General features: G+C 37.6%; 2 protein-coding genes across 3 annotated transcripts; both read right to left on the reverse strand.

Moving 5' to 3' along the window:
- Window positions 1–6,831: 6,831 nt before the first annotated feature.
- Window positions 6,832–101,249, reverse strand: atxn1a (ataxin 1a). 2 transcript variants are annotated; one of them, XM_028461178.1, is made up of 5 exons: window positions 101,144–101,249; window positions 67,503–67,647; window positions 32,633–32,752; window positions 12,806–15,128; window positions 6,832–10,760 (listed from the first exon to the last, which is right to left on the reverse strand). In XM_028461178.1, the coding sequence occupies exons 4-5, from the start codon at window positions 14,609–14,611 to the stop codon at window positions 10,167–10,169; spliced, it is 2,400 nt and encodes a 799-aa protein (XP_028316979.1). In that variant the 5' UTR covers window positions 14,612–15,128; window positions 32,633–32,752; window positions 67,503–67,647; window positions 101,144–101,249; the 3' UTR covers window positions 6,832–10,166. The 2 variants fall into 2 exon arrangements, with proteins under 2 accessions (XP_028316979.1, XP_028316980.1); XM_028461179.1 differs by lacking the exons at window positions 32,633–32,752; window positions 67,503–67,647; window positions 101,144–101,249 and adding an exon at window positions 21,753–21,854.
- A 19,924-nt stretch (window positions 101,250–121,173) lies between these two features.
- Window positions 121,174–126,511, reverse strand: fam8a1a (family with sequence similarity 8 member A1a). Its single transcript, XM_028461396.1, has 5 exons — window positions 125,933–126,511; window positions 124,597–124,717; window positions 123,617–123,740; window positions 122,743–122,882; window positions 121,174–121,591 (listed from the first exon to the last, which is right to left on the reverse strand). Exons 1-5 carry the CDS (start codon window positions 126,237–126,239, stop codon window positions 121,447–121,449), a joined length of 837 nt encoding a protein of 278 aa, XP_028317197.1. The 5' UTR covers window positions 126,240–126,511; the 3' UTR covers window positions 121,174–121,446.
- Between the last annotated feature and the right edge of the window lie 8,653 nt (window positions 126,512–135,164).

Below are 135,164 nucleotides of genomic sequence, written 5' to 3' on the forward strand. Positions count from 1 at the left end.
TTTGCTGGTGTCAGTCATTCTGTGCAGGAGTGAGAATCATATTTATTAAGCAGAAATGAACATTGAAGAAACAGGGCCACCTATAAAGAGGAGAGATTTTTGGGAGCCATCCATAAAGTCAGCAAAATGATAGTCCATTGTTCTATGAATCTGTTATAACCACATTTATTTATCTATCTGAATTACACCATAGTATATAGTCATCCAAAGATGTAAATCCATTTTTTTTTTTTTTTTTTTTAAATCAGAAATAAAAACGGGTTAAAAGTGACCAAAAATGATAGAAAAGTTGGTTAGATTTGTAAAACCACAGAAATTGGTTAAAAGTTGCACATAAGAGTGGCCAAAAATAGACAGAAAAAGGGTTCAAAGTGTCAATAATGTCCTAAAAGTGGCAGAAATCAGGGGAGGAGGGTTGGGCTAATGTAATTTAAAAAGTATGCTTACTTTTTAAATTACAAATAGTTTAAACTGGCAAATAATGTGCATGACTCATCGTGAATGTGGTTAAATTGGCAAAAAAATAAGCATAAAATATGGTGAAAAGAGGTTAAAAGTGACAATAACGGATCAACATGTGCAACATGAGTTGGGAAAAGTGGTGGAAATGGTTTGCAAGTCCCAAAAATATGTTGGAAGTGGGAAAAATGTGCAGAAACGCATTGAAATTTGATGGAGAAGTGGCAGAAATGGGAGTAATGTAGCAAAAACGCATTAAAAGGAGCAAAATTATGGAAAGAAAAAGGCCAAATATATAGCAAGTTTGGTGTAGTTGCAGAAAAAAGGTAAAAATAAGCAAAAATGGGCTCATATTATATAAAAAACATTAGTTGCTAGTGTTAAATTAAAGGTATACCTAAAGGTTTGTGCTTTCTAATTGTGTGACGACAAGATACAGTAACAGTATCGTTATATTGTGTTGGTGAAGCATACCTTTCCATCTCTGCTACATCTGTCCCGAACGAGTGTCTTTTCAACTGCAGGAGACAATGTCAGTGTCCAAAGATCTCAAATGTTGCTAGAAAATGTAGAAATGCTAATATTGTAGAAAAAGAACACGTCTTCATCTTAAATCTGGACTGTTCTGGTTTGATGTCTGAAAAGAACTTGTTGTGCAAAGTTAACCTACAAAATATATATATTTTTTATAAATACATATTTTTTTAATATAATGACATGATTTAGTTTTATACTGGCATGAATTGTCAGTCTGTAATGGCATTCTATTTGCAGAGTGGCCTTTTTTGCATGTTAAATAGGAAAAATTGGCCCCTTCTGAACGTTAAATAGGAAAATACGGTCTTATTGAAGTTTTATATATATATATACTTAATTATTTCCCTATTAAGTTGAAAAGGTCGTAACCAGAGTATTTACCTAGTATGCCCAGAGTTAAAGTCAAATAGCATGAAATAGCATTAATTTATTCCCCTTCCAAAAAAATCGTCTTGTATTGTTATCGTGAGCTCAGCAACGAATATCATCCCACCCCTAATACATACATAACTTAACAAAATATATTTGTTAAGTTATAATGGGACCTCTATACCCTTTAATTTGAACTTAAAAGTGTATTTAATTAGCAAAGATATTAATAAATAAATAAATTAAAAATAAGTAAACTCATAGTTCATCATTAAAACAAAGGTGTTCGGTGAAGTTTAATTTTGGGTCGGCTGGACTACAATATTGTGACCAGATTTATAGATTATAGATTTACAATTCAAATTATTACAGAAATTTGGTTTAAAACATCTGAAACTGAAATAATCATTGTTTTCCTTGTGAGTTTCATGCTGCAAAAATAATACTGCAGGTTGAATGGGATGCTAATGACTTGCCTTACAGGGCAGAACTTTACATGTAGTGTTGTCTGTCCCTCACTAGAGGGCACTAATGCTAATGCTAATGCTAATGCACCCTCCTTTCTCCTGTCAGTTTGAAAAGCCTGAGCATAACTCTGTTTAAAAAGAAGCATAAAGACGTTATTCTTCAGAGGTATGTTGATAAATAATTAGCATTATGGTGTTCACTTGTTATTTGCATTATAAAAAAGTTGCAGGATATGGTACATTATTGGTAACGGATGAATGGGTTAATGTAAAAAACTATTATTGCATGGTTTCAGTGTGAGTATATTGCATTGATTATTCACATTACAGTTTTCAAAATGCTTGTAAATTGAGACTGTTTTTTACATTATTTTGTTTTATCTCTCTAACCATTAATATCTAATTAAAAGAACACATGTACAGTGATTGTAAAGGGTGTGTTTAATGTTTATTATATCTTTTAAAAATTATTATTTTCTTTTTGGGGAGCAGATGGCACCCTAGGTGGCCGCCTGTGTTGCCTAGTGGCGAGGCCGGCCCTGGGGGTAAGATTGGCTAAGTTTATACTTCCTCCTACTCCTTTTCGTAAACTATGATGTGCAATAATTTGAAGATGCAAGATACTGTTTTGTTGTTATTTCTTGATGTTAATTTATTTTATTTTAAATTGTTTTTAATTAATTAACAACTGAAATAAATAAATAAAATAAAAAATGGCTAAAGCTAAAATTTAAACACCATGTTCGTGGTTCGTGTTGAATGTGCGAGCTACACAAAAGACACAAATTGTGTTTATTCCAGATATGTCAATGTTTCATTTTCTTTTTCAAAGTGGCGCATTTGTACAGATGTCAAATACATACACCGACAGGGGGGGGGTTCCCCGTAGCTATAGAGGGGATGGTGGGGATACGCAGGGGGACGTGGTGAGTACATTATGGTACAACTGCATTGGCCAGACTGTCTGTGCAGGTCTGTGCTGATGTCCAGTCCTCTGTCTGTCTGTGTCTGTGTGTGTCAGTTTACCTGGAGTCTCAGGTTAGCAGTGAAACATGTCGTCGACAGACTGGCTGACAGTTCCATACCGGGGGGGGGGTGACGACTGAGCCACAACTGACAGATAAGCTCCGCCCCAATCAGTGGCAGTGAGCAGGGTCAAAGGTCAGGAATAGAATAGCCTGTTCCCTGTCGAAGCGTTGACCCGAGATGTTCAGCAGTACATCCAGGAGTAATCCAAGTCATCCTCCAGCATGTTAAACATCACATCATCAGAATAATTTATCGTCAACATTGACACTTGTTAATCAAATATGTCAAATATCAAATTATTACATTTACACATATTTTTTTTATAACAGCCCACTTTGCAAATTGATTGGGGTGAAACTAAACTTTTAAAGTGGGCGTCTACACATTTTTTTTTTTTTTTTGTTTTTTTGTTTTTTTTCCTTTCAGCCTGAGTTGGTTATCCAGCACTATGGACAAAGACGAGACATCATACCAAAAAATAAAAATAAAAAAACTAAAAGAATGAAAACAAAACGTGGAATCCAGATGGAATTCTGTTCACTTTAAAAACACAACAAAGTGCCAAAAAACATCCTTTTTTTTCTCTCTTTAAAACAAAAGTACAAATATCAAGAAACAAAGAGCACACAAGTCTTTTTTTTTTTCTCCAAGTCAAAGCTCACGCACCAACATTCATTTTGTTTGTCAAGTTGTGCAAGAAGCCAAATTTCATTTCATCTTCTTCTTTTTTTTTTTTTAGCAGTGTCCCTTAGTGAGGAAACTTGTCATAAAAATAAAAAAAATAAAACATTCTCTAAATAGTTTGGAGTCTCCCGATGTTATACTGAGTGCTACAAGGAGACCAAAGACAGAATTAAAAAAAAAAAAACAACTCCTGCACCAAAGTATCTAAGCTCCAAGTTTTACCAAAACACAAAACATGAGCCAAACCACATCATGGTGGGTGCAGCGTGAAAATAAGCCACGTACAACAAAAGAAGGGACGCTCTCTAAAGAGAAAGAGACCAAGGATCACTTCACACCTCGGCCCGTTGGACCCAAGAACGCACCGGGCGCCAAGTGAGATGGAGCACAGACGGATGAACACAACGTTTACGGCACGGCGATGTGCATGTGCAACAGCTCCAGCCGTGTGAATTGTTGTTGTTTTATTTAGTCAAAATTCATCCATTTTCTTTCTCATTCTCTCTGTCTGCGTAAAAATGAATGTTACGCCTGGGACGACGATCGGTCTGAGACAGAGGGGTTAAGACCGAGCTTGTCCCAGGATTAGAAAGTGCTGAAACATTATCAAGTCTTTTACATCTACTTACATGTGCATCTCTGTTAGTTGGTAGGTTTTTTTTTTTTTGTTTGTTTGTTTTTTTAATTTTCTTTTGTACAAAAAAAGTGGTCCCCACTAGCAATGAGGTTTCTAATTCCTGTCCATGAACCACTGAGGGTCAGGGTTTATCATCTCACACACAATAAAACACACCACACACCAGGGTTGGGGTCAACTATAATTGTAATCGTGTAATTGGTAATTAATTACAATTATGTCGTAATTATGATTGTAATTGTAATGTTACAAATCTGTCGCTGTCGTAATCGTGATTAAATTGTAACTGAGTTCAGATAATTGACTTTGCAAATGCCATGAAAATTCTATTAAAATCAATTTTATATTATAAATAATTAATATTAAAAAAAACACAAAACTGGGGAACCATATTACAGTTCTACACATATATAGTCAACAATTATTAAAATATGATTCATATCAAGCTTTCTCACGCCCACACCAAAAATATTAAAACCTATATTTTCATTGATTAGGAAGCATAACATGCTAACCAATAGAAAATAAACACATTTGATAATATATATTTGTTTTTAGTGTATTTTACAACTAATTTAAGACCAGTAATCATAACAGAAAGCTAACGCAAGATGGTTCACTTTTATTAGGTTATTTAGTTCAGTAATTGTGATTAATTGAAATTGAACTTTAGTAATTGAGAACGTAATTGTAATTGACTTTCTGAGGTTAAAAAATAATTGTAATTGGCAAAAAACACTGGTCACTAATCGTAATTAAATGTAATTGACCCCAACCCTGACACACACACACACACACACACACACACGATGCAGATTTTACACATTTCAGGAAGGCCGCGAAGACAAAGGGGGAATGGGAGGTACTGGGAAACTGCTGCTTGGTATTTTATTCTCTCCTCACATGTCCACACATCCTGACACACATTAAACACACAAGCCATCAACAAGGGTGAGTCGCACAAGTCCGACTATGCTACATATACTTGGCACGGGAGAACAAAATGTAAGTATTGCACATTGTGGTACATTTCAAGGAGGGAAACGGTGAAAACGTGGAATCCTGAAGTCATTCAAAACAACACAAAGCTCTCACAAAACGCGCGCTCTCTTAACCACTTGTCGTCATATTTGTGTTATGATAAAAAAAAAAAAAAACATACATTAAAATAAAGTCTTAAATGAGCCAAATGTAAATGTATAGTAGTGGAGGGACAGGCCGGTCCTGCTGTACTCATGCACGTCAGACAGAAAAGTATGGGCTGAGATTTGTGCCCTGCACTAGAAACTGAAATGAAATAGTTGGTATTGAATTTGAAAGTAAGAACTTGAAATTGAATTTACTGTTTTGAAACTGAATTAGTAACTTGAAATTGTATTTTTTCCTGTTGAATTTTTTTTGTTTATCTTAGTACATCCCAAAAATTCTATACATTTGTGCTTCTCAAATTCAGATTCATTGAATTTTTGTAGATGTAAACAGGAGTTCCATGAATCAGTGATTGATTGCTCAACCTCGCAAACTGGAAGTGTGTCTCCGTGTAGTAAAATTGAATTGTGTGCAATCACTCTGAATTTGAGAAGCAAAAATGTATTGATTTTTAGGAATGTACTGATACAATTTCAAGTTATAAATTCAGTTTCAAAACAGTAAATTCAATTTCAAGTCGTTACTTTCAAATTCAATAAGAACTATTCAAATTCAGTTTCTAGTGGCACAAATCTCAGCCCATAGAAAAGGTAGCTAACGGTTGTTAAGGGTTACTGATTGCTGCTCCTCTGGGGGAGGAGCTTGTGAGGCTGGCTGGCTGTGATTGGGTACCTGAAACAAAAGGTATCGAGGTCACTACGAGAGTTGTGGCAAAGAGGCAGAACTGAGCAGAGTCGAAACGCTGAGACGGTTTGCTTGGCAACGCGTGCACGCCATCAGCGTGACAACGGCATTCATTAATAATCAGCTCAGACGGGGGAGGTTTGAGGGTTTATTTAGTTACTGCATATTAGGAGGACTTCCCTGAAAACCAGCAACTTCGGTTGCAACAGCAATTTTTTTCATATCTCTATATACTGTAATTATGGAACAGCGTTAACAAAGGTCATTTCAGTTAAGGTCTGTTAGCATCTACAAAAACATCCACCTTACTTCCTGATTATGGGTGCAACTTCCTGTGAGATAGTCAAGTACAAATAAGTCCAGAGGTCCATCTGACAACCTAGCACTTTTCTATTGAATTATAGATTACATGTGTGAGGAAAAAACTATAATTAAACTATATGATTTTGGAAATATTAGGTAATGACTTCCTGTGTGCTAACCAGGGGTGGACTGGCCATCTGGCATACCAGGCATCAACCAGTGGGCCGTCGACCTTAAGTGGGCCGATCCAATCTGCTACGTTTTTTTTTTTTTTTCACAAGCGAGTGGAGGCAGACATGGTAACAGGTGGCCAAAAATGGTCCAAAAGTGGAAAAAATGTGGCAAAAAAAATAGTGTTAAGTGACTTAAATGGGCCAAAAGCAGTCAAGAGTGGTTGAAAAACAGGCAAATAAAGAGGAACCAAGTTAAATGGGAAAATAGTGAAAAAAGTGAAAAATGTAGAACAAAAAGAGACAAAATATAGGGTAAAAAAAAGAAACAAGTGGTATTTATTGGGCAAAAGTTAGCTTATTTGGATAAAAAGTGGCCAAAACAAATTAAAGAAAGGACAAAAATTGGATGAGTGTCAAAAAAAAACTTGCAAAAATGGACAAAAAGGGATATTTATTGGGAAAAGGTCACTGAAGTCTGAAAAAAGGGTTGGCCAAAAATGGGCCAAAGGAAATAGGAAAAAGGCATTAAAAAGTTTTAAGATTTGATTTTTGGGGAATAATAATTAAAATGAAGACAAAAAGCCACATGTTGAGCATTACTGACTTAATAATGGCTTCTACATGGTGTCCTCTGATAATGTAGTGGGTTGGTCTGGACAGAAAATGCCTGGGCTGAATTTTTGTCCCAGTCCACCCCTGGTGCTAACTGCAAATGTTTCTATCAAAGATGAAATTATGCCAATAATCACATCTCCAGTAATGCCTCTAAGAACAGGGTGAAAACCAGGGGTATGATCTCTGGTTGCGGGATTTGTTAGTTTGGTTGTTGCTGCAGAATTTTTTTTAATTCAAAACGTAAAGGCAGATTGCCTGAATTAAGCTGCTCTATTGCTTTCTAAAGTTACCAAAGCAACAGCAGTCATGCTTGGCTTTGACTTGTGTTTTAAGTGATTGACGGTGTTCTCATGGCTTGAGTCGCTGACCGCGTTGTACATTTGTTTGCGATTCCTCTCTTTATTAGTCGGTAACCTGGGATTTAGACAAACGCGGAAAAACTAGACGTGTACATTCAACAAGCCACACACACAAACACTCTCTCTCTCTCACACACACACACACACACACAGAGTTGTGAACACAACCTAAAGTTATATTTACCACACGTGAAAGTCCAACAGATACTGCACTAATGTGGTTGTGTTGATCTAAGAACCCTGTTTTTTTATCAAAAATAAAGCAATTTTTTTATATATCTCATCTGAGGTCTCATTCACTCATCACTGCTATCACTCTGATCAACTCCCACCAGCTAAAACACATTGTTGCATCACTACAGTGCGGCTTTGAACGCACATCTGATCCACTCATTAGGGGTGTGCAATGACAGCCAATGAACACCTAAACGCTCATTTGATATGCATGGGTGAAGCCGTCATGATCAAATATGGCAGTCGGGTCAGTAAATGTATATGATAAACTTTACAGAGGCAAATAACAGAACTGCATTCCTTACTGATATTAAAAATGGAGAAAATCTTTCATTTCAAAGCTTTGTGAACGGACAGGATTTCATTTTTTTTAATTGATTAAAAAAAAACACACATTGGGTACAAACCCCTGAACAAACATGAAAGCCGTCTTCTGTGGTTCACTTTTCCAAATTATTACATCTTCCAAGAAAAAAAATAGCATCTTAAGGCCAGCCTGAGTGGATATTTAGCTTTGGACCCGCCTTCTGCTTTGAGATTTTAAACATGAGGCCAACCAAGCAAATATAATTGTCTAGCCAACTATGACACCTTGCAGAACACAAGCTACGCTCCAAAGTAAAGCCACGCCCACTACAACCTGGAAACCCTGGCTCCTCCTCCTGCAGGGAACGTCTCCTTGATTACACCTAGATTACCTGTTTGTAGCCATCAATCAATGGAACCTGAGCTGTGCTGATGGAGAATTGGTTCTCTTACACTACGCCAAAAGTCCATTGAGAAATCCAATCGTCCAGTGTCGGTCGAGTGCTGTGATAAAGTCCTCCCACTGATGTGCAAATCGCAAGATTCTCTTTAGTAAAGACTCCGAGTAGAAACACTCTACATTTAGCATCGTCTACGTATCCTTTTCCTACACACATGCACACACACACACACACACACACACACACTCCTATACAAACTTCCACCCACACGCAAACACACCACAGAGGACTTTGTGTACAACAGTTCTCGCAGTAGTGTGCATTCATCCGAGATCAGCCATTAGTGTCTTTGCAACAACACGTTTCCATCTGCATGTTTACCAACCAATACAGTACATATAGCAGGTCGTTTGCAATGATCCTCTCTACACTATTGTGTCTAATAGTTGCGTGTGTGTGTATCTACATTTGACACACACATACATTGTAAATATCGGCTCAATCAGGCGGCTTTAGCCTCAATTCTCTCAGTCAAGTACAAAATGTCACATCCATCAAAATCCTTTTTTAACCTTACGTCAGATCCCCAAACTTTCCAAACACCTACCAAAAACTTTTTCCTTGAGGTTTCCATGACTACCTTGACAGCAAGTGGTTGTGATGCTGCAAACAACTGTTATTCTGACTCATATTTTCCCCTATCCATCCACGGAACAGTCTCCCTGTCGTAATCTTCCCTTCCTTAAGAACTCTATATCACCCTTTCACTGCTCTAAAAGCTTCACCTTTCAAAAGTGCTGTTGCTACTTCCTAACATGACCTAGATTCGACCCAAAATAAAAACCTAATTAAATAAATGTTTTTTTCTTGGTTTTTTTTTTTAAATAATGAAAAAAAGACAATACTGTGTAAAATAAAAGAGACAAGAATGATTGTGTTGGCTGTGTGGTGAGTGTGACAGGTGCATTAAATGCTATGAAACCTCCTGACCCTCTCACAGCTCACATGCAGATTCCCTCGGCTCCTCTCACACAGAGAATAGAGTAATTCATGTTTAAAAATAAGATTGGAAGCAGACTTTTAAATAGGTGGCCAACCCAGTGTGTTGATAATTGGATGTATTATATGGTCTCATATTTTGACATTTACCCACACCGGTTTAAACAAGGACTGAATGACCCCCCGTTGGAGTTTCTGATCAATTATTGAAAACAAATATCTGATATGGAAACAGAGGAAGGGTTCAAGGTAAAAAATAAAATAAAATAAAAGCATTTGATAGTCAGGATTAGATGCTGTTAAAGCTGACAAAGTGGCACTTTACCTGATGGCATCTGCTCATAGCTCAACCCAGGTTTATGTTATTTTGATGAGCACAGGTAAAACATTTACATACAAATTTAATGCTGATGATCCATTGATATTACATCACAAGTTTGGTAAGTACCCCCTTCGTATCTTTAAGTTTGGATAGAAAACTTTTTGGAAAGTCCGAGCACCTGAGCAGAGCCATCAGGTATTGTGCGTGTTAGCCTTAGAACGCAACGAACCAAACTTCAAATCTCATCCCATCAAAACCACTGAAACAGCACTGGTTGCTCATGTAAAAATAAATCAATTGTTATAAAATGCATATAAAAACTAAATGGGCTTAGTGAAGGGAAATACCTTGTAGGGTCAGTGAAGTTTTAAAATAAAGAAAACTAAGACAAATAGGACATTAAAGTGGGCATTTGTGTATTACTGTCAATGGATAGTTGTTAGTTCCCAATACTTGATCGTCCCTCGATGCTGATTTTAACATCACGAGGGATGAAAGAAGGTTTGGGCAGGGTCAAAGGTGGCTCCTCCTCTGCTTTTTCTACCTTTCTGCCCTCTGGGGCCGACCATCTGCGCTTCCTTCTCCCTGATGGTTTAATGACTCCAGTGTCTCTGCTGCTGGTAGCCTGGCCTTTAGAAACAGACCCAAACCCAACATCCCCATTCTCCATACTGGAACTATCTCCACTAATGCTCCCACTTTCGTTGTTACCCCGCTGGCTGATGCCATTCTCTCGCTCCCGGTGCCTGGAGGCTCTACCTCCACTGCAGCTCTGTGAAGCATTGGAGACGGCTTTTGGAGATTTAGTGTGGCTGGATGTTGGAACAAGTGCAAGAGTGGCTGGCTCCAGAGGCTGGTTCTTCTTTAGAGATCCATTCTTCAGGTTTTTAAGGGTGAGTGAAATGCAAACATCACCAACAGAAAGCTTGGTGCAAGGCAGCTCCAGAAGCTCAGTGGTCCGATCCGGGCAACACGAAGACCATCCTTGGCCAAATACAAAGAAGGGATACTCTATCAAGACTTCCACGCTCACCTGGAGGACGGACATCACAAATCAGTAAGGAAACGTTGCAAATACAGACAACCACAAGAAGCAACTCCATTACTCTTTTGAACACAATGTTACAACAACAATTTTGTTATTGTTGAAAATTTTCAATTTTCTCTTTACCTTGCTGATTGCTTTTCCACAACCATATCATAAAAGAAGCAGGAAGTGGAATTAGAAGAATGTATTACATTTTTTATTATGCTTTAAAGCAGGGGTCACCAAACTTTCTGAACCTGTAAAACACTTCGTAGGTACTGAATAGTGCGAAGGGATACCAGTTATAAAAGCACTTCTGAATTACTAAATGTTTACGGTTTCACTTTAAATTAAAGGGTAAGATAATAAGGAAGTAGTAGCAGTGACTTAATAAAGTAGGAAATGTTTAAGTTTCAACATGCAACACTTTATAGTTTCAGTTTACAGTTTTAGTTTAATTTTTTGTACATTTCATAGAATGATCATCTTCCTATTTTATTATAACAAACAACTTTGAACTAATTGTATAACATTTGTAAAATGTAACAATTATGTCATATTTTACATATATAACATACCACAACCCATACACAAAATCACACTTAGCGAAAATAAACTTCAGAGAAAATGAACATTTAAAGATGGCGATTTAATACTAAAACTTTATCATGTGCAGCAGTATTTAACATAAGTACAACTAATTTGTGTAAGTCACTTATATCATCTTGCAGACTCCAAAAACATGTAATAATACTTCATGTTATCATCCTATTTTGAAGATTTCAGCCAATCAGCGTTCTCATATCATGTTACTACTCCGACACGCATTTATGACCCTATACATTATATCATTATAGTGAAACAACATTGCAATCCGACATTATAGCCGTTAAGTTTCATTGAGCTCCTTGAATCTTATGACGATATTCCTCAGAAGACCAGGAGAATTACCGGCGACTGATTTTGACGTTGCACTTACCAGGAAACAAGAAATCACAGGTTGTCAGACGTGGCGAACTCCACAGGCGTAGCTTTTTATTGCATATGCAGCTTGTAAAGCTCCTCTCACTTTTACTACTAAAGGTTAGATTTAATAGTCACACACACCCAAGTGTCAGGTTTTGGAAAGCGGTAATTCTGTATCAGATTAATGTCTGAGCTGAGTGCATTGCATATTAAAAAAAGATTCCTCTTCTCAAAATCATTAACATAGCGCAAAACCAGAAAAAAACATGTTGAACTCTAATCTGATTTGAAAATGTAATTTGAAAAAAATATAAAGAGAGATATTTGACTTTTTGCACAAAGATACTTCATGTGTGCCATAGAGGTTCATGACTACTGTGTCAGTAAGTTCATGTGCCGGAAATCTCTGAATAATTGATAAAAGTAGAAGAGTATGTTCAAACAATCAACTCGCTGAACTCCGCCAAAGCACAAAGTCAGAACATGTTTGGTACATGACTACCAGTTCAGAACACGGAGGCTAATTACAGCAGGAATAGAAAAGACCTGATAGAGCCAGAATAATAAAGTGTAAAACACATGTTTTGTAGCATTTCTATCATTAACTAAGAAAACATGAAAGATCTCAATAGAGAAATCTGTCATGCTTTTGGAAATCAGTACTGGTCCGTTCAGATTGGTGGAAGTCGATTTGTTTTCAGGTTATTTTGTAATGAATAACGCTGTTCGACTTGAAGTTTATACCCTTGTTTTGCTGTATTTACAGTACGTAATGCTAATAGTGCTGAGATGGAGTAGTATAGCAGGTTTATGTAATTGTGCAGCTGAAATTTTGTGTTTTCGTGCTCATGAAAACATGACTTAATATGAAAAAAAAGCAAAACAATTCAAAGACTTGCTCAAATGAGCTACAAAATTAACAAAACAATAGGATTGCTAACACTTAGCAAGAATAAAAATGGACTTTTGAATCACTTGAGATAATTATTTTCTTTGTTAGTCGACAGCTTTAAAATAATATACCAACACTAACACCAGTAAAATGTCACCATGTACCATGAAAAGTTTTTGACCATGGCTCTCACCTGTGTACGGTTTTCACCAACGGAGAACTGAACCACTGCAAAGTCAGGTGATGTTTGACTCCCTTCAATGCGCTCCACTGTGGACGAGTCAATCCTCAGCTCAGTGCTGATCTCAGCGCTCTGGATGAAGTCCTCCGTCTTCAGGTCCTCCACTTGTTTCAGCTCACCATCTGCCAGCTGGATGATGGAACCCTTGATGAAATATGAGGGGAGCGAGAGGGGCGAAGTCGTTGCACCAGTGGCAGACGCAGGAACTGGGGAAGCAATCAACCCTGGTGGTGCAGGAATGATGGGGAGGTGAAGTTGGGCTTGAACCACTGCACCTGAAGCTTCCTGATGGAGTGATGTTGTTTCCAGAACTTCTTTGTGATCAGTTGAAGCAATGTATGTGTGTGGTAGTGTAGTTGGAAAAGGTGTGTGTTGTTTGGACGATGCCTTGTGGGAGTTCACCGGTTCCAAAGCAGAGACTCCACTGCCACTAACAGGGATTATGACGGGTTGAGTGCCTGAAATGAGTAGGTGTTGCTGTAGGCCGGTTTGGTAGTTGCTGCCACTGCCAGCTAAGTATCCAATAAAAGGTGATTGAGGGTATATACCAGTAGAGGAGAGCCCCATTGTCAGTGACTGTGTTGCATTGTGGGTAGTCTGGATCACGGTCTGTGGTGGCAGTGTACAGACAGAGGCCTTTAAGCCATCTACACTTAAAGGGGATGGAATTGGAAATGAATTAGTTGCATTGGACAATGAAGGTCCCCGATTGACAGGTCTGCCCTGGATAATTCCTCCTTTATCCACATTTGTTGAGGCAGAAACTGTCATCTTCTCAGCGCTGACCCTCGGTGGTGCCAAATGATGGTCCCCATGGCTGTTAGGCATTAACATCACAGATGTTCTCATTGCTGAAGAATCGTTAGATGAGTAATCTGAGGGGAAAACTAAATGGCGGGTGTCACAGGGAGACAAGGACGTGGTATGAGTTCGTCCTTTGCTCCCTGACTTGGAGAGGCTGGAATTAGACAAAGCCCCGTACCGCCGTCCCCTTTCCGATTCACCATTATGAAGATCTCTGGATCTTGGGCTGCTTTCCGCTTTTCCAGTGTGTCCATCCGCGTACTGCACAACAATCTGGGACATGCCAGGTCCAAAACTGTGTTGAGTGTTCAGCGACTGAGAAGGATGCAGGGAGCCTCCTAGGTGATAGGACGAGGATGTAGTCTGGGGGGGTAATGACATCTGAACATGGTGAGGGACGGAGTCAGTAAGGGGAGGTGGCATAAAGGTGTGCCCTGTTGATGTTCGCTGCTGGTCTTGTTTGACAACCTGTGAAGGAGACGAGGTGGTCTCTGTGTGTAGAGGTCTATGTGAGGATGAGGAGGAGAAGGGAGGAGGTGGAGGGGGAGGTGGAAGCAGTTGCGAGGAGACATAGTTAGGGTGGGAGGCAGAGTAGGGTGAGGCAATAAACTGCATGTTAGAAGGCAGTTGAGTGTAATGGACAGTTCCTCCAACTGTGGACTGTGACAGTGGGGATGTGTACACAGTGGGAACAGATAAGGATGCTGAGTAGTTTGATATGGAGGAGGGGGTTTTATACTGTAGGCCCTCTGATTGTCTGGAGCTACGATGTGGACCCAGGTTGCTCTCAATCCCACCAGCCACATTGGCCAACCAGGTCAGGTTCTCTGTGCGCTGGCTGTCACTCGCAGGAGGCAGAGGAGATGAACGGTTTTCTGACAATATCGTGCTTGGGGGAATCTCTCTTTTCTTTGGGGGCAGACATTCATTGCTGCGTTCCTGGTTTGACTTCATTCTGATTTCAATTCCTATACCAGAATAAAAAGTAACTACTCAGTCCTTCCTTCAGGTTTCGACTACAGCTTTTTCCTTCTTTTTGCTTTTTTGTTTGAGGCTTTCTTTAGCACTATTCTTTATTCTATTTCTTGCTTTTGATCCTCGGTTTCAAATCGATAACCAATAAACAAATCTTTCCCTACTTACATTTCCTATGTCCTTCCAATTTACCTAAGGCCTTTGACTCTATATCTATATTTTAGTTTTTACCAAAGAGATCCAGGCCCGAATCAATTAGTGAAAGTGTATTAAAGATGGAGAGGAATATATGGAGGGATGGTAAGAGGGGAGGAGTGAGACGCTCTGATTCGTCAAGGGGACTTCAGCGGTAGAGGGCTGAGCTCTGTGTGGTAGGGGAGAGCGTCACAACGTCACTCCTGCTGTTGCCGCACAAGACGAATGGCGGCCGGGTTCGTTGCACTTCATGCGGAATCATTTCCCTGCAAAAGGAAGCCTGCCCACACACAGCAGAATTCTGTGGAGGACAAACAAGCATAATGTTAGGAAAGATGTGCAGAGCTAAAATACAAATAGGTAAAGGGCAGTCGCGTCGTAACGGTTAAGGAAGTGGGCTTATAATCAGAGGGTCACAGTCACTGTGGGATGTTGAGCAAGTCCCTTAAATGTAAGGTAGGTTGTTTCTTCCAGACTATCCACCACACTTTTTAAGTTTTTGGTTGAAATTGAGTTTATGTTCCTACAGAAATTAAGATCTTATGTGCTCTGAAAAAGGAACAAAAAAAATCTGTCATCTGTAGCAGCTGTAAGCCTGTAAAATCTTCAATCAATGTCGGAAGACGGTTTGTTTTTTTTATTAACCAGTCACGTCTCCCTGATCGTTCTCGCCCCCTTGTATGCACTAGCCCATGCTCAAAGCGCAACACTGGTAACTGAGTTCAAACGGAGTTAGCGTTGACACTGCAAGTTGACCATAGAATGGCAGAGAAAGAAATTACCCGCTCCACGTTTACTGGGGACGGCTTGTCCTGCTAACAAGGGCAAGAAAAGAAAGGTCCGCTTCTGGAGCAACGGCGCTCGTGCATGTGACTGAGGGGCGTGGCTTTAGAGGGAGCAAAGAGGGGAGGAGGATGCTATTTTTAAAATTATGGAAGTTTTCAAAAATTACCTACCCTGCCTTTAACCCTTTAACTGCTCATGTTGAACGTCACAGTATGGAAGTTTTCACCATTTTTATAGGAACACCATACTTTTAACCTCCATTGCTGCAGAGAAGCTTCACATTGGTACTTTATTTCTTGTTCAATGAAAAAATATTCTGACATGTCCATTATTTTTCAGTTTTGAGTAACTTTACTTCATTATTTTCTTTTTTAACCTCTGGCGGATCACTACTTACCTTTGTACCATTTTAGGCTAATCGTTGAACTTGAAAGGCTTGAATTGTAATAAAAACTGGTAGTGAATAAATGTACATGAGCCTGACCTACTGTATATGGAATTTTTAGGGCCGATGCCCATATAATGGCACTATGATCATTGATATACACATGATATATACTGTACATGAACACACGATTTTTGTAATATCCAAAATATAATTCAAGCCAAAGACGCAAAATGCTACTAAATTAAAATAAGGAACTTTAATTAGTAACACTGTAAACATATGGACTGTAAAGCCACTGAAAAATAAGAAAAGGAAAACTTCTGCAAACTATTTCCAGAACACAATGTAAAAAAAAAAAAAAAAAAATTGACCAAATCTCAAACAGTAAACATGGACAAATAAAAAAAGCTAAAAGTACCGTAAACAATGAACTAGTGACTTCTCCCAGTGTTATCATTTAGTAATCATTACTGCTGATTCAAAAGTAGCAGATGATAATGCAGAGAGCACAGAGCCATAAAATCCCTACGCAGCAAAAAATTAATACATCTGTTACATATTATAGCCCGACCGATTAATCTGCTTGACTATTGACCAATGTCCATTAATTGGTGATAGCATGAATCGGCTCTAACATGTCTGTACATTTGATTGTCTGTCTGACTGACTGTGTTTTAGCCCTATGATGGACTAGTGACCTGGTGACTGATGAGAATCCATTTACACGTGCATCTGTAACAAGCACTGACATGACAGAGTGTGGCGCATGCAAAAAGAAACTCCAGTAAACTATTAAAAATAGCTAAATAAGGGTTTGCACCAAATTACTTCTATTTTTTTTTTTTTTTTTTTAAAGAAACAAAAACAGAAAGTTTACAGTAACTGCTACACAACCAGTCAACAAGCTTTGTGCACAACAAAGTACGGTCTGTGGTTATAACATGCACGAGTGTATGGAAGTGTGTGTGCCATCTGTTAGTGAGGACCCCCCTGCTGTGAAAGATGGAAAAACTAGTTGTGAATCTCATAAATAATGTACGAGCTGCCCACGCACACCCTTACACACACACACGCGCACGTGCACAAATACAATCAAGGACAAACCACTCAAGCAGTGACACTGGGACAATTAAATTTATGCTGACATGTTGTTTTCTTAAAACAGTACGTCACACACAGATACACAGTGCGTGCACTAAATAGAGCTAGAAGCATACACTGAAACACAATTGTCCAGCTAAATGACATATGAAAGTATCCAAAGTATCAGTTGATTAACAGTACACACTAAGTTTACACCGAATAAGCAATTTTTACAATTATTCAAGTTACATTACGATTAAATGACAGACCACACATTACAACAGTCTTACTGTCATACAATAAAAGGTTAATGAACTAGAAGAGGTATACGATCCAGACAACAACCATCTATAAAAACATTAAAGATTTACCGGTAATCTTTTGACCAGAATGACATGGCCTTAATTATTAATCCCTGAGTTGGAGTTGAACAAACCTGCACGTACTCTGTATTTGTGTGTGTATCGTAAGTATTATCTTGTCTTAGGAGGAGAGTATATTGAGTAAATGCACACATATGTAGCACACACAGGAACACACTCATTTTTGCAGACTTGCACATAAAAAAGTTGCCTTTGAAGGTTTTCAGTTTTTACAAATAACAGGTGCATTATCTGGACTCTGATGCTGTACTAAGTGGCAAGGTTGCTCTCTGAGCTTTTAGCCTTGGGATGTACTCTTCTCCACACTTACTCCACCTTCACACGACTCTCCTGCCTCAGCCTGCCCACAACAGAACTCCATTCTCGTTAATCATCCTTCCATCTAATGGTTTTATGTCCGTGATCTCCTGTGTTGTTAAGCACCTGCATCATATTTCAGCATCTTCTCATCAGTGTTAGTATTTGTATTACTATACCAGACTTTTTAGGAATTGTACATTAAAAGCATTGGACAGCCACCATTTCTTCCTCAGATTTAAATGTTGGAAATAAGGAAAGGGATATTTATATAATCTATCAGAGAAAACGCTAACAGAAACATTCCTGTTGAGTAATAAAACTTACTTACTAATTCCTGACAGAAATGTCTTTGGAGTCATTTCTATTAACTTTAAGCCCTTAAACACAATGTAATGTCCTGTTATATGTGGTGATAGCCTAGTGGTTCTCAAACCTTTTCTCTTGCGCCACCCTTTGAAGAATGACATTTCTTTTAACTCCTCTCTCCCACCAGCCCAACAAAACTTCAACAAAGTGTGTCAGAAATTTAACCGTTATTGAAAAGCACAAATAATAACATAAAATGTGCAATCACATGTTTTAGAACAGTAATAACAAGAAGATATAGTCATCAACATCCCCCACTAAATTTGTTCTCATTATAACTCACAACTTTTTCCTAAACGTCCTAAATCTAAGAACTTAGATGTATACATAAGAAAATATTGTCACATCAGAATATACAATTACTAACTATCTTAAACGGTTTCTAAGACAAGCTGTCCCCTTTCAAGATACCTCGAACATGATAAAGAAAAACGGAACAGGGCCAATAACACTGGAAAAAATAATTGCGCGATTCTCATTTTCAAACTTTATCAAGGTATTGATACCCTGAAGCCTCACACCAAATTTGGTTGTCCTATCTTAAACAGTTTCTAAGAAAAGCAGTCCCCTTTGAAGATACCAACAGAGTTAAAAAAAAAAATGGAACAAGGGCAATAACTCCAGGAAAAATGATTGGACGCTTCTCATTTTCGAACACCATCAAGGTATTGATACCCTGAAGCCTCACACCAAATTTGGTTATCCTATCTTAAACGGTTTCTGAGAAAAGCTGACAGACGGATGCTCAAACTTATATCCCCTTTCCACTTTGTGGCGGGGGATACTAAGTAAAGTAAGCTCATATCCGAAAGTCGTGAAACAGCATTTTAATCATTCGTTTTTAGCGTATCATTCAGTTTCTTGGATGTTTGATGTTGCACTTCCCAGGAAAGGAGAAATGGGACTGTTTAAAAGTGAAATACTGGCCCACACAATTAAGTGGCTAAATCCAACTTGGGATGCTGTTGTAATGGCATATCTATAGAAAAATAAGGATTCTGAAGATAGAATGAGGTTTACTGGTAAAGTAAAGGTAAATCAAATGTTAAGATTCAACAGGAAATGGGTGGAAAATGATACACAGTTTCTATTTAGAAAAAACACACATCTTGACCTTTCGCTGTAATAATGTGAGTGATGAAAAGGTAGAAATAAGATAGACATAAAGGCTAAGAGTGTAAAAAAAAATGAGTGGAAGATTGAAAATGTGTCCGAAAGTCGACCCAATTTTCCTGAATGCGATTGGATACACTGCTGAAGCAGGCAGGATAAAAAAAATAAAAAAAACATTTGGATGCGAGACATGGATTAAAGAAAGAGGAGACGGGAAACAAAAAGGAAATTATCAAGATGTGTGGAGGAAGACGGCTCAACTGTTCATCTCAGCAGAGAGTTGAGTACTGCGTCACTCAAACACACATTCACAGAAAAGGGCTGTGTGTGCATGTTGCATACACATGTGTATCGGATGACCTGTAATCCAAACTGCCTGTCCTACATGTGCCGTGGTTGCTTTCACGCGCACGCACACTTTCAAAAACAATGGTACACCTTATCATAACACTTGTGTGCGCTCACTGGAAAAACACAGAGGAAGGACTGTGTGTGCCTGTGTGGTGGTGAGGTTTGTGTTTCTGCAGTCATTACTGCAGAGTGTGAGTGTATGTCACCCTTCTCTTGTCACTTGGAGTTTCACTCCTATTACTTCAGAATCCATTACACTGACTTACGCTCACACTTATCCTAAGCCAAGGATCTATTATTTATAAAGCCTTCAGGTTCAATAAGCTGTTATGGACTGCTTTGTTATTATGGCGCCAGTGTTGTTGTTTTATGACCTCCAAACTCTGATTATTAACACAACTACTACTAATTGTTTACGCTCAAAAGATGCACACATTAGGTTTTGCCCAAAACTCAATTACCCTATTAATAATTCATATAAATGCTTGAAGGTGAAATATTTCAGCCCAAGGGTTGACATGCTTGACTTGAAATCTTTGTTGACAATCAAGTAGTTGTTTTGGATGAAACAAATACAAATTTTTTTTTTAAAAAAAAGCTAAAATTTTGGCATTATCGATAGAATTTGAATTGCAGATTAACAAGCAATGCTTCTCATAGGTAATTCTTTCTTCTGCCTTTTTAAGTATATTTTATCTTGTTATATTTTTAAAATATCTTTTGGTGAAAAATAGTTTCTGATATAGGTTTTAACATTGGTGATTAATTAATATTGAAAGTACTGGCACTTACTTAAATATCACATACTAACACTTTGATATTAACATTTGTAAAAGAGCATTTGTAATATTTTTGGTTTATTTTATTCAGTAACATTTTCGTAAGAGCCTGTAATACTAACACTGTTTTCTGCTGATTGGCTGATTATTTTAGGTAATCTAATTAACAGACACTACAGAGACAGCTTTGTAAATGTTAGTAAATGCTACAAATATGTTTAAGTGTTAATGTCCTGAGGTTATTTGTCTTTAAATTATAAATGAACGTTTGATAAATCCATCTTCACCTGTTTTTTTTTTTTTTTTTTTTTTGCTGACGTTCGTCCCAGATTTCAAGGACAGAGTCAGAATAAAACACTCAAATTATTTTGACAGACCAATGCAGGAACAGCAAGTGCATTAAACTACAAAATAAAAACAAACAAAAATCAAATCTGACACTCATTGCTCAGTTCAGGATTGTTCTCCGTCTTGAAAGTACGCACAAAAAACTACACATCCCTTTGAAAAACCAGTAAGCAAAGCCTAAATGTAAAAGTGATAAAGCAACTGGTGTGTGCATGATTGTCCTTTCATAATCCTAATCATGATCAAAGGCAGCCAACGTGATGTGTTATTTCAACGCTAAATATAGTTCAGGCGGAAAAAACAACACTGCTGAAGACTTACACCTCCCTGAGTGCTTTCCTCCATCCTTGTTTAGGGTTGTGTGTCTTTGCATGTGTATATTTTGCATATGCACGTAAAATGTGTGTGTGTGTGTATTTGCATGTGTATATTTTGCATATGCACGTAAAATGTGTGTGTGTGTGTGTGTGTGTGCACATGGGACCTCTCACTATCAGCCATTCCCTAAATAACAGCAAACACGAATACGCACTAAGCAATACGCTCAGACTATAGCAAAGTAATGGAGGCTCCGTCATTGACAGATGAAGACGGAGAGTTAGAGAGGCGGGTGAGGAGGGGAGAGGAAAAGAGTAGTGAGAGGGAGTGACTGGGAGAGTGAGAGCAAAGAAGAGTTACATTCAGAGAAACACAGTGAGAAAACAAATGATCGAGGGAAGAAAAAAGTCAAGTTTAGAAAGCAAACACTCATGTCGTGTTGCATGACTTGCACTTTTTTTTATCCCCCTATGGTCGCTGAGGTTGGGGTGGCGGTGTAGACTGAATGGCAGACACTCAGGGAGGAAAGGAGGGATCAGGAATGGGAAAAATGTGGAGCTTAGAGGAGTGGAACAGAAGAGAAACTAGGGCAGATCCACTTCATTCTTGCTTTAAAGTTCATCGCATTCACAATATAAACACACACGCATATGACTCTTTGCTGCTCCCACACACTTCGTTCTGCAGGGATCTGTGTGAAGGGGACTTACCAGTGTAGTAGCAGGAGTAGTGCACTTCAGCAGCATGCTCATTCTCCCTCCTCATTCCTTTGCTTCCCTAACTCCTCTCAGTCTCTCCTGTCACTGACTGCCTCTCTCACTCACCCTCGAGCGGAAAATCCCGAGCACATTCAGTGCACTTTTGCTACAAACTGCTCCCGGCCTTCCTCACCCTCTAAACACACACGCACCCCCCCCCCCCCCACACGCCCACAGACACACACACACACACACACTAAAGAGGCTCACACATAGGCACAACAGCCGGCTTCTAAACTTGACAGCAAGTCACAAAGATCCCTCACTGACATACAGTACTCAGGTGTTCACACACACGCATAACCACACAAACATATACACACACACACACGCACACAAATGCAAGCAAACACTTGTGCACGCCCACAGGGAGGGAGTCCCGCATGCAGAGCTCCAATGTGTATTATGCAAGGGCCTGAATGTGAGCCAGAGCTCTCACTGTGTCTGACACGCACGCACACACGTACACGCACACACAGAGAGAGAGAGAGAGAAAGAGAGAGAGAGAGAGAGAGAGGGATGGGCCCACATTGCTCGTCCAACTTCATCAGGTATTCATTCAAAAAACACACACACGCCAGCTGGCTGAACGCCCAGAGACTGCTTACAAGCAGAGAGAGAGAGAGGGGGAGAGAGAGGGGAGGGTGTTACAGTGAGAAGGGCATAGAGAGAGGCAGTGTGGGACAGATAAAGGGAGAGAGTGAGCTGCAGAGATTAGAGTCGGCGATAAAGAGCCAGCATGCTACATACACGTAAGGCAACATATAACAAACTTGACTAGACACACATTTGGTTTGATTTGATCGTGTGCAGCACGTATCACATGATATCATGATATTTAGAAAATAATCGGTACCTACAAAAAAACAAAAAAAAAAAAAAAAATTTACTGGTAATATTCCCGAACACACACTGAAGGTAAAATGTGTATTTCAAAAGCTGGAATCCAACAGTTTTAAGAATTTCTAAATTAACAAACGTAGAAATTTGCTTGAATGTACGATTGATAAACAAAGGAGGATATTATGACCACATACATCCATTATTTGTCAAATCATAAACTACGGACCAGCAAATACAGCCTATGAATTTATTTATTATTAAGTTCATTTTATCAAAAGAAACATTAGAAGTAAAACAAAGTTCTAGGGGTTAATTTTTGGAATCATGTTGATAAAGAAATAAAAATAAGTGACACTATTTATGTTCAAAAAGAAAATGTCACAATATATTTTAGAGAGTTGTGTGAAGCAGTGGAAATATATTTGTGTTCTTTGTTAAATGTTATATATAAAAGAAAGTACATATATGTACAGTATACATATACTGTATATATATATATATATATTTTTTTTTTTGTATCATTTGAAAAAGGCAATTAAAAAGTATTTGTTGAATGCTTGCATTTCTTTTTCTTTAATGTTATGATTTATGTTGGACATATAAGCATTTTTGGTTTTGCCTGTTCCAGTCTTGTTATATATTTTTAAATAATGATTCACGTTTGAATATTTTTTTTATTAAACTGAAACAAACAAACTGAAACTGAAATTAATCCAATGTGTGATTAATATAAAGACAAGAGATGGATAATGATTATTTTACAAGAAACTAATTTAATGTTTTGTGTTAATGCACAGATTTTGTTGTGAATTGCAACATACACACAATCAATGCACAACCATGGTATGAGCGTGCAAAGCAGCCCCCAAAGTAAACATACACAATGATAGAAAAACACACAAAACAAAAGCAAAGATACATCATTAAAACAATACAAAGAATTACAACATTGCAGGGAAATACAGTAAAAGACAAGAGAAAAACAAAGAAAATACTCCAATAACACACAAAACTACTACAAAAATGAACAAAATGACAACAGTGATGCACAATTTTACAGAAAATGAAAACCAAAATACACAAAAAGACAAGAAAAACATGAAAAAATGACTCCACAAACTCACAGCACTACAAATGAGCAAAAGAACAGAAATACACAAAAATTAAAGAAAACTCAAAATGACACCACAAATACACAATTTTACTCCAAAAAACATATATTTTACAGAAAAAATACACAAAAGGACTACAGAAATGCACAAAATGCCTCACAACGAGGAAGACAACAAAAAACATACACATGGAATAACAGAAAAACACGATAAAATCTCTTTGTTTTTTTCCTATACTAATGCTCAGATTGGTCATTATTCTAAATGCTGATATGAATATTGATCATGTGGCTCTCCAATCAAACAAACACCTTTTTGTGGACCCGCTGTGATAGAAGTTGCCTACCTGTTATACACAGTAAAGTAGAACTGGTCACCATCTCTTTGTGTGGTTTGCATGTTCTCCCTTAACATGGATTTTTCTTCCAGTGCTCCCATTTCCAAAGAGCATGTATGGAAGATTAATTAGTGTATTTACTTTGACTGCAGCAGTGAATGTGTATGTTCTGTGATTAGTAGAATTAGAACTGAAAATAATACACTCACGCAACAAAGTTACAAATGCGTAGTTCTGAACACTAGATGGCACCGTGGATCACTAATGTGCAGCAGTCTATTTCCTTTCGTTAGCTGACCTAGTTAAAAATCATTTGGAAGTAAATATAGATGAAAAGGGCTCCTCAATGCTGAGAGACGTGGCACGCAAAGAAGAAACGAGTGCTCACTCATATTAGCCCAAACACACCAAATTGCAACGATTCCCACAAGACTTAATGGATGTAAACATGCACTAAAGAGACATCCTGTTTGTTCTGGCCATTCCTCCTATCAGCTGAATATTAATACAATGTTTCAGTGCTCTGCTTCAAGTATACATACAGTACATACTATTGCATGGAAATAAAGGTTTAGATACTTGCTTTGAAAGAGCTTTAGTGGACAAAAAAAAAAAAATACAATGCTAAACTCAAATTGCAGCCCTTCTTTCTATTTTTTCAATTTTTTTTTAACTCCCAACATTTATGTTAAGTAGCCATTCTCTAACCCCTTAGCCTTTGTAATCTAAAAATATATATAACAATAACAAAAACTGTTGAATAGTTTAGAATTGGACTTCATGAGGTAATAATTTGACACGGGTCGGCAACTTTTAGCACCATAAGAGCTACCGCCCACCAAGCAAACAGGAGAGTGACTTTACATCGTCGACTAGTCAATGACATCACCAAGAGCCGAAGTCAAGCGGCAGCCGAGTGCCGGTATGACCTGAAAAAATCTGGCACACCACCACCACCAGCCCCTGGAACACAGGACATGCTATGTAAGCTAAGTAAACCCAGGAACACTGCTGCTTCGCCTACCATGAGTCTACGGTAACTGTTAAGCCCCGAGGCTTCCTATGAGCTGGACGTTTAGACTTTGTTTGGGCTGTTTTTACGGTAGCTTCGGCTTCCTTCATCGAAGCCGGTGTTGTGCCAAAGTCAGTGACCCGAAAAAATCTGTGACCGCTGCGGCTTCTCAGGGGTAGAGAAGAAGAGTGCTAAACCTCTTCGTTGCTATTAAGGAGCTATTTACTCTCCCTTAAACATGACGCTCCGGTGGGTGAAGTAAATACAGACTGGAGAAGAATTACAAACGTGTTTAAGGGGAAGTAAATGTCCGCCCAGAAGCCGCAGGGGTTGGATCTTTTCCAGATCTGTTTAATACACAGACGTGATCACTACAGCTAACAATAGCATATATATTAGCCGTAGTATCTACCTACCAGCTGCAGTTTGAGCACAAACAAGGAAGGAGCAAGAAACACTTGATGTTGTGCTGCCTTGCCGTGCAGGGGTACTAGGACCCTCGTTTGCTGTGTTGCGCCGCCATCTTGGGCAAAAGTCAGGTACTGCGACTGGTCGACGTTATGTGGACAGAGTCGCGAGACAACACTAAAGTCGACTAGTCGACTAATCGAATAGTCTGTTCAACCCCTAGCTTGCACTGTGGATAATTTTTGTTTTAAAACAATCTGCACGTAGAGGTGTTCTGATTAAACTGGTGATCTTTCTAACTAATGACTGCTAGCCCATGGGCTTGTTTCAGACTGCCAATGGCCCATTTCTGGGCCCACAACACAATATGCACAACTATAACATCACAGTGCACTCTCAACTTAAAATAGTTGACTCTTCCCTACCCCTTCCATAGTCCTACCCTGACTCCCTCTTCCCTGTTCCTTTGCCCCTAACCTAGGTGCAACACTGCCCTCTCTTTTTTTATATTCTCCCTTTAATAAAGTTTTTCTTACCCTTCCATAGGGAGGGCTGGTGATGGTCACATTATGCAATAAAATAAATGAATTTATTTAATTGCAATAACAAAACATGCATAGCTGTTGCGATAACATTGCACTACATGTAGTGCTGACCTTTGACAGTATGTGCAGACAAGGCGAAAACACTTCTAATTAAACCCAACTATGCACAAATTATTTACAGATTATTTTGATTTCATATAGATTTTCTTGTTATTGTAACTAAACATGCCCTATTTGGGATGCGTGTGTCACTGTTTGAAATTACATCATAATAAAGCAAAGCATTTCTCTTCACTTCTGGAAAAAAACAGACTAATAATGCCTTAACCTCTCAAATTCTAAGGAGCGACTTCACTTACTCTTACAAATGTATTACAATATACAAGTAATAACTGAGTGATAACCTCCAAACAGAGTCCCTGATCCCATAATAAAGACTTTCCAATGCAAAGGACTTCTTTTTCTGTTGTATTTCCGTTCTGCATCAGAGTACAGTCTCAGTCACATCCAGTCACTAAGGAAACCGATGAAAAGCTTCTATATATACACACACACACGCACGCGCACACACACCGCACACTCCCTCAATGTCTGAAAGTCACAACTCTCTTGCTTATCATGGGTTTCCATCTGTCTCACTATGTTTGTGTGCGTGTGTGTGTTTCCAGTTAATAGGACAGCAGGTGTGCACCTATCTAACGGTCAAAAATAACACAAATACACATACGCAAACACACACAACTGTCGAAATGTTGTCTGTCCGGCTTTACATAGTGTACAAATATCGAACAATTTCAATGAAAATATAAAGAAAATATCTTTATGTTGTATGACAATTTTGAAAGTGTGTAATATGTTTTTTTGTGTGTATTTAATCAAAATCATATAAAGATATGACAAAATTAATTCATTAACAGCAGCAATAGCTGGAAAACAGGATGCTGAAAATGTATTATTTGTAACTGTAATGTAGGAAAAAGGGGTGGGACTAATAAGTTTATACTTCCACCCACTCCCTTTCGAACACAAAAAGTATGTGTATGTGGTAATATATGTAATTGTTTTGTTTTTATTTTCTGGAGGGAAGCCATCTGCATCAAATCTTGTGTTTATTGTAATTCAGTTTTTTGTATTATTACATTTTTAAAAAATAAAACAGGATATCATATCAGATCATCATACCGTTAATCTTTTTTAAAACTTGTGATCTCCTAACCTTTGATAATGATTTCATAATCCAGTTTTTTTTTATCCATTTACACATTCAACAAATGTCTTTCAGTCCTTTCAACACTTAGCATGCTGGACGTGCACTTTGCTACTTCGGCCCGAGTCCCATTCCATTCACAAACCTGCTAATCCACACACACTATTATAACCACGCTAGCCACACACACACACACACACACAAGGAAGTGCCCCTGCGTCCACATGCATGTGGGTGTGTGCACGCGAGTGAATGAGTGTGTGTGTGTGTGTGCGCGTGTTGCAGGATTAGGGAGGGACTCGAATGGATGAGCAAATCACTGCTAAACCTCTCTATTGCTGCATAATCTGACTGTGTACACACACAAACACTCTTCCACTTGTGCAGGCACACCAACGTGTAAATATTCACTTATGCATTCATACATGCAAACAAAAGACCAGCCAGCGAACTACAATTCCTTCACTACAGTACTACACCCACTTACACAAAGAATAGTTGTCACCACAGATGTTCCGACGCACAAACGTAGACAAAAGTCAAACCTACTTATTCATAGCTCTGGCAGACATAAACACTCAAACAATATCTCAAAGACAAATTGTAATCTTGTTTAGAAAATGTGTAGAGAAGCACAAAGGGGCCGTCTGAGAGGAATGTGGGATCAGAGGCTTTTAGCAAGAGGAAGTATTTATTCCCCATGAAAGCCCTCATGATGATGAAGAGAATTAAAGAAAAATAAAAGTCGAAGACAATCTATGACAAGGAGAGGAAAGATGCACGCCATGCAGACTCTATGCTACACCATATTATGATTTTTCATTCATTTTGGAAGTTCATTCAGTCCAAATGTCCACTACTTACACGTAAATCATTAACGATGACTCGACTGTGCAGAGTTTGCACTAAAAGGAAATGAAATGTACAACAAATGACAAACCGTAAATTCCAAATCAGAGGGGAGTCAAGACACAAGCGACTACAACGCTATATTTTCACAACCTTGACAATGTTATTAACAAGCATGTCACCTTTACAGGTTTGTTCACCTGACAGTTAGTTCTAGTTACACAATTGTCGCACTTCAAATGATTAGTTATTATAATCGATTTTGTGGCCCTGCATTTTCTTTCTTCATTTTTTTCTTTCCCCTTTAAAATATAACTCACAAGATGACCATGTTGCATTAGGCACAGTTATTATTAACATTAAATTCAATCTTGGCAAGTGTCAGATGAGAGATGTAGGAACAGAGGCAAAGCTGCAGTACACAAGCATTTTCTCCATAGATTTTACAGTAGACTAATAAACAACATCATCATATCTCTAGATGGCATGTGGTAAAATATAGTGACTGCTGACTGTCAGTCAGGGTGAGCTATGTTGTGTAATTGCCACAGGCAGGCATACATGGCATGAATGAGGAAGGTGGTGGGTACAGTGTGGGTGGAGGAAAGGTCTGCTCAGCTTTCGTCTTTGTCCGTGAATGATGAGTTCCACTTTTTTTCCACCAAAAGGTTGATGGACAAAAAGGTCAGAGGAGCAGCAGAGTGCGAGGAAGCTAAATTTATCAAATCTCTTTGCTCCACTGTAGCACACATCCCTCACTACTGACCCAACACACTAAACAGCCACCGTTCAAAACACACTATTGTCCTCACAGACAGCAAAACACATTAAACTCTGCAGGTGTCTGCATGCTTCCTCTCTGCAGGCCACCACAATACATTACTGAATTATAGTGTGGCTACCTTTGTGTTCCTGCATGAAATTATGCTCCATGACAGTTCTGATTCAAGTCAAAGCTTAAAGAGAGCTATGGCGGGAGTTTGAGGAATAGGTTATTACAGGGTCAAGAAGCATTAAGGTTAAAGTTTTGAATCTACACTACACCATGTTACATGACGGGGGCGAACTACACCATGTTACATGTAGGGGGCGGAGCTACAACTTGTTACGCAGCAGGGGGTGGAGCAAGAACTTGTTACGTGGATGGAGCGGAGCTACAACTTGTTACGTGACGGGGGAGCTACAACTTGTTACGCGACAGTTAGCGGAGCAACAACTTGTTACGCGACAGGAGGCAGAGCTAAACCTTGTCACGCAACAGGGAGCGGAGATACACTTTGTTACGTGGCAGGGGGCGGAGCTACAACTTCTTACGTGACAGGGGCGGAGCTATGTTAAGTTACAGGTGGCGGAGCTAAACGTTACCGATCCCAAGATACTGCATGGGCTTAAAGGCTGTTATTCAATGAGTGGTGTGTGGCAGGATGATAGCAGAGAGGACAGCCTACACTTGACTGACATTTGTCTTTGACTTTTTTGTTAATTGACCTTTCATAAAAGCCCCACCCCCCTTATTTACTTTTGGGATGTCCATCATGGTCTCATCTGTAATGGCTGGGAGAGTCTACCGGTGCGTGTCAGTGACACTTTTTGGAGCAATATCCTTCAGATCCAGGCAAAAGGGGTTACAATATACTGTGGAGGGATATATTCAACATATTAAAATGAACAACGAAGGGGACATTAGAACTATCAAAGCGAAAACATACCGGACCAGTCTCCTGCAAATGTCGGCTCACTTAACCGCAGTCTGCACTGCTGGGTAAGTTTTCTTATATTATATTGTTCGTATCCTCCTTCAGCTATGAGTGTTACCACAGCTAATGGTGATCTTAATAAAACAAACTGTTACATTAGCTAGCTAGCTGAACCTACAGATGACCCAAGGCTAATAAGATAGCAGCTAGTAACGCTGCTAAGTGGTCACAAAGCCTGTTAATATAGATTAGGAGACTTGTATGCTTCAGGAGGATGTCGACTAGAATATTGATTGTAATATAGTAATAGTGATAGTTGCTAATAACTGTATACGCCAGTCAACGCAGTCGCCGTCGCGCAACCTCCCTCCCCCCTTTCAATAGGTAAGTAAATGTATAGTTATGCCACTTTACTTAATCAAAATCAAATCATATCAAGATTTATTGTCATTTTGCTGAACATACACATTAGTGCAGACAAGATGAAAAAACGTTAAAAACATACATATCTCCCATACTACACATACACGCATACTGAAACACACATCCCTGAGACGTTTTTATAGTTTTATAGTCCATTGTAGACATCGCTCCAGTTCTGTTTTAGGCTTTGGGAACGCAAAGAACATGACTCTAACAGCCAAACTCTTGTGGTACCTGGTATCCGACTTGAACAGTCCATGATCTTACCGCTTCACCATCGTGAATGCTCTGAGCATGTCGGTGCTTACATAGAAACGGTTGCTCGGACGTATGATTGGACAATGACTGTTTGTGGGCGGGGTTTTTGCGAAAGGTCAATTGTGTTTGCATTGCAAATTGTATGGGTTTAGTTAAACAAGTAGCAGGCAATTCTGCTGGGAATGAATGTGAGTCAATGTCCTCTGGAGTGAAAAAACAAGATGTGTGTCTGTGTGAGCATTTCAACAGGACCGTCTTGGTGCCAATAAGACACTGCTTAGAGCAGTGTTGAAGGATGAGTTCACACTAGCCGGCCGCTTAGATTGTTGTGCATTAACGTTATTGTTAAGACAACCAAGAGCAGACATACAGGCTGAGAAAACAAATGTGCATGTTTCTGTTGGTTCTAAAGTAAGAGCTTCTCCTAAAATCCTAGCAGAGGTAGGAAACACAATTACTTCAGAAGCCTCAGAGTCTTCTGTATCTTGGTTTGTTTTCCCTCCTTCATCAAGAGGTATATTAGTTTTTAAGGTTTTAGAGAATGGGTGAATAAATAAGTCATGTACCATTTTTTCTTACTCAACGTTTTATAATCCATGTGTTAAGATCAGTGTTGGGCAGTTACTTTTTACAGTAACTAGTACTGTAACGTAATTTTTTTTAAAGAAATAACGCCGTTACCGCTACAATATGGTACGTTTGTCCGTTACTTTGCTAACTGCAGTGTACTTCCTGTTTACAGTGGCACTACATATTTTTGCGGGATGCCGTGCCAAACATGGTAAAACAGTAGAAGAAGAAGCATTGCCAGCATGTCTTTATTTACATCACGTGCGCCAATCATGGCGAGTCAAAGCGAGAGCAGGACGAGCTTCTCAAAGTAGAAATTCGCGCATTATTTTTGTCTCCAAAAGATGCATCCGTGAAGCTAAGCTAACGCTGCGGCTGGATTTTAACGGACTGTGACTGTTATCCAGGAACAGGTCAGCCAAACTATTGCACGGTATGTTGTTGTAAATATGCAGCCTGTCGCTGCTGTTGAGTCACTGCAGCTCATTAGCCTGATATGTTTAGCATTGTGTAGCTGACAAAAATGCTGTGAATTAGTTTTTCCACATTTATTTTCATAAGCATTTTCAACAGCAGAATGTGTACCTGGAATATGCACAGCTTACTTTACATTACTGTGCTAAGGCTGAAAATTTACATTTACAATTTTCATTTATGGTTGTTTTATAGCAGTTGATCAACAGTGGACTATTATATTATTACAGCACTAATATGAAGCTGTATGGACACAAATGACCCAAAATAAATAATACATTCTTTAATTCTAAGTAACTCAAAAGTTACTTTTTCCAGTAACGCATTACTTTTTGATGTAAGTAATCAAAATAGTAACTGAGTTGCTTGGTGGATGAAGTAACTAGTAACGGCAACTAGTTACTTTTTTTTTTTTCGGTAACTAGCACAACACTGGTTAAGACATCTCTTGTATCATGAGCTGCTTCCTAAAGTAAGGGTGTCCTGATCAGATTTTGAAATGGGATATTGCTCTGACCAGCAAAAAACCTCTATCGGCCCACATTAATAATCCTTGATATGAGCACTTCTTTAGGGTATTTAGGGTTAAATATGTATGTAACCCATTGGTTGATAATAAATAGGTCAGATTTTCTCATACATACTGTTGCTGACTATTGTTCTCTGTTTGAGTAATATCACTTCATCAAACCTTTTCTAACATTCAATACAACAAAGTAAGTAATAGAAGTATGTTTGATCCATGCTGAGATTGTGTCGGATTGATATCGGAATCAGCCAATATGCAAAAATGCAATACTGGCATCGTAACGGAAGTGAAAAAGTAATATCTACCGAACATGCATCACTGCAAACTAGTTCAGTAACAGCAACTGGACTACAAGCTCCATTATTACACAACAATTCCAACTCAGACATGCTAGATAATGTAAAGCATTGTAGAGGAATAAAAATTAATGATAGCATATTTTTTATAAAGAACTTTAAGAAATAACCCTTTGTCTTTTAGCTAACTGAAATACTATTCAGATTCATACACGTGATAGTTGTTTATTCAAGTAAAAACTGCAGTATGTACATCAGCAGGACATTCTCACCACATTCAGCACAACTCCTCCAGTCCCCTCTGGATTGTCAGCAGGTGGTAGAGCCCTTGGAGTGAGATGCTTCCAGACTGTCCCAGAATGCAGTGTGTTGATTCAGGGATTCAGCACTCTCTGTCGAATGAAAAGAACCAAATTTAAACAAAATGCCGAAAAAATTCCACATTTTCAAACCTAACAACCAAAAAAAAACGAAAATGTCAAAAAAGGTGTAATGTGCTGCGAGCATTGGCAAATATAGCATATTGAATTGTGACTTTGGATGTAATATCTGCTCTTATACCAATTCACAGCTCAATCATACATTTAAATATACTGTACTTGCCGGCAGTGAATAAAGGCAAGTAACCATGGGAACCTTTTCTCTATTTGTGTTTAGGTGATTTTTTTCCCACAACAGGTGAGAACAAGTCTACTTCGATGGCAGTGATAACAAAAAATTGTCAAGAAGCAAAAAATACAAGTTGTAGCACAAATAAAACAAGTTGGAGTTCATGTAACATTTTATTTTCTTAGTGGGAACACAAAGCACCAACATAAACTCCTAAATAATTAAACAATCCTCACAATAGTGTAGATAATAGGTTCCCAAAGTGGGGTAAGGGTACCCCAGGGGTACGCAAATTGCCATAGGGGGTACGTGAATGAAAATTAAAAACACTGTGACAACATTGGAAACTGGAATATAAATAGAGCAGCTAGGGCTAATGCTAGGTTAATGCTAATGTGATTGCAAGGCTAATACTAGGTTAAAGCCAATGCTAAGTGAATGCTAATGTTAAGCTAATGCTAGGTTAATGCAAGTTAATATACATTTCTAGGTTAATGCTAAGTCGATGTTAATGCTAGGCTAATTCTAGGTTAAAGCTAATGCTAGGTCAATGTTAATGCTAGGCTAATGCTAAGTTATTGTTTTTGTTATGCTAATGCTAGGTTAATGCTAAGTTAATATATTTGCTAGGCTAATGCTGGGTCAATGTTAATGTTAGGCTAATTCTAGGTTAAAGCTAATGCTAGGTCAATGTTAATGCTAGGCTAATGATAAGATATTGCTTTTGTTATGCTAATGCTAGGTTAATGGTAATGATAGGCTAATGCTATTGTTAGGCTAATGTTAATGCTCGGTAAATGCTTGTTAATGCTAATGCTAGATACTGCTAATGCTAAGCTAAGGCGGGATGACGCAGAACAGAACCTACATCCTCACTTACATTTTCTTCAGGAAATGCAAATATTGTAGTTATTATTATTATTATGCATTATTCCTCAACAGCATAGGTAAAATTCAGGGACAGATTTCACTGTAGTTCTACAATGTATATGACATTATGTTTATTAAGTGTGCAGGAGTAGGGGGTACATGGCTTCAGGTTAAAGGTGTGAAGGGGTACGGGTCTGTGAAAACTTTGGGAACCACTTGTGTAGATAAACCTTGTCTTTAGCCCTATCTTAAGGCAGCCATTTTTTTTTGCCATTGACCTCTTTGTCAAACATCAAATTTATTCATACACTCATTTACACAGGGCACTTCAGGTCAATGTCTGGCTTCGAACACAATAACATGTCTGAGATGGAGTGAGAGTCTAATCATGAACAACCCGCTCTAAATTCTGAGCAACTGTTGCTGAGCAGCATCCATGAATTACACTCCCAAGAGTTATCCATCATGTTCTGTAACAATCTTAAACAGTCAGGTACTCTGCAATATTGAGCTTTTTCACTTATTGCAACTAATACATACATGAAATCCTAATCAGGAGAAAATAAAACCTCAATATTATCTTTAAAGATAATAATTGGGCAGCAATCAGACAGACAAAGACATTTTGGCATGATAAACAGACCAGCTGATTATTGGGACACTGTGGGACTAATTAGTCAGGTTGTAGTAACTGGAGTGGAGGCTATGGATACGTGTGTGTGTGTTAAATCAATGTTTCTAGGTGTGTGAGGGATGTTGGTGCATCCCACTGATTAAGTCCTCATATGTGACCAGAAAAAAAGGTGCAGCTGTCTGGCATTGTGAGAACAAAATGGCGTTAAGGTATTTATCTTCATAATGCATAATAAGTGTCTTCTAAAAGATAGTGTTTACGAATATAATATGTTATGAAAGGCAAAGGGCTGCAGATGGCAGAAGCTACTGCTATTTGGGTGGGGGCTGCAAGGTAGCTCTGACATATCACACCATGGTCAGTACAATGACATTTTAAGGGTGCCCGAATCAATATTAATATCGGATATTGGTCCAATATTAGCAAAAATAAATAAATATTGGGTTATATCAGCCTGTATCTGTAACCTAATAGATATTGTAATACTGTAATAGATATTGTTTTTATTGGATTTATTTTCATTTATTTTATTTAATTGTAAAATATTCCAAAATTTAAGGTTAAAATGAATTGTACAATTCATCACTAACCTGACAGCTTTGATTATTGATTCTGTATTATATATGTACATTTGTATAACTACAATTATTCTATTTTTCTACTGTAATGTGTGCACTTGTATTCAATCCTTGTTAAATTAACAATATTTTACTTAATTATGCATCTTTTCCTTCTCTCTCTTTTTTTCTTTCTTTCTTTGTTTAGTGTTCATTCTTTTTATTTTTAATATTTCTTGAACCTCCATAACACAAGTAATTTTTCCCTGGCATAAATAAAGTATTTGTGATTCTGATTAACCCATTGGCTCATATCAAACTGGTCAGTTTTTGTCATACCTTGTTGATGGCTATTATTCTCTGTTTGAGTAATAACACTATAAAATAGGTAATAAAAGTAAATATGATCATTGCTGGCATCGCATCAGATCCATATCGACCAACACACAGTATTGGACAACTGAACGTGCAATGAGTAGATAAGTATTCATTATTAAGTAACAACAATGACAATATGTATGTGTGAGACAAAACAACTATTTGATTCAAAAGAAAAGGAATAAAAAAGCTGTAGTAACCCCCAATTTCCACTGGATGCAGCTCGGCTGCGTTACGTTACCGCGGCGCCACCGGAGCGGATAGGTTTCCATTTTCACTATATTGTTTCCTCTCATACTGTAACTGCACTGTAAACTGCAGCAACTTTGATTTAGTTCATATTTTACTGTTGCAGTTTTATCTCTGCTCTGTTGGCTGTTGCTAAAAAAACGTGGCTTTGACAAATCCAGAGAGTCCAACCTTCTTGTTCTTCTTCGTTAGGAACACTGACCTGTTTAACTGTTTATTGTTGCGTTTATAACACTAACTTTTAACTGTGTTCTCACGCGATTATATAAATATTGTGAGAACTCCTCTGTCTCGCGACGTCACAACCGGAGTGCACCGTGGCGCACTCAAAATGCAACCGGTGGGGATTACCGGATGGCGGACAGCGGGGCAAAACCGGATCGGTGCCGTGGCGCAGCGGAGACGTATCCAGTGGAAACCCCCAGTAAACGTGGCACCTATTTAAACAGTATTGAACACATAATCAGCACAACAGCGACGTGGTTTGTAAGGCAGAAAAAGACATGAGTAATGCATATTATTGATACATAGTATATATATTGAAAGTCTTCCCATGTTTCTAAGGTTGCCAGTTCATCCATTGACCACATTTTGCAAATCAACCCAACTTATTCAAATCCTTACTCAACCCAAATTTTCCTTTTACAATGTTCGCAGCTCTATTAACTAGGTGCAGTGATAAAGAGTTTTCCAACCCAGGTGTCACTGGTCAAATTGTTATAAATGACAATTGAACAGCAGTCATTTTATGCTTTCATTGTGACAAACGAGAATAGAATGGCTGGAGAAAAGAAAACCCCAGTTGAAGAAAGCAAATACAGCGCTGTGTACAACAGTGGTAAGTGATACATTTAAAAAAAAAAACACTCAATATAAAGGGCACACATGTGTAATAGTGGCAATCCAGTGGTGATGAAAAGGAAAGAATAGAGGAGATGGGTTTCAAGCTGACAGTGAAGAAGAGCGAGGCAACAAGAACGACAGAGAGCAAAACAGATGGTGGCAGATAGAAACTTGCTGGGAGGACTACGCTGGCAGAGCCGGCGAGGCACAGCAGGGAGTAGAGAAAGCTGAAAAATGTCAGCAAAAAGGGAGGAGGAGGAGGAGGAGGAGGAGAGGAAGGGCAAGGCAGGACAGAGTGAGGCGTTTAAATGTCAGCAAACCGCTAAAGACTGCAGGATTGTGAAGCAGCAGCATCAACTATAGACTAATACAGCCGCTAATAAAATGACTTTGGCCAAACACACTGTAGTGTTTTATTAAAGACAGTGAAATTACACAGAGTGATGTTACACTTCAATACTCCACTAGAGGTCAGGCAAGTAACTGCATGGGAAAATTGTCAAACGGTTAATCTTTTACTCCTATATGCAAAATATTAAATAAAAACTACACATGTTATTAAATTAAAAGTACATAATAATGTGTAGAATTTTTATTTTTAATTTTTTCTATTTATTTGAAAATTCAATTAGAGCCCAGCCAATTAATCAGGTTGATTTTAGCCATCACTGATTAATCAACATGGGTCAATAGACCATCAATGACCGATTAATCAATCGGGCTATAATATGTACTATATGTACTATATAATATGTACAGTAACTGTTTTTGTGTCTGTGCTTTATGCATTATAATCTGCCACTTTTGAATCATTGGACGTAATGATTACAAAATGCCAACACTGGGTGAAGTGCACTAGATCTTTTTTGATTTATCCATGTTTACAGTCTTTTTGTTTTTTTTTTTAATTGTGTTTCGGAAATACAGTTTGCACAAGTTTTGTTATTTATCAGTGGCTTTACAATCCATATGTTGACTGTGTTACTAATTAAAGTTCCTTATTTCAGTAGTGTTTAACTTATTTGTCTTGAATCATATTTTGGGTATTATAAGAATTTCTGTTCATGTACAGTATATATCCTGTGTATATTGATGTTCTTCATAGATCGGCTACTGCCTGCTATATTAGTTATTGGCAAATGCATTAGATATTGGCTTTTTAAAAGCCCAAATATTGGTATCAACCCTAAAAATCCCATATGGTTCAGGCTCTAGAGCGAATCTTGTGTCTATTGTATCGGGTTGAACAGTTTGAGTATTTTCAACAAGTCACAATCCATTTGATGAGGAAAAGACAGTCCAATGGCCCATTGAAATCCTAATTAATGCATCCAACCAACTACTTTCCAACCTGACTGTGAGCTTGTCTCCATACACATTGTCTCAATCTATCACGGTCACTTGAATAATCAGGCGGGCTAAATGAGTCGGGGGTGGCTAGGTGTAAAGCACATGATTGGACAGCTGATTGAATTGCAAAGTGCATTGGAGTGGACAGCTCCACAGTGTGTCTAAGTGGAAGCGTAACACGCAATATGTCACTGCGTCTGTTTGAATGCAATGTGTGCAGAGTTTATTATTTCCTGCCACACTTACATTGCATTACATTCATTTAAAGGATGTCTCTAGTTTGAATTGCAATGAGTGCATTCAAACTCCAAACAAACAATGATTTAGATGCTAACTATTCAGCTTTTGCTTCAACGTGCGTAAGCCTCAAACAGGTTCCAATAAGCTATCAGGTCAGGTTATTTACTGGCACACATACGAGCTGTTCAACAAAGTAAGTGGCTTTACACACTCTGTAAGCTTTTGTGTGAATTTGCTGTTCAGGTTCTCTCTAACAATGGATTTAAAAGGGGGGTATCATGTTTTTCTCAGGCACATAGTACCATTCTATAGCATACTCAAATAACTATGCTACCCAATTTTTTTGGGAAAATGCAGCAAATATTTTTTTTTAAATTTTAAAATAAATTTCCCTCTGTGGCACATGATTCATGACACCTCGATTTCGCCTCGGTCTCTTTATGAAACTCCAAGCTTGTCTGACACGCCCCCTTCAGTACTCATACAAACACGCATTGATTCTGTTTTTCTGTGCACTGTATTTGGCTACTTTGTACATTTTTACATAGCTGCAATACATTAAAATTTTTATCAAAGTGAGGAATGATAACGTACGGACGGAGATTTCTGTCACCGACACACACACCCGCTTACCCATGCTACTGCTGCTGGCGCTATAGTCCAGAATAGGGATCGCATTGTGTCTGTGTACTTTAATAATTATTAATAATAATTGATCCACTTTCAAATAAGCTCTTGTTTTAAAGCAGTCATCTGAAAAGGCAGGTGCGCAGTTATCTCTCAGCTGTTTGCTGTGACTGCAGCTGATTTAAAAGAGCTAGAAGCGGGGGAGGGGTAAAAGTTTTATTTACATTTTTATTTTATTTAAATTTTTTATTTTAATGTGTACATTAATGAGTACAGACAACATAAGCCATGGGTTTTTTACAAAAGTATTTAAAATAAGTAAATGAAAAGCTAAATCTGCGGAGGTGGGTGCTGTGGGCTGAACTAAGGAAGAGAACATGGGAGGGGGAAGGGCTCTGCTGTGGAGTGGTGGGCGGTAACTCGGCTGGTGACGAAGAGTTCCTAAGAGGTGGAGGCGTTCCTAGGAGGTGGAGGCGTTCCTAGGAGGACTCGGCATATTTACACCTAAAATGGATGCCGTCAGAGTTTTTAAAGATTACTCAAACATACATGAATGAACCAAGGCAACACTCCAGGCATGTTTTTAATGAGGGAATGACATAGTAACATGATATAAATCTTGAAAAGGTCGATTTTACATAATACCACCCTTTTAAGGGTTTTAGTTAATCGAATGCTTTGGAAATGAGCTCTAAAGCATTTATTTATTTACCATGCCCAGCAATTGTGGCACTGAGGGAAATATATAACTATTAATGACACATATTGCCATATATCTGTATTATATTCGTACATTTGTAATATTATTATCTAATTTTTTCTACTGTAATGTGTGCACTTGTATCTAATCCTTATTGAATTAACAGTCTTTTACTTAATTATGTACATTTTTCTTTCTCTTTCTTTCTTTGTTTAGTGTTTATTCTTTTTATTTGTAATATTTCTTCAATGATTTTGCATATGTGCGTTTCTACAAATAAATAAACACTTTTCTGTTATATCACATTTTCAGCTCAAATAAATTATTTAAAAGCAGTTAATCAGGTGTTTATTTGTTCTGATAAAGCTATGAGCTATTTATTTAGTTTGAAATTCACTTAATTTAATAAACATCTAATTCAAAAACAAATTGTCTTATTTACAGTATCTTTCCCACTGTTTGACTCAAGTTGACCTTTCCTCCCAACAAAACTCAGCCATTATCTACTGTAAACAAATACAGGAGACAGTCCGCAGACAGATTTAGAGCAGACACACACACACACACACACACACACACACACACAGTAATTACCACCGCCAAGGAGGTAATGTTAATCAGCACTTCTTTGTTTAATTTTCTGAAAAATTTGTAAAAGTTTTTAAGCCTTCTTTAAAAATAGCAACAATAACAAGAGCACTGAGAGAGCGCAAATCACCAATGACCATGATCATTCAGAATTTAAAGGTTTGGAAGAAACTTCCATCTCTATTAATAATTATACATTAGGTCCAATGTAATGTCCAAATAACGCCAGTAGAACATAATCATAAAACCAGTGATTACTCAATAATCAGCACTTTAAATCAATAAAACCTTACATGTTTTAAGAACACACTAATATCTAATATCTTGGACTACTGGAATCTCATTCCCAAAACTGGCATCTAATGCTATAACAAATATATTAATTAATATATCATAAAAAGCTTCACCGTATCACCCAATCAAGCTAGGATTACAATACCCAAAGTAATTATTGAACAGTTTATCTAACACATGAGTGATTATCATTAGAGTCTTGATCTGATAGCACAATAGGATTGTGTAAAGGTAATGTACTAAGTCAGAGTAACACTGTGAATAGAAAACATCGTTGAAGACTATGACAAGACGATTATGGATTACAAAAACATACAAAACTGAGAAATAAAATTAATGTTAGGTTTGTGAATGTGCGGACAACAAGGAAAAGCTTTTGTGTATCAGTGTGTGGAATAACATTCAGGAAAATATAAAATAAAATATAAAGAAAATATCTTTTGAAAGTGTGTATGTTTTTCTTTTTTTTAATGTATTTACTCAAAATCATATAAAGATATGACAAAATGTATTTATTACCAGCAGCAATGACTGGAAAACAGGATGCTGAAAATTGGATTATTTGTAACTGTAATGTAGGAAAAGGGGTGGGACTAATAAGTTTATACTTTCTTTCACCCACTCCCTTCCAACCACAGTAATGTATGCAGTAATATACAGTATGTAAAGGTCTTGTTTGTTTTGTTTTTTTCTGGAGGGAAGCCATCTGCATCAAATCTTTTGTTTATTGTAATATTGTTTTTGTTATTACTGCATTTGTTTGAAATAAAACCATGCATCAGAATATCAGAAAAGACTATGTAGACAGTTTCACATCCTTAAACCAAATGACTTTGCTGTAGCCTGTTCATCATTTGTTATCCAAACGGCAAAAAGTCTGACTTACAGGAACACACACACACTGACACATGGGCAGAATCCTTTGGTGGCTGACGTAGTGTCTGACAGCTGCTAGGTTGCTACAAGACGAGGAATGCCTTTGAGGTTGTGTGTGTCTGTGTCTCTGTGTGTGTGTGTGTGCGTGTGTACCAAACAACTGACCATTACTGTAATGTAAGGGAAATGCCTTCCATAACCACAACCTCATTTTCCTTAACTCACAACATTTCTGGCTGTGCCACAAGTGCAGACTCATTCCTCTGAAGATTTAAGGTTCTCAGAGCAGGAACGTTATCTTCAATGAACACATGTCAGGGAAACGTTGTGTCCTTCATAAATCACAATCATTATTATTTTTGCCTAACATTTAGGACACTGTTGCCATGGTTGACTGATGATTTCCTGAAAGTGTGTTTGCATGCGTGGGAGTAGCTGTGTCAGGCTGATATTCAAAAACAAAAACAAAAACCACAAAAGTTTTTACTGGCATGAACTGTTGGACAGTTAAAGAACACATTAAAGGGCCCATGTTACGCTAAATCAACTTTTCTGTGCTTTAAACATGATAAAAGTGCTATTTGGGCTTCATACACATGCCTAAAGTGTTTTTTTCATTGATTCCCTCAATCCTTAGTTAGAGGATGATTTGCTCCTTTCTTACTGCAGGGGGATCCCAAACACCTCGCTCCAATTTCATGACGCGTTCCCACTTTGATGACAAATTTGACGCGGCACTGAGCTGGAGAAGCCGCGCCTCCAGGAAGCGCTCTGCCGTGATTGACATGTAAACAGACACGCCCCCAAAGGTGAGCATTTCAGCATCCTTCGCGCAGTGTTATGTATTTTCTACAGTCTATGTATGTACCGGTGAACGCCCCTCCCCCACGTTCTGTCTCTGTGGGTGGGAGGAGGGCGGGCCGTCCTCTGGCCCTACATCACCGTGCGGGGAGGAGGAAGTGTGATGCTTTAATGCGGGACACATATATTGTATCTATCAGTAAGTGCTTGGGTGCAGTAAACAAATGTTTACTTCTCTATATTAATCCTGAACTATCAAAATGTGTCATATTTGGGATTTTTGTGAGTTTTGAAGCTGGTGTTAGTCAATTGTGCATGTCGGAATTAATTTCAATGATAACTGATAAAGTGAAAAGCCCAAACTTTCGCATTTTCTAAATCAAATAACTTTAATTGATTTCATTAAAACTTATGCCTTTGTACAATGTAGGCACGAGTTCACATGAACATGGCGGCATCAAATGAAACCTGTCTGGTTCTAAGCAGCTGTTAAATAAAAATGTGGGAACATCACCTTTACACATCCAGAGGTAATGCATAATCATTATCCTAACTTATAATTAAATCCCAATTAAAAGGATAAAAAAACACTACCTACGGGTTACTTACAGTGAGACACTGAAAGTGGCCAGAATCTCTTTTGTACTGTATAGGGCAAGAAAGTAGAATAAGATTTGTACGCTAGAGTGTGTGTGTCGATAGGGTTAAGGGTCAAATACTGTCTTTGTATCTAATCACTGGCTTATCATGTAACAATCAGTGCACGGAACACGTATGAAGCCTTGAAATCTGTCAGTCTAACAAAGCATGGCAAACACTTTCTGGGAATACTCAGCAGGTCAAGGAGAGGAATTTCATATAGCTCACACAAAGCTCAACATCAGCAATTGGAAAGTGGGAAATATAACTTCCATTTGGCATCACAATAGGCTTTATCTAGACCTAAAGGGCCTGTACTACAAAGCTGGATAAGTATATCTCTTGTGTGGCGAGCTTCACCAAACCAAACATTCTCTGTCACAGAGCAGCTGTACTACAAAGCAGGTTATAAGTATGTTCACCTAACCCATTTAACCCTCAGCCTGGCTACGTGCACACTCCCATGAAAGGGGCGGAGATTGTGGGGAAACAGTGCAGAGCAACTCACGTCACAATTGAGGAATAATTCTTTAAAAAAATAAAGAATTAAAATCCATAATTCAGACCAAAAACAACATTTGCTGCAGAAAAAGCAGGAAGGAAGGAATGCAGGCAGAGAATTGATGGCTGTAAATGTGTGAGATTATACATCATTAATTAATTGGACAATAAACCAACACTGATCAGTTCATACAGTTCAGCCTACATCATAAGGTGGACAGTATTTGCATATGAGTCCAGAAAAGGACCCGCCTATTCTTGGCAGCTTGTTTTCCAAGAGAACTGATTGGTCAGGAGGCGGGGCTTTCATACTCGCTTAAATCCTAGCCAGAACAAAACCTACACCTGACCAGGTTAGCCTAAGTTACCATGGAGATTTACCCCGGTAAGAAGTTAGCCAGCGTCGTAGTACAGCACACACAAAATAAATCCCGGAAATTAGCGCGATAAGAAATCTGTCTTCGTAGGCTCAAAGAGTTTCTGTAGCCTGTTGTATATTTCAGCAAACAAACACACAAACAAAGTTTGAGAGACAAAAATGTTTCTAAATGGCTCCTTTACTGTAATCTAAATCAAACAAGTCGCAGATCTAAAACGGAAGATAGAAACATAAAATCAAGAGTTGGATAAAATTGGGTCGGACAGCCTCACTGATCACAGTCTACCAGGGGTTGGCTCAGGTCGCGACTTTGTATTCGTTCACTGTTAATAAAACAGAGATGAAAACCCCAGGTATTATGTAAGAGCTAAAGGCCACATCAGGTGCTTTTATATGCCGCGCGCACACAGACTCGGCACTGTGTCGCGTACAAAGTCACTAGAGTGTGAGTGCACACCCACAGACATAAATACCACATCGATTCAAAACAAACAAAGACAAAACAGGCTTTTATGGTCTATGAAACGCCAACAGGATAAGTCAGATCTCTTTGTGTAGATGTGTGCATCTCTGTTTAAAGGGCATCATAAGAACATAAGTAGCATGCCTTTTGTTTGCAACAAACGCACAGTGTTGAATTATATATTTATCTATTTATTTTTTTCAGAAAAGCCAGCACGTGTCTTGTTACTCTCTTCACCCCCTTCACCTCCTTACAGTTTTTTGGTTGTGGCTTTTGTACAGAACCACAAACAATGCAGGCCACAGTAAAGTCAATTTAAATCTTAACATTTGCATTAATAATATAATTAGTCGTTGTAATATCATCATTATAATCAGTTTAAGTATTACTTTTTAAAGGAAATGTTCATATTTACAAGGTAAAACACTCAAGCATACATGAACACAGCCTATATTGCATTGAGGAATGGAAACAAATTACTTATATTTTTTCTGTCTGTGTGCACAAGAGGAAAATGACTGATTTATGCACCTGCAATCAAAAGCAGATTGCCCCCGCTCGTGCTTAATTTGGCAGAGATTAAACAATGCAAACTAATTTTCTTGCACTCTGCAAGTGGCTACACACGCACAGAGCCAAGGTCAAAACCTAAAGAAGGAGTTAAGTGCTTGGTGAGTTGTTGATTTGTGAGCATGAAATATGTGTACGTGTGTACGTGTGTGTGTGTGTGTACGTGTGTGTGTGTGTGTGTGTGTGTGTGTGTGTGTGTGTGTGTGTGTGTGTGTGTGTGTGTGTGTGTGTGTGTGTGTGTGCGCAATGACATCATTATGAAAGCAGAGCACTCCATAGCTGGTTGATGGGGAGAGAAAGTTGTCATGGGTCACTGCTGGCAACCCATTGCCCGGCAACGAGACGATTGTGCGTCTATGTGTGTGTGCAGGGCGCCCTGATCCAATAATGATACCAGTTTGATTACAGGAAAAAACCAATAACAAAACAAGTATCTAAAAAAATGTGATATAATCACTAATTTGTTTTTATTGGATTTATTGAGGTTATTTTTCAGGGTCTTCTCATTTAATTTGAATCTATTCTACTCAATTGTAGAATATTCTTCTGGGTCAGTTTTCCTAACACCTACTGTTGCTGACTATTGTTCTCCGTTTGATTAACATCACTTAATGAAGCCTTTTCTAACATTCCATACTACAAAATAATCAATAAAAGTATGTATGATCCTGATATTGAATCGGATTGATATCAGCATCAACTAATTCTAAAGGATGCAATATCAGTATCGTATTGGAGGTGAAAAAGTTGTATCAGGACTTGAGGCAACCCTAAAAAACGTCCAACAAAAAGCTGCATACATTCACAAGGTGTGGGCAGCTTCAGTGTCCCATTCCTAGCATGGCAAACTATGAACCAATGAATGACCACCATTTGACACAAACTGCACTGAAAGTAATCATTTGTGAATGATTAGTTGTGAAACAAAAACTATGTTATTTTCTGTACAAAAAAGGTCAAAATATTATTAGGAAAAAAAAATTTGCAACAAAGTAAAACACTTTGGGTGTAGGTTGTCCATACTAGATTACAAACCTGCAAATAGCATAATAACAATACTAAATCAGGACAAATTTTTTGTGGCCTCCAAAGTTAATGCTAGCGACTCAAAAAATGTACAATGAGAGAAAAAAAAATAAATAAAAAATTACAGAAAATTTTTTAAAATACAGAAAAATACCAAAATTACAGAAAAATACCAAAATGACAACAGAAATGCACAAGACGACTCCAATACCATACAAGATGATTACAGAAAAACACAAAACATAACACAGAAAACAAAAATATACACAAAAACATAAAAAATACACAAAATATCAAAAAACCCCACACAAAATCCTTTGTTTTTCACCTGTATTAATGTTCAGATTTCAAAATTTAAATTAAATATTGTCACATAAACATTGCCTTTTCTGACCTTAATATACCCCAATGCTCTGAAAAGCAATAATCAATGACTTGAAAAAAGATTTTACACGTGCACACATCCACACTCGTCAGCCTCTTGCTGACCGCCCATTGACAGCCAAACAAAGGAGACACCACGCTACGATCACGTTGCCAAAGGCAATTACGGCTCAGTCTTCTCTGATGTCACCAGTGCTACCTAAAAAAATAAATAAAAACCTGTTGACGTCAAACCAAGTGAGAGGACTCGTGGAAAAGGAAAGTAATTAAATATCAGCTAGAGAGAGCTACACAAACCAAAAAGGGCTGTTTTTCTCTTTTTTTTTTTATTTTGTAAACCTTTATTCTCATACAGGCTTTGAGTTAGCATAGAAGACATTATATAATAATATTAGACAGTAGAGGACAAAAAGTCATGGAAGTCCTCCACAGCTACAGGCCCTTGGCCCCGTCTCTTCCAGAACCGTAACAAACACAAATGTTGGACACTTTTCAAGCACATAACAACAAGAATGCTTTGTTTTTAAAATAGTGCAGGAACAAAAAGGTTCTTCTTTGATGATATGGACTGCATAATAATTGAATTCAAGCTGAGGGAAGAACAAAGATCTGGAGTTTATCGAATAAAACTTGTTGAACAGTTTCTTTCTCCACATAAATTTCATGTCACGTCACACTATTTATTTGTGCAGCTGTAAGTCAGATGGTAGAGGGAAACTCCCTCCAATCAGAAGGATATTGGGTTGTATTATTTGTTTCTGATGTGTAGATTCAACAAACCATAAACATAGGCCTATGCATCGCATACTCCTATTTTCTTTTTATTGAATTATTACACAAGAGCTGATTGGTTAACCATGTTAAATACCAATACCACGCCTGCTTCTTTTTCATAGGATAACCCGATACTAATGCTGCACGCTGTATACATCCCATATATAAAAACTACATTATTTCTTTGAAACTTCGTTGGGTGAAAATTACAAAACTGTAAGATGATCTTTTTATGAAAGCGTCAACATCTGAGGAGTGCAATGTTAGACTAAAGTGTGTAATCCATAATGGACTCTGAGTGTTTGTGTGCGTGAGAGAGATACTGAGTGAAACAGAGTGAGGGTGGATGACATCATTACTATGACTGGGCGCTGGCTGATGGAAGGTCATCTCTGCTTGCTGTTAAAAGCTCTTACGTTATGCACCCAGGAGGGTGTTAAAATCCCCAGATCTGCTTGTGTGCGTGTGTGTGTGCGTGTGTGTGTGTGCATACATCAAGACTGTGCCTTCTTCAGTAGAAAAGGAGAAACTTTACTGACTTAATAAACATAATGGACTATCATGCAATCACTCTCCTTTTCTACATGAAAGTCAACATGACATTGATCCTCCTCCTTTCATTTAGTTTACCTGCATACCAACTGTGTGACCTTCATTCCTCTTTTACTTCATATTGCACTAATAACAGAACCAAGGGAAGAATAAACACATGGTCAGACTTCTAGCTGTAGCCAGTGTTAGGGTTACATTTTTCAGTTCAAATTACCATTCAATTACGATTAAAGTGACCAGCATTGTTTTCAATTACAATTATTTTTTATCATCAGAAAGTCAATTACAATTACTGAGCCTGAAATAACTAACCTAATAAAAGTTAACCTTCCTCTTGTGTTAGCTTTCTGTTAGCATCTCATATGTTAACGTGTCCTAAATCAGCTGTAAAATACACTGAAAACAAATATCTATCATCTAATTTATTTCCAATCTATTGGTTACATTGTTAGGCTTCCTCGTCAATGAAAATATAGGTTTTAATATTTTTGGTGTGGGCGTCTGAGCCACTTTTGTGTCAGTATACCCCTCGATTTACATTTTTTCTTTTTAAATGGTCAAATGTAAGAAAGCTTGATATGAAACACATTTTAATAATAACAGTGAGCTACATATGTGTAGAACTGTAACATGGTGCCCCAGTGTTGCGTTAAAATATAATTGACAATTTTTATAGAATTTTCATGGCAATTCCAATTCCAAATAAATGCTCTAAACTCAATTACGACTAGGACAGCATTCATTACAATTACAATTGTGATTATGTCATAATTGTAATTAATTATCAATTAACCTAATTATAACTGACCCCAACCCTGGCTGTAGCATTAAAAGCTATTCCAACAATTCTATGTCTGACACAGAAAGGCCACAGCTATTATCACTTACTCTTTTTATGATCCTATCTCGACTAGTATGGATATCTCCTCTACCATCAGGCTTTTATTTCACTCCTCTAATATAAAATTCTATTTCAGACTTCCCTCAGTCCCTCACTTGTCCTTTCCTACCCTTCACTGTCCTGTCCCTAAACAAACTTACACTACCTCTCTGCCTCCTTGTTCACACACTTTACAAGCATTAGGAGTCATATTAAAAGGGTTTTATTAAAGCCTGTAAGATTTAACCAGCACGCCTGGCCCTATAAAGGTTTTCATTGCTGTACATCTGTGCTAATATATATATTTCTCACCCACTGCATCAGACTGTGGAGGGTCTGAACAGCTCGTTTAGTGATAAACTGAAACACCCACAGTGTAGGACTGAGCGCTACCGAATGTCATTCATCCCCGCCACTGTACGACTGTACAACAAAACAGTGTATAGGGCATTATACTGTCTGCAAATATATACTGTATCTCCTTGCTCCTGCCTGTTAATATGCATATATCTGTATCCTTTATTCCTTTTAGATTCTTTTTTTCTATTTAGATTTATGTATAGCTTCTACTATTGTATTGCTTATTTTATTTCACTATTTTTCGGATGTCTTTCGGGTTTTTCTGTGTGTGGCCTTATTTTTTATTGCACTTTTTATTGAGCTGTGATGTCAGTAAATCCCCCTACTGCAGGATGAATAAAGAATACTACTTCTCTATATTTTTTTTTAAATACACAAACTCTGCTTTTGAAATGACCATGTGGAAATATGTCCAGAGTATGGTTTTTGATGTATTTTTGTGATGATATCGTAAGATTGCACAGTTAACTTCTGTCTTCAATTTACACAATCCTACACTTGAATTGCTTTGTTTTTTTTTTTGTTAAAAAGAAGATTTATTTAGTTTGTTCCCAAAACTCTGTCCAAATTATTTCTGGTGTTTTCATGGACTGAAAGTTGCGGCAAAACAATGGCAGATGTTTATTTTGGGGTTTCCAAGGAAAGATCCGGATGACAATGAATGTCTCGCGGAGTTAAGTGATATCATGGGGAATACCGGGAAAAAAAAAGTAGAACTGAAATGGAAACAAGCAAATCTCTGTCCTCCTTGTTTGGCAAAGAAACACAAGAAACCATGGAAAGAATGAAAGAAAAACTATTCTATGCATCTGTTTACGGGACTTAACATCACACAATGCAATGTGCGAAACCTTTTCGACAGTGTAAATAAGAAAGTGTTTATAGTGGAGTTGAAAACAAACTTTCGAGCCACAGTTTAAGCATCTTTTTTCGAGCAAATAATCTTTGATCTATTGATCTATGTGGCCTACACTGTCTATTTCTGATATCTTTAAGCATGGATTAAAAACTGGTAAAAGTTGTCCAATATTTGAGTTCTCTAAAACCTGCAATAGGACAAACCATTGCACGTATGTCCAATTCAAAAGATGAAAATTGCTCTAAATTCTACTGACAAGACGGCAATAAAAAGGATCTGTCAATCCGTGGTTGACGACTGAATATTAAAAGTGACGAAATGCATACACACTCCTATGAAAATGAGACTTTGTTTGGAATCGGCGGTAAAAACAGCAGCCAACAGAGAGTCAAAGCCTTGATTTTCAAAGAGAAAAGGAAACCACACAAAGACTGCAAAAAAAAAAAAAGGATACAAAGCCAGAACAAAAAAAGAGGAGAAGAAAAGACTAAACAAATGTGTAGTGATTCACAGCAGTGACAGGCTGAAAGCAAATGAAGCAACGCTGGGATAGAATAAAGAAGACAGTCGTGCAAAGTCTGAGTGAAAGGTAGACATGAGGAGCAGATGAAGCAACGGCGAGGGAAGCACAGCTGATGTCATGTTTTTTTAGCGTCGTCTGCAGCATTGTGTGCTTTTTGTCAGACGGTCTGATGAAGCAGCAAAAACGAAGGCACAGTTCAAACGTCTACATACTTTCTGGAATGAACTATTAATAAAGTGACACGATGAATGTCTGATTGGCATACTCTTTAAGTGAAACGTGCATGACTAAACATTTGGTTCCAACATGTAAAACTAGTGTGTTACACCATTTATATTAACTCAACTCTCTGTGAATGATCCAACAGCTGTTTGAAGTGCTGGCTTTATGAACAGATGTGTGTATGAGTGCACAGCTGTATGACTGGCTGTCAGGCAAACTTAGCATCCTTCTTCTCATTGGCTGGTTGCCTCGCTGCCCTCGTGCACATAAACTACGCACATGCACATGTAGATGCATGTCTCAGTTCAACATGTATCTGATTTTTTTTTATAAAGTGCATGCAAAGGGATTGCAGGTCCACTTTCCTGCGTGTTGCTTGAGTGAGGGGGCCTGTTGCTTTCTGCTGTTATACAATACATATTGTATAACAACTGGCAGCATGTGGGCGGCTCCTGCCATCTGGAGCAATGCAACTCTTTACCCCTTGTGTGCATTTGTGTGCATATGTGTTCTTGCGTGCCAGTATGTGTGTGGCTTTCTGGGTTGTTGTGTGTTCATACTACGACTACAAATAGACACAGCCATCCGTCTACACTTGCTGGGTTCCTGAGTTCATGGTCATGACAAATGATGGGACGGAATGTGAGTGTGTGTACACTTTAATCTGCTGAGTTTTCACTTATTCTACAAATAACTTGAAAAAAAATCACTAACATAATTATTAGACATATGCAAGCTAAACGTGTTTGTACCTTAATCTTTTTTTTTTTTTTGTTTGGCACTGTCCTCCTCATTCTCAGGGTTGGCAGGAGAAATAGTTACACTCTGTAAATACCAGCTCTGGGTTTCCACAGAGATAGACCTGAACAAACACTGCCTTGAAACTTAAAGTCAACAAATAAACGTAAACGCTGACAGGGAAAATATATAGTGTGCAAACAACATGCATATCATTGCAAGTCTACACACGCACTGAATGCCCCCTAGTGGTATAAAGGTGACAATGTAGTCAATTACATTTAAAGGGATTCTGCACTGTTTTTACAAATGTTGCCCCAAATTATCCAATTGTACTTATTAGAACACATGTGACAAACTCGAGCCCCAGGGACTAAATCCACCTAGGGCTTGGGGATATGAACCAAAACTGAACCAAAATGGCGATATACATTTCCATTTTATAAGCTCAATCACTTACCAGAAAGACAATATTGATGCAAAATATCACACAGGCACGTTTATTAACAAACAGTTGCACAACATGTGCCACTTTTGCCTTTTTCTCCTATATGGGACAGCACGTGTGAGTGAGTTCTGTAGTGTGGCTTGTTTAGAGTCAAGTCTGGGTTGGGACTTTGTATTTTACTTTCTGTTTTGATCATACAAAAGCCCAGCTACGTGCTAGAAATGTTTTCCAAGCCTTTAAAGTGTGAGTCATCATGGCACCATGATCAGGATCACTGATACTATATCTGGCATACAGGAGATTTGGCGCTCGGTGGAGGTTTCTTGCGTTGGTAACGAGAAATGAAAGAAGTGGAACTACAACGTGCAGAATCTTTTCTTCACCTTTCTACATTTTTGAGGAAAATATCTCAGATTCGTTAATGGAAAGGTTTAATCATAATAAAGAAGATTCATCTCCTTTAGCTCTCAAAGATTACCACAAAAAACACACTCATGAATGGCCATATGCTTTCCTTATAAAGACTTCACATCTCATTGGCTCCTCCAAGTTTCACACACATTTGATTGCATATGCACACATTTGCATGCATACAGTTCACATGGAGTGCAAACTGCTGAAAGAATCGCTCCATCAACTCCCAGTCAACTGTTGCTATGGAGAGGCTTTCTGCTCTATTTTAAGGAAACTGGTGTTTCTTATTCCTATACCCACCCCACCCCCACCCCCCACCACTGTATATATCAGAGTCAATCAAGTACAGCAACAGTATATTACACTATGAATGCGAATTGTTTTGTTGTTGTTTTATAAATAGGCAGACGTCCAAATACATAATGTCTGGCTGAAAATCAAAGCAGAAATTGCATGAAATTAAAAACTACAAACCCAATATGTATCTGCTGCACAGGTATTAGATGTTTGGTAAATACTGTACATACATGGTTATAGGCAGTGCTTATATAAAGCTGTCATTAGTGTGTGTGTGTGTGCGTGTTTTCCTCCAAGGTGACTGTGTAAAATCCTCACATTGAGCAAGGTGTTGCTTTGCCGCTGTTTTTAGCACTGCAACTTCACACCTCAGAAATCGGTGAGGCTCACATCCTGCATATCCCTCACTAGACATCACCTAACTCACTGCAGGTAATTGTTCCGTGTGCTCCTTGATGCTCACAGCAACTGCATCACATGTGCATTAGAAGAAAAATATTCAAGGAAGACATTATTTTTATGATTTATATTGGAGTCTTTATTGTTAAGAATTGTAAAAATACACAAGTACAAGTAAAAAGTAGCTCAATTAAATACTAGTCAAAGTTAAAGTTTAATAAATCTTGCCACGGTTCCCTTGCATAGAGCAGCGGTTCCCAAACAGGGGTACACGCACCCCGAGGGGTACAGGAGCACATTGCAGGGGGTACTTAAAAAGATTTGACAATTAATTTAGAAATAATCGGGAAATGTTCCTCGTAGGGTTGGAAAAATAAAATTTGTAGATAAAAACGATTTTTATTTAGCAAATTCGAGTTTAAAAAAAATATATATATATATTAATTTTTTAATTGACATTTTTTAATTTTATTTTCCCCAACACAGTTTTTTCGGACTTTTTCGCGTTCCTTCCTTGTGGGTTACCGTAGCGTGATGTGAGCCAGCCCCCTCTTTGTTTACATGTGTTTGAGTAGGTTATATGTGTGCCACGGGTATGTTTAGTTTTTTACTCACACTATGCTGAGATGCTAAGGGAAGAGTTTATGAATTTTTTTAATTGTAATGTTATATGTTATAAAATATGTAGTTTTCTGATTTCTCTTAATCAGAAAATTTCAGCTACTGTGAAGTTGCTGTTACATTTTTGCTTAAACCTGGTTAAAGCTTGAAATTGCTGAATGACAGAGCCTCATTTACTTTTGCTTTTGGGATTATTCTATGCATTTTAACTCTTGAGGACAATCACAGCAATAAAGTTGCACTTTTAACAATATGTCTGAAGTCATTTTTAAGTGCATTGGAAATAATAAATCAAAAATTGAATCGAAACTCCTATTTTTCTTTAAAAAAAAAAAAAAAAAAAAATTGATATTTTTTTTAATTTTTTTTAGGAAAAATCACCCAGCTCTAATTCATTTATTAGGCTATTTTTTTTCACATTCACCACAAATGAACAGTACTATTGCCAAAAAAACATACTGTATTCTTGAATAAGGATTATTTTATGCCGTAGAAGCCATTTTATCACACTTTTGACAATGGAAAAAAAAATTAGCTTCATTTTACATCGGAGGCTACATTTTTAGTATTTGCATAAGAGTTGCATTGGTAATCTAATCAGATGTATAAATTCCATGTAAAAAATCACTCATTGTCTTGAATTTGTCAGGGAACCAATGTTCAAGATACTGTACATTTATAGGTTTAGGAGAGCCCACTGTTCCACAAATGAAAAAGCATATGAAATTATGGAGAGGGTACATATGAGGGTACACATAAATTGACAAAAATGCAAAGGGGTACACGGGACAAAAAAGATTGGGAACCACTGGCATACAGTAAACATCTCATGTATAAACTTAAAAAGGAAGATTACTTTATTTTCCACAAAGGCATCTGTCAAAATGTACAATTATTTCTTAGATAAAGTGACGGCAATGAATTCAATTCAAAATAAAAAATATTTCAGGCTGAAATAACCAGCAGTCAATGCTGTTTTGGCGCAGGGCGTTACGTTTAATCTGACTGGTCTGCTATGATATTATGAATTTGATTGTCGTCTGGTCATTTCATTTTTTTGTAGTTTCACAATGTCCATTGATCATTTTAAAACAAAAAATAATAATGTACTCGGTAACATTTGGGTGTAGAAATGTAACGAATAACTTTACTTCTTTTAAAACATACTTAAGTACAAGTAAAGTTACAAATTTAAAAACATACCCCAAAAACTACAAGTACCGGTACCAATTAAAGCAACTCAATTACAGCAATGCGAGTATTTGTAATCCATTACTTTCAACTCTGTTTAAGACCATGAAAGGATTCGTCTAAAACTACACTATTTAAATATACAACACAAATGTCCACTCTCCTCAGCTCCTCGTCTATGAATGACTGCTGACGAATAGAATCTGGGTTATTCCCAGGCTTTTAAACAGCAAGAACAGGAAGACCACCACTGTTGAGTCATATTTATCCTCACTACTTTTCCCCTTCCTAAGCCCAGAAAGGAAATTCCATCTTCCCCAGAGGACTGTTTAGTGAAGCTTGTAAAATATGAATGTGTATTTGTTCGTGCACAACAGTGTGTGTGCGCGAGTGAGCGATTCAAATGCTTTACGATTCCAGTCTCGAACTCAAAACCTCTGTAAAGAAAAGAATCATTGACACGCACACACGCAGGTCTGAGAAGGTTGTGGGAACAAGTTGCTGGGGTTGTGATTCGAGTCGGGAGAAGAAGCAAACACGCAGGAACAGATTCACACAGGTGCATAAAGTCCAAGTAGTCCAAGAAAAAATGATTTTATGAGTTTTCCATTCTGCATAGTGGCTTTCTAGGACTGGACTTTGGCTCCTCTGTAGTAAGAGATACGTTTTAATGTGAAAACAGAATCAACAAACTGCTTTCTTATCATTCATTTATTTCTATTCTTTACTTGTGTTAACCTACATCCTGGCCTGCTCAAGCCCTTCCCAGCACACATGTATGTAAAGCAAGATAACTCCCATCTTATTGTATATATTTGACATAAATCAATTCCCATTTGTAACTTTGGATGTCTGGAACATGTTTAAGCTTGTCACCTGGTAAAATGGTCAATGGTTAGGGTTAGGGTTAGGGATGTGGGAGCAGCAGAAAGGTTTGAAAGTAGAAGTTGTGTGTTCCTGTATGAGAGTGATTCTCTTAATGTTGTATTATGTTTAAAAGGTTTAAAAACAATGTTAATATGCAAAGGTGAAAGTAATGGATTACAAGTACTCACTAAATCACTAATTTTACTTGTACTTACGTATGTTTTAAAAGAAGTAAAGTAATTCATTACATTTCTACACCCAACCGTAAATTATTGTTTAAAATGATCAACGGACATTGTGAAACTACAAAAAATTTAATGCCTAGACAAATGATAAATGGACACCAATGGGACAGAGGTGCTATGCAAGGCGCTAGTCGACCACTGGCAGCAACTTAGGGTTCAGTGAGTTGCCCAAGGACACTTCGACACATAGATAGTTATAGACTGAGATCGAACCCCCCAACCTCTTGATCAGGAGACGACCCCTCACCAAATGCATCACATCATAACTGACCAATCAGATTCAACGTAACGCACAGCGCCAAAACAGCATTAAATGTTTTAGAGTTCATACATGTATCTATACTGAGAGCTTGGCAATTTTCTAAATTTCGAATTGAATTCATTGTCATTTTATATGAAAAAGAATTGTACATTTTGATTTTATTTCATACACATGCCTTTGTGAAAAATAAATTAAGTTTCAATTGTGCAAGATTTAATCTCTTCCTTTTTAAGTTTACACATGAGTTGTTTACTGTATCCAAGGGAAACGTGGCAAGATTTAATACCAATAATAACCGTTGGGGGTGAAAGTAACTTTTACTTTGAGTACTATTTAATTGAGCTACTTTTTACTTGTACTGGAGTATTTTATGTTTGACTTACTTGTACTTGAGTACAATTTCAATCATGTAACAGTACTTCAACTTGAGTAGGATATATCAGTACTCTTCACACCTCTGTTATTGTGTTACTGTCTTCCAACAATCCAGGTGACACACAAAAAAAAAAAAACTATGCAGGAAATAAAGAGAGGGTGTGACTAAAGAATGAAATACCCAAAGAAATCACACCCATTGTGTTTACAAAACCTGCTCCGTGTCTGTAATACTTTACATTGTCTGCTTGTAGGTGAGTGCGTCACAAAACTACAATAGCGGCCATTTGTCATACTTGTTACTGCATTCAATCAATGTAGAGCTTGTGGAAGGGGCGGGGCTTACATATGCCCTACATATCAACTGCTATAATAAAAACATGACAGGCAGCCCAATGCTCACATTGACCTTATTCGACTTTACCAGCTACTAACTACAGGCAGAAGTTTGACAAACCATCAGATATCGATACAGGTCACCAAATCATTCCCAACGGAAAACACTGGTGAAGTCCAATCAATAAACTAAGAACCACCCGGACTCTGGGTCATTTATACACAAGCGTGCATGATAAGCTGAGAGAGAAGGCCGAGGGCGGAGCCGCTGTCAGAGATAAGCTCTTGATGATAAACAACAAGGGTCAGTGAAGAGTGCAGATAGGAGCAATTTCCCACAGGGACCTGTGTTACATGACCGCTGATCACTCACTACCTGTGGTTGCTTTACCTAGTAATCAGAATAAACCTGAGCTCCGGTTTCTACATTTGCAATATTAGATGGGAGTATTCACATTTATCCACCACTTAGAAAAGAAACGTAGAATTTTCTCATCAATGATTGTGTACAATCAATAAAGTAGTTGTTATAGTAGCTGCTATACTTTAAAAACTCTCTCTGTGTGTGTGTGTGTGTGTGTGTGTGTGTGTGTGTGTGTGCGTCTGCGTGTGCGCCTCTGCTACAGAGCAGGGCAGAGCTGTTAAAAAAATGCAAGTAAGAAAGCAGGGAAGAGAAACTGCAGTAAATAATGACTGTCTCAATGCACAAGAGATTCCAGATACAGTAATAGCAGGTTGTAATGTGGGCCAAATCTTTCCCCAAGGACAACACTGGATTAACCAACATCACTCAAATCACACGCACACATACACACACACACACTCTAAACGACTCTCCACTTTCACCTTAGTTAAATGAAACAAACTATAAATAAGAGAAGGAGGAGGGTAACAATTAAGATGAGACTGGGTTGGAGAGAAGGAAAGAAGAGAAATACAAAGATCTAAAAGAGGAACATGGAGAGAGAAAGAGAGAGAGAAGAAGACAGAGCAGAGAAAAGAGGGCAGGCCTCTCAATAATTCACCATCTCCTGCTTCATTTAGAATAGATTCTGTGCCTAAACTGGACCCGTGTTCCTTCTACACATGACACATCATCCGCAGCCGCCATGGCTTCCTTACAAAGGATGAGCGAAAGTGTTCACTGGTGCAAGAGCTCGCAAGATGATTCAAAGCCGGGGAGCAGTTGTTTTGGAGAAATCATGACCGAAGGGGAAACCCATTTGTCAGAAGTGCTACAGAAGGAGAAACGAAGGAGCTGAGAACCCAACGACGTCTCTTCTGTAAAAACTAGCATAGTGCTAATTAGTAGCAAAGTCTGAAAGGTGCTAGGCTTGGATTGTCTTCAAGAAATATGGTCAGTTTAGACCAAAAATCATCAGCAGGAGCTTTTTAATTGATACAGTGGCTTAAATTCTATTTGATCGGTCGCTCGAGGATAGAAAACTGTTAGAAACAAGAAATTAGAGGCAAAGTACACACAGGTTACGAGGCTACTGCCCAAAACAACGTTTAATGGAAACACGTTCAAAGCACTATTATATTTTGTCGACATTTAGAAATATCGCTTTTATTTTGCGAAAATCTGTAATGGAAAACCAGGAAGTGAAATAAAATCTTATTCAATATCAAATGGGATTTACGACAACCTTAAATATCACATAAATAGATCATATGAGTGTGTAATTGTGTAATCCAAGTGCTAACACAGCAGCTCATCTGATCAGGCGCTACTACTAGCATACAGTAATACAGAACCTCGCTTCAGATTGTTAGTGCTGTAGTCACAGTCTACGTATAAAGTGCATGAATTATATCGTACCTACCAAGGCTGCATAATTAATCTAATTTTAATCTTGATCACGATTTTGGTTGTCACGATTAAATCAATCTGTTCGTCTGCAATATTTACATTTGAAATACAGGCTCTGCACTTCAAGAATTGACAATAATTAGGAAAAGGCAATCAACTAAAAACCAGGGATAGAGATGCGTTTTGTTGTAACTGTGTGTTTGTTAGCACGTACGTGCAGCTATGACACATGTTGGCAATGATTTACGTGTGTGTAAGTGTGCATGTGTGTGTGCTGTTGCTTTGCATTGACCTTGAGTAGCAAGCGTCTCTGTTATTCAACCTGTCAAATGCATTTCGCAGACACCTACGCACATGCAGATACACACGTACTCATACCGTACACATATACATACTGTAGCTGAAGATACGCACACATGCGAGTGTTTTTCAAATTGTACAGTGGAGCTTATCTGACTGTGGAGAGAAAACATCATCTGTGCACCATTTAGGTGTGACCCTTTCTCTGCAGCTGGTAAATAACTAAAATAGTTTCATACTGCTTTCTTCTCTTTGGTAAAAATCATTTAATGTGACTTCAGCTTATTGAGTTTTTTTTTTTTTGATGCATACATTCAGTCCAATAGGATCAGACACATAGTCCTCTTATGGCAGACGTGGGCAACTGTCGGCTTGGGGGCCACATGCAGCACTCGCTCTAATCTGGCAGTTTAGTCCCATTGGTGTGTGAATGAGTGAATGAGCTGATATGTGAAGCGCTTTGGGACTACTTCAGTGTAGGGATACGGCGCTATATAAATCATGTCCATTTACCATTTACCATTTATTTTGGAGCGGCCCTTGAAGTAAATGCACAAAATTAGTTAAAAACACATACAAAACTACAGAAATATACACGTACATACACAAATGACTCCAAAAACGCACAACGTCAACAACGATTAAAAAAAAAAAAACTCCAAATGATAGAAAAATTATAAAATGACAAAACGACAACAAAAAACACAGAAAACAAATACAGAAAAAAATCTCTCCAAAATCTGAAAATGACAACAATAATACACAAATTGGCTCATAACACACAGAGCAACAAAAAAAATGAAATGAGAGGAAAATACGCTAGATGACTTCAAAAACACATGTGAAACAACAGTAAAAACAAACAAGACAACAACAGAAAGTGCAAGAGAAAAAAATTACACAGAATGACCACAAAAAATGATAATAATAAAATAAATTAAATCAAAGACAGATGAAATGACAACACAGAGTTATTGTTCTTTAACCAAATACTCAGAAATGAACAGTCGTGTGCCGTTAGAAAAAAATAACACAGCCTGAGGAAGTTATACAAAACTTTTCTAAAAAATTGGCAACCTTATTTGAACCATGTAGGTATACATTTTTAAACTAACTGGCCATACTGTGTCAAAATTGGAGCATTTGTCTGTTTTCATTTTATTTTTTATTTTTTTGAGTGAGCATGGGAGGGGGTGGGGTGGGGGGTGTAGTATTTGTTTTTGTTTGTGTTGTTTTTTTGGAGTTTATTTTGTATGTAAATTCAAAAAATGAAAATTAAATATTGCAACAACAAAAAAAGAAAATCTTTGTTTTTGTGGCCCCGCTGTGAGAAAAGTTGCCCACCTCTGTCTTACGGTTCAAAGGCCTCAGACCAACTTTTATGACAGATTGAACGAAACAAAACTTTGACTCGAGTAAAATCTCCTCTTCTTCATATTTTTCGTAGGCGACTTTATGACAGCTCCTCCTCCTCCACCGTCTGTGTTTATGTAACCTCCCACATACCCAATAAACAATCTACAGCTCTGTACATTGGCAGACTCTCACAGCGTTGTGCGACTTTCTGATGTGAACACCACGTTCCCCAACCAAGGCTATCACAACAGTGGATGAGGTTCCATCAGGGCACAGCACAGAGGCACTGAGTCATGGCTGAGGGAAGGTGTTTTATAATGGTGAAGTAATCATCAAAAACACCTGAGGACTATAGAAACTTTGTATGAATCATGCTTACAAATCTCCCATATACAGACCCTTTTCAAAAAATTAGAATATCATGGAAAAGTTGTTTAATTTCCATAATTCCTTTCAAAAAGTTAAACTTTCATAGATTCAGGGCCCACAATTTAAATGATTTCAAGTATTTATTTGTTTATTTTTACATAATTTGGGCATCCAGCTCATACAACCCACAAAAACAGGATTTCAAAAATTAGAATACTGTGAAGAAATCATTTACTTTTCAGTTTTTGCAGAAAAAAAAAAAGAGGACAGGAAGGACTGGACTGTTGGCCAGTGCTCCAATGTCCTCTTTTCAGATGAAAGTAAAGTGTGCCTTTCATTCGGGAATCAAAGTCCAAGGGTTTAGAGGAAGACAGGTGAGGAACAGAACCCGAGCTGCTTGAGGTCCAGTGAGAAATATCCACAGTCGGTCATGATTTGGGGTGCACTGTTCTGCTCTGTTCCTCACCCGTCTTTCTCCAAACCCTTGGACCTTGATTCCAGAATGAAAGGCACACTTTACTTTCATCAGAAAACTGCAAAAACTGAGAAGTCAATGATGACTGATTTCTTCACAGAATTCAAATTTGTTGAAATCCTGTTTTTGTGGGTTTTATGAGCTGGAAGCCCAAATTATGTAAACATGAACAAATAAATACTTGAAATCATTGAAATTGTGGGCCCTGAATCCATAATCTATGAAAGTTTAACTTTTTGAATGGAATTATGAAAATTAAACAACTTTTCCATGATATTCTAATTTTTTGGAAAGGGTCTGTATATGACCTTTAGAAAAAAGCTGTAAAACACAAAGTACACAAAGAAAAAAAACCGAAGAAGGCAAAGGTAAGCCGCAAAACGAGTAATGTGAGTAAAACAGGGCCAGACAGACAGAAATCAAAGGGATGAAGCTGTTAAAAGTAGGATACAATGCAAGGGATAATGAAGAAAAATGAATAAAAAAGTCAGGAAGGATAACACAGGCAATGAGGCTCAGAGTTGAGGTAACACACACACAGTGAGACGTGGGAAAAAGCAGAGGTGGGGGGGCTGAGGAGAGCTGCCACTTTATCACGCTGTCCATTTGTAAAAGCAATAAACTCTCTATAGGTCTCGCCATAAGAACTTCCAAAGCACCACAAAGGCCATTCCCATTCATCTCACTGAATGCTGAAGTTGCTAAACTAAACTGAGCTCCTTTTAAGGAGAACGGTTTGTCATCATGAACTCCTGCCGATGGCATGCATTCAATAAAAAGCAGAATAAAAAGCAGATACCAAAATACTTGTGCTTTGTTTGCATTCAGCTGAGGAGTTGTTTGCTCTATTCTTCCTTCCTGAGTGGAGCTCACATCTTCTATCAGATTTCTGGTTTGTATCATTGTCTGTGTTTTGGGTTAGTGTTTCTGCTATTTCCTGCTCCGTCTGTAGTGCTGGTGTGCTCCGTGTATCACATCCAGCTCAGTCAATGTGTGTCAACTGTCAATTATCTAACAAGCATGACTTTTTCAGGAATCCTACAGACTTTTCAAGACTTTTTAATGCCATTTGAAATTAAATTTAGAACCAACTTCACAGTAAACAAATTCAAAGGTAGGGTAGGTGATTTCCTCCAGATACACTTTTTAAGTTTTTGGTTGAAACTGTCTTTATGCCCCAGCAGAATTTAAGATCTTATGTGCTCTGAAAACGGAACGAAGAAAATCCGTCATCTGTAGCAGCTGTAAACCTGTAAAAACTTCGACCAATGAAAAAAGACGGTTCTTTTTAACCAACCACGTCTCCCTGCTCGTTCTCGACGCCTCGCATGCACGAGCCCACACGAGCCCACTAAAACAGAGTTTTTAGTCCCGTTTTTTAACATATATAATGATAAAGTTTAGTGTTTACTTACTGCTGAATGAGACGACAAAGTTTCTACACAATACAAGCGATGGGCGTGTGGGACGGAGCGCAGGGGGGGATGGGGGTAAAGGCGGAGCCATCAGGGAAACTACATTCAAAATCAAGCTAGCTTTCGAAAATCACCTACCCTGACTTTAAGGGGAAAAAAATGCTGCATCAATTACATAAGGTTAGGGTCAATGTGCAAAATGGCAGTCCCCAAAGTAAACACACAAAAATACACAAAATGACAGTAAAATTAGCGCTGTCAAGAGATCAAAAAAATCTAATTAATCTACTTTTAAATCGCACCTAAATATTGCTGAGAAATGCCCTAAACTTGAGGTATTTTCATTTAAATTACACTATTGTGGCAGATCAAAATACTGATATATAACATAGTGGCTTTATAAAGTCATTTATTGTTACATTCTTATGTATGTGAGACTAGTCCCAAGCGCTGCCTGTCATATTGATGTGTACTTTAGTCAATCTCCAAATAATAAAAAATACAAATGAAATAAAAACATCATATGTAGTGCTATAAGTTAGCACATCATAAACAGTAAGAACATTTTTCTGACACCGAACTTATTGCTTTCTCTCTCCTTCAGATCATAACATTTATCCAGTGAGTTTGTTCATTTGTCAGACGTGGCGTGCTTGCAGCATGTAGCAGTTAGCACTGTCCGAGTGTCCGTGCTAGCTATCCGTGCTAGCCGCTACATTGAGGTGGTAGTGAAGGCTGCAAAGCTCCAGTGATAAGGCGACTCTTTCTCGCACAATTTGCAACACAACTAGGTTTTAGCTTTCCATCCGGTGTTTTTAAAAGCCAAAAATAACACAAACGAAGCTGAGCAGCTTGTTAGTCTCCCGTCTTGTTATTGTAGCCTGAGCATCAGTATTATGGTTATACCGCGAACTGTTGAAATAATGAAGTTCCGCGCTGTTTGGGGTGCTAAAAATAAAGCAATTAACGCCGTAATTTTTTTTTTAGCGCGCAAATTTTTCCTGTAATTAATTAATCGCAATTAACACGTTAAAGTGACAGCCCTACGTAAAATACACAAAAAAAAACAGACAAAAATAATCAAAATCACTGAAAACACACAAGATGACTACAAAAATAGCCAGAAATCTATGATACAACAACAAAAATACAAAAAAGTAAACCATTAAGAAAAATCTTTGTTAAACAGGCAATTTTCATTAAATTTACATTTTACCATGTTTATAAAGTTGCTACACGCATGACGCACATCTGCACAGAGTCACGCTGCCACCACGTCACTGTTATGTAGTTTGTTTTGCTGTCGTGATTGCGCGATGTTACAGTAAATTACATATATTCTTTAAAAAAAATCTTACCATATAATTTGAATTGTGAGACTAATTACAATCATAAAATCATACTTATGTGTTAAAATTTAAGAATTTTGAAACACTGATTTATTTTTAAATCCATGAATTTAAAGCCTTTTAAGACTTTTTAAGGATCTGCGGGAACCCTGTTTTTAGTCGAGTCTGAAGGTAATTATAAAATCCAATAAGCCGTACAAGCTCCTCCCTCATGAATTCTTCCACTCTCCTCATCTGTCTGTATCGCTCTTACATTGAAGGTGTGAATGCATTAGGCCGCAGAGTCTGAGGGCATCCCTGGAGCCGCTCTAATGTACCACACAAAATGTAAAGAGTAGCGATTGAGAAGGAGAGTAAGACAGAGGTTGGATTATGTGTGTGTGTGTGTGTGTGTGTGTGTGTGTGTGTGTGTGTGTGTGTGTGTGTGTGTGTGTGTGTGAGGGGGGGGGGGGGGGATCCATTACTATAATCACTTTACCTTACATGAAAAAGGGGCTCTGAGAGTGTTGCTTCTGTAAATGACAGAAGACAGGAAAATCAAGACAAGAAGGGGAAGAGAGATGAGTGAGGAAGGAAACCTCTTATGACCGTCAGTGCATCTAAAGCAGTTACATTTGTCAGCCTTTATTGGTGTCTAGTTAGAAACACAGACTCCTTCGTGGTATTCTAGTGCAGTGGTTCTCAACCTTTTTTGACTCAAGTACCCCCTTTCTCTAACTACCACATTTTGCTCAGAATTCTGTGAAAAAACAACTATAGAACATAATGAATGAGCAATAACACACATTTTAAAGAATCCCATTTTGTAAATAAATGGAATGAAACAGTATTTAGTGCCTCATGAATAGTATTATTTCTATAGTTTTTATAATTTTTGGTCATCTCCCTCTTGATGTGGGACCAAAACTGACTCTTGCATTTTCAGTTCATGTTCTAATCAAGATCATTTCCATCATGATTTTGTGTGTTTTTGGTCTCATTTTGTGTATTTTGTTGTTGTTTGTTTCATTATTCAGTATTTTTTTCGCTTATATTGTGTATTGTTGGTATTATTTAAATTATTCACTCTCAGTATGTGTGTCGTTTGGTTGTTTCTTATGTAGTTTTGTATGTTTCTCTGTTTATTTTGTGCATTTTGTAGTGATCTTGTGTATTTTTCTCTCATTTAGTGTGTCTCTGTTGTTGTTTTGTGTGTTGCCAGTAATCGTAAGTATTTTTCTCTCTCAGTGCATGTGTTTTTGGTGTCATTTAGTGCATTTTGTTGTTGTTTGTCTGGTCTTTTAAAAATTCAGTATATTTTCCTCTTATTTTGTGTGTTTTTGTTGTCGTTTTGTGAGTTGCTGATAACATTTAGTATGATTATCATTTTTTAACTAAAAATAAACATAAACCACATATTTTTAATGCTTTCATTTGTTAATTTTACTCTCTCTCTCTCACTCTCTCTCAAGTACCCCCTGTAGTGCCATCGCGCACCTCCATTTGAAAAACACTGTTCTAGTGTCTCCGTCTCTAAATGTATGAAATATTTAAGTCTCCTATAATATCCTTTTAGAAAATGGCGAAGAGCATGACAGTAATAAGTGCAATTAACATTCCTTACTTTACAGATTAGAATACACAAGCCATGAATCAAACATGATAATGTACCCCCTCCTACCATCTACTTCAGTTCATTTATCCTACAATAAAGCTGAAAACAATGGCTCACAAAAGCAATATGTTGCTCAATGCAAACAATGAGATATATATTACCAAGCGTTGGTGGAGGAAGAAATACCCTAAAGGAATTACATCTAATGCAATCAGATCATAGTGACCAATTAGTCAGCGCCAGCCTAGCCAGAGACGATGTCAGCCGTCATTACTCATTGCTTAATACCATAAAGTAGAAGTGAATCAAGGCAGAACAAATAAAAAAAAGCAACAGAAGTAGGTTGACGTTTGGAAGGACACTACAGTGGGCTATAAACAACAAAGAGCAAACAAGAACTCTGCAGTGATTAAAGGAACTCATGAGTCACACGGTGCATTCACTCTTTAAATATGAATTTAAGAATTAAAGCTATATGAGATTCATTCGACAGAGCAAGCTAACCTACGCTACGCTAATACACCGAGTGTTCCTGCACACGTATGCTTCATTAACAATGATCTGTCGCAACAGTTTTTTTCTATGCTGACGGGCTGGTTTCAAATCAATATCATCCAGCAGCAAATGCCAATTCACATAGAATATCAGGGCGCTAGGACACGCACACACACACACACACACACACACGACTGGTACTCTTTTTGAATTTGTCTCTTTTCTAATCATTGCTACCACGCTTTTACACTGATTGACTTTTTAGTCAGACAGACTTTTACCATACGTTATGCTGTTTTTTTATGATAACTGTGTCTGTTTGGCTTGAATCTTTGAAGTTGAATGCGAGGGGCGTGTGCAATTTCAGTGTACTTTCTCCAATGACAATAAAAGGATTCTATTTCATTCTACTTTCCTTAAAGATGCAACATGTGAAATTTGCAAGCAATTTCTGCCATATTCGTAATCCTGAGTAAAACCGACACCTCCGCCATATCCGGTCCTGACCACTGAATGTACAGGTAACAATATTCTCTGCTACATCGCGCAAATGTTTTTCGGCGGGCCAATGCGGGCCGATGTAGATCATCAGCTTTACATGTGTGATTGTTGTTTGTTAGTTGTAAACCTCTCAGGTAGCGCATCTGTTTGATGGATGTTTGTTACCAGAGATGATCTAGTTCTGGGACTGCTCTGCTGTAAATAGGCTTATACTCACCCAACTGGTGGAAAATAGGTACTACAGGTTGGCTGGGCCGGCAAAATTTATTAATGTATATATGACTATGTAGTCTCAAAAACAAAAACACATATAGCGTGACAGCTAAGGACATGTTTCTTAACACTCAATTTTTTTGTTTTGGGTATTTAAGACATATTTAAAAGTTCAAATTTCCACATATTGCATCTTTAATGCACACATGCCTTTGAACTTTGACCAAGTGCAAGAGTTGGAGTATATAATAAAAAAAAAAAGGATGCCAAAAAATATCAGCAATTATAAAGCCAAAATTGAAAGAATAATGGATACATTTAAAAATAAATAAATCAACCAAACTGTTCAAACATTTATTTATCTATTAAAATTGATCTGAATGAAGAGGATAACTAGACCCTCTCTTTAAATGATGTCTTCAAAAACTAGGCTAGATTCAGCATGCAGCTGGGATATATATAAATAAATAAAGCAGTGAAAGAAATAATTAAACAGGACATTCCCAAGTACAGAAATCTGGAAACCCAAACAATGAAAGCTCATCATCATTATTAAAATACCACAAAGAATTAGGTTTACACTAAATGTGAGAAATGCTAACATACACATTGCTTGCAGGTCACAAAACTGACAGATAATGCTGACAGAAGAAGAAAAAGCTCTGTCATGTGAGTGTATATTTAACGTCACATTTTAAATATATATAATGTGACATGTAGAAATAATGTAACATCTATACTTGGATATATGTCACATTTAGAAAAAAAACTAACCACATGGCTTTTCTACCACTTTCCTCACTCAAAAATCAAGTGTGAATGTGTCAGCGTTACCATGGTTACAAAGTAATTTCTTTCTATCCAAATACTTTAAAGTAATCACTTGACATTTCATGAAGACTGATTTATAATAGTTATATTTTAGAGCCCAACTGTTGCTGCCTAGGCTTGTACTTCTTCACAAATCAAACGCAGTGATGTTTGCCCAAAAATAAATTTAAAACCGCCACAGGCAAAAAACACATTATTCATTCATTCATTCATTCGTTCAGTGTCCCAGGGAACCTGAGCCTATCACAGAATAATCAGCGAATAAAGCAGGATGAACAAAGGCTAACACAGAAAGGATACAAACACACACAGGAACTAAGGTACGTAAACATGAGTTTCTGCACAACTAAGCAACAATAGCCACGCCCACTCAGGACTCACTATTAGTTCATAAACACACGAGCATCGAACCACGGTGTTATTGCCTGGCCAGCAAACACAGCTGTTCATTGAAATGAAACTACAAGTAGATTTAGGAATGAATTCCTACCTGAGCAAAGGAGGTGGAGCTATGTGGGTGGAGTCTGCTGCTCAGGTAAAAACCCACAACTGAACCCGGTGTTGAAGTTCTGAAGTCTGGATCTCAAAACAAAAAAATGTCTGGGCTTTGTTCTCAGTCTGTGCAGCCACAGTTCCTACAGGAGACACAGATCAAATAAAACATGAAGTAAATATATTTTCTAACATCGTCAAATTGTATTACAGCAGTTTTTAACAGGTTACCATTTCTGTTACAGCTGAATTTAAAATGTCACTGAAGTTGCATAAAACATTTAACTTCTTTAGCAATCCTTTGGACCTTTGCGTGAACATGATCAAAGCCGGGTATCACGGCCAATTTCCTGAATCAATTTGATTTTGATTAAAAAGGTTTTAAATCAATTAATCATTATGTCATTATGGCATCATTATGGCACCGGTTACAACGTACACAATAGTAACCAGACCAAATAAGAACAAACATTTTGGTGCCTCATTTCGTTGCCCCGCCCACACAGTTGTTGATCGTGACATCATTACTGCTACTCATTAGCAGATTCAGCACACCTGTTGCTCATAACTGATAGCGAGAGAACAAAAGGCACACATGAAGTTAACTTAAAAAGCTTAACAATGCACGGTGTTTGCAAACCTAAGTGACCCAGTGTCACGTACTGAGTTTACCTCAACACTGAGATTATAACCCTAACCCTAACCTAATCCAATAAACAACTAAAACACGTGTCGCAAAAATGTATTTTCTCAGTACGTGACACTGGAGCCAAACACGTCAATAACAGTAGTAGCCAGTGTCGGCCTCAACGGACAACATGAAGTGAGTCTTGCTCACCGCTATCAGTGTGGTCGACATCATCACAAATGATGACAGCAGCCCCTCCTCTTCGGGTAAGTTTAACGCCAACCGCAAATGTTGCATATCAAGTAGGCAAGCTAGCAAACATCGTTGTCATTCAACATGTGACAACAACATATGAGCTATACTTCAACTCAGTGTCCGCTGACTTTCTGCCTAATGTTAAGCTCATAACAAGTCGTGTTTGTAGACAAAATGTTGAACCTAAGCCTTAACACCAGATTTATAAGGCACAATTTTGCATTTACACAGGAATGCAACAGATTGGCTAGCTCAGGGCTTTACTGCAACCTGCGGCTCAGGAGCCACATGTGACTCTTTGACTCTTTTCATGATTGAAAAATAAAATCATGGTAATATTCATCTCCAGTATTATATAGTTTAATATGATATTATTTAAATGTTTTTGTTTATTTATTATTTCCATATGTTACTTGTTCATATGTTATATTATTTAAGTTAATAGTGTGTTCAATTTGGACTGAAAATAAAAGGGTATTGTATTTTGACATAGTGTATGCAGTTTCATTTTTTTAAAGTACCGGTTTAAGCACCGGAACCGTTTGAAAAATACTGAGTAGGCACCGGTATCAAATAAAATCCAACCGATACCCAACCCTAATCACGATTCGATTTTGATTCGGTGTTGATCATTCAAATTTCACTTGGTAATTAATAAGATGGTTCCAAGTTTCTGACTTAAGTTGGGGCGGTTAACCAGCGGAGCTTCATCTGCTAACACCAGACTATAATACCAAACTACTGGGGTTGGAGTAAAAAAATAATAATAATTTCAGCAACTGTAAATTGATTTTGGATATGTCACTGAAATCGATTTTTTCACTCAGTTCTAAGAATGACGTCAAATGTTTTTTTTTAATTTTTTAACGGTGCCATATCACGAGGCAGCCCTGCACATGCCTCCTTTCTGCTACTTTATTGATATCTCTACATAACTGTCACAAATGAAGAGCGCACAATTGCCGCGAAAAGACTTTCAATTCGGTTTTGTCACATAGCGACAATTACAACATTCAGTCATTTTAAGTTGCGTATCACGAAAATCAATGACGAGCCTTTTTTTTACATAAAGAAACATCCAGCAGACCCTAATTATTGACAAATTCACAACATTTTCTCCACCGCCTGCAGAATAAACTGTGCGTGCCCTCTCGTAAGAAAACACAGAACAACACCCAGGCTATTTATACACTGAGCCTCCATCAGCATGACAACCACTCTTTGTTTACTCACATGAGGCTCTGATTTCCGACCAGAGTCCTCATTTTCTTTTTTTTAAAGACACTATTGCCATTTGGAGCAGTTCAGGTCTATTTCATGAACTTGGCTCATAGTATTTTACTTTGACCCAAAGTCTCAACAGAGAGATGATCTGATTTAATGGGCATTTTAATCTGGTTTCTTGTCAAAGAAATCAGCTTATGGCAGACAAAAAAGGATTTTCTTGCTCAATGTTTCCTCCATCAAGTTAACAAGTCAAGAATGAGCTAAAGGATGAATTACATTATATGTACACGTGATCTTTTCTAAATTTGTTTATCAAAATTCAAACATCTGCATCAAATCCTTCAAAAACCAAACACATCCCTCATCCCCAACTTGTCTAGGAGTATATTATTGCTTCATGCACGGCCTGTGTGTGCACCCAACTCAACGGCTATAGAGACGGGTGTTCTTGAAAACCTATCGAGTGGATCTCCAAACAATTCTTCTCTGGTTTAGTGCTCAATTGGATGCACAATACTGGAGACAAACTACATGCATTCATCCGCTGCACTCTGCTCATTTACAGTTACCCTGGAGGTTGTAACCACAGTGACAAAGACATGTCCCAAGGTCGCAGAGCAGAGCTGAGCAGAATCCTTGAAAGAGCATAATTGTCCTGGTAACTTGGAAAATACTACTACTGAGTTGACGCCAGTGTAGTGTAGAATAACCCTACCGTGAAAGTTTCCTACGGTAGACAATGGGCATGCGCACCTGGCGAACTGTGCATGTGCATCCCTCATTTTGAAAAAAGATAAGAATCTTTCCTTTAGGTTTTATGGTTAGGGTTCGAATTAGTGTTTATCATAGTAGGAACATTTAAGGTAGCAAAATATTGTACATATAAATATTAACCACGCTATTAGTGCGCATGCGCCTGTAGGAGGCTTTCACGCGTAGGTTTATTTTTCACTACACCAACACAAATAGTGACACAAAGGCACGTAGAAGCACAGCGATATGATACAACTCTAAATCATATTGATTGACATGGAAATGGATGAATACACTCTGGAATGGAATTGAGGACATTTTGAAACTGAAAATCTTGGCCCCTAAAGAAAATGGGAGAAGGAGTTTACCATGGAAATTACAGACAAAGATTGGCTTAATATGTGTATGACACACCAAACATTCACTAGTTTGCGGATCTGGAGGGAGTTCTCCTGGAAAAATATGATGCGTTTCTTTATTACACCAAAGCTGAAAAGTAAACAGTTAAATAGACAAGAGAAATGTTGGAGGGACTGTGGAGAGTTTGATGTAGACCACTCACATGTCTTTTGGAAACGTCACTGTATTTTGGGAGATGGTGTGTACAATGTACTATATCTTTGTAATTTCTCTGATGAAAGTCAAGTGGGAAACTATATATATATATATATATATATATATATATATATATATATATATATATATATATATCTGGTTAAGATTCTTCTAGTGGCTTCTAAAAAAAGCTATTACCAGGAACTGGGGAAAGACAGAACCACCAACAAAGGGCCAATGGCTGACAACTGTTGAAGGAATCTACACGATGGAAAAACTAACTCACAGACTGCGACTCCAAGAAGCTCAAATGAAGAAATGGTACAAATGGACTGAACACAAAATACGGAATAGCAGAACAATTGATTAATGATGTGAATGCAGTGTTGTTACCCAAGCAAGGTTTTTGATGTTTTTTTTGTGTTCATAAAACTTAAATAAGAAATTAAGTGAAAGAAAAAAAACAAAAACAAAAAAGAGAATCTGGGCCCCGACGTATACACAAACTTTACCTGCAACAGGTTTCTGCCACTCCACAGCTGCTCTCTATAGTGCATAAAAAATGACCTAAAACGTCCACTGTGATACATTTATTGATGTTTTAAGCATATTGGGATTTCGAACACGGTTGCGTTCCTCATTCCATTACACCAATGGTTCCCAACCTTTTTCGTGTCATCACAGCTTGGGCTCTTTTATTCTGTATGACAGCCACAGCAACATAGATTAAACTTCTTTCAAAGTTAGGTTACTTCTTTTTGTTTTACACTGAGTTTTGAAATGCGGTTGAAAATTAGTTTGCCCTCTTGCTCTATAGCCAAACACACTGTTCGTCATTACACCTGTACTCGGGTGACATCATCATTTCATCATAATCATGATAAACAGTATTTCAACTTATAACATCAGCCGCATGATAACCAAATTTACATAAATAGCACATCATGAAAGCAAAAAATGGTCGGATCAGTGTAATGGCTTCAACACCCCATTTTTAGATCACAAAATGTCTCCAAAATTTGTTATTGGATCATGTTTGTTATACTGTGTTACAAATACAGAGTAGCCAGTATCAGTGTACAAAGTACCTCGATTTACTGTATATTTGAGAAAGTGAAAGTAGACCCTTTCATTTTTAAAGTCTGAACGCATAAACTCTTCGCCAGGGACTTCTTTTTGAGGTGCCCTCACAGAAGTTAACCTCAAATCTTTTCTTTCAAACTGTCCCTTCTTGAAAATCAATATCCATATGAGGTAAGCTAAAAGATCAATATGGCCCAGAGCTTTCACCTGCTTTCACCTTGCCTGTTGTCTCCTTGTTCCATTTCATTATAGATTTGTAAATATACACACGTCCAAGTTGGAACTTTTTCCTCCATCGCACTGACTTCAGATTAAGTTTCTTGACTAACAAAAGTGTGTGTGTGTGTGTGTGTGCATGTGTATGTGTGTGTGCGTGCGTGTGCGTGTGATGCCCCTATCAGTCTGCTTTCCTAATGATCTCTTGACTGCTGTCTTTGCATAAACCACAGGAATGGACACACTTGCATGCAAGCACACGGTCATAAGGTACAACAGTCAGCAGTAAAAACAGAGGCACTGGTGGAAGGTGCATACATTTGTGCTTACATGGGCACAGATGGCTGTGTGAGGGGAACTGGGCTTCATCATATCCAGGACAACACAGTGACCTTGATTGTGTAGCCAAAGACATTAGAAATCGGAATTCACTTTGTATACTATAACTGTCAGTCATATATTTTTAGCATCTCAAGCTTTATCTGCAGACATTTGTTTACTTTTTACCTCAGTGGGACACGAGCTATCAATCTTTTTATAGATGGAGGGAATACAGTGCTCTCTTGTGTGGACATTTGCCCATGTAAACACATCTGTTCTGATGCTGCCTTTTTCCTTCACTAGTAAATTTATAGGGCCTGTACTACAAAGCTGGATTTCTTCTCATCACGCGAAGTTCTGGGATTTATTCCGTGTGCGCTGTACTACAACGCTATAGCAACTAGCGCTGAACGGTTAACCAGGTTAAGATGTGGATCAAATCTGATCCAGTGTAAAGTTCCGCCTCCTGAACAATCAGTTCTCTTGGAAAACGACCCACCAAAGAATAGGCGGGTCATTCTCTGTACACGTTGCTACAGTATGTGGAGCTGATAGCTAACAGGAGAGACAGAATGAATAGATGCAATCCTTTCATTTACCTGTCGACATCTTATAGGAAAGATATCAATTTTTATCTGATGGACTGATCTACATTTGTCAGATGATAACGCCTGTGTGCGTCGGGCACTTTCAGAATGATAAATGCATTAATTGCTTCATTTATTCACACTGTTGGTAATACAGAGAGCCTTAAGACCTGTAAGATAGGCTGTAAAAATGGAAATATTGTCCACCTTATGATGTAAGTTGAGCTGCATGAACGCAACATCAGAACAACAGACGTGGTCTGTGCCTTAATAAAGTGAAACTGATAAGAGCTGTGTCTGTATTCTACGATGAATTAATATTGTATAATCTCACAAACTTAAGCATTAGCAGTCATCAATTATCTGCCTGCATTCCTACCTTCCTGCTTTTCCTGCAGCAACAGTGTTGTTTTTGGTCTGAATTATGGGTTTTGATTCTTCATATTTTCAAAAAGCAATTCCTCAATTGTGACGCAAGTTGCTCAACACTGTTTCTCCATGTTTGTGATTGGTCAGACGCTGCAATCTCCACCCCTTTTGTGCTGAAATCACGTGGCTTAAGTGAACGTGTTTATATCCTAATTGGTAGTACAGCTGCTCTGTGACAGAGCACAAAATACAAGCGAGCACATTATCCCACGAGCTGCCTCCAGAGATGACCGCAGAGGAGAAAAGAACAAGGAGATTACAAGAAAGAGGACTGAGCAGCTCAAACATTGACAGGCAGGTACATGTTTGTGTAAAGCAATGCCTTAACTTGAAATCATGACATCATCATTTGCCCCAAAAAGAGTCTGATTAACTTTGTTTAAAGCTGCTGAACATGAAAATATGTTATCCGTTAAGTCAATAGTAAATAGCAGCGTTTCTCAAATTGAGGTTTGTGTACCACTAGGGGTATGCAATGGCATTACAGGGAGGCCTTGAGAGAGAGAGAGTGAAAAATTAACAAATGAAAGCATTAATAATATGGGGTTTAATAATGTTTATTTTCATTTAAAATGATCATAATAAAGATGATGAAAAATGTCCATCTAATCCTAATCAAGATCATTTGCATTGGACATTATCTTTATTAAAACATAAACTGAAAATACAAGGCTCAGTCTTAGTCCAATACCAGGTGGGAGATGACAGGAAATGATCAAAACTATAGAAATACATGTATTCAGGAGGCACTAAATACGGTTTCATTCCACTTATTTACAATGTGAGATTCTTCATAATGTGTGTTATCACTCATTCATTCCATTTTTATGCTCTATAGTTGTTTTTTTCATAGAATTCTCTGACAATGAGGGTACTTGAAATTAGAGAAAGGGGGTACTTGAGTCAAAAAAAGTTAGAGAACCACTGGTGTATAGGCCTCTTAGATCAATAAATCAAAGAACATTTGCTCAAACAATGTAAAAGGTATAAATGTCGTTCAAAAGTTCATTTTGTTCTCCAATTTTAACACTCTGTTTGTTGACAACTTCGGAAAAGTCGTGCATATGCAGTCGTGGGATATGGAGTCCCGTAAATGGACGTTTAGAAGTGTTTTTCTTCATTCATGTTTACAGAGGAAATTAGGGCTGAACGATTAATTGCATTTGCATTATTATCGCGATATCATAAAATTTTCTAATCGCAAAGGCTGCGATTTTTATTTTATTTTTTTCTTTGTGTCCTGTCTTGTACTGTCCTGTTAAGTTCAGAGAGTGTTTAAGAAGTGCAGTCCACATGTTTACATGTTTCATGAAATTAGTTAGATATGTTGAAGTAGTAAAGCCACAGATTTGTTTGCTTTACTGTTGTAATCTGTGATTTAAAATCATTGATTTATTGCTTGTGTTCATTGAAAAATACGTGACAAAAGGCTCTTGAAAAAATAATTGCATATTAAATCGCAATCGCAATATTGAGGAAAAAAAAAAACGCAATTAGTTTATTTTCCACAATCGTTCAGCCCGAGTGGAAATGAAAACAAACATTCAAGCTTTTACATCTTTTCTTCAAGGAAATGATCTTATTTATTGATCAATGAGACCTACTCTAATCGTTGTGTCTTTTCTATCTGTCTTTAACTGATACAAAATAATCGCGTTCGTCCAGCACCAACTTTGGCTGCAATTTGTGCAGTGCAAGGTATGCGTGTGTGTGCACAACTGATGAAGCAATGCACTGTAGTGTGTATTCTTGTGAGTGAAGGTTGTGTCAAAGCGAGTCGTGTCAAGCGACACGTCATTAAATGTTGCTCCCACTAGCACGGACAAAGGACTTACGATTCATTATATAACCAAGGTCAAGAGGTCAAGGGAGCTAACAGTAGGGCCACACCCTTCTAGGCTGTTAGCGTTTCTTAGCGAGCTGCGCACACAAACTGCCACAGGCTGGAAATGAGTCCTGGCTTCAGGCTCAGACATGTAACTCCTCCAGTAAAGAAGCAAACACACAACCTGGTGTTGAAAAGTATCCAAAATATTAATATGATAATCATTATACTAATGTTTTAAATAAAAATGCTGTAGTTTTCACTGACTTAATAACTGACTTTTGCAAATCAAGTCATATAATCTCTTTTGCCCTACCTTTATTTGCATCACATGTGCAACATCTAGCATATGTAGCTTTGTGACACACATATGACACAAATTACATCACAGTATGTGACACAACCTGATGTTTATGGCAGCTTGTCAAAGGAATGAATATCACGCAGCTACAACACACCAAGAAGGTCAGTGAGTGATTCCATTGTCTGAGGCTCCAATGAATACAATGTGCACTCACTAACATATGCCAGACCATTGTCAAGCAGAGGACAGGATGGAGTAATAATAGAGGCAAAGAAATACAATTTACTAGGAGTGTTACGATATCTCGATAAGGTCGATTTTTTTTTAAACCTTTTCTGCTTTTTCACTAAAATGTGCAGGTAGGTCTTCACAGAAATATTATCACTGTTTGTTGAAGGAACCAATATACTGTTTACTGGAATATTGCACTATAATGGTGTCACTGGTAAGAAAGACACTATTTTTTGTTTACAGAAAAGCACTAATGGAGATACTTATTCGTTGAAATTGGTATGTTGACACTTATTTACAGAAATGTTGCACTAAAACAGTGTCACTGTTCATAAAACACGTTTTCAATGTATTGTCTTTCAGAGATGAAAAATAAAAATTGTATTTTTTCACTTAATCTTTTTTTTTCTTATGTCATAGATTATTGCAGATTGATTTCTGACCAATATATCGATAATCGCAGTATAATCGCATATCGTGAGATAATCGTTACCGTGAGCTTTGTATCGTATCGTGAGGTTCCCACCCCTACAATTTACCCCTAACTAAATGTGGTGTGTTCAGTAATCACACGTATCCAGAAAACATGTGTAAAACGTCCAATAGTTACTTTGTCCTATGGTTTCGATCCAGTTGCCAGAGCAAGTTCTCCCTCATATGTCAATGACAATACACCTTGTGATGTTTTAATATTGTTATATCTTGTCATACAATATGTCATAGCACCTTTAGTATTAACCAATGGGTGACATACATTTTAACCTTAAACATAATAAAAAAACATTAAAAGACCCTGACAAATAACCACAATAATCCAATAAAAACAATATACAGTATATTCTATCAGAGATTTTAGATGCATGTCGATATAATCCTAACTTGTTTTGGATCGGGACACCTTTATCTTTTAGCTTCCTTCCACAGCCTAAAACAAGAACGACAAGTTAATTTCAGTCTGTACACTGATCGTATGAGTGAATGCATGTGCCTGTAAAGTCTCAACGATCTTCTATTTCTGGGTTAGCTCTGTGATTTACTGCTCTTCATTATTTATTTTTCCCCTGGGGAGCATCTGGTATTGATTTTAATTGCTATGCCAACAGCACGCAACTTTACATGGAATTCAAATGTAGTAGCATGCACATTTGTTAGCATTCTTGCAAGTTTGACTGAAGTCGGAAGAGTAACTGATACTTTAATGCTCCCTCTGAAGACTGGATCACTGTAACAGACCCCTATCAGCAAAAGCAGAAATGTCCACGTACGGTGAGTTGAATCTGCTATTCCTGGACACCATCCAAGGCTACCTGGGAATTTAAGATTTGGTTTTAAGGGATTTGATTTGAATCCAAGCTCATTGGATCATTTGATACCAGGCCACCAAGAAAGAATACACTTTTTTTTTTTTTTTTTTTTTTTTTAATTATATGCATTTTATTTTCTTAAGTGTTCCAGGTATTTTGTTTTGAAAAGGGGCTATTTCCACTTGTGTGCAAAAAAACTCCCTTATTTTACTCGGTATAAAAGGTGCACACTGGGGGACCACTGAGTGAAGTTGCTCATATGTAACATTTTCACCGGTGTTTATTTATTTATGTTTTATGTGTTTTCATGTGTAAAGTGCAATACAAATAAAATGTATTATTACTATTATTATTATTACTTTCGAAAACGAAAACGGTTTTTGGAAGTATATTGGTCAGTTTGTTTGCGTGTGTGTGCTTGTAGTCTGTTTGTGTACCCGATAACTTAAAAAGTTATGAACAAATTTTGATGACATTTTCAAGAAATGTTGATAATGGGTCAAGGAACTTTTGGTACTGGCGCCCTGTCCAGGGTGTACCCCCGCCCAGCGCCCTATGACAGCCGGAGATTGGCACCGGCAGACCCCTGCGACCCTGTTAAACGGGAATAAGCGGGTATGAAAATGGATGGATGGATGGAACTTTTGGTGATGTTCTGGCTACCAAAAGAATATATGTATATTCCATTAATTTACCCATCCACACTGTGGAACTCCTGTTAAACATTGTTTGTTTTAGAACACTGATGATGTTTACATTTTGTTAACATGTTGGCCTCTGAAATCTCCTACAGCTTGAAATTGTCAACCTAACGCACACTAAATATCAATTTTGTGCATTACAATTATTATATATCAGAGAATTAGCTACATTTTTAGTGCATAACATGTAACAATTTAGTAAGAGATTAAGGCCATAATATTGTTTATTCCATTAATGCTGTTTACTGTCAATGGGTGGAAAAGATGTTGGATGAGCATGTACAGTGTCTGAAATAGGCTTAAAAATGACTCAGCATGATGGTAATAAATTCATCAATGTTTCCAAGTACCCCCTGCAATGTGTTCAAGTACCCCTAGGAGTACACGTACCCCTGGTTGGGAACCAGTGGTGTACACCAACAGACACACACACATACAGACTGACCAACATATTTCCAAAAACCGTTTTCGTTTTGGAACAGTGTCTCCGTGGAGACACGAGTCCTGTTGTCCGTTTTCGAAAGTCTGCGCTAAACGAGCGTGGGTTCATTATTTATTTGTTTGCTTTTAGCAGGATTACGTCAAAAGATCTTAATGGATTTTAACAAAATTTTAACCAAAGATAGACCACAGGCCATGGAAGATTCCATTTTGAAGAGGATCCGGATTTATGTACTTATTATGAATCAATTAAAAAAAATAATAATTTATGGCAAAATTTAAAAAATGTATAACTTGGCTCGTAATCGACCGATTTTAATGAAATTTGGCGCAGTTATGATGGGTTGTTTCAATCAGATCTGTATTTATTTAGACCTACTGTATAGTTAATAATGGTGAAAAAAATGTATTGATGATTTGGATTACTGATTCAGACAACTGCCAATATCTGACAAAAGGCATATTTGGTGCTTGGCTGAGGTTTTGCACTCTGTGACTATTCTTGTGTTTGTGGCTACATGGAACTTTGTTAACCCTTATCCTATTTTTTCAGCATTTGTATCAAAATCTGAAGGTCAAGATTTCTTGTGTTTATATCAAATATAAAGCTACTATATATTTTGCTACTTTTAGCTCAAGAGTTCAAATGAAATAAGTGCCTACACACCATCACACACACAGGGTAGTCTAAGGTCAGGGAGTTTTAAGCGAGTTCTCTCCTGACACATACTGTAGAAAAAGCTTATCTCACTCTGCTGAACAGGGTACTGTACCCACACATACGCGCTGAATAAAAACAGACTCTCACATGAGTGCCTCGAGTGTCTATACATGATTAAAAGAGTGAAAGTGGGGCAGCCCCACAGACTTCACACAGAGAAATGACTGCAGCTCCTTTCAGCCCACCTCTACTCACTGATGCACACACACGCACACACACACACACATGCAAGCAACTCTAGGTCGTATAAGCACAGATCTCACATCCACAACCCGCAAAGCAGTGGTTTAATAATTGAGCGATTCCCCTGATGTAGCAGGGAAAAGGAGAGTACAAGAGGAAAGCACTTATTGGTGCTTTAAAAAAAAAAAAAAAAAACATCTACCGGTATTTTTTGTACTTTTTGTCTGAAATGCAGTTATGGGATTCTTTGCAATTGATAGAATGACCTCACATCTTAAGGAACACCCCACTGTGGGCTCAATTGGACAACTGCAATCCATTCAAAGACACCCTCTTGTCTCATTCACGGGTATTACATGCGATACGTTAGTTCTTAATGGGAAACACTTGGCTGTGAAATCCATCTGCTTTCCACTTCATGTCATGTTGCTTATATCAAAAGTAACTTACAGAAAGTTTTCATTCAAGAGCAAATTAAAAGATCCTTTAAAGCAGGGGTGTCAAATTCGTTTAAGTTAATGGGAAACAAGTCATTTCAACATTGTTTCCTAGTTTACACTTTAAAATATAAATCATTACTTTAAATTACAGTATAAAGTAAGGAAGGAATCGACACTATCCAAAGAATTAGTACCTGCGTGATCCTTTCGTTTAATTTCCTTGATTTTGTGGTCAACTTTTTAAATTTCATTTGGGGTAATTTTGTAGAATAATTTGAGAATAATTGCAGGATTTTGGTGAAATTGAGAGTTATTTCAACAATTAGCGATTAAAAAGGACTGCTATAATGTGATATAAGCATGAAAAATGTGTAAATGCTATTGAGTTTCATTGACTTTATGTATTTGGAGGGGCTGAGATATCTACAACTCAATTATTTAGTATTTTACACAATTTATGATTTCTCTCATTTCCACTTCCTCTAATGGGCCAAATTCAAAGTTCTATGAAGCCAGTTTGGGATTTTTCCAATTAACCTAAGACACACGTTTCTGGTGGCGAAATGAAACTGGAGTCCCCAGAAAGGACCCACACAACCATGGAGGAAACATGCAAACTTAAATGTAAAATAACAATAAATAACTAAATGTGTTTAAAGTGAACTAACAGAAGAATTGGCAACACTTTCAATCTTATTCAGCTCCACATTGCGTTAAAAAGACTAAGGGCCAGGTATTTACTCATTTTTATTCTCACCTGTACTAGTTGAGGTCAGGTAGCATCAGTGTCTTACAGTCCTCCTGCATTCTAAACATGAACCATGTCTGTTTATTGGTCACTTTCACTCAGTAAGTGAAGATGAAATGCACACAGGGTAAATATTCATTTATTTGAGCAGGAGGAACAAATTGAGTCTAGGGCTGGGTGGTATACTGGTTCATACCAAATACCGGTATATATTTTCGTTATGATATGAATTTTTAATATACCATACCAGTGTATTTGATAACACAGATTTCCGAACACTACACTGCGTCGCGTTTCAGACCGGACCCTTCTCAACGTTGCACTTCTAAATAGGAAGGTAAACAGTAGCGTTCTGATGTTAGTTGCGGTGTAAATCATACGTGTAAATGGAAAAGAAAGACAAATTAAAGCTCTGAAGCAGCATGTGTGCATGTGCCTGCGTGCGCATGCCTCTGCTACAGGAGAACAACACTAATGGACAAGGAGGCACGGTTAGCTTAGCATGTCGGCAGTAATACACAAAAAAAAGAGAGCAAGGGATCGCAATTTGTAATTCTTATAATGCGAAATAGGTCCTGGTGGAGCTGCAAACAAAACGCTATCTTATTCACCATAAGAAACCACCACACCACTGAGTATGCAGAGTTTAAAGCTAGAAATCAAGCTAATGCTAAAGCTAAGCTAGCGCGGCAAAGAGCCATTGGGCTGCTGTTGCAAACTAGTGTGAAATTATTCTACAATATTCACTCATCATGACAGTAAAATAGACCATCCTAAGTCAATCTACTGCAGTAATTCTTCTCTCAAACAGTAGAAAATGTTGTTAACACCTGATTATGCATGAAAAAATAAATAAATACCGTCATATACCGTGAAGCAGTTAGAATTCTGAAAAATACCGTGATATACTGTACATTTCTGGTCAGGGTTATAATTGAGATCTTAGTCACAAAGGTGACCTGTCCAACACGCTAACATAGCTAAACTACAAGATGAACATGAACACCACTAATATATTAATCTGTTTAATGGCTACAAATGGATGTCGTAAAATCAATGAAATACAGTGCCTGTCAGAGTGCAACTTTGGATAAGCCTCTATTCCCTCTCTAATTTACTCCTGTCATCTACTATCAATGTATTTCCACTAACCAGCAGAACCAATAAATTGCAAAGAATAAACCTGACATTTTAAATACTAGCCAATGCCCGTAATAGATGTTTTATTACTTCATTATGAAGAGTTAAAAAAAACTTGAACACTATCGTTTGATATTTTAATTTGTGACCTTTTCATTGGAATAAGCCAAAACTGACACGATTAATCAAAAGCTGATGTGGATTCGGGTGTCACTACTTCCTCTCAATAGGACATTATCAGCCCAAAGGTAATCCTACATTTTACTGACACAATGAGGCAGCACAGTAAAGGTAAATCCCGGCACAAATTCCTTATTTTAGTTAATACAGACTTCAACAAGAATTTGTGCTATGATATTTTGTTCAAGCCAAAACTTACACATGTTAGATTAACCATGCAAACTCTCAATCTTATTCATTTAACAATCAGATCAAGGTCTCATGTCTTAATCAGGCCTTCACTTTAGTGTATAGTTTTACTTAAAGTGCTTCTGCAAGCACCAGTATCTACCATTAACTAAACCTTAAACATCATCTAAACACTAGTCTATACACAGACCAATTTCGGCTAGACACAATGGCCACGGTTACATTATGTTTTTTAATTCTGAATTAATTATTTGTAATGAAATTATTCGGAATTAAAGTGTTCTGCTTTGTGTTTACATGGAAATAGTCATTCCAAATTGAGGTTTTCATGGAAACAGCATTATTTAACGGCTTTATTTAATTCCGCTTTAGGTCTGTTGATCGGGAAGGGTTATGATTGGACAGGGGGCGAACGTGACGTATTCACATCTATCGCAAAAAACAAACAACAAACCTTTTCTTTTCGGCTAAAACATAGAAGACCACATAATAATTACCGGTACGGTTGTCACTGTTATTTTGATTGTAGTTTTGTTGAAGCAGCTCAACGATAACATACGGTTTTGCTATCGTCCGGGGAGCAGGAAAAGGAGATAAAGTAGTGGAGAAGGAAGATAACTTAAAGTGGAATTAAGTGTTTACAAGATTGAGGAATTATTTAATTCAGAATTAAAATCGGAATAAACTAGCGACCTAATTCAGATTTAGGTTTAATTCGGAATTACATTTTCATTCGGAATTAAGTATTTACAAGGTCAGTTTAAAGAGGAATTAGCTTTTATTCTGAATTAAAGGGGCGTTAAAGCCCCCATGTAAACATAAACACAGTAATGTTGATTCCTAGAGTAATGTTCAGAATAAGGCTAGAGTTGGTTCCTGACTGACAGCACTGCAGTTTGGGACACAAATCTCAAATGACCTCTGTTACAGTCAGCTACATGAATAAACAAGAGATCATGCCATAGTACGGTACTCAGACGACGTCAAAAGAAGCCTCTAGGTGCTTAAATTCAAACTGTAAAATGCAGTACAACACTTTGGTAGTTTTAGCAGCTGTCTGTTTAAAGACAATAAGGATGAATTGTACTTGATTAAAGGTATCAAAAGCCTCAGTGGTTATAATTCATCAATCCAGCTCATTCAAGCCCTACATGGTTAATAGACGTGGGATTTACAAATGCACAAGCTTACTACTTTTACAAGGCGTTATGAAACTGTGCCTCTGTTTTAGGAGATTAGAGGCAAACAACAACAACAACAACAACAACACAAACACAACAAATCTGTCCTCCAAAGCGGCAGCCAAGGGGACGGAGTACTTTTTCTATTGGTGCATTCAAATCATGTGACACATTTGGCAAGTGCGCTCAGGACAGAGAAAAGTTCAAATAGAAACCTGCAAATCCAGCGGCTTCTTAGCAGTCTTGTGCAAGTTTTCCGAGAATGAGTGCATTGGCTGGGAAAGTTTCTGCGAAGTGATTTGAGGGCCACTTTAGCAACATGGATCGTTAAACTTCTAAATTTATGCAGTTAGAAAGCGATCAAACTGTAAAGTCCAAATTATGACCAAATAAAGCAAACACAAGAAGCTTTTAAAAACACTGATGCAGTTCTAATAGAGCCTGAGAATTGTAGAATGAGCTAATACTCAACAAAAACATACTGTACATCTATAGAATAAAGGAACATCTTCCCCATTTGCATTACATGTATCACCTAAAAACAGCAACAACAAAAAGCCACTTTGGTAGTTATGACTTTAATTCCAACTAAAGAGGCTTTCCAGCATTGGAGAACGGACACTAAGCAGCGTTTTACAAACAAACACACTTAAGTCTTTACTTAGCTATAACCCTGACATGTGTTTTTCCCTTACAATCAATAAACTGACAAGACAACCAAATAGAAACAATGCAGGTCAGCAGTAACAATTGAGCTGCAACACAATATTAGCTGACTCAAAGAGTAACCTAAGTGAGTAATGCCTCCGCACAACCTATATATGGATTGTGAAAACATGCTCTTGTCCTGATGTACAACGGCATATTCTAGACTTCTCTTATACTTCTACACTGGTATGTCAACTGCGTCTATATTCTTGTCTCGCTTTTTTTTTTTTTAAGTTGTACCTATTATTAATAGCATCACATACCTCAGGGCACGTGTGACACAAACAAAGAGAAGACTAAATATTCCAAAAAATCTGAAAGTGAATTCCTCTGCTTGATAAGTTTATTAGTATGAATCTCATTAAAAAGAACAATATTCCCAACAGAAAAGTTCAAATCAGTCCACGTTGCTTGTAATTTATGCCGCTGCTAATCTGCTCGCTGGTGTTGGGTATCATAGTGGATCATTGTGGCACTCATATGGCTCAGGGTCTTTCAAGTGCTGATGTCAGAATATTCAGGTCGACGTGAGCAACATATGCATGAAGTCTCCCACAAAGGAAACGGATCGTCTATTCCAGCCAAGCTGAGGTTTCGATTGATGAACAGAGTGAGAGACTAATAGATTTAAATGAATTATGAGGCAGCAGCTGTGTCAACTTTCAAACTACAGAGAAATAGTAGGCCACAAACAAATGTCCACCCATCTTAGATACGCACTCGTCTTCAGAGTGATTGGGTGCCAACGCCTTTACGAGCTTACTCTCCTGACCTGGATAAGCCCCCATTTTACCCACACAGTAAATTAGCATCAAGACGAAACCATTGAAAACATTTTCAAAACAAAAGTCTGTGTGGTCAAACCAAGACAGTAACAAATGTTACCAAATTAGGTGCATTTGCCTGAAGGTCAGTGAAATCCCATTAGCTCAAAAATACCCATTCTCAACAAAAAACTAAACCTCTTCTATTGTGGTTTTACTGGTCCTTCCTCTACGTACTATGATTTTCCACCAAGTCTTCCTGTTTTGTTTTGGGTTTTTTTTTTTTTTTTAAATACAAGACTTACTAAGAAGGTTCATCAGTGACACCAAATGGACAATAATTGGAAGTGAGTTTTAGAGCAGAAACTAATCGCTGCTGGACTTGAATAATACACAGGCCGACCGAAAGAAGTTTGTAGATTGTTGGATTGATGACAACACACTCTAAAGTTTTATACTTTAATATACATAAATGAAATGTTTAACTAGGAAAAGAACCTCCAAATCAATTAATGGGATCCAGAATCTTTGATGTGCTTGAAAAACATGGGCAGCACTTTACTACTGACTGCTGTTATGACAAGTGCATTTTGTTTAAGCTTGATGTCCTGACACAACATGAATTTTGCAAGGCTTTGCTCTTAATAACTGTGTCCCTGACCCAAATACGCACGCACGCGCACGCGCACGCACGCACGCACGCACGCACGCACGCACGCACGCACGCACGCACGCACGCACGCACGCACGCACGCACGCACGCACGCACGCACGCACGCACGCACGCACGCACGCACGCACGCACGCACGCACGCACGCACGCACGCACGCACGCACGCACGCACGCACGCACGCACGCACGCACGCACGCACGCACGCACGCACGCACGCACACACACACACACACACACACACACACACACACACACACACACACACACACACACACACACACACACACACACACACACACACACACACACACACACACACACACACACACACACACACACACACACACACACACACACACACACACACACACACACACACACACACACACACACACACGTCTTGCTTTCAGAAAGTGCATAAATGGTATTCTTGAAATGTCTCCAAAAAAGTGTGCTCCACATCAGTGGATGGTTAGTTGCGTGTCCTGTGAAGTTGCAAAGGCACTTAGTTCTCCATCTTAGCCCAACCTGCCATATGGTATCGAGAAAGGAAAAAAAAAATCTTGGAGACCTAAAATGGTATTTTACCAGTTTTGAGGTTGATTGGAGATGAAAGGCTTCATATAAAAAGCTGCTGCTAAAGCAAAAGCTCATTCCGAATATGAATGGTATATATTATGTGCATTATCCCCTACTTTAAACACACTGACTAAACATTGTGGAAAGCCCAATTTTTCCAAAGAAACAGCCTAAACCCATCAAGACATTGGCTGAACAGGACCTCTGAAGATCCTCTAGCATCACTGCATTGTGGCCTCATTATTATAGTGCCTTGTTATGCTGTTTTAAATCTCCAAAAATGTACATGCATAGATTAAATCTGGGGAGTCTAAATAATTCCGTCAACATCTGAAAAATTCAGTTCAAAAAACCTTTTTGCTTGCAGAAAGGGTCATCAGGACATTTGTCCACTGAAGGAGTGTAGATACATTGCAACAATGGTTAGCAATGAGTCAAAGAGAGAGCAACATGAAAGGCAGGAAAGAAGGTTTCCCAGAAAACATTGCTCAACGCACCACAGTGTCCTCATCAGCTCATTTGCCCATTGTTGGAGCTTTCAGTGGTGGACAGGGTCAGAACCATTCATCTGCTTCAATAACACTGTAGCCATTTCATCACTGATCCATCATTGAACTGGTTTCAGATGAAAAACATCAGGAAGATTGGGTTCAGCCAGGTTAGATATACTTAATGTCTATCATAAAAATCTTTTTAAAGGCCTTTAGTGCGAAGCTATGCCTATATAATTACATAAACATGTCAAAGTACAAACATTTAGCAAAAGGCAAGATAACACAAAGTATTCCTCAACAAACATACATTAAATATTTTCTAACAGTGCTTATATTGCTGTAGTATGAACAGGAAAGCTACATTAAACAATAGTGCTTGCGATATGTATTTTTAAACACACAATTAGCCAACTGCTACACTTCGTTGCTCTTAATGGGTTAACAATTCAGACTCCAGGAAATTTTTAGGTCATTTTCATCTACTTATCCTGTAATGATGGTAATTCCAACACCAGCTATTAGGTTTTAGTGAAATCCCACAACTTAGAAGAGTTCCTGTAACAGCAACTCAATATATGGAATGTACTAAAACAATTTATTTGTGATCAGAAGAGGATAAGTGGTAATTTCCTCACAGCTCAACATTTTTTGAACTGGCCACAGGTATTTCCCAGGGCAAGCCCCTGCGGATGGGGTGTGTATGCTAAATAAAACACAGCTGTACTCGGTGTGTGAGTACACCTTGTTTGCTCATGCAAATATGTGCTATGAATGCGTCTATATTATGTAAGCTACGCGAGTCTAGTACATACTGTATGCATAAACGCAGTGGGGGGATAAGCATGACATGTCTCTTTCTGTGAGCATGTAAGACTCACTTTAGCTAACTTTCATGTAGTCAAGTGTGGCGGTGAGCTATGTTGCAGCCAGGTGAGTGCTGTGACAGCATCAGACAACCTGGCACTGATAGTGATCCCCCCTTCCCCATGCAAAATAACATGGAAAAAAAATGCTGGGCATGCAGCAGCCAAACTCAACTACAAAGTTTGTATGCAAAAACCCCAACTACAAAGTTATTTATTCCAAAGTGGCCATGGGCAACTCAAAATTAAACCCAAACTAAATAATAATAACAATGCATTGGATTTTATATAGCGCTTTTTCATTAAGACTCAAAGCACTTTACATTGATGTGCATATTCTTTCATTCCACACATGGTGGTGGTAAGCTACTATTGTAGCCACAGCTGCCCTGGGGCAGACTGACAGAAGCGAGGCACCATCAGTCCCTCCGACCATCACCATCACCAACATTCACACACCACTTTCATACTAGGTAATGTGGATGAAGTGCCCAAGGACAACAACAATGACTTTGCTAGAGCGGGATCCAAACCCCCAACCCTTGGTTATTGAACGACCCATGGTTACCCCAATAAATGCACAAAATGACTCCACTTCACTGTGATAAAAGTTGCCCATATCGTCTAAAGAATACAGTGATAGCATAATAATTATAATTAGTGTATAACTGGTTCGGTTCCACTGTGGGACATTGAGCAAGTCCCTTAACCCTAACTGCTTCCAGGTTGTTGTTGCAAATGAGAACTTGTTCTCAATGACTTATCTGATCAAATAAAAGTAAAATAACATGGGGGGGGGTTATGCTACAACATTTCTACAATCTACCCTCAGCTCGTTCACTGTACTCGTCTTGGTCACGAACCAGACACAACTTTAAAGGCATCCGTCTCCCTGTGTGTGTGCTGCTATTATTGCATCACTGGGCTTTAGTCGACTCGAAGCAGATAGCAGAATTTCATGTCAGTGTAATTTACAGCTTAAATTAGATTGCCTCTCCTCAGCCAATAATGTAGACAATCCAGTTACCTTCAAGGGATGCTATTATAGTCATCAAGCAAAGAAAGAAAGCGGGCCATGAGAAAACTATCATAAAAATATATGATCAATGACTTCAGTCCAGCTTGGTGTTTTACCAAAGAGGGTGAATGGGGATAGGGCATATAAGCAAAAAAAACCTGTGCTACCAACATGATAGTATCACTGAAGCTATGTGTTTGCACAGCACCCAGTCAGCTGTCCTTGATATCATGAGTGTGCATCATAGCTAACAGAAAGGGCAGAAATACTAACCAGTCGGGCAGTGAGCCAGTCAGTCAGCCAGACTTGTACCCAGAATTCATTGCAGTAAAATAGTCTTAACCCAAGCGTCCAACCAAAAGTGAAGCCAGATGAGGCTGATCCCCAGCCAACGAATCACAGTGAACTAGCCCAGCCCAAGCTGCTAGCGAACAGGGTAGGTATAAGGACAGATGAAGAAGCCATAGATCCAGTTACTGGATATATTACATTACTACAGTAGTGTCAGGCAGGAAATACCTTCAGCTTTACAGCCAGTGTTTTAAATATTGCCTTGGTTTAGTTCTACAGATTTGTCTCAACATGTCAATCAGGACTCGCACACCCACACCCTTGACCATATGGTGAACCCGAACCTTTGTTTTCATACATAAATGCAGACCATTAAAAGAAGGCAAGGCAAAGGTATTTGTATAGCGCATTTCCTACTCAAGGCAATTCAATGTTCGTTTACATGATTAAAAAAGTGCAACATTTGGAAAACTTTAAACAGAGCATGGAAATGATTAAAAACCTCCCTCTCAGTCATAAGCAGAGGAGGAAAGGAGAGCTTTTAACTTAGATTTTTAAATGTTTACATTGGACGCTGACTTCAGTTCTGCTGCAGTCTGTTCCATTTCTCTGCAACATAACAACTAAAAGCTGTTTCACCATGATTGATGTGAACTCTGGGCTCCACTATCTGACCTGTGTCCACTGATCTAAGACACCTGCTGAGTTTATACCTGACGAACATCTCCCCGATGTATTCTATTCTGGACCAAAGCCATTCAAAGATTGAATATACTGTACCTCTGAATGCTATAAATCATTCATCTGAAAGATTAAGACATTTAGTCTGTAAACACAGAGTAGGGTCAAAACATTAAGTTAGTTAACTAGGAACACCCAAATAATACTAAAGGTTGACTTTTTTGATTGATTTTTTTTTTATTTAGCTATTTATGTCAGTGTGCTTATCTTTTAAAATATCTCACATTTACACACTACTTTTTACCCTCAAAACAGGTGACTGAATCTTTAGTAAATGTACCAAACAGATGAATATGTCAAATATCACTCATAATTTATTATTAAATGTTGGTTGCTCTTGTTTAATCTTGCTGCTGCAAAACAGAATTTCCTCTCTGGGAAATAAAGGTGTATTCTATTCTATTTTGAAACAGAGAATCTAAAGACCCTATTATTAACAGTTATGAATCGATTAATGAGCATTGGTTATCAGCCAAATAAAAAAATCTAAATGTGCATCCCTAGCACACAGAGATTGGTCTGCTGCATGACAAAATAAGTGTATGACATTTTCAGACCTCTGTTCATAGTACCGTATTTAGAGAAGAATATTTTTTCAAACAACACAAGGGATCTAAGGGTGGGTTTTGGTATTCCACTGATTGTTTCTATAAATGGCCATTTTCCTGTTATTGAATTCCTCCGACTCAATGCATCTTCTCCTGGCTTTAGCTTAGTCTTTGTTGTTACCCACATGCCCGCCTAATAGCTACGGCTCTATAGGCTTTAAGATATAAGTTAGTAAAAACCTCAGCCATCATACCATGCTATCACCTTTACTGAATTACCACATGCATCAGACTATTGAGAAAAACTGGTGCAATGTAACACTTTACATTTAAAACACATACTAAACTGTTTATTTAGCATTCCAACTGTGCTAAAACAAACACTATGACATTCTCTGTTCATATTTCTTCCTTATCATTTACTATCTCTGTGTCCCAGGTTGTCAGCTTATCCCCATCCCAACCCTGGAGACCAGGGAGGAGGAGAGGCAAGAGCTGTCTGCCTGCCATTCATTGTCAGATCTCCCTGTAATTCCCTACTGCCTCTGATAAGAGAAGAGAAGAGAAGAGAAGAGAAGAGAAGAGAAGAGAAGAGAAGAGAATAGTGGGAGCAAAGATGAAACCTGTTTTTATGGATGGATGTTTTGTTTTGTTTTCATGCTCCAAAGAGAGTATAACAACATTTGTTTCCTTAAAATGATTGAGGGCCATTGAAAAAATAACTTGCGTGACACACATCTGTATTTCACATGGACAGTCAACGGTTATCAGTAGGGTTTCCCCTTATTAACCGTGACTCTGTAAAGGTCATGGTTAATGTCCTTTAAAGGTTCCAAACCCTGCTTTGGTTAGAATAAGATCAAATGTAAATCAAAGCACAACAAAAAAAAGATCACAGAAGAGCAAGATGAATTAACTGTAACATGCTGACTTATATGAGGTAAAACAGCCTTCAAAAGTAGTACCGGTCACTGTAGATATGTTCTCAAAGGGTTTATGTATCAGAGGAGAGCAAAGCTTATTGAGTCTACGCCTTCTCTGCACCCCCTCCCCTCCAGCTCATGGAAGTGTGGAAAAGCACCCATTGGCTGCACACTGCGCCCCCCCAGCAGCTGGATATCCTCTCTCCCTCTTAGTCCAGCCCCCGTCTCCTACCACCCGCCCCCACTCAGTTCAAAATCTGCTTTTTCCCCCCTCACCTCTCCTTATGTTGTTTTCCCATTTTTCATCTAAATACGGGGCGCCTCAAATGCCCTTAGCGACCCATGTTATTTGTGACTGTTCGTCCATGTTCTCTTTAGATGGGATGATACTGAAATGTTTGTACAGCACTTTATGGTTTTACCTGTGAAAAGCGCTCTATAACTAAAGATTACTTACTTGTGTGAAATATGGAGGAGAAAGTGCAACATTTGGTCTGAAACTGGTAATCCAGACCTGAGGTAAAAGTCCAGTAAAATGATGGTTGATTCAGGCCCAGAATAACAACACTGTATACTAGGGTTGCACAATGAATCAAAATTTAATAGTGATTACAATTTTGACTGCGATGATTACATTTACCTGATCGTTGGTGATTTTTACTTTTAAATTGCGGGCTGTGTTGCATATCTATTCAGGCACTTTCTCAACCCCGATAGTCAGCCAACCACTAGGGGGCAAACACACGATTAAGGCTTCATTACAATATCTCAATAAAAAGCCAGCGAGACTTCAGGTCACTTTTACATTGATTTTGAATGTAATCTAGTCGAGTGTTCTTAAATGATTGTTCTTGTACATCTTACTATTGTAATTGATTGCATGTTATTGTATGTTTTATACATGTAAGCAGGGACTACAGATGCAATCGAGCTGTTTAGCTATAATCTGGTGTAGTACATCTCTGTCTTTTATTAGCTTAATGTCTCTATGTATTGTTCTTTCAAATGAAGACTAAACTAAACTAGAGTTGCTGAAGTCACGTTCGGTGTGAGCGCCCCTTAATGTTGTTCCCTTGAAAAAAAATTCAAGCAATTGCCCTCTTTAAAATATAAATTGTTGGGTAAATTTGTATTTTTTATTTTTATCATTATTCTTGTTTAGAGCTTTTATTTTGCACTCTAAACTGTTCACATATTGTTTGTTAATTAAAAATGCAGACATGATGCATACTTTTGATTAATCATTGTGATTACAATATTCATCCAAATAATTGTGATTATCATTCTGGTCATAATCGTGCAGCCCTACTGTATACTAGTGACGTACAATAATATCAGCCAGTTCGCCGATATATCAATAAGACATTAATTATTCTGGACTGGAGTAACTATTGAAGAAAAAAAAAAACACATCTGATTGGATAAATCTAATCACAGGAAAAGTATTTTAATGATAGGCAATCCAACTTCTTCATGCTACCTGTCATTCAAATTTAATTGGTTAAAAATGGTTTTATTTAATAAGTCGAATAAGTTGTGTATCATGTAAGTTTTAAAACACTGTTTCAACAAGACTGCAATAATACCTTTATTTATTTAATAATTCAACTTGATACAGGAATAGAGATTTATTACCTTAATCCTGAGTTCTTGGCAGTGGTGCCTTGAACAACTTGCCTGGCACATGGACAACTGTATATCATGTCTACAACACTGACAGCTTCCAGGGAGCCACTGCCAACTCAGCTGAGTCTCAAAGCTAGGGTCCCTTTTTCCCCTTTTTTCTTACATAGTTATTGAGCCATGCGACAGCTTATCGACCCGACACTGTAACAAGTTGCAGGGTCAGGATGGTTTCAATCCTCAAACTCCATTTCTCTTCCAACGCCGCTCGCGCTTTGTCTTTAATTGAGGCAATGAAACTGTGTTTGGTATTAGCAAGATTGGTATTGATTAGACTGGCACTTCTAAATAAAGACGGTAAGCACAGAAACAAGGACGTGCACATGTGTATACTCGCATTTCTGGTTGCAAGATGGTATTAAATAAATAGTGTAAAAGTAACACTCATCAATATAATTTCATTACAAAGTTACACAGCTACAAGCAGTAAAAAAATTTGAAAATAATTTTTGACAATTTAGATAGAAATGCATGCATTGTTTAGTGAAACACAGGGGGTTGTGTTTAATCAAATAATGTTGGCCTTTATTTAAGTAAAACCTATTTAAAAGGTAGGGTGAAATTAATTTGTTGGATTCTTGTAAGTTCATGTGTTTGTGCAATAAAAAGCTCAAAAGGATTTTTGTGTCATGTAAATCTGTTAAGTTATGGAATAGGATCATGAAGCATTATAACTGCAAAATGTGCTAATTATTTTATACGACGTCACTAATCCATTAACATTAATCAGAAATCTCCGTGTCTCACAGCCTTTTTCTTGCAAACTTTTATGAGGGACGATATCAGTTGTGGACTTACCCTCTAACTTGCTTCTGCAGCTCTTTTCTGAAAACATACAGACTAGAGAAATTTGCCCTGGGTCTGTTGCACATTTTAGTTGTGCAACAGTTTTACACAAACACAGTGCACACTAAAGCGTCTGTAGTCGGCTGGTTAGTTTTAAGAGTCACTGTGCAGAGAATAGATCCTCACCAGTCATGTGAAGTGTAGTTCTGGGGCAAATACAGTTCCATGTTAATAACTAGCCCAGCTTAAAAGTTTAGGTGTAAACACGAGATGAAGCCAATATTCAGCCTATCAAACTTTTCAAGCATCACTTCTTCCTCAATACATTAGCAGTGATTCCATTACAGTTTTTCGCAAAATAAATGCAGAGGCCTCGTAACTCTTGTGAAACCTTCTTATAACAATCTGCATATCTTCGTTGTTTGCCGTCTATCGTGGCTATAATCATTTTTAAGTATAATGCTAAGAATTGTCTTGGTCTCTTCTTCTTGTCTACATGTACCGTGCTGTTTTCTTGGAGAAAAGTAGTCATGTAACCAGTTACGTCACGTCCTGTGATGCAACTGGTCACATGACGTGAATTGCATAAATTGCAGGAAAGGTTTTTCCATTGCGCTTTTGCGATATATTTCAATATTGAAACGTCTGGAAAACCTCCACATAAAAGCGTGAAAAGCAATAAATTTAGGCGTTTTCATTACCAGTTTTTATTTATTTTATTTATTTATTTATTTATTCAGTTCATTTCCGACATGGTTGCATTCACAGAAATTCACATCATTGTTTTTTTTTTTTTTTTTTTTTTTTTTTTTTTCATGCCGGAAAGGGCGACGGAAAAAAGCATTATGCTTATCTAGATCCGTCCCCTAATTTGAACACAGATAATTTTACATCCAACCTCGTTTCTTCCCTTTTTTTTTTTTTTTTTTTTTTTTTTTTTTTTGTGATGTGTTCTCGTCTGCAGTCATTGTTCTGTTGTTACTCCTCATCACAGTCTTTTTCCCCCGTATTTCCACGTTTTATTGTGTTATTTAGATTTTGCTCATTTCCAAGGTTAATGGAAACACAGCTATTGTTATTCAAAATTGATTATTGCCATTGAACAGCCTTATTGATAGGTAAAACTTGAAATAAACCATCCTTAGTACTGCTTTTAAATATATTCTTTATGAACTTTCGGTGTCTCGTACAAAATCAGACCAAAGATGCTGAGTTCATTCACACACCGCTAATTTACCTTTTTTTGAACTGCAGATTTCTGTTAAAAAAATAAATTAAAAAAAGACGTGATAACACACGGTGCTATGTTCTTTACCACAAATTACTTGCGCATTGATCTCCTTTAAAGGCAGTAAACTGTGAATGAGTTCATTCTCGCTCCTCTGTGCATGCATGTGTACTCGGTGCACTCGTGAATAGACGAGGATGAAAGGAAAAGCTGAAAGACTCAGAGCTCACTGCATGGTTCAACTAGACAGCTCAATCTCTTGATCAGCCCCCGTCCACCACCCACTGCTCTTTAGTTGTTTTTTCCTCGCTCATGAATTTTTTGGTCCCACTCATGGGTCTTTTATTCTTTTTGTCAACCTTTCCCAATAACTCACCTGCTTCAATCCTTTACTTGCTACACTGTTTGCTGTACCTCTTCATTTCCAAAACAGCACTGCTGCCAGCCCATCTGTAGCTCACAGTATAGCTTTGAAGACAACCTAGGATTAACTCATGACAGCAGTCTGGTGTGAATGCAAGTGAATACGGGGTTTGCATAATTTTCATTAGGCACATCAAATATGTCCGTGTAGAAGAAGTATGAGATCAGACAGAAAAGCGTGTCTACAGGAGAACAATAGACCCCTTAGTGTGTCGACACTGAGGCACAAAACCATAAATTTGTGTAACATTTGTGTTATTTTATGTCTGGCAGCGATGCAACTTTTTGCCTTCTGGCCTGGCTGATCCACATTAGGAGTGGCTGGTCTGCGGGCTGGGCGCGCTCTCCTACGGTCTGCTCAGGGCCTGGTCGTGGTTTGGCGCCACGCTGCCTTGCGTGGGGTGGGGCCGGTGGCCTGGGGCCCGCTGACCTCCGGACTGTGCTGGTGTCGGGTGGGGGTGGGGGGTCTCGTGTCGGCGCGTGGGTGGTCGGGGGTGTACCCGGTTGGGGGTACTTGGGTACGCCCGCTTGTTTGTGGCTAGCGAGGTGGCCCTGCTTGGGCGGTTGATGGCATCCTCTCGCGTCGGGGGGCTGGGGCCGCCTCCCTGTGAACAGTGTTGTATTGTTGGGCCGTGCGGGCCTGTGCTGGTCCTGGTGCGGGCGCAGATTTCTCTGCTGCATGGCTGCTCCCTGTTGTGGCGGAGCGAGCAGCTTGGGGCCTACGTGCAGCAGGGGTCGCCCCCTGGACCGCTGGGGGGTGTGGCTGGTGCCCCACTGTGCCTGGGGGGCGGGGGTGCCGCCGTGCTCTGTGGGACCGATATGATTCGGGGTGCCGCGGTGCCGCATACTTGTCTGCGCCATCTACCCTCTCCGGTGGCCCGCTGTATGGACGGGCCGGGTCAGGATCAAGGGAAGTGCCCCTCCATTGGGGAAAGGAGAGGTTTTGCCGGGGGTCTTCCGGGGCGTCGGCGCTGGCTGCGCCCTTGAATGCATGCTTGCGAGTGCGGCGTGGGGTGGCCTCTGCTTTGGCAGTGGTTTACTGCTCTGCCGCCTTGGGGCTGTGTGCGCCACACACCGGTGTGATGGTCTGACTGGGGCCCTTGGGGGGTCCTGACTTTGACAACAACTGAGACTCATCGTGCGGACGACGTCGACGAGGGGTGATCTTGGGCTGTGGGATAAACTCTTACTGGGCTTGACATTAGACACGTTGATCCCAAATACCAGTTTTAGGTATAACCACTCACTCCTTCCCTTTGTTCACGGTCACCACCAGTTATACTTAGGCTAGCTGCTTTGTCACTCGCCTCAATTTCTCCACACTTGTCACCAGACTGGCTTGATTACAAAACACAATGAGCACAATATGCACAACATCACATCTCACTTTCACTTCAAAACAGTCTACTCTTCCCCACCCCTTCCATTTCCTACCCTGACGCCCTCTTCCCTATTCCCTTCCCCCCACCTAGATGTAACACTGCCCTCTCTTTTTATATCATCCCTTTAATAAAGTGTTTCTTACCATTCCTTGGGGAGGGCTGGTGATGGTCACAATTATGCAATAAAATAAATTTAATTATTTAAATGCAATAACAAAACATGTATCAAAAAGATTGCACTTCTTGTTGTGTTGACCTTCGACAGCATGTGCAGACAAAAAAATTAAAAAATTAAAATAAATACAATACATACCATCAATGCTGCGGTGGCAAAATAAGACAAAGATTTTTGTAGCACATACAAGCTAGGGCGGGGCAATATGGATGCACATAGATATCCATCTAACTGTGCTTTTCATGCTGTTCTGAGAAGTACCAAAAGCAGTGACTCCTAATTCGATTATTTTAATACAAAATAAGATATCAAATATATATCTCATAAATATGGAAAAATTGTAAAGGACACTGTTTAACTGTACTCTAAGAATAATATTAAATACTTGTATGATGTTATTTGTACTATGTGATTGTATATAAAAAAAATATATATAGAAATATATCGGCAATATCATTTTCTATATGGCTAAAATAGAAAACTCCATATATCTTGAATCATACAAGCGAATGTTTTTTATGTTTATATTTTGAGTGCGCGACCTCTCTTGCATCATTAGGAACACTCAAGTGGAGGCATTCCAGAAAAAAGTTGGGATTTACTCAGGCAAAGCGTATACTGAGGAAATTTGTAGAAAATGTCGTGTTTGAAGAGATGAGGCTTTTCAGCACTGCACCAAAGTCTGCAATGTGCAACCCGTCAAAGTTGCTTTGTTACACAATGTGAAGGGTAAGCTCTGTCGTTCCAGTTCATTTCTTATTGAAATACACATTAGGGAACCTACATTCTTACCCTGCTGCTCAAAGGTGCCATTATATTAAATTGTGTCTTTTTTTTCCCTTAACATACACTTGCACACCTTTTACCCTTAGGAGAAAATACTTATAAAACAAATGCTCATGCACGTGTGCGCATGCTTTTGTTTCATTGTGTGTGCGCAAGTGCACGCCGGCTCTGATAAATGAGCCAAGCATGGTTAAATGGCTTGTGATTAGGACACATTGGCTTCTAATTGCCTCTCATTATCATTTAAAAGTGAGTGGCGGCTGGAATCAAAGGCTTTGGTGGCAATGGTAAAGTGTGTTTGCGTGTGTGTGTGTGTGTATAGTAGTAGGTGGGTGGGCGGAACAGCATGCCTTATTCATAGGCATACAAATCCACAGTAGAGCACTACAGTTGGGTCTCTTCTTTCACGCTTGGTGTCTTTTCAGAGGCCTTTTAAAAAAAAAAAAAAAACATCCTCAAATCTCCTTTAGACAAAACCTTCTGATGCAACAAAGCTTTTTAAAACTATAACTGCAACTACTCCCTCTACTGTTTCCTAAACAAACACTTCCTTCCCAGTCCTTGGTGCAACCAAAGAAACAACATCATTTCGGACATTTACGTGAACTCAACACCTTGAAAACTTTTATGTCGATAACCTCCGTTTGCCTACTTATCGTCCTCTACATTCTTCACCTTTAACATCGACTGCTTGCCAAAGCTCATCCTGGAAGATTTGTTGTTTCAGTTTGACTTCTGTATCACCCCAACCCCAACATTCCTGACTAAGATCCCAGGGTGTGACGTTTCCATGGATCTGTCATAAGCACCATAACCGCTTTAGTCAAAAAAGCCACAACTGGCACGAATTCATGCCACTCAATCTAAATTTGTCTTCTTACAAAATGTCTTCTTAAATCATCTTTAAACAGGCATCCCTCTTGGCACGAGCAGCTCTTTCCTTTAATCACAAAGCAGCAATTTGCTCCCTAAATTAGCCCCATTCATCAAAAAAAACATTACATTAACTGTCACATTAAGTACTTTAAATATATATATTTTAATATATAGTTACAATAATACGTATGAGCACATTTTCATTTGTTAAGGTATTCGAGGTAAAATATAGAAAACCATTTGGTTGTTTAAAGTGATTTTATTATGGGAATTCAGGGAATACCAGCTCTGCATGAGTTTAGAAATCTCCAAGCACAAATGAATACTGTGAATAATAAAAACATAAACAATTTACAAAGCAATGGGTCAATAAAACAAATCTAAATGTGGAAATATTATCCCAAGGGGTCTATTTTTGCTCAAAGTAACAGCCTTATTTGATACTTTAAAATGCATTCAAATGTATTGGCCTTTTCTTAGAGACTTAGATAAACTCTAACAAGAAGACAATGAATTCAAACGTTTTTTAAAGTATTAAATAAGGCCGTGATTTCTGTGTCTACCTTAAAACATTTCTCAATTTCTTAATGAAATTGCCTGTACAGATGAAAAACAATATGGAAACTTTAAAGTTATTTCTTTTATTCTGAATAATTCAATGTAAAGTAAAACAGAAGTGATAGGGGAGTCTCTATTTTTCTCTAAATTATTTCATCAGGTAGACTCAAATGCATCAGGGCTCTTATTGCATATTACAGCAGTTAGCAGCCAGATGCTAAGCAGTTAATCTGCAGGTAAGCACCTCCAGCTTCAAATCAAATGTATCCCAATAAAAAGAGGTTATGGCTTATTTCGCTGACAGAAAGAAACCAACCCAAAGGGGAAAAAATGCTTATACGTCTCAGGGTGTTATTCCTAAAGTCAAATTAAGTTCATCAGATTAGCGAGAGAACGCTGTAAAAGTGACAGCAGTGATAAAGTGACTGTATCAGACAGCTGTCGAATGTCATTGTCAGAGATGCAGGACCAAACCCACATCTGCACAATCCTGGTTGTAAAGTTTGGATAATTAACTAGGGATGTTCAATATTAGCTTTTTGCCAATATGCCCCAACACTAAATTCCCTATATCTATCAATAACGATAAATACACAGGTCCACTCTCCACCAACCTAATTTTAGACCACATAATATATTTCTCTATGGATATAATAGGTTCAGGCTACTTTAATGTGATGCCCCTCTGGATATATTCCACAAATAAACATAATAAGTGCAAAATAAGAATTATTATTTAACTTGGGTAATGGAGAAAAAGTGCCAATGTTGTCTCAAACATTAGCACATATTGGTTTTTCAATATTATTGGAAAAACCGATACCGATATCAAACAATATCGCATTCTCTGTAATTTCCACCTCTAATTTTAAATATTTGTTTTTCAAAGAAAATCACTGGGGAAAAAATGTAGTGTGAACCATACAGACTCTAAAGCCTTTGTGATGTTTACACAAGAAATATTACAAATTTACAAAAATAAAATAAATAAATAACCAGAATTGCCCATTGAAATAAAGTGCACAAAAAATCAAACTAATAGGTAGAGAAAATGTTGGCATCACTATGGGAGAAATGTTAAATTCCAACATTCCAACACTATTGCTCTTTTATATTCAGCTGCTGAGGCAAAGCAGTCTGTCCACATCTGTTCTGATTTTATGTATGTGAAGTTATGCTCTGCCATTTAAAATGATCTGTCTTTTGCTAACATTTCCCTGACATGTATTGTACATTCTGAAATAAAATTCTACAAAAAAAAAAAAAAAAAAAGCACTTTTTCTTCTTGTATTAAACTGTTTTTATTTTATTTTATTTTTTTCAATGTAAAGTGTCCTTGGGTGGCCTGAAGTGCACTTTTAAATAAAATGAATTATTATTTTATAATATCAGTGTGTCGAAAAAAATCGCCAATCTCTAATAATAACTGAAAGGAAATCACAAATTGGAACTGTCATCAATCACTTAATAAAATCAACAAGTTGTTACATTCATAAACTACCAGAAAATAATAACAATAATTTTGTAGAAGGAGTGACGCTTTTCAATCCTCGGCAGTATTATTTACCCCATCCACTTGATCTCATTTATGGCATTAATATTGTGAGTGATGGCGTCGGTTACCGCTTGGGACGCCCGGCCTCGCCTGCTCCGAGGTGTAAACAGAGTAAAAATAGACCCTATCACAGGCTTCCCTACAGTCCCGTTATATAATGGCCCAGGCTCGGATGAATGACATCACGGGTAGTCCTGCAATCACAAACCGTCCGTCCTTTACTACCAGCTGACAATGTAAAACACTCTGTAGTAACATAACACGACCAGGCAACAAATAAATACCGTTATTCCACAGAGTATAGCCATGTAGGACATGTTGAACTGAAGCAGGACTATAATGTGTGAACTGTGCCGAGTTTTGTTCGGCGTCTCTTTTCGTGCGGAGCAAACACTTCCGCGATGGTGTAACGTAGATAAAATGCCATGTTTTGTCTTTGACAGTTAATCTAAGTGTAAGAAGAGTTTCAAAGACGACACAAGGAACAGTATTCAGCCGTGTGGGTCGCTTTTTAATGAAAGAAGAAAAAAAAAAAAGTCTGCAAAGAGCCGAGGTCGAGTGGCGCAGTTAGTGGAAGTCCAGCGAGAGCCCGACTCCAGCAACCCCGGGCGGACGCGCTCCGGCTCGGTCAGAATCCAACCAGAGCTCCGCTTTACTTCGCCTCATTTTAACAACATTTGGGGCAACACTTAAAACATGACAAGTGTACACACCGAATCCATATGCTTCCCCGTGCTGTTTCGCTACTTGAAATATAGGTTCTAAAAGCCAAATAATAATTCTCAAGTGCTTTAAATTGAACCTGAGCGTCAACGCCACCAAATTTTCAGTTCTTCCAGCCATTTTTTTTGATCCACACAGTGACAGCACCGTTCCAAAAGAGGAGAAGTTGCCCCGGACGAGGCAGTGACAGGTCGGTGAACAGTTTGTTATAGTACTTACAGCGGGGTGTGTGTGTCCTTGTTGCCAGGGCTCCCTACGCTGCTCAGGCGCTGACGATGGAAAGCGTCTCCCCTCGTAATGATGTCTGCAGAGCCGGGCTATCAGCTCTGCTCTACTCTACTCTGCCCCCACCCACTGGAGAGAGAGAGAGAGAGAGAGAGAGAGAGGAGAGAGAGGAGAGAGAGAGAGAGAGAGAGAGAGAGAGAGAGAGAGAGAGAGAGAGAGAGAGAGAGAGAGAGAGAGAGAGAATATTACATTTCTTGCATGTATGAATATATACATATGTAGGTGTTTGTGTACATGTACTGTATGTATATATGTATGTACATATACAACTGGACGCATATGTGAGTGTATATTGATAGATGTAAAATTATGTACATAACTTTTTCCCCTTTTATATCATTTAAACATTTATAACTTAATTGTAAATTTGGTTCTACACATATATAGTGAAAGCCTTTTTTTATTGTTTTATTTTAATGTTATTGTTTTGCAAAAATGGAGCTATTTTAAAACATTTAATCTTTTCGTGTGTACATGGTTCTCACACTTGCTTTGGCAATGTAAACCTGTTAACTCATGCCAATAAAGCTGTTTTGAATTGAATTGAGAGATATATATTTTTTTTCCCCCCTACATTTATGTATGTATAAATTAGTCTGTCCATGCATGTACATAATGTTTTTTTCCTTTTATAACACATAACATAATTGTACATTTTGTTCAATGAAATCACATTTTTATTTTATTCTATTTTATTGTTTTGCACATCACAAATGTATACATAAATGTGTGTATATATATATATATATATATATATATATATATATATATATATATATATATATATATATATATATATATATACACATTACATACATTATTTTTGTGTGTACATTGTTCTATGTCACACTTGTTTTGGCAATATAAACTTGTTTCTCATGCCAATAAAGCTGTTTTGAATTGAATTGAATTGAGAGATACATTTTGAATTTGAATATTTTTACATTTTTATTATGCACAAAGACATAATTTTACACAATCAACATAATTTGTGAAGGACACAACATAAAATCAAATATAATAATATGATAATGATCAAATAAAGAAATAAACTAAATTAGAGCAACAAATCTGCAAATATGTTTTATTTCAGTTATAATTTGATAATATGTCTTAATAACTTAGATGACCTCCGTCGGTCATCGTGAGTTTCCGTAAGCACCCGGGTGTGCGTTTCCCAGTTTAGATGTTGTCGCCGCAAGGAATTGTGGGTCAGCATGATCTTGTCTCCTTTGGTAAAGGATGCATCAGTGTTTTCCATAAAGGACTTTAAAAAAGGAAGCATTGAGCCTCTTTTCCTATGCTTAAAGAGAACTGGAACGCTCTTCATCATGGCCACCACTTAAACACTTCTGGGAGTGAAGGAACAAGGGATAGGAAAGGAGATAGGAGTGGATTTTTTTTATTTATTTATTTTTTTTAATGTAGTCATGTTCAGCCATTTAAAATTCTCTGTCTTTTGCTAACATTTCCCTGAGTTGTATTGTACATTTGGAAATGAAGTTCTACAAAAAAAAAAAAAGAAAAAAGTGCTAGTAATTTTTTTTTAGATTAAGGCTGAAAAAATAATGCAAAAATTTAGCGCAATGATATTTACAACAAATTGGAATGAATCCCATACATATAGGGCGTACATATGCACAAATACATACAAATGACTGTAAATATGTAATATTTACTTACTTAAATTGTATTTAAGTTTCAAAATTGCAAAAATTTGCATTTTATCTAAATATGTAAATGTAATGAAATAGAAGTGGCAACAGAAGCTACAGATTTATAACCATCAAGTCCAAAAATAGGACAATAAAATGTATTGAGAAGCTTATAACAGTATTAGCCCTAATTCGCTTTCACCTCATGAATCTTATTGACTTTGTTAAATTGCTGACATGCTGTCGTCTTGTTTGTGAATGGAAAATCAACATAAAAGCAGACTTGGCTCCTCTTCTTAATGCTGGGACAAATCCCCCTAAATGTCCATTTACTTTCCCCCTATGCTCACCTCAATGACCCCTTTTAATATTTCCACTATGACACCACACGAGCCTTTAATTCTGCATCAGAGGAGAGTGCAATCTGACACGGACCACGAGGTGCACGAGGCTGCAGAGTGACAGACGATCAGGGATGTATTCCACTCCATGCCAGTCACTCAATAAGTGGCCTATTGTCCACCAATCCATTGTGCCTGCGTCACATGTGTAGCAAACAAAGAGGCGGAGAGGTAGGCCGCCCTGCTCTAGAGGAAGGCTAGCATTACATTCATGACCTGGATGCATAGAAATGAAGCCGTCTCAATGGTATTTGAAGGATTTAATTAAATTCTTACCCGTCTTCTGATATACATGGAAATATTATTTACTGTTAGGGCTGGACGATATGAACCAACATTTATATGTTGATATTTTTTTCAAAACGGCAATATACGTTCATTTTAATTCGAATGAAGTCTAACCAGAAATACAATTCTACATAGTTTAAATTTGGACACAGGATCATTTATTAACAAACAGCTGCACAATATATTCCACTTTAGTGGGGAAGGTCTGGGTTAGTAATCCATCTAACCGTGCTTTTCATGCTGTTCTACGAAGTAGTAAAAGCAGTGCCTCCTAAAACAAGTATTTTAGTACAAAATAAGATATATAAATATATATCAATATAGGTGATATTGTAATTTTCAATATTGCCAAAATAGAAAATTTGATACATTTTGAATATCGATATATTGCCCAGCTCTATTTACTGTATATTTTGACAGATTTTATATTTAATCAGATTAAAAGTGCTCTCGAAAGCGACAGGAAGTAGCTGCAGGCATGATTTATGTTTCAAAGCAAAAGCCTGAACAGAAACTCCAATGGGAACCATCGCACAGAAATACACCAGCTGCTATAGGTCTGCAATCACCATTACTGGAACTGCTACTTCCTGATCATGAGCGCGCCTTTTTATGGTAAAGTGACTGACTTGTGACTACTTCAAATCAAATCAAACTTTATTTATAGAGTGCTTTTCATATACAAAATATAATTCAAAGTGCTTGTAAATAAAAAGCAGTAGATATATAAAAAAAAAAAGCTAAAATAACATGAACCAAATAATTAGCTAAAAGCTGAATTAGTTCTGAAAGATAAGAAGGCCCAAGACCATTAAGACACTTAAAAACCAATAGGAGAACTTTAAAATTGATCTGAATTAAAATTGGTGGAATGTGTTTCCTCCTCCAGGTCTTCATCAGGACACGTGCTGCTAAATACTAAAATCATTGTAAACTTGAAATTCTCTTTCTGAGAAAACCAGAAAGCAGTAGTCAATTCAGCTGGTGATAACAGCATGTATAGCGTCTCCGTGTTGATAAAAACCCAATTTTGTTATATTTTTAATATGAGGTATAAAAAGTGAGCTAAAATAACGCCCAGATTTTTACCTTTTAACTTAACTTTAGGTAAAAGTTTCTCTCTTTGGGCTTTTTCTTCCTCTTTTAGATTTCACAGGAGCCTTTTTTATTGGCCATGCTTTTACAAATGTATTAACCTTACATCTTAAAAAAAAAAAAAAAAAAAAAAAAAAAAAAAAAGTGCATAAATAACTAATATTTTTATTTGTGAAAACTCTAATTCTATTTAATTTTCCACTTGCTGTAATCATCTATCATCTTCTATCAAACAAAAAAAAAGTGATGCCAATAATCATAAATCAAGTAGAACCACAATGAGTTAGTATTTTATGCGGTTTTATGTACAGTATTTTACATTATAGTATTTTTAGTGGCATTGATTGATTGTTGGTTGTTTGTTTTGTTTTGTTTTTTAGCGTGAAATGTATTTTTTTTAAATGTTGACAGTGCACTTTGAGCTCCTTCCACATTATTTTCCATCGTGGTTTTCATACTGTAAATGGCTAATAAACTGAACTGAACTGATTGAGCCGTTGATTGATGTTGAACCGTTAAACAGGAGTAACCATTTGAATGAGTACCTGTGGGTAAAATATCTTTGAGCACTTTACGAAAAGTCATTTCAGACAACTAAATGTGCTTTATCTGTTTTTTTTTTTATAAGCACCTCCCTGAAAAAAAGCACATATCGATCTTCAGTTACAGTTATAGTGTTTTTAGGACTCACACACACACACTTGCACAAACATGTACTGGTACTCACACCAGTGCAAAAATCTCTATCCTGCAAGTATTTACAGGTAGCATGCACTCACTTAATCTCCCTTGAATCAGCACGATGAAAGTTACAAGTAAAGTTAAAGGTCAGATTTTATTGCATTGCCTAATAGTGCTTTGTCTGTCAAACTGATGATGATTTGAACTTTTTAGAGCACGGCGTATGCAGGCGATGGCGTGCATGAAGAATAAAGAGCTGCTCCCAGAGGAGGAGCAGATTCTTACAGGGTTAAATGACACCCTCAGGGTGCACCAATGTTTTCTGTATGAAGCGTGAAGTGCAACCTGACAATAAAATATACCAGGTGTGACCTGTGTGAGACGAGCCAGGAAATCCACACTAGCTGCCAAATGATCATACCTGCTTTGTATCAACTATCCACTGCTCAGCAACAAGATTTTAACCCCTGACAGGTGACGAGGACAACACTGATAATCTAGTTTATTAGAGTTTGAAAAGGATCAAATTTACACCCTAATTTATGGCAATAATTTTGACCTTTTAAATAGATGAAATAACTATGGATGTAGACAGATGGACGATGGTTGGATAAATACTGATTTATTTGAGTGTCATTGTGTGCCCCTTGACATAGAACAACCAGCTAATGAAAATCCAACCTCTTTAAGCATTTAGATATAGAGCACATGTGTCAAACTCATGGCCCGGGGGCCAAATCTGGCCCTTTGGAGCATCCAATTTGGACCACAGGAGAAAAAAGTAAATTACAAAGAAAACATGAATCATTGAGTAAATGAAACTTAGCACTTCCGATGCTTACATTGCACGATTGCAGTCATTTTTAATGTTAAACTGTTGAAGAACCTTCAATTTTCCTCTATTACATAATATTTCCTTTAAATAAATAAAGGTTTGTCACAAATATAGGAGATTTAAAGTGAAAATCATGTTGGGACTGTCATTTATTGCTTGGATATTGTTGGTTTTGTATTACATATACGACATAGAAGTGCCAACTAGGGCACAATAATGTTGAAATTACTTATTTTCCCCGCATCAAATCTGAGGCCCACTTGTTGAGATCAAACTGCTGCGTATTTGGCCCCTGAACTAAAATAAGTTTGACACCCCTGATATAGAGGATCATGCTGCATTTTCTCCATCTCACTCCTTTTAGTGATATAGTTTGCCTCAGTGTGCAGAGGGATGGAGGGTTTGTTGCACTGCAGATCACTGCTCCTCCTGTTGATTCATATTGGAAATACACAGTAACGTTATAGCTCAGGAGTATGGGGGTACGCGATGGCACTACAGGGGGTACTTGGGACAGAGGAAAATTAACAAATAAAGTCTCTGTCTCGGTCACACCTCAGGGAATTAAGAAAAAAAATAAAAATAAAAATAAATAAATAAATATATTCAGGAGCCACTAAATCAATGTTTTTCAACCTTGGGGTCAGGACCCCATGTGGGGTCGCCTGAAATTTCTGAAAAATGTAAAAAGATTTTTGAAATGTTTTAATTATTATTCTTTTTTTTTTTTTTTTTTTTTAAATCAAAACCACACACAATCTTAAACAACTGTATTTCTATACTTTCACCTTCTGAAATATAAATATAGTTCAACTAAACTACAGTTAAAAAAAAAAATAAAAATCTGAGCTCAAAGACAATCAAAAATTCTTTCTAGGGTCATAGGGTCACCAGAAATTATTGATATTAAAATGGGGTCACGATCCGAAAAAGGTTGGGAACCACTGCACGAAATACTGATTATTTCCCCTTGTTTACAAAATAAGATTCTTTTAAAATGTGTATCATTCATTCCATCATTACTCCCTATAGTTGTTTTTAAATAGTTTTCTAAGCAAAATGTTGTCGTCGGACACATATGGAAAGAAAATGAAAATGCAGTTTGGATTATTTATTATTTATTTTATTTATGAGTTAAAAAATGCAGCTATATTCTGAAAATTAAAAAAAAAAAGCATTTCTGTTGATCCATCTTAAATTGAATTATGGTACAGATACTTCCATAGGACAATAGGTTTACTTGGATTCAGAAAAAGGAGAAAGGGGTACTTGGGCCAAAAAAAGGGGTACTTGGGCCAAAAAAGTTTGAGAACCACTGCTTTAGACCCGCAGGTCAAATTTAAAAAAGACAGAAAAACCATGAATTATTGTGTAAATTACCAAATATTTCAGTTGTAGATCTCTCAGCCTTTCTAAACACACAAATACAATAACACTCCACAATATTTGGAGGATTGCAATTTTCCCAGGTTGTTAAAAAAAAAAAAAAAAACTCACATTTTCTCAACTTATTTCCCCAAAATTAAACAAACAATGGTTACAAAATCAATACAACTTAAAATAGAAAGTCCTGCAGAGACCGATATCTGTCACTTATTGCTTGGATATCGTCAGCGCCTTACATACTTTTTGCATCATTTATAAGGTGAAGTGCAAACTTGGGGACATTAATGTTGAAAATGCTCGTTTACTTGAGCCGAAAAAGTTAGACAATCACTGTTAAAGCAGATGTCCAGTAACCAGGGTGTTGTTGTAGGAGTGTGTATATGGTGAAATAAAGGGACTCGTGACCTCTGCACGGGAAGATGTAGTTGGTATATAATTCTAAAACCAGATTGCACAAGTAATAGAAAGCTGTGCGCCACATGTTTCAGTGTCGCACAAAGACAATTCTTCCTCCCCTGAATGCGATGCCTGTGTTTAACCTTCTGCCACTAAAACACAAAATGCCAGCCTCTCATTAATCATGAATGAAAGTGGCTCTCCAGCCAATATAATAAGCAGTGAAAAGGACGTCTCTTTTATGTCTCAGCACCCCCTCCACCCACCAAGCATTTACTTTAATTATTGACCGAGGGAGGCCCTAAAATACACTTTTATGCACAGCACACACACACACACACAAGCAGAGAGGAGTGATATGGAGAAATGTTTGGAGTACACCATCACTTACACAGGGGTCACAATGGAGTCAGATAGATTATAGATGAGCCTGAGAAAGACAGAAAACAAATCTGTAAAACTCGCCTGAGATCTGCCTCTTTCCTGTGTATACGTGCCAGTTTGGCCGTGTTAAGAGAACACAAAGAGACGCTGGCGGTCAGAAGAATGAGGTTTTTTCTCAAGAGAGAGTTTGATTGAGCAAATGTGGACAAAATATCACTTTTGATCTATTTTGAAGGAGGCATAATCACACCATGGGAACATATTCCATTTTGCATTTTTGCTTTCTCCCAATATTTTAACAAGATGCATGCAAGGGTTCTTTTATCAAATGGAAAAGAAATTAAAATTGCCATAAGTCAGTTTTTTTTTTCTGCTCTGTATTTTTTTTTTTTATTACACTGCATTACATTCATTGTCCTTACCTTCTAGTCTGATCCACGGAGGTATGGAAGTGGTCTTTTTCTGTGATGAAAAACATCAACATAATCAATACACAGCTTTGTTCCCACATTACTGAAAATGACCACAAATGGACTCTTCGTCTGGCCACATGCAGTGATTACCGTGGCCTGTTAGGCACTCACTACTTTTGGGGTTTTACAGCTAAACAGCTTCAACCCATGTGATGGTGTTATTAAGCCATCTTTGAGAGATAGAGCAGCAAATATAATCAGTATAGAGTCAGTTTGAAACTGTGTTTTGTTGACAAAAAAATGTGGTCACATTTTTCGAGGGACAACAACTAGATCAGACACAGGCAACTGGTGGCCCTCGGTCTAATTTTGTGTGGCCCCCAAACGCACAAAATGACAGAAAACAATAATACCACCAAAATGACAAAAAAAATATACAATATTACAGAAAAACAATGAAAATGACTAAAAAAACAAACAAAACTACTACAAAAATGACAACATAAGTACACATAAAGACAAGAAAAACACAAAAAATGACGTAAACCTACAGTATTACAGACAAAACGACAACAGATGTACACAAAATGGACGCCAAAAAAAGAAAATTACAACACAACTACACAACATGACTCCAAAAGACATACACACAATTATTTATAATAAGCAAAACAACAAAAAAACGTACACAGAATGACAGAAAAACCCACAAAGTTCCTCTAAAAACTCTTTGTTCTTTCCTGTTAACGCTTAGATTGGTCATTATTCTAATAGGAATAAAAACTAATGCATAATTTTGTCACATGGGACGAAATCCAATCAGAGCTCATGTGATGACGTGTTGCTCTGTCTGTGTGTATTTAGATACATTAATAGAATCCCATATCATGTTGATCAATGTTAAGTAAATCCTTATAAATACATTTTTTACCCAAAAAACTGATATGAATTAAGGTCTGCATTGTTTCTTTTTTTTCTTATTATAATCCATGTTTTTTATTGAATATAATAAAGATAAATGATGTGTTTTAAATTTGCTATGTTTATTATGGATAAAGTAGCAGGATAGAAGTTCTCTTTAATTTTAGTCATTAGGCAAAGCTAAGATGACTATAATAAGATATGCTACGCTACAGTAAACTAAGCAAAACTGAGTTAAGCAAGCATAAAATGATGTAAAATAAGCTAATAACTAGGTAGTCTAATGGTTAAGGAAGTGGAGGTAACTGGTATTTCAAACTGTATTTTCCTCCTTACAGGTAATTTAATGTATTTTTCCTGTTTCCACTTCTCTTTCCATCAAAGTTAATACAAATGATGATTGATAACATAAAGGATGTATGTTTTTAATGTTTTCTGTCAGAATTATAAAAAAAAACAACAGCAACATACAAACACAAAAGACAGTTGGCAAAGCATGTCTAACAAAATAATACAATAAGGGTAAACTATTGCTTTGGTGAGACTTAACTGATGTAGAGAACAGCTCGTAGGGCTAATTTATTTAGAATGGTTAAAAAAAAAGTACATACACACAAGAAAGTGTCTATTTGTACAGTTGCAGTACGGACAACATCCCGTGCTATTGATACGTTTACCGAAGTACACATACGTAGCGTCTTAGGGTTAGGGTTAGGGTTAGAGGGTTAGGGTTAGAGGGTTAGGGTTAGGGTTAGGGTTAGGGTTAGGGTTAGGGTTTAGTCTTAGTCACGTGACCTAAACTGGCCAATGAGGTGCGCTGCGTATGGACAGAATGTCGGTATATTGATACAGCAACCGTACGGATAGCCACTGCCTACAAACAATAGATCCTATTTAGCCAATCAACAATGACATTAGCATTCATTTTTGATTACCAATAAATATAATGAATAACTATTAAAATATATGATAGTAAATACTTTAAAATTGCTCTAATATTGAAGAGCACACATTCATGTTCCAAAGTAGACCAAGGATCTATTCACTGACGATCTAACCAGTAAAAAGTGCCTATTTTTTCACTACAAGTAGTTGAGTTCTTGCCAAAGTGCAGGAGTCTTTAGTAGACTTTATATTAGGCTTTGTTGCACTGCCATGGTTTGACAGTAATGAAGGTAACACACTGTAACCTGCTGTGATTTTATATGGTTCTTTTCTGTGCTTTTCAAACATCACCAACTGCGGGTAATACTGTGGACTAATGGTTCTCCAAAGAGGGTTTGAACCACTGAAGGCAAACCAGAGGGGTAGATTTTTCCATTTATCTTTTATAATGTGAATGAAACTAAAAGCTTTGTGTTTGCATTTAATTGCCAAGTTGTCACTGAGTCGTGTATTGCAACACAAGAGGAAAGTGAGTGAGTTTTTTTTTAGTCTAGATTATTTCCTCATCACTTTAATTTACTTGTAAATGGTTTGTTAATGAGATGTCTTATGAGGTTGTATCCGACTGTGAGGATGTGACACGCTCTGGTATAAATTGATTGCAACATTAGTGTTGATAAATCAGAAAGGAAACATTATTGCAGTAGCTTCATATACATTGGAGTTAGGAGTTAGGAAGACTGAGAAGACTGAGAAGTGAAATATTGAACAGTTTTACTCTGTCCATTTATACAACTGGATATAAATCAATGAATGACTCAATGAAGTGCTCAACATTCCTTATGTATATATATGTGTGTGTGTGTGTGTGTGTGTGTGTGTGTGTGTGTGTGTGTGTGTGTGTGTGTGTGTGTGTGTGTGTGTGTATTATATATGTTTGATGTGCATTTATAAACTGTATATATACAACTTTTGCAGAATCTATATTGAATGTGTATTGTAAAACAAGTAATATACGTTTGTGTGTGTGTGTTATATTATCTAGACGAGAGAGCCTTGTTTTGTTTTGTTTTCTGTGATGGGGTAGGTATTGTTTGTAAAAGCTTTTGATTCACTCTACACCCTTTTGGCAAAAGAATTAAACAAATGAGTGTTGTTTGTTCTGTTTATGTTTTTTCTGAAGACTGTCGAAATACATTCTAATTTCCAATTCTCGTTTATAGATCCTTGTCCCACTCTTCACATTTTAGTCTTAAAGTCTTTTGCTGCGTTCACACCAGATGCGTCACGAAATGTTCGTGCAACCAGATTACATACAAAGTCAATGGATAGACACGGCCCAGAGGCAAAATCTTTCCCGTGCAGCGGTGCGGTCCGATCCACGCGTCTAGAGCGTTGGTCGTGCGAGCGCGCTGCCGATTTTTTCTCATATTCGCACATTCGCAAGAGTTGATAATATTGAACTTCTGAGACTGTTCAAAAATTCAAATTCAAAAATTCAAATTCAAAAATTCAAAAATTCAAAAATTCAAATTCAAATTCAAATTCAAATTCAAATTCAAATTCAAATTCAAAAATTCAAATTCAAAAATTCAAATTCAAAAATTCAAATTCAAAAATTCAAATTCAAAAATTCAAAAAAAAAAAAAAAAATAGTGTCCCCATTAATAGCAATACAGTAGGTCTAAATGTATGGGCACCCCCAATTCATTTGGAAAGGAACTAATGCGACATATTTAAGTCAAATTTCATAAAAATTGGTCAATTACAAATCAATATATGTATTTTTGAAATTTCACCAATGATGAGAGATAGGGATTCAGTATATTGATCTGGATCACCTCCATAATGTATTACTTTCTTCCATGGCATATGGTCTATTAAAAATTTTGCCATAATCCATTTGTACTTATGATATAATCTTACTAACAAACAAACAAAAATAAATAAACGCCATTGCATATCACCTTTTAGGGGTTTGGAGGTAAAGTACCATAGTAAGTGATAATAATAATAATAGTATTAATCACATTTTAATGATGGAAACATCCTACTGAAACACAGCTGTGCGTTTAGTATTATTGTGCCCAGATGTTGCTACAGCTGTTTAAAGGAGATAACTCATAATTTTGGTAATGCAGCTTTAAATAGTTTTTAATTGACTAATATCCCTACTGAGGACTGAAGAATGTTGTCTGTGCTGGTTTGCATGTGTTTTGTCCCATTGATCTCAGTCAGAACACATTAATGTGTTGTTGTCAGTCAGCAGGGCCACATTTTAATCTATTAAAAGTTTACGACTGTGCAATGAGAGAGCATGCATAATAAACATTATCTGTCTACTGGTTTTGCTGGAAGTCTCTGGAAGTCCCCCATGTTGAGGCTCTAATCCTGGGTCAGAAGAGGCATGTAGTGAATAACACAGTGAAATGCATCAAAGAATCCACACAGAGCAAATAAATGCTGTCAACCAAGGGATTAAGTGCAGCCCAGTCAGAACAGTACGTGCAGTACAATGACATTAATCACATCACATGCAAGTGGACTGTTGACCCTTGGAACGCCTGCGTGCATAGACATACAAAATGTAGAGCTCTGGAAAATAGGTTATTACGAAAGTAGATTTCTGTCTTCATCATTGTCAAAAAAAAAAAAAACTTTTTAAAAAATATTTTTTTTTTACTTCAATCAAAACAAATGAATATTTTCAATCCAAGAAAAAAAAGTGTTGGAATGCAAAAAATATTTGAGGCCCAAATAATTGCATTTGAACACTTATTTCTTTGATTGAAAATGTTTGTTTCTTCTTTGTATTTGGTCTATAGTATTAGTTGTACATTTGTGTCTTTATAATTCAATCAAAAAATTTTATATTTCAATCAAAGAAAAAAAAATTAAATCAAAAGAAACATTTTCAGTCAAAGAAAAATAATGTTCAAATGCATGTTTTCTTTGATTTAAATTTTTGATTGAAGTAAACTTTTTTGATTGAAAATGTGTTTTTTATTGAAGTGATTTTTTTTTTTTTTTTTTTAATTGAAAATATTTTTTTCCATTGAATAATGACACAAATCTACCTCCATAGGTTATAACCTGAATATGTTTTCATTCTGGTCATGTAAGTGCTTTGAATGTCGGTTGTGCGTGATTGTAAATATGAGATATGCCAGTGTGTGTTTATGCATTTGAATAAAAAAAAAGTTTACTTCAATCAAAAATAAATATGTTCAATCAAAGAAAAAAATGTGTTCAAATGCAAAAAAAAATATTTCAGACGCAAATAATTGCATTTGAGCACCTTTTTCCTTTATTAAAATGTTTCTTTTTTTATTGAAAAGGTTTTTTTTTTTTTTGTCTTTATTATTCAACCATCAAAAAAAAATTAAAAAAAATGTAATCAATCAAAAAAACATTTTCAATCAAAGAAAAAGTGTTGAAATGCACATTTTTGGCTCTCAAATATATTTTTGCATTTCAACATTTTTTTTCTTGAATTTTTTGTTTGAAAATTCGTTTTTTATTGAAGTGATTTTTTTTCCCCATTTAAAATATTTTTTGATTGAATAATAAAGACACAAATCTAGTCATAACCTGAATATGTTCCCAGTAAGTGCTTTGAATGTTGGTTGCGCGTGATCGTACATGAGAGATATGAGAGTGTGTGTTTATGCATTCTGTACAGGGAGAGGCAGCAGGGTGAGGCACATTGGGGGATATTGAGCAATGTTGGAACAGCTGACAGTGTACTGCACACACACACACACACACACACACACACACACACACACACACACACACACACACAGTAGAAGACTACTGCTCTGTCATCATGTGCTTACCACTTCCTCCCCCTCCCTTCTAGTCTGTATATAGTAGAGTACTACATGCTCTGGTTGACAGCTCATGCCGAGGCAGCACATTCCACATTATTACTACTTCAGATGTTTTGTAGCCTATGACTTAGGACCAATGAGGGACTGGCTCTGAGATGAGGGCGGAGCTAACTCCCTCTGCTGGCTGAGACAAAGGCTACCATTGTTTGTCCAAACAGTGCCTTTCTTTCTGCAAGGAATTTGGTTGTTTTTGTAGATGCTCCTAAAGAGTTATTTTACATTTACAAATATATATATATATTTTTAAAATGAATTGTTTTAATATAATTCGTTATTTCTTTGTACACGTACCCATCCCTATGTTGCAATAGAAGTGTAATATTATTGTTATTTAGCAGCTCTGAAATTTAAAAAAAGTAAAATGCCAAATGTCAAACATCCATTCAACACCCCACGACACTGTAGAACCCATGCATAGTCATGGAAACGGCACAGTATGACCGTGAGGGTTAAAACCATTGACTGTAAAAAGAATGGACGGGACAAATTCCCCGGTGATGTGAAGCTTTCATTTTTAGAGCTCCCTCTGCTGACTGGCTGCAGTATCGGTCATAAACCCCGCCTCCTTAATGATAACAGATGGGTTGTGGGTCAAACTGTAAAGTTAAAATACTGGTCACAGTAAACTCTGCTGTGATTGTTAGTTATTATCATCCTAAATTGTGTTCAAGTGCTCATTTTTCTGTGAAGTTTGTTTTAAATAAGTTATTTGAGGATTTGACGTCGTATATGACGATAATAGATGTTACTAAATGAAACTGTCTCACTACTGTTTGTTGGGCGTCTCGTGTTTTATCGCACATTATAACCCAGTTGACTTCGGTGTAAGACCTGTAACGTTTATTTTTCCAGTCACTCAAACTGCATACAGTGAATAGAAGACCGTTAACTTCCCACTGAAGTACACTTCCAAGTTTCCCAAGATGCATTTCAAACATCCAACGACAAAAAGCTGAAGCACACTGAGGCTAAACATCTCCGTTTATTCTACATCTTTGAAAGCATTTTAAGCGAGAAAGTGTCCAAGTAGGTCATTTCATCCTTGCAGAAACACATTTCATTCTGACATTTCGGAGACCCTCCATTGTGCTACTGGAAAAAGGTCTGGTTAACTTCAAAACAAGAGCCCCATTTACAAAAGTGTTAAAAAAAAAAAAAAAAAAAAAAACTACTGGAAAACAAGAACAAATGCTTTTGTTTTGGAAAGGGGATGTTTGACTTTTAGCTTCAGGCTGGTCCCGGGACAATTTTACATTCGGCTCACGATGCATCATGTCTAGTGTGACCTTGTTATGTTCCGCGATGCGCATGCAGAAAAGTAGAGGCGTGGCTTCTGGTAGATTGGCAGAGGCAGTGGGAGGAAGTGGAGCTGTTTAGGGCGGGACATCGAAACGTTTCTCAGAAACTCTGGATAGCAGCTTTAATGTCCCGATATAGTATACATGCGGATATTTGTCACGTACTCAATCTTTTCATACTATCTAATGTGAACGCACTACATATTAGTTTTGAAGTCAGACTTAGTATGAGTTGTACCTTAGTATGCGATTTCAAACACAGCCTAAGAAGCAGTAGATAGCTAATGCTAATGCTAATAATGCCAATAAAGAGTGACTAAACTCTGAAAATAAATATATTTCTCGGGTGTGTATGGGGGGGCGATGGCTGCCTCTCGGCTTGGGATCTTGGGGGCGTTCGGGGGACTGCTTGGCCGTGGGGTGGTCGCCGGGGGCCCTTAGGCTGCCTGCTCTTGCTGCTGGCCTGACTGCTTCTTCGGGCCCGGGGGCGGCTCTTGGGTTTTGCAGTGGCGGTACTTGGAAATACATTTGTCATGGATGCACTGGCCTTGGGCTGTGGGATAACACTCATACTGGGCTCAACCTTAGACACGTTGTTCCCAAATACCTGTTTTATGGAATTTCCACTCACCTCTTCCTCTGTTCACAGCCACCACCATTATTCCTAAACCACACACTGGTCACCAAACTGGCTTGACAACACAACAATAAACACAATATACACAACCACAATTTCACATCGCATCACTTAAAACTATTCCTCACCCATTCCATATCCTATCTTGTATCCCTCTTCCCTGTTAACTTCCCCACCCCCCTCCAACCCCTCACCTTGGTGTAACACTGCCCTCTCTTTTTTACATCCTCCCTTTAATAAAGTATTTCTTACCCTTCCCTAGGGAGGGCTGGTGACGGTCACAATTATGCAATGAAATAAATAAATTTATTTAATTGCAATAATAAAATATGCATTGCTGTCAAAAGATTGCACTTCTTGTAGTGTTAACCTTCGAAAGCATGTGCAGACAAGGTAAAAAAAAAAAAAAAAAAAAAAAAAAAAAAAAAAAAAAAAAAAAAAATGAAAATAAATATATTTGGGTATGAAAAAGTATTGTTGTTGATTGATCATAAAGTGAAACTCGACATTTCAGTCAAAGTATTTGAATTTGGAGTATTGTGTTGTAAAACTATAAGAGTGGCTGCCCTCTATGGGTTAAAACCCGGCTATTTCAAGAGAATTTTGGTCTTTGCTGAAGATGGGGGTTTGTGACGTCACTAACAATCACTGTTGGCCCCGCCCTTTCTATAAAAACGTGCACCTGTCAGCATGATGTAACTTAGATAAATATCAATAGGAGTCGTGCCTGTGCATGTATAGGGTAGAACACTTAAAAGCATTTCTAGTTTCATGTTTGTTTGGGAACATGTTAAGGCAATGTTGTTGCAGCTATTTGTCTTTTGCAGAGCAGTACAAAGCATCTCCTCTGAAATCACTCAAAGCTTAAGTCTGACTGGTTGCATTTTGATCAACTTCTGCAGGGTTTTCTATTGCCTCTGGTCTCACTGCACAAAGATCAGAGAGAATTTTCAAACATGGTGTCCCTCAGCCTCTCCGACTCTCTTCTTCTTCTTCTTCACTTCCCATTTGCTATTTTCCCTCTTTTCTCAATTTGGATTTCTCTGTCTTTCCTGACTCTTCCCTTCCTCCTGGGCTTTTTGTCTTTCTTTTAATCCCCTTCTTCTCTTTCTCACAGCCTCTGCAGCTTTCTCTCTTCCCTCCTCCTTCTCCTCCTCGTGAAATTTGTACCAGAGCCACTCGAGGCGTAATTTTTGCTAAGCTTTCCTCAGTTCCTAAACACAGAAACCAAATCATGACTCTCAGCACAAAAACTTGCAACTGAAGGACAAAACGCTGCCATGTATTTTTTTAAATCACACATAACGGCTGACAAAATGACTTATAGTGTTTCCATTCACTGACAGTGCAAAAAGTTCACGTTCTCATTAGCTTGAAGCCAAATTCATAAATGTAATTTTTAAAAGCATTAGCCAGGTTTAGAGATTCATTGAAAATTGTACACATTTATAATTCACATGATAAATTTGCATCTATTTCCCCATTTAGATGAGAATGGATCAAAGATAAAAGCTGATCTATTCCTGCTAAGGCGCACACACACACACACACACACACGTTATGAACAGATTTGGCATGAGACTAGAGTTGATTAGTAATTCATAAGGATTAATGGTTCCTAATTAAAATTGCCAGTTAAAGTTGAGCCAAAAACATGCTTGTTCTTCCCATTGGGACCAAGAGACATAATATACTCCAGGCTGATCTTACATGTACAAAGTACGTGCCAATTCAACTCATTTTGGCACTAAAACATGTACAAGTCATTCTTATTTGTTCCTCTAAATATAGGGTTTCTTAGAACATGTTGTTAGTGACTTTATTCAGAAGCACCGAAACATAAACTTACATAACATAACATAACATAACATAACATAACATAACATAACATAACATAACATAACATAACATAACATAACATAACATAACATAACATAACATAACATAACATAACAGAAGCTCTTAGGACTTTCAGTAGGAGGGGTCTGATTCCTGAGGCTGTCTGTGAGAAGTTTGCATGTTCTCCTTGGGTTTGCACAGGAAAGAAACACTTTTTTTTCCCACGGTCCAAACAACTTAGCAAATTGGAGGTTATGGAGGTTATTCTCTGAATTTGGCTGCAGCTTCAGTTATGAAGATCAAGAAATTCATTTTTCTTTTTTTTTTTTAATTTATGTTCAGTAGAAATAAATGGTATTTGGTTCAATAATTATTGCAGCTCAGCCTCTGGATGTGTGAATCATTGCTGCCCTCGTGTGGTGTTAGACAACAAAATGTTGGGAAAGAGCATACTGTACATTTGATATCAGTAACTTGATGAAACTCTACCCGCACTCAAATATGGAGTACGTGTTTACTTATTGTCAGCAAACTTAAGGCGAGTAAACCTTAGTAAAGCTGTTGGGTAACTAGTAGTTGATACTAGTAGACTTAAAATATGCAGAGGTGAAAGTAACAGAATACAAGTATTCACGTTACTGTAATCAAGTTGCTTTTATGGGTACTTGTACTTTTTTTGAGTATATTTCTAAATCAGTCATTTTAGTTGTACTTAAGCGTGTTTTTAAAGGGGTAAAGTAATTCATTACATTTCTACACCCAACCGTTACTGAGTTAATTATTATTTTTTATTTACGTTTCATGGTCTTTATATTATGTTCAAGGCCCATTGAACATAATCCAGTTGTTCTTAGTCGTACCATTTCTGATCAACATTCAGCCACTTTCTTGGGTTCAAGTTGAAGTTTCTACTTATTATGTTGTGACCCACATGGCACATTTGGCTTGGCACTGTTTTAAAGTACATAAATTTAGCTATACTGTACTTAAAGCCTGAATTATTTTCTATTTTGAATTGAATTCATTGGTGTTATTTTATTTGAAAAATAATTGTACATCAATGATTTATTACCAAAAATAAACGTGGAGAGTGAAAGTAACTAGTAACTTTTACTTTGAGTGCTATTTAATTAGGCTATTTTTCAGTTGTACTTCAGTATTCTGTTTGACTTGTACTTAAGTAAAATTTCAATCAGTTAACAGTATTTCTACTTCAGTATGATATATCAGTACTCTTTACACCTCAAAGAAATACTCAAAGCTTTACTTGTACTGCTAATAGCCCAAAATTGGCTACTAGTAGCTCATTTTGCTTTTCTAGTTAGGTCTACTTGTAAATTAGGGTACCAAAAATGTTTACGATTAAAATAAAATGCTTGTTTACTATATGGTACTACTAGTACACTCAAGTTTTCACTGGTAGTAGTTGTAGTACTGTTAGAGCTAATGCAAATTAAATAGGAGGGATTACAACCAAATCCAGCACCCTGATTGGTTGTAATATCTCTAAAAGCCAATATTAAGCCTGAATACACCTTTCCCCGCCGCTTATTAGCATATAAAGCTTACTAGTGACACATTTTGCTTCACTAGTTAAGTGTACTTGTGCACTACCAATCCAAATATGAAGACTAGTACAGCTTTATTATTGTTAGTATCACTATGATTAACTTTATGCTCAATTGGCTCTTCCCATAGAAATATGAAAGAATCTGAGAGGAGTGACTAAATGTTCATCCATCAGTCCTTAATAATCTCCTTCTCAGGTAAAATATGCCAGTTCTACCTGTGCATGGATGGATTAAGTACAAACCACTATCACAGAATAAAAACATGTGTATTAATCAATATATTCTGTGTGTAGAAAAAAAGATGCCACTGCAGAGACAAGTTTCTTTAGCTTGGCTGCTCGTCACTTTAGTTCAGGGTGACTTTGGTGTTTAATGTATTAAATGCCTGCAGTATCCAAGTGTGTAATGTCCTTTTCAAGTCTTTAAGTAAAACTTAATCCTTTTAATCCAATATTTCGTCAACACAGCATCCATTTATTTTTCCAGGCATGAGAAATTGGATTTTTGAAATTCATTCAGAAAAGCTTCTGTCAATCATGTTTTTTTTTTTCCCCCAGACGTTTTCTAAATAAATCGGAGCCTGTTTAGAAGGCTTAACTTGGTTGGTAGCAACACCGCAGCATTGGTCATGGCTTTAAGACGCAGTAGCTCCAGCCTTATTGTAAATATTTAAATGTTTAATAACTTAATTTAATGTTTAAATAACTGCATTTTAAACCTCTGCTAGGTTTCAGAGAGTCACCAAAAATAATAAATTAGAAACCAAAAATAACGAGCAGATACAGTTTCTTCCATCTAATCATTTCCAACCATTGCCAAACTTCTGGTTCTGATGCAGCTAATAAAAAACAAATATATACAATATTGTTTTATTGTGGTTTAGAAGAAGCCATGTTCACAATAACGTGAGAAAATATGCATAATTTATGCAACGGATTTTGAGAATACATCAGCACTTCTGCATCAATAAATATCAGTCTTTTGAAAATGAGACCACATGACTTGTGAGGATGTCCACTGTACAACGCTAGGGGTCGCCAAAAATGGTCTTAAAATGAGAAAAACACTGCATAAAAGCGGTTCAACCCTCACATTCAAACACTTCCACACAAAAGTATGATTTTATCACTCACACATTTACATAACCAAAATGGGAGAGAATATCTAATGGAGTCATCATACAGTATATATCGCTTGCCGTAATGATATAATCCATTTAAAAGTCCATTTGGAGTCTGTGGCTTTTATTGATTTCAATAAAAATAAACCTCAAAATGGTTTGTAATTGATTTATGTTTAAAAAAAAAAAAAAAAAAAATCACTTTTTGGTGAATTTCAATGTATTCATAATAAGCAAACTTAAATTTCAAGAAAAGTAAAATACAATAAGCATAGAACAGTTTCATTTATTTACTTTTTTTTTTTAAATTAACAAAACGTTATTGAATTCTTTGCGATAAAGTGGGGCAATATTTACACTCGCCCTCACATTCACACAAAAACCCGACTTTTCGTTTACTTTGCCGTGCATCGACCTAAACCAGTATACCATAAAGTGCAGTCCAACATTGGGGGTAAATATGTGTGGTATTTCATCTCCAGTCTCCAGCAAACTGTTGGTAATCATTAGCGTTCCAGTGTACAGCCCTGAAAGAGAGGCTATCTGCCCCCCCTGTGCTGGACCACAATGGTCCCCGCCGCGAGGTCGAACACAGTCCTGTTGTGTTGAAAGAAGAGGAGAGTGATGAAGATGGGGAAGAGGAAGGCGATGGAGAAGTTCTTTGTCAGCGCTCGAACGGCAGATCTTCAAAAGGAAATGAAAAACAAATGCATTAATCGCACCAGTCAACTTAAAATATAACATTAATGTCAATCAATTACGACAAGAGGTTTTATAAAATTATTTAAAGCAATCTATAATCAAATACATCGATAACCCTTTTTAAGAAAAGCGCAAACTTTTAACTACAATATTCCTGAAGAAAATTCAAGTGAGGATGCAGGTGTTGCAGTTCATTAGCTTAGCATTAGCTAGCATTAACAATAATTAGCATTAACTAGCATCATCATTGACAAACATTAACATTAACTAGCATTAACATTGCATTAACCTAAAAATGGCATAGCATTAGCTAGCCTTAACATAGCATTAACATTAGCATAAACATGAACTAGCATTAGCCACATGTTAGCATTAGCCTATCATTAGCACTAACCTAGCAATAACATTAATATAGCAATAACACTAACCTAGCATTAGCATTAACCTAGTAATGGCTATAAAATAGCATTAGCACAAACCTAGCATTAACATTCGCCAAGCAATAATATAACATTAGCACGAACCTATCATTTGCATCAGCCTAGCAATAGCATTAACATAGCATTAGCACTAACCTAGCATTAACATTAACCTAGCAATAGCATTAACCTAGCATTAGCATTAACACTAACATTTGCCTAGCAATAACATTAACATAGCATTAGCACTAACCTAGCACTAGCATCAACCTAGCATTAACCTAGCAATGGCATTAACCTAGCATTAGCACTAACCTAACCTAGCACTAACCTAGCACTAACCTAGCACTAACCTAGCACTAACCTAGCACTAACCTAGCACTAACCTAGCATTGATTAAGCATTTAACTGGCAATAGCTGAATAATAGCAATAAGGTTGAAATGAGCTGAAATAGGTTGAAGGTAGTAGCTGAACATGTTAAAGGTTGAATGGTCAAATTCAGTTGAAGAATGGCTGGGGATGAAGGGGTTAAAAGTTGAAAAAGCTCAAATTTCCAATGAAAGTGGATGAGAACAAAAAATTGCACGCATAATAACTACAAACGTTTAAAAGTTACAAATTACAAGCATAAATGCCGGGAACTTTCTGAACGTTTTGACAGCTTAATAGCATCCTCACTAATAAACCTGAGGTACCCAACATAAACACTCACGCTGAGAAGGAGACATTGGACGCCGGTACCACCAGGACACAGTTGGGGCGCACCAGCGTGCACGTGTCGCACGTCACCACTCGCAAACCAAGGAGGAACTTCCCTGGTGTCGCACCTCCAGCGCCCCAAATGCATATCGTCTGAATGCACAAAGACAATGGATGTGAATATATAAAGTCTACTTTTTCAACCATACAAGCCTTCAGGAACATGTTTTCTTTATTTGAGCTGGTCTGACCTAAAAGATGCTAATATTAGCACTTTGTAACACTGACTAATTTGTTGAACAAAAGTTGAGAAAAACATTTTATCAACGGGCATCTTGTTATGGTTGATCAGTAAAAGTCTAAATAAATATACCTCAAATATTCAAGTTTTATGTCTCTGTGTATAAAAATGATTGATCATTCATTCCCTCAATAGAAATAAAAGTCATTGGGTTGACCAAAACAAGCCAGATGGTATTGGTCCCTAATTGTTCCACTGCTGGTTTCCATCTGGGAACACGAGCCCCTGAAGTAAAAAAAAAACAGGTGTGATGCAATGCCTCATCTCAGGCAACTACTGATGCTGCATTGCATCACTGTTCTCCATGGGGACGATGGTGTGTAGCTGAAAACCTTTGACTTAACTTTTCTCTTGATATGAAGAACTGGAAATGGATTTCAAACCATTGAACATCCAAAAATGTATTCAATTCTTCTGATTATCCTCAGTGAGATAAAGCCAACATTATATTGTACGACCGTACTAAACCGCTAAAGCCATGTATAGGAAGTATATTCAGCCTTTTTGTCAGTTATTACAGAAAAAAATAGATGATCATGAAACAATTTATAGATTCAAAATCTGGGAATGCCAGATTGTGACTCACCTCATAGACACACACCAGAAACCTGTAGACCAGAGCAACAACCATCATCTTCTGAAGGTCCTCCATGGACGTGTTCTCATCGATCTCCTCCACAATGAACTGGGTTATATATTTGGCAATATCCCTTCAAATGAAAAATGTAAGGGCAAGTGTTTGATTCAACAATGAAGCAGAAAGTGAACCTGACGGTTCATCATTTGAAAAGTCAGCTTTGACCTTTGCAAAGTACAAAGCTAACCTTTAACCTTATGGTTATGCTGCCTCACCGTGTAATCCAATCGCGTAACAATAAATGAGATTAAAACACTTAACGTGACACATAATCGACATCTATCCAAGAACTCATAGGAAACAGTTGGTCAGTTGTTATAATTTGGTCAACTGGTTAACTTTTCATCAGCTTTCCCTTGAAAACTAATCAAACTGAGTTAATCGAGTTAACTATTGTTATTAATTTCATATTTCTATGGTGTAGAAGTGCACTGAAGTGCTGTTAGACACCGGGCCATCCATTTTGCGTTGGAATTTTTAGAAATTTTTTTCTAAAATGCATGATATTGTGTCAAAACATGTAGGTCTGTGTCATAAAGCTATTTCTATTTCAGGAGGTCAAGTTCGTCACATCGCAAGATTCTATAGCAAAGTTTTTAAAGTTCCGTCTATTTACAGAACAAAAATTGCAAGTAAATGCGTGTTATTCTTCCAATACATGAATGTGAGCGTTTATTTGGTGTCATAGCAATTTCTGCCTGATTTTGTTAAAAAAACAAAACATTATGATCATTTCTGTTCCGGAAAGTGAATTCCGCAATTTCTGACAGTTTTCCTGTGATCACAGAAAATCGGAGGCTGTATGTACGTTCAACTGCGCCTGCAAGCCTTTGCAATGAGGACATAACACCAAACTAGCAACAAAGCTCATTTTTAACCATCCATTGGTCAGACCTTGGCCAAAAATGTCTGGTAACATTATTACTCACTTCATCCCCATCAGATGCATGACCCACAGAACAATAGTGGCCTTTACACAGAACAGGATGAAGAAGTCCACCGTCTCTGCAAGAAGCCTCTGCAGAGGAGAGGGAATGGTGTACTCCCGCCCTGAGAATCCAAAGGAAAACTGTTATTTCTACTAACTTCCAATTTTAGAGTAAAACAAGCAAAGAATATGTACAGTGTGTAGAGATGTCTACCTACTAATTTCTAAGAGGCTACGCTCTTGAAAGGCCGTGTTTATTTGTTTATTTTGTTATTGCTTTTTCTTTCTATATTTGTAAAAAACATGTGATACTACTGTTTTGTGAAAAAAACAAAAAACAAAAAGTGATTGCAGTAGATCAGAGGTGTCAAACTCATTTTAGTTCAGAGGCCAAATACAAACTAGTGTTATCTTTAGTGGGCCATAAGATTTTAGACGAGAAAACAAGCATTCATTTCAACATTAACGTCTCCAAGTTTGCAAGTCAACATATAAATGATACATGAAGTAAACTGTGGGAAAAGGGGATGAAATAGGATTTTAAAAACCACCGAAATTGGTTAAAATTTGCAAATTAAAGTGGCCAAAAACAGACAGAAAAATTGTAAATGAGGGCTCTACGTGTCAGTATTGAAACAAATACTTTAAACTGGCAAATAACAGGCATGATAAATCATGAATGTGGTTAAACTGGTAATAAAGAAAAATATGCTTGAAATATGGTGAAAATAGGTTCAAAGTGACAATAATGGGTCAACATATGTAACATTAGGTTAAAAAAAAAAAAAAAAAAAAAAAAGTGGTAGAAAGGGTTTATAAATGTAGAAAAAGTATTGGAAGTGTAAAAAACGTGCAGAAATGCATTGAAAGTTTATTAAGAAGTGGTAGAAATATGAGTAATGCAGGAAATACACATTAAAAGGAGCGAAACTATGGCAATGAAAAGTGATGAAAATAGGTTACAATGTGGCCAGTTTGGTGTAGTTGCAGAAAGAGGGTAAAAATAAGCAAAAATGGTCAGACAATATTCTTGGTTTCTTGAAGGCATCTGGCGACCGCCTCCCAGTGTCTTGCGACACCAAAAGGGGTCCTGGCCCCAAGATTGAGAACCCCTAGTCGGATAAAGGACCAGATTTGGCCTCCGGGTATGAAAAAGTAAGTGTAGGAGACTTTAGAATTACTCTAAGCACATAAGATGGTTTCCACTGGTCCGTTTACTTAAGCCAGTTTGTTCCCACAGAACCATGACCCTGGAAATGCAAACACATTAAAACTAAAGCCACAGAAAGAAACCATGATGACAATAATGCTGAAGTTAAAAAGCCCAGATTCCTTACCTGCCTGTGGGGCTGCAGTCCTCCCTGAGGTCCTCAGAGGAGATGGTGCTACTGCTGCAGGGCTTTGGTGGTAGTTGTACCAGTTTGGGTTGTCGTCCCCTTGCTGGGAGCCCGGTGTGTGAGGCGGTGGGAGGCTGTAGGAGGGAGGGGGGAAGAAGGGGAAAGGCACCGCAGGCCCCCAGCTATGCCAGCTAGAATAGCTCCAGTAATACTGCCACATCCACTGCTGCAGCTTAGCGCAGTATTCCGTCGTGCTGCAGCTTAGGGGCGGTTGTTCTGGAGCTTCGGGCTCTTTATCAGCCGCCATAGCTGTAAAACTGTCCCACTCAACGACAAAATTGATATAAACAGTCAGATAAGTGTCATTTAACCGCCAACAACCATCTTCTGGTTGTTCTGGTGTGTATGTTAGCAATGTGCTGATGGTGCAGTGCTACGTTTGGAACGTAAATACGGGGACTTCCGGGACAACTCAATGTCGCACGTTTTTTATTTAACTGTCTTTGTAAAATAAACTGGTTTCCAATTTAAATTATAATTCAACGTTTCAAAACGCCGCAAATTAGTTTATAACCTACACATATATTACGTAAACGAAATGGGGTAACAATATCTAATCAAGTCGTCCTATCTAGCGTCCCGTAATGGTATAATCCATTTAAAGGAGCCGTTTCTAGTTTTCGGAAACTTGTTTTTTTTTTTTTTTTTTTTTTTTTTAGATTTGAACGAAATAAATTAAATCTAAAAAATAAATATATATATATATAAAAAAAAAAACAATTATAAAGTTTAATTTATTGGAGAAAATGTGTTACAAAAGGGACAGAGAATAGCAAAATTCAAGTAGAGGAAATGCAAAATACAATAAAAAATAAAAGAGGTTTACAATTCTTTTTCGAAAAGGTTATCAAAACATCATTGAATTCTTCTTGGTGAAGTGCGACACTATTTCAGCTCTTCATTTATCTAATTAATTTAATGCAATCTTGTTTTTAAAAAATAGCAAATGGAAAACCACAAGTTAATGGTTTAATCAACTCAAAACTGATTAGTTATTCTATAATGTTTTGGCAGGAAACTGAAGTTTAGATTACCAGTATGTAACTGTTGTTTTTCTTGCATTCTACTGACTAACCCTATAGGTTTATTTTTTTACATTGTTGTTTTGTTTTCATTATTGTTTTATTTTTTTCATAGCTAGTTCCAAGTGTTTGAAGTCTGATATGTTATTATATCAATTGATTGTGCAGAGAGCATTTAGTTTTGCAGGATTTCTTTACGTTCTTTACTTTTCCCTTGAAAAAATAAAATGAAATAAAATAAAATAAAGAAAAACCTGAAAACCTTTGCTGTCAGTCCTAACAACTGTATATGAAGCTGTCTGTCTGCATCAAACCAGAAGAGAGCAGCAAAACCTCACAGAACTTTTCATTTATGAGCCATTCATCATAAAAACAGGATTTCTCACACTAAAATCCTAATATTATGACTGTACATTACTTGTGTTTCTTTTATTTTGGTTATACTTTTATGAGATATTATTGTGTTTGAGTTTAATCCCACAACTCTGTAGAAAAAAAAGAAGAAAAAAAACAGGCTGAAAGTGGGAGGTGTGGACTGTAATCATCTATGGGAAGAAGAATATTGAAGTTTATAATAATAATAATAATAATAATAATAATTATAAGAGCTGGAGAATGACCCCAGTGACCTGGAAAAAAGGAGAAAGCGGGTCAGAAAATGGATGGATAATAATAATAATAATAATAATAATAATAATAATAATAATAATAATAATAATAATAATAATAATAATAATAATATACTTTTCTTATACTTTTACATTCAATCAAATCCACTGTGATCAAAAAGTTATAGGTGATGAATTTGGGAACTGCTGACTGGGCTAGGACAGTGATGGTTCTGCCAGTTTAAAATAATTGTGCTTTGCCTTGTGAAAGGAGCCAGTGAGGCGAACACCAATTCAACCCCAATGGTCTTGATCCCAGTCAACAGAGGCTCTACGGTGACTGTGGCCGAAAGTAATCGGTTCTAAATAAAAGCTGCGTCCGGCAAACGCTGACCCCTATAGAAACCCAATAACCTGTTGGGATTAGTGTATTTGTCCCACAGGGCGACTGTGTCTGCTGGAAATGAGTTTAGGTGACCTGGGAACTGGAGTGCATTCACACTAACATTCCTGCATCGTTTTGAAAGCAGGTTTAGTAAATGTAGGTGCCATGGTTGGATTCAACAATAACTGTCATGAACTAAATGTGTCATTGTAGAGTAATAAAAGACAACTTTCAATAAATGTGTCAAAATACCAGTACTTAATTTGGTAGTATTGTATAAAGTTTATTTAGTAGCTTTATTTTCTGAACAAAGCTTTAAGATATGACCATCTTTCCAAAATAAGTCATTTTCAATAGGGGCGGGACGATACACTGAGTTTACCATGCGATACAATAGACAATAATGGGCTCACGATAACAATACAATCCCATATTTTTCAAAAGGAAAAAGACCCCTCAAAAAATTGTGTTGGAAAAATACTGTAACTGTTTTTAGTTTAACTCTGGACATACAGTAGCTATTTTGGGTTTGACCCTTTCAACTCAGGAATCTAAACAAATAAACAAAACCACAATAATCTGAATGGTAGTAGATCTTATGGATGTTTATATATATATATATATATATATATCTACACCCACTGACTGATACCACTCGTACCTTCGACCATACATCTTGTGACGTTTTATTATTGCGATATTTTGTTGCATTTTTAGTTTTCAATGATCTAAATTACTGCTTTCTAGTAAGATACTTTCTAGCCTTACCATGCAAACTACTGCCACCTAGTGACATGGAGCCTCATTGAAATCGCTGCATTTATTTTTAGGCCAGGCTACCTGACTCAAAACACCACTCACTTTGTTGTTGTTGTTGTTAATTTGGTAATTATAATCTATGGATTTGTACGTATCAACGCTCTGAGCCGGATTTTCGATTTGGGGCCCAGTCGATTTCTCATTTATTAGCGAGTCAAATATTATGACGGTTGGTGGTACCGAATCATTGGCACATACCAATATATAAATGGGGCCCATTACCCCGTATGTGCCACAGGGGCCCCATTTTTCTACTACTCCTTCGTTAATTCTCATTAGATCGGATTGTAGTTTGGTATGAATACACTGTGAATGAATATGATGAGATGCTCTCAGCCCTTTTTTGGAAATGGGGCCCGAGGGCCCATCTCCATTTCCTGTACTTTCAAAATTTATGGGAACATAGTCGTATGATATATCATTAAAGGTAATTCAACTTAGATTACGATTATGCCTTGCAAAATTCGATTAGGACCTCAAGGGGCCCGGGGGCCAGCCCCCCTTTTTTCAGCAATATCCATTAAAGTATTTGTGAGTCAGAGTTGGTGGCACCAAATCATTGATACATACCAATATATGAATGGGGCCCATTACTCCGTATGTGCTACGGGGGTGCCAGGGACAGAATTCTCGGGAACGTGGTACGTGCCATTTGGCACAGAGACATTCCGTGGGTCCAGTCGTAGTTGTTTTATGTTGAAGACACTGATCGTAATTTATGGCAGTGAAGTAGAATTTGTGGACCGGCTGTCTCGCAGTCTAGTTTTACACTGAAGACGTGATAATCTCTAAACATGTGTGACTTAGCACAGTCTAAATATTTACAGTATATGTTAATGTGGCCCAATTTAAAAAAAAAAAAAAATAGACATATGACGGTTTCATAGTTTAAATAATGAATCTCTCAAATCTGCTCTTGCTATGTTGAACTAAACAATTCTTCATGTATGTGTGAAGATTGGAGAGACAAAAAGAGGATGGTTATGCATCCACTACACAGGTCACTGAGTTCTTGTGAAATTGGTTGATGTGTCTATGCCAGGTGTGTATCACAGCACTAGACATTCACAGAGAGGGCAAGGTCACAGAATAACCCTAGACTTTTAACCCTTTTGTTAAGGAATGTTACACAAAGTTTTGTGTTAAGCCTTAGAACCACTATTGTTTTTAAATTCATCTTTACGGTTTCTCTAATTACTGTATAATGTGTTTCTCTTAGATTAAGCTCATTCGTCAGGCGTCAACCCTTATTTAAAATCTGTTTATTTTAAAGCTGTTAACGTGTGTTATCTTATCAAATATGAAACATGACAGCTGTTCCCACCCTGGAAAAGAAACGTGGAATTCAGACACACATTTGTGAAAACATTATAGTCAAAAGAACATTCCTTCCACTGATGTATCCCCCCCTTACAAAAAACAGAGCTAAGTGTGTTTCCTTAAATGATACATTCAGATAAGTTTGTGAAAAGCCCAATCAGGAGAATTCCAATGATGCTCATGGGGGAGCTGGAGATTTAAGATTCTGCAGACTCTGTTTTTTTCTTTATAAACCACTAACCCTTAAAGCAGGCTGGGGCAAGCTCACAATGTGTCACATAGGTTAAAGAAATGAACAAAATCTTGGTCAGCAGTCAGAGGAGTGTGTGGAAAGGGGTCATTTACTTCTGCTTTGGAGCGGAGAGCTGCTGTCATGTGATTTATGTGTTACGGAAGCAGATTAGGGCCAATTTTGATGCTGAAAATTTTGTGGGCAAATACAGAATAAAGTCGAAATGTCGAGATTAAAGTCGAAATTTCAAAAACAAACTAAAAATACAATATTGTGATGAAAGTTGAAGGTTTGCTACAAAAGTCAAATCTATGGATCGGACTAGGGCCAATTCACCATATGACAACAGCCTCCATCAAAACTGTCCCTAATCTGATTCCGTACAGATCCTCAACAACCACAGTCGGGACTGAATGCTCCACCTCTTCCAAACTTGACTGGTTTTTCCTTCTGAACAGATTACGTTTTTGGTAATATCTCTTCAAAGTCCTTAAAGAGGTGAAAACTCTGTCCATGAGCTAAAAAATAAATAATATCTTTGTTATTAAACCCAACTTCGAGGTGTAGTTTAACAAATTCATCGATACACTGCATTTTGTAGACGCCCACAATCTGTTGTTTGTTGTCATTTGGTGAATTGGCCTTCATCAGCTTCCATAGCTGTGACTTCAATAGTAGACCTTGGACTTCTATCACAATATTGTATTTTGAGTTCATTTTTGAAATGTCATCCTTAATCTTGTCTTTTTGACTTTAATATCGAAATTATATTAAAACTTTGATGCAAATATTAAAAATAAAAGTAATGAATTATGTGCTATTGTGCATTGCTAAATATTGGACATCAAGAAACATATTTGCCAACATTTATGGCAATAACTTTTTGCGTTAGTAAAGATTAAGTAGGAAAATACATTTGAAAAAGAATTGTTTCTACATGACATGTTTACTGTATGCAAGGGAACCGTGACAAGATTTATTACCAAAAATAAACATGGGGGCGTGAAAGTAAAGATAAAGATAAAGTAAGTAAGTACATCCAATAAAATCCTTAAAATTGGTCACGAAATAAAGGAAATTGAGTGGCGGATTCACTAAGATCTGAAATAAAGGGTGGTAAACCAGGTGCGTCCCTAAATCCTTTGGTGGCGCTGTTTCCTCACCTGCTGTGGGGAATTCACTAAAATTGCGCCACTAATAGGTGCGCGTATAGACATGGTGGAATGAACATTTTGCTCGTTCAGCGTGGAGAGGTGAGTGCACAGAAGCACAAAAATACATTTGAAGAAGTTCAATCGGAGGCTGGTGGACTTCTCTGTCTGCTGCAAAAACATTTAATAACGTAGAAAACAAAATAAACAAATAAAAATGTTGAAAATAACAGCCAAAAAAAGCTTTCAAACCTAACCTGAAACCTATATTTTTTCCCCCTTATTTAATGCGGGTGCTGTCACTTTGCTCTTAAAACAGGCAGATTTGGACAGAAACCGTCGCATCTGTTAATGCCATTGATCTGAGTTAATGCAGCGACACAGTCTGTCAATCAGTCCATCAGCACCATTTGATGATGATCTACTGAGCATCATCCAGCAGGTCTGACCGCCTGAGTCGTCACGCACACTCTCATTTGTGAATATTGTGCCATCGCTGTGTAAATTACGCACGCTGCTCAGATGATTCTGGCCTGACGCTCCTGCCATCAATGCCACACGAGAGTTTTACGGTCAAAACATGGAGACGAAGACACAGTAGCTCATTGGAGTGATGCGTGGAGTGACATCCATGGATCTCCGCAAAAAGCATAATCTCTGCACGGCAGCCTCTGGACTCCACACGCACTGCCTCGGGTGTGCAGCTTTTTCTCTCCCTCACACACACTTTACACACACTCTGCATTTTCTTATTCAATGGCTGTGAATATTGACTATTGTTTTATTTAAATGATTTTCTTAAACTAGAAAGGTTCACTGGAGCATTTTTTTTTATCTCCGCTGTGTTTTGTGTCAACATTCAGTGCAGCGATGATCTCTGTGTGTGAGTTTGCACCTGAATGTGGGTCGTTCTATTTTCGGCGCATAAAACAGTCGCAGCAAACAGTTCCAGATTTGTTGAATTGCATTGCGCCCACTGCATTAATTTACTTGCATTTCCCCCTCCCATTTTTTTGCGCCCCTTATGATATCCGCCTACTTTAAATATTCATCAGAGGGAAACGCGCTAAATTGATTGTGGGCACATTGTGACACACAGAAGACGTGATTCCCTGGGGTTTGTACCCCTTATTAGGACGTGGAGTGACGTTTGCACACGTTTTAATACCCCTAATCCTTAGTGAATCCGCCCCTGAAGGCTAAAATATCCATCATCACCATACTATTGCTTCATTGCTTTCCTTACTGTGACATTTTGTTTGTAATCATAATATTTTAAGACATCATGTTCTGCAAAGGATCTGAAAGTAGGAGCTGCACACTAATGAAAACAGTACGACACAGAGGATCCCGGACCATCTGTAATAACACTAAGTTTGCCTGTAGCCAAACAGGATGGAAAGGGAGGTATTTTAAAGGAAAAGGTCTCCATCTTCCTCCCATGGACCCGAGTTTACAGAGGTTAACCTTGCATCAGCAGAGTAGTTTCAGCGCGGCAATTAGGAAACAGTTGAGGAAGGATAGAGACAGCGAGAGGTCAACTGAGAGTGAGCCAGGAGGGGTAGGAGAAGCACAACGACACAGTTTTGTGTTGTTGCTACATTTAAGAGCCATAGGGAAAGTGTATATAGCAGCTTATATATTCAGTTAATGTGACATTTTAATATGCGTGCGCACACGTGTATGATCCTGTACCTGACGGAAATGCACAACACAGGCACAGACCTTGTTTTCAGCGTTGATTGAACGTTATCACGTCCTCGGCACAACATCTGGAAAGCTGCACTTAAGAACTGGCGTTCACGCCCTTCCTCTGCTTGTTCTCAAACTAGGAAGAGGTTGAACGTTTTTCCGATCATTAGGCATACTACAGCAGCACTAAACCTGCTTCATATTCTATTTAGGTCAAGACGGACAGAAAATAAATTGTGTGATAACAGTATGTTGTTTGGTTGATGTTTGAAGGAAGCTACGATCCCAAATCTTCGCTCTAAACCAAGGAACTCATAACTGAATTGATATTGTCATTAGAAAAATACATTTCAGTAGCAATTTAGCTTTTTTTTTTTTTTTTAAGGAATTCTCACCAAAACCCAAACAAAAATGAAGAACAGAAGCGATAAAAAAAAAAAACTGTGACATTCTTGTTACATCTAACTTCCTCTTTTGTAAAGTAAGGAATGCTGACGAAGGCTATACGTGTCTTGTAGTAGATGCTGGAACAACGTGTCATGTCTGGATCAGCCAAACTTCAGCCACAACAATTTAATCTGTGAAGTTGGGATCACGGCTGGCCAAGGACGGCAACTTTCCCGTTTATTTTGACATCGATGAGGTGGACACGTGACGCTCTGTTATAGGAAAACATTTCTTATTCTTGACTTCAAACCTTTGTTGTGTAGCTGTGATGGGAAAATTGAGGTCATGGATTTATTTGTTTTTGGTTTGTGACGAGTGACTCAACACAGTGAGACTAAAATCCACTAACCAATGCACTTTGTTTGCCAAACTCTTCAAAGCAACAACACACAGCAACCTTTTGGATTAATTAGAGCAGAGACCCAGTGGTTCCATCTCAACCTTTTTTGGGTCATGACCCCATTTTTATATCACAAATTGCTGATGGCACCAAAAAACATTTTGTCTCCAAAATTAGTTTTTTGATCATATTTGTTATGCTGTGTTACAAAGTAAGGATTAGTGCACAGAGTGACAATATGCACCAGCTCAGATATTTTTACACTGAATTTTATTTGAACTAGATTTATTTTTAAGAAAGTGAAAGTATAGAAAAAGAATAATAATAATTTATGATTTATGAGCTTTGTGCCTCTTCCTGCACTGTGTGTCTATTTCTGTGATACGCATTGTTTTTTTAGTTGGGCAAAATAGATTAAAAAAAATAAAAAAATTTTTTAAAATACAATCAGTAATATATTTTAATTTTAATATTACTATACATTTCAGGCAACCCCACATGGGGTCACGACTCCAAGGTTTATAAACCCTGGCCACACTTATCACCAGACTTCCTTAACTGATTACACAACACAATAAGCACAATATGCACAACTATAACATCACATTTCACTCTCACCTTAAAACAATCCACTCTTCCCCACCCCTTCCATTTTCCCACCCTGACTCCCTCTTCCCTGTTCCCCTCCGCCTCCCCTAGGTGTAACACTGCCCTCTCTTTTTATATTCACCCTTTCATAAAGTGTTTCTTACCCTTCCTTAGGGAGGGCTGGTGATGTTTACAACTATGCAATAAAATAAATTCATTTATTTAATTGCAATAACAAAACGTGCATGCTGTCGTAAAAAGATTGCATTTCATGTAGTGTTGACCTTCGACAGCATGTGCAGACAAAGTATTAGCCTATCCTTTGCTCTTTTGGAAGAATGGTCAAAACACTTTTGGAAAGAATTGATATAAGTCCAGGTAAAGTGAATCAATGTAATATGTAATGGTGCTGCTCGAGGTACAAATCATTCTGTGTATCCCCAGCACTAATCTCTCTCTCGTTCTGTGTTTTTCGTCTTAGATTTCTACCCGAGTGAAGGGATGACCTTGGGGTCTACCTCCACCTGCTTTCAAAGAAGTGTGTGTGAAGTTCACCTCCACATAAACA

Source organism: Gouania willdenowi, chromosome 11 (genome assembly GCF_900634775.1).
Source record: "Gouania willdenowi chromosome 11, fGouWil2.1, whole genome shotgun sequence".
Classification (NCBI taxonomy): domain Eukaryota; kingdom Metazoa; phylum Chordata; class Actinopteri; order Blenniiformes; family Gobiesocidae; genus Gouania; species Gouania willdenowi.

Bases quoted from the DNA above. Each gene is read 5' to 3' on its own strand.
- fam8a1a (XM_028461396.1), bottom strand. From the start codon at position 126,239: ATGGCGGCTGATAAAGAGCCCGAAGCTCCAGAACAACCGCCCCTAAGC. The intron at 124,718-125,932 runs GTAAGGAATCTG...TTGGATTCTCAG, and splicing joins GACTGCAGCCCCACAGGCAG to GGCGGGAGTACACCATTCCC. The intron at 122,883-123,616 runs GTGAGTCACAAT...TTGTGCATTCAG, and splicing joins TTCTGGTGTGTGTCTATGAG to ACGATATGCATTTGGGGCGC.
- atxn1a (XM_028461178.1), bottom strand. From the start codon at position 14,611: ATGAAGTCAAACCAGGAACGCAGCAATGAATGTCTGCCCCCAAAGAAA. The intron at 10,761-12,805 runs GTGAGAGCCATG...TCCGTCCTCCAG, and splicing joins TTGGTGAAAACCGTACACAG to GTGAGCGTGGAAGTCTTGAT.